At 44.5% G+C, this 135,505-nt stretch overlaps 5 protein-coding genes across 14 annotated transcripts; 4 read left to right on the plus strand and 1 right to left on the minus strand.

Annotated features, from left to right (window-relative positions):
• Positions 1 to 8,089: 8,089 nt before the first annotated feature.
• LOC117350285 (phospholipid scramblase 2-like) lies at positions 8,090 to 30,098 on the plus strand. 2 transcript variants are annotated; one of them, XM_033924508.1, is made up of 7 exons: positions 8,090 to 8,225; positions 12,838 to 13,015; positions 16,421 to 16,463; positions 17,418 to 17,638; positions 19,885 to 20,046; positions 23,782 to 23,943; positions 29,743 to 30,098. In XM_033924508.1, the coding sequence occupies exons 2-7, from the start codon at positions 12,866 to 12,868 to the stop codon at positions 29,767 to 29,769; spliced, it is 765 nt and encodes a 254-aa protein (XP_033780399.1). In that variant the 5' UTR covers positions 8,090 to 8,225; positions 12,838 to 12,865; the 3' UTR covers positions 29,770 to 30,098. The 2 variants fall into 2 exon arrangements, with proteins under 2 accessions (XP_033780399.1, XP_033780401.1); XM_033924510.1 differs by lacking the exon at positions 8,090 to 8,225 and adding an exon at positions 11,006 to 11,334.
• Positions 30,099 to 37,302: 7,204 nt separating this feature from the next.
• Positions 37,303 to 57,902, plus strand: LOC117350776 (phospholipid scramblase 3-like). 2 transcript variants are annotated; one of them, XM_033925369.1, is made up of 7 exons: positions 37,303 to 37,986; positions 39,615 to 39,805; positions 42,798 to 42,825; positions 43,778 to 43,959; positions 48,647 to 48,808; positions 53,573 to 53,701; positions 56,462 to 57,902. In XM_033925369.1, the coding sequence occupies exons 2-7, from the start codon at positions 39,653 to 39,655 to the stop codon at positions 56,513 to 56,515; spliced, it is 708 nt and encodes a 235-aa protein (XP_033781260.1). In that variant the 5' UTR covers positions 37,303 to 37,986; positions 39,615 to 39,652; the 3' UTR covers positions 56,516 to 57,902. The 2 variants fall into 2 exon arrangements, with proteins under 2 accessions (XP_033781260.1, XP_033781261.1); XM_033925370.1 differs by lacking the exon at positions 37,303 to 37,986 and having other exon boundaries at positions 39,318 to 39,805.
• Positions 57,903 to 62,268: 4,366 nt separating this feature from the next.
• LOC117350784 (phospholipid scramblase 2-like) lies at positions 62,269 to 81,926 on the plus strand. Of its 4 annotated transcripts, none has more exons than XM_033925384.1 (8): positions 62,269 to 62,292; positions 68,991 to 69,063; positions 70,350 to 70,540; positions 73,096 to 73,123; positions 75,875 to 76,053; positions 76,931 to 77,092; positions 77,864 to 77,992; positions 78,769 to 81,926. In XM_033925384.1, exons 2-8 carry the CDS (start codon positions 69,051 to 69,053, stop codon positions 78,820 to 78,822), a joined length of 756 nt encoding a protein of 251 aa, XP_033781275.1. In that variant the 5' UTR covers positions 62,269 to 62,292; positions 68,991 to 69,050; the 3' UTR covers positions 78,823 to 81,926. The 4 variants fall into 4 exon arrangements, with proteins under 4 accessions (XP_033781275.1, XP_033781274.1, XP_033781276.1 ...); XM_033925383.1 differs by lacking the exon at positions 62,269 to 62,292 and adding an exon at positions 62,514 to 62,570; XM_033925385.1 differs by lacking the exon at positions 62,269 to 62,292 and adding an exon at positions 65,820 to 65,843.
• A 3,061-nt stretch (positions 81,927 to 84,987) lies between these two features.
• Positions 84,988 to 93,358, minus strand: LOC117350864 (methylcrotonoyl-CoA carboxylase beta chain, mitochondrial-like). 4 transcript variants are annotated; one of them, XM_033925543.1, is made up of 2 exons: positions 93,246 to 93,358; positions 84,988 to 87,682 (listed from the first exon to the last, which is right to left on the minus strand). In XM_033925543.1, the coding sequence occupies exon 2, from the start codon at positions 87,638 to 87,640 to the stop codon at positions 85,823 to 85,825; it is 1,818 nt and encodes a 605-aa protein (XP_033781434.1). In that variant the 5' UTR covers positions 87,641 to 87,682; positions 93,246 to 93,358; the 3' UTR covers positions 84,988 to 85,822. The 4 variants fall into 4 exon arrangements, with proteins under 4 accessions (XP_033781434.1, XP_033781431.1, XP_033781432.1 ...); XM_033925540.1 differs by having other exon boundaries at positions 93,124 to 93,256; XM_033925541.1 differs by lacking the exon at positions 93,246 to 93,358 and adding an exon at positions 91,266 to 91,385.
• A 5,991-nt stretch (positions 93,359 to 99,349) lies between these two features.
• Positions 99,350 to 116,794, plus strand: LOC117350780 (phospholipid scramblase 2-like). 2 transcript variants are annotated; one of them, XM_033925376.1, is made up of 7 exons: positions 99,354 to 99,624; positions 100,957 to 101,181; positions 104,859 to 104,886; positions 107,163 to 107,347; positions 108,479 to 108,643; positions 112,372 to 112,533; positions 116,318 to 116,794. In XM_033925376.1, the coding sequence occupies exons 2-7, from the start codon at positions 101,041 to 101,043 to the stop codon at positions 116,357 to 116,359; spliced, it is 723 nt and encodes a 240-aa protein (XP_033781267.1). In that variant the 5' UTR covers positions 99,354 to 99,624; positions 100,957 to 101,040; the 3' UTR covers positions 116,360 to 116,794. The 2 variants fall into 2 exon arrangements, with proteins under 2 accessions (XP_033781268.1, XP_033781267.1); XM_033925377.1 differs by lacking the exon at positions 112,372 to 112,533 and having other exon boundaries at positions 99,350 to 99,624.
• The last annotated feature ends 18,711 nt before the right edge of the window (positions 116,795 to 135,505 follow it).

The following is a 135,505-nucleotide window of genomic DNA, read 5'->3' on the forward strand; positions in this document are numbered from 1 at the left end:
GGTTGAGCGGTAACCTCGCAGGCAAAACCTTCGTTTAAAAATGAGCACTAAAACACTTGGGCAAAAACTGTGCTTCCCAATCAAAAGATTTTTTGACAGAGGAACAAATCCCACTTCTCTTAATGCTGATCGGCACACCAACGGAGGCCAGCGTTTCACCGACAGGCTACATCAGGGTGTGACCCGACCGATCAGTCTGCAAAACAAAAAAAGAAGAAAAACAGGAGAACTTATAGTTCCTCATTTAGTTTAAACTTCCTTCCATAACAATTGAAAACATACCTTTGTAAGAGCATGAAACCACGCTTCAAAAAGTCCAGAAAAAAGGAAGTTTAAACTAAGCGAGGAACTATAAGTTCTCCTGTTTTTCTTCTTTTTTTGTTTTGCAGACTGATCGGTCGGGTCACACCCTGATGTAGCCTGTCGGTGAAACGCTGGCCTCCGTTGGTGTGCCGATCAGCATTAAGAGAAGTGGGATTTGCTCCTCTGTCAAAAAATCTTTTGATTGTGAAGCACAGTTTTTGCCCAAGTGTTTTAGTGCTCATTTTTAAACGAAGGTTTTGCCTGTGAGGTTACCGCTCAACCACCTTTGTGGTGGTGGGAGGGCCCGTTCTGAGGCTTTTTCCTTCCTTTTGAGCAAACATTGAGCTCTACTGGCTTCACATTATTCCTGCATAATTGTACAACTGTAACATCTTTCTACTATAACAGTCTCCAATTGAAAGAGTTTTATTCTCATATCTATGAACATCGACACTAAGTACCCCCTGTACCTTTTAAAATCATCCCCCCCTCACCGTACCTTTTTAAAATCCTGGCTCGCTCTTGTCTCTCCCTCGCTATATGGCTGCCTCCTCAAATCTCGCGGCCAGCGGCGCAGGACAGGCGCGAGCTTTTCACACTCCAGCAGAGCACACTCCACCTGGCCCCGTGCCGCTTCTTGAATGGCTGCCGTCAGTTCTTGCGAGTCCCGCAAGAATTGATGGCAATACTGTACTCCAAATGAACACACTAATATTTCACTGCAGTTAAGAACATGAGAATCGCTTTAACAAGATCATAAATCAAAGTATCAATTAACTGTGAAGAACATAAAACAACAGGGAATTATAAACCAATACCTCTCTCCCTTGTGCCCTGTGTCAAATCTCTTTATTCCCCTCCATGCACCATCTCTCCCTCCCCTCCATTATGTGCAATTTCATCCTTTTCCCTCACCATGCATGTCTCCCTCTACTCCCCCTGTCACCAACTTTCCTTCCTCCCTCCCTTCCCCTCCCCATGCCAACTTTTCATCCTCATCCCTCCCCCTGTGTCACCAACTTTCCTTCCTCTCACCCTCCCTCCCTTCCCCATGCCAACTTTTCTTCCTCAAGTTCCTTTCACCCATCCCTCCCCCTGTGTCACCAACTTTCCTTCCTCTCACCCTCCCTTCCCCTCCCCCATGCCAACTTTTCTTCCTCAAGTTCCTTTCACCCATCCCTCCCCCTGTGTCACCAACTTTCCTTCCTCTCACCCTCCCTTCCCCTCCCCCATGCCAACTTTTCTTCCTCAAGTTCCTTTCACCCATCCCTCCCCCTGTGTCACCAACTTTCCTTCCTCTCACCCTCCCCCATGCCAACTTTTCTTCCTCAAGTTCCTTTCACCCATCCCTCCCCCTGTGTCACCAACTTTCCTTCCCCTCCCCCTCCCTTCCCCTCCCCATGCCAACTTTTCATCCTCATCCCTCCCCCTGTGTCACCAACTTTTCTTCCTCTCACCCTCCCTTCCCCTCCCCCATGCCAACTTTTCTTCCTCAAGTTCCTTTCACCCATCCCTCCCCCTGTGACACCAACTTTCCTTCCTCTCCTCCCCTGTGCTCCAAGGCTTGCTTCTTCGGGTCATGGTATTGGCAGTGCCTCTCGCATGCAGGTCTGCCGCCAACCCAGCAATCTCCCCTCTGCTGCGAAGAGACTTCCGGCTCAGTGGCAGGCAGTGTGAGGGAATTGCTGCCTATACCGCGACCTGAAGATAATGACACGGTGAGATTCGATGTTGACCTGGCTCGGCGCAGTGAGATTCTGCGTAGGAAAAGTTAATTCTTCGACACTATGCATTTCTATGGAAATTCTGCATTGCGCAGGCATGCAGAATTCCGCCAGGAATAGTTTCTGTAGTGTTATCAAATAAAGTTAAATCATCTTAAATTTCTTGTGTGATGGACTAGCTTCCTTCTCATCTTTGTAGAACAATTCTTTTGGAAACAGGAACATAGCTCACGCAAAAACGCATACGAGGGTGTGCTGGAAACTTCTCAGCCCGACCAAGAAGAGAATGACATGGATATGTTCCACTGAATGATCTAAATAAAACATAGAATTTTGTTTCTGCCAATTGGTACTTAACGAAGTAAGGCAACACTTTTTTCAACTACAGTGGCAAAATAACGCTCAGAATTTAGGTTAGGTGGAGAGCTTTTCAGCACCCCCTTGTATGTGATCAAAGTAAGTCAAGTATAGGACAATCAAGCCATTGTATCATCACTGATAAGGTTGGCTCTTATTGGTGGAATGAGGCATTATGACATCATAATCTCAGCTCTGGTTACTCTTCACACTTCAAGGGGCTGTGGAAAAGTTCTCAGCCCAACCAAGAAGAGAATGACGCAGATATGGTTCAATCATTCATCGGAAACAATGTCAAAACATAGAATTTTGCTTCTGCAAATTGGCACTTAATGAAATAAGATAACACTTTTTTCGGCTACAGTGGCAATATAAGGCTCAGAATTTTTGGTTGGTTGGGCTGAGAACTTTTCAGCACCCCCTTGTATTGACGTGCTTGCAGAAAAGAATTTCCTTATCTCCCTTCCCATGGTTTATCAACTTAGTCAGGGTCGATGTTCAAAACACTTTAACTCAGGGGTCTCAAAGTCCCTCCTTGGGGGCCGCAATCCAGTCGGGTTTTCAGGATTTCCCCAATGAATATGCATGAGATCTATGTGCATGCACTGCTTTCAATGCAGATTCATTGGGGAAATCCTGAAAACCCAACTGGATTGCCGCCCTCAAAGAGGGACTTTGAGATCCCTGCTTTAACTGGACAGGAGAAGCTCCAGCCTGGTTAAACGTAGTACATGACAGCAGATAAAGGCCAGAACGGTCCATCCAGTCTGCCCATTAGTTACATCAGGGGTCTCAAAGTCCCTCCTTGAGGGCCGCAATCCAGTCAGGTTTTCAGGATTTCCTCAGTGAATATGCATGAGATCTGTGTGCATGCACTGCTTTCAATGCATATTCATTGGGGAAATCCTGAAAACCCGACTGGATTACGGCCTTCGAGGACCAGAGTTGCCCACCCTTGGATTAGCCATAGCACAGGGATCTCAAAGTCCCTCCTCGAGGGCCGCAGTCCAGTCGGGTTTTCAGGATGTCCCCAATGAATATGCATGAGATCTATTTGCATGCACTGCTTTCTATGCTTATTCATTGGGGAAATCCTGAGAACCCGACTGGATTGCAGCCCTCAAGGAGGGACTTTGAGATCTCTGAGTTACATGCATTATAAATTCGTCATTAAATTGTCCCTTTTTTTTCTTTGATAGTTAAACCTCCATGGCCCAGAACTATCTCGTAACTTTGGATGAAACATGGAGGTTTAACCTCCAAGTTTCATCCACAGTTATGGGATAGTTCAAAAATCCCACAGGATCCCACCAACAAAGGGAAGCCCTGGTGGGGACGGGCTGCATGTAGCCTGTTCAGAAGTGATGCCACTGCTGAACATCCACCACCGCCACCACTGCTGCTTTAGTCAGCCTCGGAGGTATGTCGGATCTCATGGTGGGAGAGTTGGCGGGGCGCTGCTAGATGGGAGGGAGGGATGGAAAACTACTGTACAGGGGGGTGGGAGGGATGGATAGCTGCTGCTCAGGGGAGGAAAGATGCTGCACATAAGGGGGAGAGGAGAGAGGAAGAATTGTTGGGGTGGAGGAGAAGGGAGAGGGGAAAATCCTGCATATGGTAGAGGAGAGTGAGACGTATAGAAAAGAGAGAGGGAAAAATGTTGGAAATAGGGTGGAGGGCAGGGAGAGATGGTGCATGAGGAGAGAGAAAGAAATGTTGCACATCATAAAGGAGGGGAGGAAGAGAAAGATGCTGCATGGGGGGGGGAATAGAGAGATTTGACCCAGGGCACAAGGCAGGGAGAGAGACAGATGGAAGACAGTGAGAAAGAAACAAATGTTGGATATGACAATTTTATTTTCTATTTTGTGATTGCAGTATGTCAGATTTTGAAATGATTATCCTGCCAGAGCTGGTGTTAGACAGCGAGTGTGAAGCTAGGACCTAACAGAGAGGAAAAGTCGTTTTTTTCTTTATTTTGTTTACATCACAGCACAGGGGTGGGGTTGGAGAGGGAAAAGGGGGATGGGGTAGGTGAAAAGGGTACAAAATAAACTCGCCAGGATTTTTGGGGAAACCCCCCCCCCAAAAAAAAAATCCCCCGCCAAAGCTAATCGAATTGAAAAATCGATTCAATAGGCCAAATCGAATCAAATTGAGATTTTTTTTTCCCCCCCTTGAATTGAGCAACACTACCTCACGTCTCAGTTAAGCAGGAAGATGGCATTGTGCCAAGACTTCTACTGTCCATAAGCATTCATGAAGGCGTGGCCTAGTGGTTAGAGCTGCTGCCTCCACGCCCTGAGGTTGCGAGTTCAATTCCCCCTGCAGCTCCTTGTGACTCCGAGCGAGTCACTTAACCCTTCATTGCCCCCAGGTACAAAATAAATACCTGTCTAAAATGTGTAAAACCACTTTGATTGCAACCGCACAGATAAAGCAGTATATCAAGGCTTGTCCCTTTTACCCTTTAATTCTGGAAAAGAATCCAAAAGTCTGTAGCTTTCGGTTATTGTAACTGTGTGACTCTGAGACCATCCCGCCCTATAATTAGGCACGGAGGGATGGATATAATGGCATATTGTTTTGCATAGCGACTTCACATAACATTGCTCTGCTTAGCTGTGCTATGATCAAATTGCTGGGCAGACTGGGTGGATCATACAGGTCTTAATCTGCCATCATTTACTATATACTGGATACTCTCAGTGGCGCACCAAGGGGGGGGGGGGGCGGTCCGCCCCGGATGCACGCCCCAAGGGGGTGCACAGCTGGCCACCCACCGGGGAAAGGCTGCCACTGCCGCCATTGGGAACAGGCCGGCATCGAGATCGCCCTGCTTCTCTTCCCCGTGGAGCCGACCAACTCTCGCTGCCCGACGTCAATTCTGACGTCGGAGAGGACATTCTGGGCCAGCCAATCGCTGCCTGGCTGGCCCAGAACGTCCTCTCCGACGTTAGAATTGACATTGGGCGGCGAGAGTTGGTCGGCCCCGCGGGGAAGAGAAGCAGGGCAAACTCGGCCCCGGCCTATTCCCAATGGCCAGTGGCAGCCTTTCCCCGGCGGCGGCAGCAGCATGTTTCCCAATGGTGGTGGCATGGGGGAGGGCAGGGAGAAATAAAGAAAGAAAGGGGGGACAGGGAGCCAGAAAGAAAGGGGGCAGGGTGAAACAAAGAAAGAAAGAAAAAATGGGGCATGGGGGAGAGAGAGAGAAAGACAGACATAGAGAAAGGAAGGGAGCATGGAGAGAGAAAGAAAGAAGGGGACAGGGTAAAAGAAAGAAAGAAATGGGGCATGGAGAGAGAGAGAAAGAAAGACAAACAGAGAAAGAAAGGGGGCATAGGGAGAGAGAAAGAAGGGGGCAGGGTGAAAGAAAGAAATGGGACACGGAGAGAGAGAGAAAGACAGAAAGAAAGGGGGCATAGGGAGAGAGAAAGAAGGGGGCAGGGTGAAAGAAAGAAAGAAATGGAATACGGAGAGAGAGAAAGACAAACATAGAGAAAGAAAGGGGGCATTGAGAGAGAAATAAAGAAGGGGTAGGGTGAAAGAAAGAAAGAAATGGGGCACGGAGAGAGAGAGAGAAAGACAGACATACAGAAAGAAAGGGGGCGTGGAGAGAGAAAGAAAGAAGGGGGCAGGATGAAACAAAGAAAAAGTTGGGGGAGGGAATGAGGTCTGGAGGAGAGGAAGCATACAGGAGGCTGAAAGAAGGGAAGAAATATTGGATGCACAGTCAGAAGAATAAAGTGCAACCAGAGACTGATGAAATTACCAAAGGTAGGAAAAATGATTTTATTTTCAATTTAGTGATCAAAATGTGTCCATTTTGAGAATTTATATATGCTGTCTATATTTTGCATTATGGCCCCCTTATACTAAACCGCAATAGCGGTTTTTAGTGCAGGGAGCCTATGAGCAGTGTGGGGCATTCAGTGCAGCTCCCTGCGCTACAAAATGCTATTGCGGTTTAGTAAAAAGGGAGGGGGTATATTTGTCTATTTTTGTATAGTTGTTACTGAGGTGACATTGCATAAAGTCATCTGCCTTGACCTCTTTGAAAACTCACGGAATATAAATGATAATTAACATTTTCTCTGCGTACAGTGTGCTTTGTGTTTTTAAAATTTTATTGTTGGTAGATCATTTTGACTTGGCCACGAAGGTAAGGGGGAGGGAGGGAGAGGAGCTGCTGAAAGACATCTAGTAATCCTTGCAGGCTTGACTGTGCAGGGAATTATTTTTGTAAAATCATGTTTTGTTATGTGACTGGCATTATTTAGACTTTAATTTCTATGAATGAATAGAATGAAAATGATATAAAATTACTTGCTTGTTTTTATGTGCATGCGCTGAACGAAAGTGGAGAGAGAGTGGGCTGAGGACGCTGAAGGGAAATGGGGAAGAGAGAGTGGGGAGAAGACGCTGATTTATAAATTGACAATTATACAGAATATTGTTTCTTTTTATACTTTAATATAATAATAAGTTCAATATAAAACAATTCAAAGCTTGTGTGGATGGAATCAGGTGGTTTGCGGGGATGGGGACCGAGCTTACGGGGATTAGTCCAATAAAATGGTATTTTCTTATTTCTCATGATTTGTTTTATTTTTATTTGTTAATTTGTAAAGTGGTGATTGTTATGTATCAGTTTTTTCAAATTTACATCTACTGTCTTTATATTTTGCACAGTATTAGAAGACATGTATTATTGTTTTTGTGGTGTTGTAGTGTTGCATTGTATGCAGAGTCTGGTTTCTTGGCGGTTCAGTTTAACTTTTGTCTACATATTTCTATTTTTAGTTTGTGATTATTCCATATTGAGCGAGAGTGTATCTCTGTTCTGTGTGTATGAAAGGGACATGGCTTTCTGATAGCATCGACTGTACAGGATCAATTGACTGGGCGGGATCTGGCTTGTTTAGTTTTACAATGTATGTGTTGGTGTTCTAGTGCTCACTGCAGTGTTTAAGATGCTGCCTTTTCCTAGGTACACTCTTGTTGTGCGATATGTGGATTGTTACTAAAAAATCATATTTTTCATATAGATGGGGGGGGGGGGGTCAAAAAATGATAGGCCCTGGGTGTCACATATGCTAGGTACGCCATTCAAATTGAGTGTCACCTTGTGGGAGCCATCTGAAGAGCAAGAGGCGGTTTGGCGTCCTGTTCTGAAAGGTATGTCCTCTGTATGCTATGCTACGCGGATTTTAATTTGTCTGGAACACATCAGAAAGAGACTTTTAATTATTCACATTATTTTCTTTTGTGCTCCTAGAAATCTGATCGATCGCGATACACCCTGAGGCAGCATGAATTTGTGAAACGCTGGCCACCGTTGGTGTACCGATCAGTGAAGATAAGTGGACTATTTCCTCTATTATTTAATTTTCGTTGGCACATTACAGCACAGCATAAGACTTTTATCACACAACGAAGGTTTTTTTTGCCAGTGAGGTGAACGCTCGACCACCTCTTTGAGCCGTTTTGGTGAGGTGGGAGGGCCCTTTCCGAGGCTTTTTCCTTCATTTCTTGGATTGAGTTAGGTCGATGCTGTTCCTGTCTTACGTTTTTGGACATCTTCACATTCAGTGTTGAAAGTGTTTACTCTATCTAACATATGCTAGGTACGCCACTGGGTCCTCTAGGTTACTATGTAAACTCTGGAGCTGTGAGGTTAGGGTTAAGGTGAGCAATTTGATTCCCTTACACCAGGAAATGAGCTGCTATATTGTTTCCTTACAGTATTTGCCACTCGAGTTTCACTTTGACTCTCAGTCAACTGAAAGGAAGAGGTGAAGGAAGCATCTGAAGAACACCACTTAAGGATCTCGGCTTCAGGTAAAAGAAAACAGCTTTTTTTTTGCTCTCTTCTGCCTCTCTCCAAAGTCAGGAGCTCCCCATGGTTCTTAGGGGCTTCCAGCTCCGTGTTTCTCTGCAGGCTTCCAAAAATTTGTGGCTCCTTACCAAAGCAGGGGTTAGGGGTAAAGTAACCGGGCGGCCTGCGATGCTTATATGTTTTAGAGCGCCGACTCTGGTCTTTGGGGTGCGGCGGAAGTGTGGAATAATCCTTATTTCTGCCCCCGTCCAGTCCTCTGAATTTGGTAAGGGTCTGGGATTCAGTGCGTGCGACGGAAAGTTATTCTGCTGGGGATCTATTCTAGAGCAAGCTTTGTTTAGCTTTTTCCCATATTGATATATTTTATTTATTGGGTTTGATTTATATCCTGGCCTTCCCGAGGAGCCCAGAATGGATTACATGGGAACATACATAACAGTTAACGACAAGGAACCGAAGACTGAGGCGAGATGAATCTAGTTCGGTTGTTCTGGATTAATGGACACTAGGAGCCTGAAGCGTGCACAGGAAGAGAGTCAGTTGAATATCCATTAAGAATACTGTGGTTTGGGAGTAACCGTCTGAATGCTACCTTGTCCTGAGGAGTTGGATGAAGAGCTAGGTTTTTATTGCTCTCCTAAAGCTCAAAAGTCCATCAAGGGATTTGACGTTAGGAGGCAGCTGATTCCAGCGCTTCGGTAAGAAGTGAGAGTACGGCCTTCGTCTGGCACTTTCTAGTTGGAGGCGCCCACCAGGGGGGGTATTTGAAGACCCGTTTCCTCCGGAGGGATCCGTTTGGGACCTAAGGCGTGAGTTTGGCTGATATGTAGCCAGGCGCCACGTCGTGTAAGGACTTGAACGCAAGCGCTAAGCCCTTGAAGGCGCAACGTTTGGCTACAGGGTAGCCAGTGGGCCGACGCTAGCGCTCGGGATACCGAATTGTGGGCGCGAAGGTGCTTCAGCGGTCTGATGGCTGCGTTTTGTGCACGTCGGAGGCGCGTAGCATTTTTTTTTTTTTTGCAGTCAGTCCGTTGAGTAATGCGTTGCCGTAGTCCATGCGGGAGAGGGCGAAGGCCTAGAGAAGTTGTGAAAAGTCCATTTCAGAGAAGTATGTTTCTTATTTTCTGTAGTTGGGTTACAGGTTAACATACATAATATGCAGTTAGGTTAGAATTTCCCATAATTACAGTACAAGTTTGTTTGGGGTTTTATCCTAACGCGATGCATACCAAGGATCTTGTATCAATATACATTTCTTTATAATCTATTGGTTGTGGGAGTTAGGTCATAGAAACATAGAAGATGACGGCAGAAAAGGGCTACAGTCCATCAAGTCTGCCCACTCTGCTTACCCACCCCCTGTCTATACCCTAATGACCCAATTTCCTTATCTTGACCCTCGTAGGGATCCCACATGGGTATCCCATTTATTCTTAAAGTCTGGCACGCTGTCTGCCTCGATCACCTGCACTGGAAGCTTGTTCCAATGATCAACCACTCTCTCTGTGAAGAAATACTTTCTGGTGTCTGCAACAGCCACTCTCTCCTCCTCTCCCTATTGGCTAAGGCTCTTAACATTTGCATCTCCTCTTCCTATAGGCTAAGGCTCTTTACACCTGCATTGTGATGTCATAGAACTTTCTGATTATAGAAACATGATGGCAAATAAAGGCCAAATGACCCATCATAGAAACATAGAAGATGACGGCAGAAAAGGGCTACAGCACATCAAGTCTGCCCACTCTGCTTACCCACCCCCGGTCTATGCCCTAATGACCCAATTTCCTTATCTTGACCCTCGTAGGGATCCCACATGGGTATCCCATTTATTCTTAAAGTCTGGCACGCTGTCTGCCTCGATCACCTGCACTGGAAGCTTGTTCCAATGATCAACCACTCTCTCTGTGAAGAAATACTTTCTGGTGTCTGCAGCAGCCACTCCCTCCTCCTCTCCCTATTGGCTAAGGCTCTTAACATTTGCATCTCCTCTTCCTATAGGCTAAGGCTCTTTACACCTGCATTGTGATGTCATAGAACTTTCTGATAGAAACATGATGGCAGATAAAGGCCAAATGACCCATCATAGAAACATAGAAGATGGCGGCAGAAAAGGGCTACAGCCCATCAAGTCTGCCCACTCTGCTTACCCACCCCCTGTCTATGCCCTAATGACCCTCGTAGGGATCCCACATGGGTATCCCATTTATTCTTAAAGTCTGGCACGCTGTCTGCCTCGATCACCTGCACTGGAAGCTTGTTCCAATGATCAACCACTCTCTCTGTGAAGAAATACTTTCTGGTGTCGCCATGAAATTTTCCGCCCCTGAGTTTGAGCGGGCGCCCTCTTGTGGCCGGGGGTCCCTTGAGAAAGAAAATATCATCTTCCACTTCGACACGTCCCGTGAGGTACTTAAATGTTTCGATCATGTCTCCCCTCTCCCTACGTTCCTCGAGAGTGTAGAGCTGCAGTTTGTTCAGTCTCTCTTCGTAGTGAGGCCGTAGGAACCAGTGAAATATATAGTCCACTGCCTCTCAAAAGTATTCTGGTATCCCAACGCTGCTCCTTGTGACCCTGGGCAAGTCACTTAATCCTCCATTGTCCCAGGTACAAAATAATTACATGTTCAAAATATTTTACATATATACAGGTAACCACAAAAAGGCAGTATACAAGTCCCATCCCCCTAGAGAAGACCTGTAGGTCCTCTATGTGCAGGGAATCTGTTTGGCTGTTACTAAGGTGACGGCTGGATTTAAAAGAGAAGCTTTCTAGTTCTCTGCCGCAGGCGCTGGACGCTGATATTTGCAGAACTGAACAGTGCAGGGGTCACTTTTGGCGGTCTGTCCTCTTTTTTTGTACCGTTTGGGATAAACCATAGACTCCAGATTCCACTCTCGCACAGGGGAACCGGTTGCCCGATGCTGTGAAACGATTTCAATTGTGATTTTACTGGGGTCTCTAGAGTGATTTTCTCACAGCCTCTCTCTCTCTCTCTCTCTCCTTTCTCTGTTTTCTGACCGTCTCTACATCTCATGCGAAGTTCTGACCTGCCTCCGAAAGGGGAAGAAGAGACTTGCCTTGAACTATGGGATTAAAAGCCACAGACCAGGGTACTCTACCCTTTCTTGTTAAACCATTCTGTTAACGACGTTGGTTGTTATCCCGCATATGTACCTCACTCCTGTCATTCTCCAAAGGTTGAGCCTAGCTTGTATTTCCACTAGAAGGATGGGATTACTTCCAGAGACTAGAAAAGTTTCCTATTAAAATGGCCTTGCTCTTTTGATTGATACATTACCCTATCGGTATTGGACATCACCAAATAATTTTAATCTATTAAAGAGAGTGAAGTTTTTCACTTTACTTGACTGGGGTCGCAGGTCTCAGTGTAGAAGTATTTAAGTGGAGTATTACTTTTTAAATGAATGTAGCGGACCTTTCAGATCAATAATAGCCCAAGCTGTAGGTTCTGTCGCAAAAAAAAAAAAAAAAAAAGAATATCGTAAGTGTTCCCCAACCGCAGATAGACGTTTAATGGGTCCCTAGTGACAGGCTGGGTCCAAGAATAAGATGTTTATTCCCAAACTAGTCTTTAAGCCCGTTACATTAACGGGTGCTAGAATATATGTCTGTCTGTCTTTCTTTCAGTCTCTCTCCCTGCCCCTGTCTCTCTCTTCCTTTCTTTCTGTCTCTCTCTCCCGCTCTCTGTCTGTCTTTCTTTCTGTCTGTCTCTCTCCCTGTCCCTCTTTGTCTGTCTGTCTCTCTTCATGCCCCTGTGTCTTTCTTCCTTTCTTTCTGTCTGTCTCTCTCCCTGTCCCTCTTTGTCTGTCTGTCTCTCTTCATGCCCCTGTGTCTTTCTTCCTTTCTTTCTTTCTGTCTGTCTCCCTCCCGCTGTCTATCTTTGTTTGTCTCTCCCTCCCGCTGTCTGTCTTTCTGTCTCTCTCCCAGTGCTGCATCCCAAATCATGCCACGATGAAAAGGGTGAAGAAGGAGATATGCTTGATACGTGTGTGTGTGTGGGGGGGGGGGGGGAAGGGGTTAAGGTAGTGGTTGATGGTTGAGCTTGAAGGAGAGAATAAGGAAAGGAAGAGGCTGGCGCTATCCCCGGGTGTGGGATCAGATACCTTTAGGCTGGTCCTAGAAGGGTGGCTGCAAACGGGGTGAAAGTTGGGAATACTCCACAGCCGCTGACAGCCGCCGCGGCCTACATCACCTGGGGGGGGGATTCTCACGCATGCGCACTCCTATCTGCGGTGCCCTACAGCGCACAGAAAACGGCCGCACGCAGGTGGGAGTGCGCATGCGCGCTTAGGGCTTTATTATATTAGATGCTGTTTTGGGTTTCTTTATGTGTTCCATACTTTTTTTAAATTTATTTATTTAGTTTTCTATCTAACGTACCCGGGGCAATGGGGGGATTAAGTGACTTGCCCAGGGTCACAAGGAGCAGCGGGGGTTTGAACCCACAACCTCAGGGTGCTGAGGCTGTAGCTTTAACCACTGTGCCACACTCTCCCACCCCTAAATTTTATTGTGCATGCTTTATAAATGCCGCGCTTTCCTCCAAAAGAAGTCAGGTTTTGAGGTTTTTCTGTCTTTGTTTTGATTTTCAGGTACTGGCGTTCCTTTCAGCAGCGCGTGATGAAGACGTCGGGCCATTCCCATCCCTCGGACTCGACAGGTGCCCGAGTGCAGCAGCCCCGGCCCCCTGCGATGATGGATCCGCACGCTGTCATGCCATACGTGGCTCCCGTCATGGGTGTCCCTCCGGGGCTGGAATATCTAACGCAGGTGCGCCATTCTTCCGGGCACCACTTTAAGGGGGGGGGCTACCGTTAAGATGGGTTGTTTTGCCACAGGGTCTCACTGGGGTTAACAGTGAAATAATCCCTCTTAACACAAGCTCACGATAACGTGATATTCTGATGTCATAATGCTTAAGAACCAATCTCTTCAGTGATGTCATAGTGGCTTCGTTGCATCATACTTGGCTCACTTTTATTACATATACAGTAGAAGTGATTTCCATTTCTAGAGACATTCTTTTTTTTCTTTACTTACATGGTTACAAAGTGAATTAGACTGTCCAGGCACTTCCCGGGTTAAGAACGAGTTATGTTTTTAAAGCTGTTCTTAAGTCGGATTTGTACGTAACTCAGAACTTGTAGATTTTAAGACCCTCGCTGCTTACCTCTGCTCCCAGCTGACAAAAAGGTCAACTGTTTCTACCAGGGTTCCCTCTAAGGTACAACCACACACTCTTCTTAATGGGACCGCGAATCATTCCTGAATCTGTTGCACAAGAAATGTAGGCGTTTGTCACTTGAAATACTGCTCAGGGAACTCAAATGAAGCTGCAACCGCGTTCTTAAGTAGCAACATTCCAGAGCTGATATTGTGATGTCATGATGCCTCATTCCACCAATGCCTAAGAGCCAACCTCAGCAGTGATGTCACAGTGGCTTGATTATTCCTACGCAGACTGTCCCTAGGCTAAGAACGAGTTATGTGTTGTTGTTGTTTTTTTTTTAGAAATATATTTTATTAAATTTTCAAAAGGAAAAGCAAACACTCAAATAGACATGGTGTACAACTGAAGAACATGGATACCAAAGCACTGCCCAAATGCACCAGATATCCGAGTCCCCCCCCCATCCCACCACCCATCTCCATCCCACAACCTAAGCAAAAAACTAAAAACAACAATAAATCCACTCCAGTGCAGTCCCAACAGGAAAATCAGACATTCATCAAATGGCTACGAGCTCTTGGTGTTAAAGTGTCCCAAAATGGTGTCCAACAGAGACAAAATAACCGGCCCAAGGCAGAGTCCAGGGAAGTAAAGCACAAGCGCTCCATGGATGCTTGATGTATCATCAGAGTCCGCCAACGGGAAAGTGTCGGAGAGTCTGAGGTAATCCAGTATAGCAGAATCGCCTTCTTCCCCAATAGCACGGAGCGAGAACGAGTTACGTTTTTAAAGCTGTTCCTAAGTCGGATTTGTACGTAACTCAGAACTTGTAGATTTTAAGACCCTCGCTGCTTACCTCTGCTCCCAGCTGACAAAAGGGCCAACTGTCACTTCATCTCCTCATTACCCCAGGTGCACTAGGTAGAGTTTGAGCCCACCGGGACAGATAGAGAAATATGATTAAGGACCTGAATGTAAAACCACTTAGAGAGAGTGTAGAGAAAATCTGGTGAACGCGAGGACTAGGAATCTTATTGCATTAAGCTGATGGAGTATAAATCTTTGTGTGAGATCACACGGAGCAGCTTTTTTCAGAATCATGTAAAGACTGCAGTAAATAAGGCGAGAGAGTTATTTCAAACAGTACGCTATTTGATTGAGGGTGGCATTAGTACAGGTAATGGTGCTGAGAATAAATGTCCAAATAAGTGTTCTCGATGTTTTTTTATTTATTCTCCGTGTCACATTTTTTATAAAGGTTAGTACCAATAACAACATGTTTCATTTAACATATTGATATATATCACAGTAATGATGTATTTTATTATCTCTCATGTCATTTACAAACTTAAAAATGGGAGGTGAAAGGGCCTCTTTTCATCTAAATCCGGCCCTGGGTGTGCCACTATATACTGTGGAGGAGGCTGACGCTCTCGTGGCGAGAGGCACGTCCTGTAGGAAATCAGTGGGCACCAGCACCTACCCTTCTCTCTGGCCCTCTTCCCTTCTGGCACCCCCCCCCCCCCCCACTGGCATCTCAGGATCCGCCTGGAAGGCCTTCACACACACGTGGACATTGGCATGATGATGCCAGGCGCCTCAAGCCACGACCACTGCCTTTAGCGTGCTGCGGCTCGAGAAAGTTTGCTGGACACTGCCTTAGACCAACAGAAGAAAGCAGGAAGCGCCGGTAATATTTTTAAAAGAGGAAGCAGTAGAACAGTATAATAAACCTTCCAGTTTATCTAGCCCTTCCCAAAAACCACAATATGTAGAGAAACAGAAAGATGACAAACAATCGGACAAAAGCCCATAAAAACAAAATATAATCAAAGAGGCTCACAGTACTAGAAAATCTGGCTTACTGGTAATGATGAAGCCAGGCTGCCTCTGCCAAAGCTACTTCCTGCAATCAATCTGCCTAGGGTTGAAATCTCTTCTTATCTGATCTCTTTATTTACCGTATTCAATTTTAATGATTAGAGATTTATTAACTTCCTTGTTGAAGAACTTCAATCAAGGCATTGAACGGCAAGAATAAGTCAAACGTAGGACAATAGACCGTTAACAGCAGTGCGTGATTGAAGGGACCAGGCGAAGAGGGCGACCGGCAATCGGATGGCCTTGACACTTTGGAAAACAACCTTGGGGATGACGCTGGAGGATCTTTCCGGACCAGCGCAAAACCGATTTCTTTTTAGATCCGCCATTCATCAAGTCGCTAGGACTCGAGCACGAGTCGACACCTAACAAGAAGATGTATGCAAATATCTCTGACTCCCGCCCTCCTTGTAACTCTACTTTTAACTATGCCTTGTACCTCCCACCTTCCTGCACCTCCCACCTACCTGCCTTCTCCCTACCTGCACCTCCCACCTACCTGCACCTGACTTCCTAAGCCACACCGATTGACTTGTTTATAACCTCTCTATCTCCTTCTTGCCTGCTCCCAACTCGCTAAGTTATATTGATTGATTGACTTATTTGTAAATTTCGCTGTAGATGTACAGTCTCTTGTCATGTAAACCGCTTTGAACTATTCTGGTACTGTGGTATACAAAAATAAAGTTATTATTATTATTATAGTATTGTAGGGTACGCTATCTACAATGTCAATGCAATACACATTGATACATATTTATAGACAGCTTAGGGCAGAGGTGTCAAAGTCCCTCCTCGAGGGCCGCAATCCAGTCGGGTTTACAGGATTTCTATTTGCGTGCACTGCTTTCATTGTATGCTAATAGATCTCATACATATTCATTGGGGAAATCCTGAAAACCCGACTGGATTGCGGCCCTCGAGGAGGGACTTTGACACCTCTGGCTTAGGGTGTAAGCAGAGGTGAAACATGTAGACAGATAAGATAGAAAATAAGAGTGATCGCCTTTCGGAAAAAAATTGACAGTTGCAAGAAAATGATTTCAGCTGTAAGTCTGTCCTGTCATATCAAATATTTTCTGCTCTTATACGCTTCAATCGGTCTTATTCTTTTCATGTTTCAGATTGACCAAATTTTGATCCATCAGATTGTCGAGATGGTAGAAGGTAGGAAATCCAAGCCTTCTCTATTGGGATGAGTGGGAAATTGCAGCTCAAAGAGGACGACTGGTGGTGAAGATGGTCCACCATCAGCTGGGGAAACGTTCCTCGTGACTGACTTGTACAGGGCACAATACCGGCAGAGTAGATTATGGTTTGGTTGGTTATAACGTCTACTATGATCTCAAGAATAACAGGGTGAAGATGGAGGGACAGATGCTCAAGGAAAGCTTTTCCTGTTAGGTGGACAAGTCAGTAGATGCCTTATTACTCAAAGATGACAACTCTTGAGGGCGATGATCATGGTTTATAACGATCATCACGATTATGGAAATAGTTATAATGATAGTAATGGATGATGTTAATGATGGGCGTTAAGGATCAATGTGATGAGGAAGATTTTTATTTATTTATTCAATTTTCTATACTGTTTTCCCAGCAAAGGTACTCAAGCATTATTCCCTGTCTGTCCGGGCGGGCTCACAATCTCTCTAATGTACCTGGGGCAATGGGGGGATTAAGTGACTTGCCCAGGGTCACAAGGAGCAGCGTGGGTTTGAACCCACAACCCCAGGGTGCTGAGGCTGTCGCTTTAACCACTGCGCCACACTTGAATTTCTAAAGGTGCCGTGAGGATAACGGCAAAGAGAGTGGCCAGCGCGATGAATGTCATGATACCCTAAGCACAGCCCACCACAGCCCCTCAGCCCTTCCATCGCTTAACTGACACGAAATTAAGACTTAATAAGTGTTGAGAAATATCATTTTTGTAGGAAACCAAACATCGCATTTATTTATAACGCTTATAAAAACCGACGCTGAGATTCACGTTGGATAATGGGTGTGGCAGGCGGCAGGGAAAGAGTTAAGGGGACAAGATGGTGGTGGCCCCTTCCCTTGTTTTGATCGATGGTTTAACCATGTAAACGATGCTGTCGTTGTCGTGCTTTTGTTTCCCAGTGCTCACTGGCTTTGAAACCAACAACAAATACGAGATCCGAAACAGCATGGGCCAGCAAATCTTCTTTGCCCAGGAAGACACGGACTGCTGCACCAGGAACTGCTGGGGCTCCCTGCGGCCCTTTAACATGCAAATCACGGACAACGCCGGGCGGGAGATCATCCACGTCTACCGGCCCTTGAAGTGCGGCAGCTGTTGCTTCCCCTGCTGCCTGCAGAAGGTGAGTTTGCGGGGAAATCCCCGATGAAAGGCCACTGCGTAGCGAGGGTGAGCGGCAGCTGGGCGGGGTGGCGACCCTCCCCCACCACGGCGCGCGCACCCTTTCCCCTGTACCTTTTTAACTCCGGCACGAGCAGCCGCCAACTGGGCGCGGGTCCCGGGGGCGACATCGGAGGAAGCGCCGACACCGACGCGGGCGGCATGTTGATGGCTGCTCGCGCTCAAGTTACAGAGGTAGAGGGGGGGGGAAGGGAAGAAACGCGCGTGCAGCAGGGGGAGGAGGAGAAGGGGGTGCCGGCACCCAGGGCGGACTGCCCCCCTCGCCACTGATTAAAGGTTGGGTATTTATTTATTTATTTTAAAAATGTATAAACCATACTATCTTACCATTCTAGGCAATATATAATTTTAAACACATATAAATGAAACATCAAATGTCGCCAACTTTCAGAGCAGCATCCTCGCGTCTTCGTGGAAAAGGCCTGAGTGAAAGATGTGCTTTTAACAGCTTTCTAAACTGCAATACGGATCTCAGGCCATAAGAACATAAGAATTGACGTTGCTGGGTCAGACCAGTGGTCCATCGTGCCCGCTCCCGCGGCAGCCCTTAGGTCAAAGACCATTGCCCTAAATGAGACTAGCCAAACCTGCGTACGTAGGTCACATGACAGGGCGTTCCAAAGTCGGGCTCCTTCAGCCCACTGCAGACCGGTACGGGGGCACACAGGCTGCCACTCACGTACTTCAAACTTTGCCCGTATGGGTGTGTACATATAGATCATTAATCCCCAGGCATGGCAAAGTGTGGTGCAGTGGCTAAAGCTAGGGCCTCGGCACCCTGAGGTTGTGGGTTCAAATCCACAATGCTCCTTGTGACCCTGGGCAAGTCACTTAACCCCCCCATTGCCCCAGGTACATTAGACAGAGTATGAGCCCACCGGGACAGACAGGGGAAAATGCTTGGGTACCTGAATAAATTCATGTAAACCGTTCTAAGCTCCCCTGGGAGAATGGTATAGAGAATTGAATAAATAAATTAGATATTACAAAGCAGCACAGAGAAATGTAAGTGTGTAATGCTTGCTTTTATTTAAAACAATTGGTATCCTAAAATAACATAACGTGGAATTACTTTCATTAAAGCAATTGCTTAGTGGGAGTTTCAGATGTGGGCTTTGAATTCATAATGAAAACTTGGTTGATTGATAAAAATAGTCCTCTTGGGGTCAAACATAGGTGTAAAAATTTAAAGCGCTTCGCTAGCATTCTATACGGGCACATTTATTAGAGAACGCTAGTATAGGCAGATACCCCAGTTCTAAATGGGGGAATTCTATAAAAGTGTGCACAAGAATAGTGGAAACACCCATGACCTGCCTATGGCTCTCCCAGGTGAGCTTCAGTCGTCTAAGGCAGTGTTCTTCAACCACCAGTCCACGGACCGGTGCCGGTCCACAGAAATTTCCTGCCGGTCCACAGGGCCAGCACGTGCATCAGGCCCAAAACAGTGTTCTTCAGCCGCCGGTCCACGGTGCGATCGATGCGGCATTATCTTCGAGCCAGCTCCCTCTTCCTAACTGATTCAGTGCACAAAGCCACGGGCAGTGGCTCCAACGGGCGTCCTGAGCCTGAACCGGAAGCCTTTTCTCTGACGTTGCAACGTCAGAGGGAAGGCTTCCAGATGAGGCACGGGACGAGCAAGGTGCAATTAGTACTATTATGGGGGCGGGGTCTGGGGTGGAGATGGGCGGGGTCTGGCCCACGATTTAGCCCAGTGTTTTTCAACCGCCGGTCTACAGAATAATTATTTTATTTCTGCCGGTCCATAGGTGTAAAAAGGTTGAAAAACACTGGTCTACAATTTATTATTCTGTGATGATAATACTGTAAACCACTTCCAGTATCACAATATCTGTTTTATTATCCAAAATGGAAATATTATTGAACAACATAACATAAAAATTTACAGTAAAACCTTGGATTGCAAGTAACTTGATGTACAAGTAACATCACACATCAGTTTTAACTTGCAATACAAAGTGCCGGGTTTTGAAAAGCCATCTGGATATCTGGATTTTGTGAAGGGTGGTATATAAGTTCCTTCATAAACATAGCTTACTTGGAATGTATCTCACTCCAAGTTACAACCGAAGATGTGAGCTACGCTCAAGCAAATAAATAATCAATCCTGCTGCGGAGTTCCTTTGTAACAACTTTGACTTCCCTCTTTCGTGTGTTTGTTTTCAGATGGAGGTGCAGTCTCCCCCTGGGGTTCCCATTGGCTACATTGTCCAGAACTGGCACATGTGGAAGGGCAAGTTCTCTGTGCAAAATGCCGCCGGGGAGACGGTCCTAAAGGTGATTGGCCCCTGCTGCACTTGTAGATGCTGCGCTGATGTCAACTTTGAGGTACGCATGGCCGCTGTGAGGAGAACAGCAATGGGGGGTCTGACCATGTTGGGCCTGATTCTCTAAAGGACATCAATCTTGGCAGCCACCTATGAAGTGGCTGCTGATCGCATGTCAATCACACATCAACATCCTTTAGTAAATCGCGTGCTTTTTTTTCTAGCAGACGTCTACATTTAAGGCGTCCGTCTCGTGCCTAGGGATGTTTATGGGCACGCAAAGCCACTTCCAGTGGAAACCAGGCCCAAGTTGGCCTTGGTCATTAGTAGACGTCTCCGTAGGCACGAATCAGACACCTATATTGTAGGTGTCCTTCGCGGTATGGATTTAAAAAAAAAAAAAAGTATGGCCTGATTGGCTGGCGTCTACCGCCACCTACGATCAGGATGCCATTTGGAGAATCAACTCCAAAGAGCCAAACATTGTCATCTTTTCATTATTCATGGTCAGAATCTGACTGCCAGGTCAATGCTGTAGAATGTGGGGCCTCTGCAAGTCCTTTGATATCTTTGACTAGCCTACTGGGAATAGACTTAGTAGATAAGGACAGGTTGTTCACCCCTCTCCAAGGTAGGGAGAACGAGAGGGCACTCTCTAAAGTTGAAAGGGGATCAATTTCATACGAACATAAGGAAGTTTTTCTTCACCCAGAGAGTGATAGAAAACTGGAACGCTCTTCCGGAGGCTGTTATAGGGGAAAACACCCTCCAGGGACTCAAGACGAAGTTAGACAAGTTCCTGCTGAACCAGAACGTATGCAGGTAGGGTTGCCGCGTGAGCGGACTGCCGGGCACGATGGACCACTGGTCTGACCCAGCAGCAGCAATTCTTATGTTCTTATATGTTCTTATAATTGTATAACAGGTTGCTTAGGTTGAAGTCCAACTAGATGTCGGTTTAGAGAGTATTTTACAAAACACGCACAATCATAATTTAGATCGAGATAAAAGCAATCGGAGAGCAGTATTTTCCACAAGCTGAAGTCAACTCCGTCAATTTCAGCTCGTCCAAAATACTGCTCTCCAATTGTTTTACTGTCGATTCAAATATGATCTTATTACCCGTTTGCTCAAATTGGAACATATGCTTCCAATTGCTTCTAGAATTCCTTTCAAGTTTAACGTACACAGTTTCCCGATTCAGTCTTCAGGTTTTCCCTTATTCCTGGCTAGCCATCCGATCCCCTTTCAGATGTTCTTGGATATTTACAGGGATTCCAACTGTTCAGTAATGGCCCCTGTTCTATGGAATTCCCTTTTACTATAATCTTAGGACTGAAAAATCTTTGAAAAATTTTTAAGTCTCAATTAAAGGCTCATTACTTTAAAAAGGCATTTGACACGGCTCTTTTATCATTTTCTTTTCTTTTCTTTTTTTTTAATCTTTCTTGCTAATATGGTTTTTCTATTCCCCTTTACCTTTTCTTGTCTTCCTTTTTGTTCTTCCTCATAATATATTGTAAGAACATAAGAATAGCCCAGTAGCCCGTTCTCAAGGTGGCCAATCCAGGTCACTAGTACCTGGCCTAAACCCAAGGAATAGCAATATTCCATGCTACCAATCCAGGGGCTTCTCCCATGTCTTTCTCGATCATAACAGACTATGGCCTTTTCCTCCAGGAACTTGTCCAAACTATTCTTAAAACCAGCTACACTATCCGCTCTTACCACAACCTCTGGCAATACGTTCCGGAGCTTAATAAAAAGATAAGAATAGCCTTATTGGGTCAGACCAATGGTCCATCAAGCCCAGTAGCCTGTGATTCTGCCCACATCATGCCCAAACTACACCTCTGAGCACAGGTTGCTTACAACTACACATCTTTTCACGTGTGTACCAAAGGATAATTTTAAGAGGCCTTTTATTTATGTACAGTTGGGTTTAGAGCTGAAGTGGTAGCATGCCCTTTGAAGCCTTGTAGACCCAATCTAAACTCATGGCTTTTAAAAGCATCTTTCACCTACCACAAGTCCCTTCTAACACCACCACAAACCCTGGAGTTTAAACATTATATTATATATATGCGAGCATTCAGAGACTGAATGGGAAACGGGCAGCTAGGATGTTTATTCACTTTAAAAGTATGTATTTCATAGTTTTAGGCTTTTGTTCATTCAGTTGTACATTGCAAAGCCTCATCGGAACGATGGAGCATTGTTTTGAGAGGATGAGATCATCCCTACCGCATTCAGAAAATAGTTCCTTGTTTGTTGCTCATTATGGCAGTCTGAGTTCGGGGAGCCTTTATTATAGGATGCTTCTTGATTTTCCTATGCAAGAGGCACCCAAGAATTCAAACTAGCTGGTTCTTTCGTTTAATAATTCTATGCTTCCGCCATGCAATGTATCTTCTTTTAAATTGTATTTTTCTTTTAAATCATATTTTCTACTGTAGGACCAGTTCTAATTTATTGTATTTTGTTTTGAATTGGTTTTTCCTTTTAAAATTGCTCTCTACTGTATGATTTGTTGTAAACCGCCTAGAACCATTTTTTTGGATAGGCGGAACATAAAAATAAAATAATAATTATTATTAAATTATTATTATTAGTCCTTCAGTGAAAGGAATCAAAGGAGTCAAGAATTTCAGTCAATCCTTGGTTTTCAAATTTTCTCAACCATTGAAGCGAACTTCGTCTTATTTTAAGGGGTCCTGGTCCTTTTCAACTTTTTCGTAAATCTTTAAAAAAAAACTATTTTATTAGCCAAATACTTTGGAAACTAGTCATTTTTTTTTTTTTTAATAAATTTTTCAAAATTTAACAAGCATACAATCTTGTACAGAAAGTGCAATCAAGAAAACATATCATTGATTATTCTCAAACTTGAAAATAAACCAAAATTACATAGAAGGTAATAAAATTCCAACTTAATTGCACACTAGTCCTCAACATTGGATCCAAGATTGAGGAATTAGGAGTAAATATAATACAATAACAATTTAAACCAAATCACGTCATCCGTGCTGAAAGAGAGCTTAAATATTAATACTAGATTTATAATATGAAATATGGATAAAATAACATTTAAAAATTTTATTCATGTATTACTGAATAGAAGGGAGGGGGGAGGGGATGGGATATTATTATATTAACTAAGAATTATATAAATTTAGTTTTCTGAAATATTAGTATGAATTTATATTGTTGATGTAACATATGAAAATGAATAAAGATTTCTCATTCAATATTGATAGGGAGGGAGAGAGGGAGGGGAGATTATTATATTCAATAATAATTATATTAATTTAGATTTCTTACATAATATTATAACTTTATAAAATATTGATTTTCTAAAGAAATTTTAAATTTGATATTAATCTGTAAGTTAATCAAGTGTGATTATTCAAGTTTATAATGAATTTATTTGAAACACTTGTTGTAACATAAGAAAATGAATAAAGATTTATAAAACAGAAAGAGAGCTTAAATTAATTATTAAGACATGGAAACTAGTCATATTAATATTTTCGGATTGTTCCTTTTTTTCAGTATTTTTTTCAGTTACTGTTAACCGGGTCGAGCTCCTTTTTGGCTGAAGACCCGGCATACAAAGTTGTTTTAGTTTAATCTAGTCTAAAGTCACATATAAAATATTACCAAAAAACCCCACAAAAACCTGAGAGACGATTGAAATATGGTGTCTGCCAGATTATGCATAAGACTAGACCAATATTCTGCCGTCTAACTACTAGGCTGCTCCATCTTCTGACGTGTTCTGTTTCTCTATTACCAGGTGACAACTGCTGATGAGTCGCAAATGGTAGGCCGGATCTGCAAGCAGTGGAGCGGCATGGGCAAGGAGCTCTTTACAAAGGCCAACAACTTTGGGATCCAGTTCCCGCTCGACTTGGACGTGAAGACAAAGGCCGTGCTGCTGGGAGCCTGCTTCCTCATAGTGAGTATATATATTCCTGCCTCTCCACTTAGAGCACAACAAAAAGTCAAAAGGAAGATCTTAAATATAGAACAAAATGCATTTTAGGTAAAATTTCATGAGCAATTTAGTTCATACAGGGTGTCCCAAAAGTCACGACACACTTTTAATAAATTCTTAAAAATGACACAAGAAACAAAAGTCGTTGCAATTTTACTTGCTAGGCTTGCCATCACAGTCCAACGGTTCATAGACAACGGCGCGAAAGACAAAAGCGCCTGCCGGCAATTGAGCGCAGCGCACACCGCTGCGCCGCTCTAAATTACAGTTTTTAGGGGCTCCGACGGGAGTTTTTGTTGGGGAACCCCCCCAGTTTACTTAATAGACATCGCGCCGGCGTTATGGGGGGTTTGGGGGGATGTAACCCTCCACATTTTACTGTAAACTGAACTTTTTCCCTAAAAACAGAGAAAAAGTGAAGTTTTCAGTAAAATGTGGGGGGTTACAACCCCCCACGCCCCCCACAACGCAGCGCGATGTCTATTAAGTAAAGTGGGGGGGGGAACCCACGCCCCCCCACACCCCCCCATCGGAGCACTAAAAACAGTAATTTAGCGCGCTGCGCACAATTGTCTGGGCGCGCCTTTGTCCCGGCGCGCTTTTGACCTGACACCCAGTCCAACGCCTCGAAGACTAGTCGAATCCCTCCACATGAGCGCTTCCGTTTTCGATAACTTTCAGCCACCTTCGGACGCAGGCCTCTCTGACGTTTTGCGGCATCTCTTCCCCGGCCTCGCTGCAGGCCGTGCGTATTCTTTCCTCAAGCTGTAACAGGTTACGGGCATAGTGGCTTACACTTTGCTTTTGATATAGCCCCATAAAACAAAGTCACAAGGTGTAAGGTCAGGGGAGCGCGGAGCCCACTCGAGGGGACCCCTTCGACCGATCCGGTCAGGAAACTTGATATTCAGGGAAATCTCTAACCTTGCAAAGTGGGGAGGGGCTCCGTCATGTTGAAAAAAAGATATTAGCAAGGTCATTCCTCGCTTCAAGTCGTGGCACGGCAAATTTTTGAAGCATCTCCAGGTAATTTTCCCCTGTAACGGCGGTCGTGTTACCGGATGCATCGCAGAAGAAAAAGTGTTTTCATCGGCGGTGGTAGTAGCAGGCCTTCCGCTGCATAGATCCTGTTTCGAGAAACTTGCCATGGATAGCGTACATTGTTACGTGTTGGAGCAGTGTGACGGCCATAAAGCTTTCTCAAACTCTCGTTGAACTGCGGTCGGAGATTGAAAAACTTCTTTGCCAAGCGGCAATCTTGCAACGCTGCTCTAATGTCAATTGGCGAGCCATGGTTAAGGGATGACACGCTTCCAAAAACTGCAAAGCCTAACTACACTTCCCCCCTCCGTAATGCTCTCTTCCCCCCCTATGCTCAACCTCCAACCCCATTATGCTGTTCCTTCCTTACATTAAGCTCTTGTAAACCGCGCCGAGCTCCATAATTATGGAGAGGATGCGGTATATAAACTTAACGGTTTAGTTTAGTTTAGAGATATTTGTATGTCTATTGTAGGCAAATCTATATCTAATCTAATCTAATCTAATCTAATTCTTAGGTTTGTATACCGCATCATCTCCACGTTCGTAGAGCTCGACGCGGTTTACTGTAGGAGAAATAGGAAGGAACTACAACAGAGGGTTAGAGGTAGAAGTGTGAAGAAAATTTAGAGGACTTGGGAGGCCAAGATATAAGAGTTTCCTTGATTCCTAAGTTGGAGGGAGACTTACATTTTTTGAGAAAAGCCAGGTTTTCAGATGTTTGCGGAAAACTTGGAGAGAGCTCAAGTTCCGAAGAGGGGAGGTAAGGTTGTTCCAGAGCTCAGTGATTTTGAAGTGGAGGGAGGTCCCTAATCTAATCTAATCCTTAGGTTTGTATACCGCATCATCTCCACGTTCGTAGACCTCGACGCGGTTTACAGAAGGAGAAATAGGAAGGAACTACAACAGAGGGTTAGAGGTAGAAGTGTGAGGAATATTTAGAGGACTTGGGATGCCAAGATATAAGAGTTTCCTTGATTCCTAAGTTGGAGGGAGACTTACATTTTTTGAGAAAAGCCAGGTTTTCAGATGTTTGCGGAAAACTTGGAGAGAGCTCAAGTTCCGAAGACGGGAGGTAAGGTTGTTCCAGAGCTCAGTGATTTTGAAGTGGAGGGAGGTCCCTAATCTAATCTAATCTAATCCTTAGGTTTGTATACCGCATCATCTCCACGTTCGTAGACCTCGACGCGGTTTACAGAAGGAGAAATAGGAAGGAACTACAACAGAGGGTTAGAGGTAGAAGTGTGAAGAAAATTTAGAGGACTTGGGATGCCAAGATAGAAGAGTTTCCTTGATTCCTAAATTGGAGGGAGACTTACATTTTTTGAGAAAAGCCAGGTTTTCAGATGTTTGCGGAAAACTTGGAGAGAGCTCAAGTTCCGAAGACGGGAGGTAAGGTTGTTCCAGAGCTCAGTGATTTTGAAGTGGAGGGAGGTCCCTAATCTAATCTAATCTAATCCTTAGGTTTGTATACCGCATCATCTCCACGTTCGTAGACCTCGACGCGGTTTACAGAAGGAGAAATAGGAAGGAACTACAACAGAGGGTTAGAGGTAGAAGTGTGAAGAAAATTTAGAGGACTTGGGATGCCAAGTTAGAAGAGTTTCCTTGATTCCTAAGTTGGAGGGAGACTATATCAGACATATTCATCAGACATATCCTGAAAATCTGACTGTTTGGTGGCTGTTGAAACCTGAGAGTAAAGAGCACTACTTTATAAGGAGAAGGGAAGAGATTTTGTATTTAGCTCCTATCTTTCCAATAGTAGCTCAAAGATAGGGTTGACACATTTTTTTAAGTTAAAAAAAGAGGACATATGGCCCCCGCCCCATTCCGGCCCCCCAGTCACACCCCAACACAAACCTTCGTCAGCTTCCCTGAGCTCGGGGGCCGCGACTTGAGGACCTCGAACATACGCAGATATGACGTGATAATTTCATGCATATGCATGCAGAGAGGCACCCCAGACGTGGCCCCGAACTCAGGCTTTCCAAAACCCGGATAAATTGCCAGGTTTTAGGAATCCATCTGGGCCCTGGACAGTCCTATATAAAGAGGACAATGTTTGGGTTTTCCTGGACATCTGGTAACCCTAGAGAGTTACATTCAGGTTCTTAAGTATTTTGTTGTCGCTAGAGATAGAGCTGGCCCAAGCACTAGGCAAGACTAGGCATTTGCCTAGGGCAGCAGCTTCTTGGGTCAGCAAAGAGCAACTGCAATCAAAGACAGCCCACAGAAACTCGAAGAACCATCAACGCATACTGTTACCTAGAGGAAGGATGGATAATTTTTCAATAACCTGTTTCGAAATTGCTCTCATTATTTGTGTGTGATAGGCGCAAAAAGCAAAGCTAACTATTTAAATTTATGATGTTGGGGGGCATAGAATAGGAACTTGAAAATTAATTGAGCAGGGGGGAACAATAAGACTGGAGCCCAGTACTCTCATAAGAACATAAGAATAGCCTTACTGGGTCAGACCAATGGTCCATCAAGCCCGTTCTTATGGTGGCCAATCCAGGTCCCTAGTACCTGGCCAAAACCCAAGGAGTAGCAACATTCCATACAGAATCTCAATGAATAACAAGATTCCGGAACCCCAATGAGAGCAACATTCCAGAGCTGAGATTGTGATGTCATAATGCCTCATTGCCAACCTCATCAGTGATGTCACAATGGCTTGATTGTTCTATACTTGTCTCACGTAAGAACAGCCTTACTGGGTCAGACCAATGGTCCATCACGCCCAGTAGCCCGTTCTCACGGTGGCCAATCCAGGTCACTAGTACCTGGCCAAAACCCAAGGAGTAGCAATATTCCATGCTACCGATACAGGGCGAGCAGTGGCTTCGCCCATGTCTTTCTCAATAACAGACTATGGACTTTTCCTCCAGGAACTTGTCCAAACCTTTCTTAAAACCAGCTACGCTATCCACTCTTACCACAACCTCTGGCAATGCTTTCCAAAGCTTAATTATTTTTTGAGTAAAAAAAATTTCCTCCTATTGGTTTTAAAAGTATTTCCCTGTAACTTCGAGTGTCCCCTAGTCTTTGTCATTTTTGACGGAGCAAAAAAATCGATCCACTTGTACCCATTCAGGATTTTGTAGACTTCGATCATATCTCCCCTCAGCTGTCTCTTTTTCAAGCTGAAGAGCTCCAACCTTTTTAGTCTTTCCTCATACGAGAGGAGTTTCATCCCCTTTACCATCTTGGTCGCTCTTCTTTGAACCTTTGCTTGCGCCACTATATCTTTCTTGAGATAAGGAGACCAGAATTGAACGCAATACTCCAGATGAGGTCGCACCATGGAACGATGCAGGGGCATTATAATATTCTTAGTCTTCTTAACCATCCACTTTTTTGGCCGCCGCTGCACATTAGGTGGAAGGTTTCATCGTATTGTCTACGATGACACCACGATCCTTTTCTTGGGCGCTAATCCCCAAGGTGGACCCTAGCATCCAGTAACTGTGATTCAGGTTATTCTTCCCAATGTGCATCACTTTGCGTTTGTCCACATTAAATTTCATCCGTCACTTGGACGCCCAGTCTTCCAATATCCTAAGGTCCGCCTGCAATTTTTCACAATCCGCAAGCATTTTAACGACTTTGAACAGTTTAGTGTCGTCTGCAAATTTAATCATCTCACTCGTCGTTCCAATTTCTAGATTATTTATAAATAAGTTAAATAGCACCGGTCCCAGTACAGACCCCTGCGGCACTCCACTGTTTACTCTCCTCCATAGAGAAAATGACCATTTAACCCTACCCTCCGTTTTCTATCCAGTAACCAATTCCTAATCCACAACTGAACTTTGCCACCCGGAGGGCATTTCCAGAGACTGCAAATATCCAGTAGCCTCGTGCTAATCTCCTGCTGCCCCTGAGTTTCGCCATCTGCAGTTTGTAAATAAAACAACAGTCCGGTTCATCAGACAATTTTCACCCAGTCCTGGACTCAAATCAGTCTGTTTCAGAGGGCCTAGAGACATACGGTCACCTGTAGTGAGAGGCCAGCTGAAGGAGGAGATAATGAACAGTAAGTTGTGGTGGAGGAGAGGAAAACGGGGACGGAATTCAAAGAAGCGTGGGATGAACCACATCTAGAACAGGGGGATCTAGAACGTGGGATCTAGAACAGTGGTGTCAAAATCCCTGCTCGAGGGCCGCAATCCAGTCGGGTTTTCAGGATTTCCCCAATGAATATGCATGAGATCTATTAGCATACAATGAAAGCAGTGCATGCAAATAGACCTCATGCATATTCATTGGGAAAATCCTGAAAACCCGACTGGATTGCAGCCCTCGGGGAGGAATTTTGACCTGATCTAGAATCTGAAAATAAGATTAAATATTGAACTAAGGCCAGTACTGGGCAGACTTGCACGGTCTGTGTCTGTATATGGCCGTTTGGGGGAGGATGGGCTGGGGAGGGCTTCGATGGCTGGGAGGGTTTAGATGGGCTGGAGTAGGTTTTAACGGAGATTTCGGCAGTTGGAACCCAAGCACAGTAACGGGTAGAGCTTTGGGTTCTTGCCCAGAAATAGCTAAGCAGAAAAAAATGTAAATTGAATCAGGTTGGGCAGACTGGATGGACCATTCGGGTCTTTACCTGCCGTCATCTACTATGTTACTATGTTAAGTTTCTGAAATGTAAGAAAACGCTTTGAACTGTTGTGACTGAATATTATGAGCGCTGTCCTTCTCTTTTTTTAGGATTTTATGTTCTTCGAAATAAACTGAGTCATCAGACACATCATGGACTCGGCCTTACAGAGTGGAAAAGCCATACCATTGTTAATATAACACTTGTCTAATGTGATGCATTTCAGAAAAAAAGTGTAAAAACGATGTGGTTTGAGAGACAATGTTTATAAGTAAACTTTTTAATCAATAGCTTGCAGGTTTATTGTATTTTTGCTAAAAATGGTAGAGATCTTAGTAGCTGTGTGAGAATTTTATAAGAGTTTTTATCCTATTATTTATAAATGTTTGGTTCTAAATTTACTCATTGAATCAAAACATTTCATTAAATTAATTGAAATTCTACGGGAACAAGCCTCAGACTTAGGAGTACATCTTTCCCATAATGGGACTTCTTCAAGAGAAAAGTGAATTGTTCTCTTGCCTCCTTATAACATCACCGGCTTATTCCCCACCTCCCTACCAGCTTATTTAATTAATTAATTAATTCACATTATTTAAATAACTTATTTAACCTACCTTAATCTTCTCATATAAATACTTACAGATTTTATTTCCACTAACTGAATAATATACCGTATTTTCACGCATATAACGCGCGCGTTATACACGATTTTACAAACTGTGTATAACCATGCGCGTTATATTCGTGAGCGCGTTATCCCCTTTTTTTTTTTTACATAGTTCTCCCCCTATGTCTGATTCACCCCCCCCCCCCCCCCGCAGGACCGCTCGCACCCGCACCCCGAAGGACCGCTTGCGATCGAACATGCACCCGCACCCCCACCCCCATCATGTAGAAGTTTCCTACCGTCGTCCTGCTGCTTCCTCTGCCGGCGGTCCTGCCCCTTCTCTTAGCCCTGCGGTCTACGCTGCTTCCTCTTCCGGCAGTCCTGCCCTTTCTCTGACGTCAGAGAAAGGGCGGGACCGCCGGAAGAAGAAGCAGCGTAGACGCAGGGCTAAGAGAAGGGGCAGGACCGCCGGCAGAGAAAGCAGCAGGACGACGGTAGGAAACTTCTACATAATGGGGGGGTGGGGAGGCTGTGGGGGTGCGAGCGGTCCTTCGGGGTGTGGGTGCGAGCGGTCCTGCGGGGGGGGGGGGGGTGAATCGGACGTCGGGAGGGGGCATCAGGCTTTCAGGGTGGGGACAGGACTTCAAGGGGGAGAGGAGAGTCGGGGGGGGGCGCTAAAGGAGAGTGGGCTGTCCAGAGGAAAGTCGGGGCGGGCTAAAGGAGAGTCGGGCTGGCCATAGGAGAGTCGGGGCGGGCGAAAGGAGAGTCGGGCAGCGACGGGAGAGTCGGGGCAGCATTTGCGGTATACAGGTGTGCGCGGTATATAAAAATTTATTTACATAAATTACAGTTCCCCACGCGCTATACCCGTGTGCGCGTTTTACACGGGTGCTTGGTATATGAGTGAAAATATGGTAATCCTTAAAAACTTATTTAATTTTTAAAAAACTACATTCATTATTTTGGTATAGGGTATACATTTATTTTAAAAGAATCAGCACGCCATCTTTGAAACTTGAAACCAACCCGTATTTCATATTCTCATATTCAGGGAAATCATTAGATGAATTGAGAATATGAAATACGGGTTGGTTTCGAGTTTCAAAGATGGCGTGCTGATTCTTTAAAGTAAATGTATACCCTATATCAAAATAATGAGTGTAGTTTTTTTTTTTAAATTAAAAAAGTTTTTAAGGATTAAATTATTCAGTTAGTGGAAATAAAATCTGTAAATATTTATATGAGAAGATTAAGGTAGGTTAAATAAGTTATTTAAATAATGTGAATTAATTAATTAAATAAGCTGGTAGGGAGGTGGGGAATAAGCCGGTGATGTTATAAGGAAGCAAGAGAACAATTCACTTTTCTCTTGAAGAAGTCCCATTATGGGAAAGGTGTACTCCTAAGTCTGAGGCTTGTCCCCGTACAATTTCAATTAATTTAATGAAATGTTTTGATTTAATGAGTAAACTTAGAATCAGTGTCCGTTTTTTTTTATTTTTGTAAATGGTCTCTTACATTTGTTTATTTTGCTAATAGATTACCATTTGATTTTTATGCTGTTTTGTTAAATTGTTTGCTCGTCATAAGCTTATTATGTGTCTGTTTTTATGTAACCCGCGCAGAACTGATGGACGCAGCGGGATATAAACGTTTAAATAAATAAATTATGCACGTACGAGTACTGCTGTTGTTCTCTTGAAAGTGTATAGTTCTGAACACCTTCAATGACCCCTCACTTGCAAAAGTATGTACGTGTAAACCCTCAGAAGGGTTCATAGACAACGGCGCGAAAGACAAAGGCACGCCCAGACAATTGAGCGCAGGGAAAAAGTGAAGTTTTCAGTAAAATGTGGGGGGTTACAACCCCCCACACCCCTCCCAACGCCCCCACTACGCGGCGCGATGTCTATTAAGTAAAGTGGGGGGGTTCCCCCCACGCCCCCCCCCGTCAGAGCCCTAAAAACAGTAATTTTGAGCGGCGTGCACCTCCGCGCTGCGCTCAATTGTCTGGGCGCGCCTTTGTCCCGGCGCGCTTTTGACCTGATACCCTCAGAAGTACCACCTAAATTCTCAAAAGTTTCATTGTATTAGGCTTTATGTACTACTTCCTCACTGGATCTTGCAATTCATATCAAACTTTTATTTTATTATATTAACTGTCTTGAATAAATATAGACGTTTGGATACTTAGTACTTGTGGTCTTATTTTCAGGGACTATATTGCCAACATGTTTTGCCCGAAGGGTTTTCTCAAGGCTCATATCCCTGGTGATATAAATAACACCACAGTTGCTATCACTAAAATGGAGTTCAAACTATAAAAACACATCTAATTAATAAGTGACTACATTATAAATAAAGTTGTCTCAACCTTATCTACATACCTTTATTCACCGCCGTTGTCACTGACCACTGAATGTTATTTCATAATGGCCGCGGAGTCCTTCTAATTGCCTAAAATAGCCTTCCCAGAACAAATGGTAGTGGCAACAAGACGATGACACCAACACTGCACAAAAGGGGGAGAGGGGTTGTTTTTATTTTATTTTCAACCGTTATAATCTACAATTAATCATACTCCTTATAGTATTTACCCCGATTTAAGACCCCCCGAAAAAGAAGGAGTTGCTGTACAGCGAGAGATTAGAGAAACTGGACCTCTTCTCCCTTGAAAATAGGAGATTGAGAGGGGACATGATCGAAACATTCAAGATACTGAAGGGAATAGACTTAGTAGATAAAGATAGGTTGTTCACCCTCTCCAAGGTAGAGAGAACGAGAGGGCACTCTCTAAAGTTGAAAGGGGATAGATTCCGTACAAACGCAAGGAAGTTCTTCTTCACCCAGAGTGGTGGAAAACTGGAACGCTCTTCTGGAGGCTGTTATAGGGGAAAACACCCTCCAGGGATTGATGACAAAGTAGATGAAGACAGGTTGTTTACCCTCTCCAAGGTAGGGAGAACGAGAGGGCACTCTCTAAAATTGAAAGGGGATAGATTCCGTGCAAACGTAAGGAAGTTCTTTTTCATCCAGAGAGTGGTGGAAAACTGGAACGCTCTTTCGGAGGCTGTTATAGGGGAAAACACCCTCCAGGGACTCAAGACAAAGTTAGACAAGTTCCTGCTGAACCAGAACATACGTAGGTAAGGCTAGACTCAGTTCGGGCACTGGTCTTTGACCTAATTTGTCCCTGTCCCCACAGGATCTTAATAATCCCCATCCCATCCCCGTGCCATTCCTGCAAGCTCTGCCTTAACCACACAAGCCTCGAACGCTTACAGGGATGTTCTGCCGATGTGCTTAAAAGCACCTTTCCCTATTCTGGAGGTGAGTTTCCATGTGTTTTGATGCTGTTGTCTGGATTCCCAGGGGAGGCACTTGATTCTCATCTCCAGGGTGTGAATTGTGTTACTCATAGAGTTTTTCTGTTTGTGTAATCCTCCTGGGGGAGGAGGGGGGGGGACATTCACTCGATTTCATCCTCTACCTTCCCTCCTGGATTTCATTGCACTTTTAACAGCATGCATATGTGGAATAAAGAGGATCTTTGATTTTTTTTTTTTTTTATCAGACAGAGAGACATCAAGAGAGAGACTGAACATGTCCATGTCAGGTAAGCAAGTGGGGCGCAGCTCGTGTCATTCTTTCCAACCCGTGTGTGTGTGTGTCTGTCTGTTTATGCATTTCCGACCTGGAGCGGACTGGGTGTGCCTGGAGCAGTATTCATAAAAACAAAGAGGTTAATATTCAACCGGCAACAGTCAGTATTTTAAAGGCGGACTACTGCCTACTAAATTGTGCTGCAGTCCCCCGCCAGCATTTATCCAGGTACCAGCATTAAATACCCGGGCAGTCAGTGGCCTACAGCAATTTACCTGGGTACCGTAGGTATTAGGCCTCTTGCTTTCCTAAGTTAATCAGCTAATTATGAGGCAGAGTGTGGCGCAGTGGTTAAAGCTACGGCCTCAGCACCCTGAGGTTGTGGGTTCAAACCCACGCTGCTCCTTGTGACCCTGGGCAAGTCACTTAATCTCCCCCATTGCCCCAGCTACATTAGATAGATTGTGAGCCCACCGGGACAGACAGGGGGAAAATGCTTGAGTACCTGAATAAATTCATGTAAACCATTCTGAGCTCCTCTGGGAGAACAGTATAGGAAATTGAATAAATAAATAGTGTGACAAGTTTCAGCCTCTGATAACCAGAGCTGGTATTGTGACGTCATCATGCCTCATTCCACCAATGCCTACGAGCCAACCTCATCAGTGATGTCACAGTGGCTTCATTGTCCTATACATAGTTCACTTCTACTACATTTTGATTTCTAGAGTGGTGCAGTGGTTAAAGCTACAGCCTCAGCACCCTGAGGTTGTGGGTTCAAACCCCCGCTGCTCCTTGTGACCCTGGGCAAGTCACTTAATCCCCCCATTGCCCCAGGTACATTAGATAGAGTGTGAGCCCACCGGGACAGACAGGGAAAAACGCTTGAGTACCTGAATAAATTCATGTAAACCGTTCTGAGCTCCCTTGGGAGAACAATGTAGAAAAATGCAGAATATTCACAGCGTATGGGTCCCTCCCAGCTCTACCCTGAGTTTGCCCCTAGACTGCCCTGGTCTAACTGTATAGTGCTACGGCCATCTCTCCAAATTTTCAGCAGCACTATCCATTTCTGTTTGTGGGTTTGTGTAGGTATGTTTATATTATGTATGTATCAATATTGCATTACATTTATTGACCGATTCTGCCTTAACCTTTCAGTTCTAGGTGGATTTTACAATAACAGGTATCTGGATATTTTCAGGGAATAACTTTTCATAGCTTATTATTAGACAGACACTGGATTACCATTGCAAGACATGTTTCTTAAATAACATTGTTTTGATTTCTTTCCAGAATGTTCTATAATCCAATATGGCACCTGAGAGTCTTACATCTTTCTCTAGTTTTGCTGCTTGGAATGACAGTAGGCCTAACTTTTTTTAGCCTTTTTGTTTTTTGGGTTGAGGGGGTAAGAAAAGGGATTTGTGTTTCTCTGAGGCCTTTTCGCTTCTTTCCATGCAAGTCTATTAGCCCTGTAGCGCTTTAAACAACAGGCAATAGAATTTGAATACGATTCGGCCTTTCACTGGTAGCCAGTGTGTTTTTAGGTAGGCTGGTGTTATGTGGTCATATTTGTTCATGGAAAAGATTAATCTTAGTGCTGTATTTTGTATAGTTTGCAACTGTTTTATCATTGATGCCGGACATGGTATCCAAAAGGTGTATTTTTTTGTCACCAAAAAATTACTATATCGTATTAACACGCCTATGACAAAATTTGAAAACACCGTATTGTCATGTGCTACTGGCTTTTCCAAATCTTTATCAAAACGAGCCTCAGAACAACAGGCAGGATCTTAATCCAAGCCAGACAATCAAGGCGGCCGGCTAGAGTCCAATAATCATAGGCTCCTCTTGTGTCCGGGTGCAATGGCAGCAAAAAAAAACAACCTGTCATTCACCTGGGCACAAAGATATACTCTCTATAGCACAGTGTTACAGAACAAAAAACAGTGTTTAATAATTTTTGTGGTGAAAAACAAAAGCAACCCCCCCCCACACACACAAAATTACCAAAAACACGCAAAAATGCAAAACAAGCCAAGTACTTAGCTGGTTGTATACAAAAAAGTCACTGCATGAAAAATGTTCATAAATAATATTTTTCAAAGATGTTTCCACAAATATCAATTCTTAACTAATAGAACTCTGCTCAGAGACATGAAGGCAATATGTTCCGCCTCACCAACCAATCATTGCAGTGTTCATTGCTCGCACTGCAGGGAAGGGCAACAGAGAGCAGGAGAGTCGGGGCCAGTTAAAAAAACAAACCATCCAGACGACAAACACATGCGCAGACCATCGACAGGAAAAGCAGATGGTCTGTGCGTGCGTCAGGATCGCTCACTAGCAATCCGTGTGGTCGGTGGGGGGGCGTTCCTCCGATCGCCTCCATTTGCATGCTGAGCCTTGGTGAATTGGTCAGCCTGCCACGGATCGGGCACGGAGAGGCAGGTTAGTGAATCTAGCCCTAAGTTGGGCACATAACCGACCCTATTCTATAAAGTGCATGCACCACTTTGCATCCTAAGGGCTGGATTTTAGAAAACGGTGCTCAAAATTTGACACCGAAATTTTTTTTTAGCGTCGAACAGTATTCTATAACAGACGTTCTAGGATTGGCGCCGTCGGGATCCAGGCTCAACTTTGGGTGCAACAAGTTACCCCAACTGAAACCAGGTGGAAATCCTGGTGCACAAGTTGGACACTGATCCACACTATTCGATAACACTGTCCGCATTGTAAACAAACACCCCTGATCCGCCCATGCCCCTAACATGGCCACACCCTCTATGCAGATCCACAAGCAATATTCTACAAATGGGCACTAAAGTAAACTAAACCTTAGGTTTGTATATCGCATCTTCTCCGCAATCATAGAGCTTGGCACGGTTTACAGGACTAAGATAGAAAGGAACTCCAAAGGAGGGTTATAGGATTAGGTGTAAAGAAGATGTAGAGGATTTAGGGTACCAGAGAGGGGGGAGGTGCTACATTTTTGAGAAAAGCCAAGTTTTCAGATGTTTTCGGAAGAGTTGGAGGGAGCTCGAGTTTCGGAGAGGGGATGTAAGGTTGTTCCAGAGCTTGGTGATTATAAAGGGGAGGGATGACCCTAGTTTTCCAGCATGGGATATACCTTTTATAGAAGGGAAGGATAGTTTTAATTTTTGGGAGGATCTGGTAGAATTAGGATTAGAGGAATTCCAAGATAGTGGAATAACGGGAGGAAGAATGCTGTGAAGGATCTTGAAAGTTAGGCAGGCACATTTTGAAGTGGACCCTGGAGATTACTGGAAGCCAGTGAAGCTTGGACAGAAGTGGTGAGACGTGATCAAATTTACTTTTTTGCGAAAATAAGCTTAGCCGCGGCATTCTGAATCTGCTGGAGTCTGTGGAGGCTTTTCTTAGTTAGGCTTAAGTACATAGAGTTGCAATAGTCTAGTCTGGAGAGGATGATGGATTGTATAAGGACGTATGTTTTCGTGTGGATCTGCCACTTCCGCCCCGTTTTTGTGCCTTGCGTCTGATAAGAACGCTTTTCCACACCCCAAAATTTGACGTGCAAGTAGTGGCTAACCTTTGGTACCATATAGAGAATCCCCCTGTAAGCGTAAAGTTGGATGCACAACTTTAAAAATTTAGAGGGAGTGCGCCTACTTAAGCATTCTGGTAGCATTTCACTGCCCCAAAGGTGTCTTTCAGCCAAAACTAAACAAAGAGCAAGGAAATTCAGAAAGGGAGGGGGAGAAAGGCAGGACAAGGACTGAACAAACAGCTCTTAGAAATCCTCTGACATTAGTTGATTGTTTGTGCCAAGAGGCAGAACGTCCCTCGGCCTTCCCCAGGGAGGTTCCCTCTGTCAATAACAGCGACATGTAGGAAACTGCAATTCTGATCGTTTCAGGGCAGGACTGGAGTTCTGTAGAGGAAGCCCAGGGTATAAGACAGTACAGTTGAGGCTTAATTCTGTCTAGTTACGTCTGGTGAACATTTCAGCCTCTGGTGCTGCCGTCTGGTGGAAGAAAGAAAAAGCCAAGCTGGCCAGTGGCTTGGTGGCTGTCCTGTGTCTTGCAGAGTGCAGAAAGGTCTGGCTCAGCCTGTCCCCAGTGACCTGAAGCTTGTTGGCAACCCTGGTTATGTGAGACTTCCTGATTAAATAGTATAGCTGCCGTGTTAGCCCATAGTAACAGATGGCAGATTAAGAGCATTATGGTCCATCTAGTCTGCCCAGAATACCCCTCTATGTCTCTGTTTGGAAGTGTGAAAGCCATTCGTATATCCCATGCCTTGCTGAATTCTGCTACTGTTTTTATTCTTCCACCGGGAAGATGTTCTAGGTATTCACCAGCCTTTCTGTGAAAAGGCATCTTCTGATGTCATTGTTGCTTTTAAGACCTCCTTGCAGCTTCATTTCATGTTCTCTAGCTCTATCACTTCCCTATCTCTGGAAAAGATATATTAATATCTTTCAAGTACTGTATTTAAAAATTTGTATATCTCCTCTGTCCCTCTTGTCCTCTAGGATATACGTATTCAGATCTTCAAGTTTCTTCTCATTCATCATCTGGTGTAGACCTCATACATACTGTTTTGGTCACCCATCTCTGAACAGCTTCAGACTCTATAAATGAATGAAATACTCCAAGTGGGGCATCATTAAGACATCAGGGGCATCAACACCTCCTCCCTTCTGATGATTATGCCTTTATCTCAGTGACGTAGCGATTAATGGGCCCAGGGGGCAAGGGGCCGACCTATTTTAGACTGAGGCCCAACCAAAATTGGTACAGAGACCCCTAAGCCTCGCCAGTTGAAGACCTCCTCCCAGCCAGAACCAAACTTGACAGCCAGAGGCAGTATCCCCAAGGGGTTTCCGCCGCCACTGTTGGTTCCCCCATATGCTCAATTTTAACGCATTTATGAAAAATGAGAATGCATGGGAGACTGGCAGGAGGTGGTGACAGACACTCAAGAGACAGCTTGGAAGAATTCTGGCCAGGAGGTGGTCTTCGGCTGGCATGGCTTGGGGATCCTTTGAGGAGGCAGATGATGGGTGGAGAGCGGGGGAGGGCAGGGCCAGAGGGAAACTATTGTGTCACGCACTTTGGCCTCAAGACCACCCAAAATTAGCTCTATGCGGTCTGGAATCCTTCTGGCTTTTGGCCACCACCCAGTGGCATAGGGAGGGTGTGAGAAGCCTAGGGTGGTGGCGTTCTCCGACGCCTTCCTCTTCACACACCCCCTCACCCCCCACACCTCTTTTAAATCTTTGCCAGTGGGAGCAGCTTCTCCAGCCTGCTGCTTGCGTCGGCTTTCCTTCTGATGTCACTTCCTGGCACCCGCGACTCAGAAGTGATTTCAGAGAGGAGGCAGGCCGGCGAAGTTACTCGTACTGGCAAAGATTTAAAGAGGGAGGGTGTGAGTGTGGTATGGGGGACAGATAGGTGCCAGGGCCCCCACAAAGAGGGTGCCAGGGCCAGTCCACTCCCCCCCCTCACTTATTACACCAGTGCCACATTGTTTTTCCATCTTGAGATCCTCAGCAGTCAGACTTTTGTGCATCGGAGCCTCGGTTAGCTCTCTTTTGTAATGTGCCTCCTGGCTAACCTTTCTGGTATTTTGAAAGATCTATGGGCAAAGGCTGAGAGGATCCCGCAACGGCTGCTGCTGCTGTTGTCACCACAAGACTCGTCTCAACTGCTACTTACCTGCAAGCATATCCAGAGAAGTCTCTAATCTGTTTGTTTTCTTTCTTTGTGACGACAGGTTTCCTCATTCCCCAAACGGACGAGCATCGGACTCATATGCCAGGGTATCAGCCTCTGGAGACCAGCCTGCCTCTGGATCTGCCCTTCCAGCACCAGCCTCAGGAATGTCCTGGCCCTGATCCTCAGAACCTGGTGCCCTACATGCCGGAAATCCCCGGCGTACCGCCGGGGCTGGAGTACCTGGCCCAGGTGCGGTTAGCCGCAACGAATGTAGCTATGAAGATTCTTCCACGCATCTCAGTTTCATGATCAACATTAGCGGTGTCGTTAAAATCCATCTCACTGAGTCTGTCCCCTTCGTCGTTTTGCTGTCTAGCTTCCTGTCTTTTTCTGTTTCGTAAGCTTCGTCATCAGCATCATTTATTTATCTCACACTTTTCCATCAAATGAGATCAACATGTTTCAGGAAAACACTTGGGGGATCCTTTTACTTAGATATGTTAGGTGCCAATGTGTGTCTAACAGAATGCAGTTCTGTGGAAAACACTTAGGCATCCTCCAGTAAGTTTGCAATCTTCACATGTTAACCACAAATTTTTATTTTTCAGGGGGGGCATGTCAGGGACAGAGAGTGGGCATCCCTGTCAGTGGCATTCCCCCCACCCCCTGTTATTAAAAAAAAGAAAACAGACATATTGACACCTGTGTAAGGGGTGTGTGTGGGAGTAGACCGCCCCGGATGCCATCTTGGTGGGGGCACCAACAACTCTCTGCCCCCTCACCATGTTCGTAACCTCCCTTTCCCCTACCTCCATACTTCCGTATCAGAGGGAAGGCTTCTGGGTCAGCCACCAGCAGCATGTAGGAACCGCTGCCAGCCTGTGGCTGCTGGGTAGGCTGACCTAAGCCCAAACTGGGAGGCCAGGCCTGACCCGTGGCTAGGCCCTGGCAAACCACAATAAAAGGCATATTTTTAGGATAGGAGCCCTTTCGGGGTGGGAAATCGATTCCCCCCATCCCCCTCAGTTATAAATAAAATACAACATACATATTGACACCTATCCCTGCTCCATTTCTGCAAACTCCATCCTCACCTGCACAAGCCTCAAACCCTTTAAAATCATAAGGGTTGTGCGGTTAAAGCAGAGCTTGAGGGAATGAGGCAAGGACAGGGACAGCGATCTGTGATTTGGAATACAGACACATCTGGTCACATCTGGTCCCATCTTCTGTTACACTGGCAAACAGTCATTTTAAATACAGTATAATCTCGTTATAACGGACTTCAAGGGACCTGGAAAAACGGTCCGTTAGATCCAGAGTTGCATTTTTTTCAAAAACTTTATTTAGGTCAGCTGGAAACAACGTACAATCAATGAACAACAGTCACTGCACAAGAACATCAAGAACAAAACTCAGCCAAACCTTGGTATGGCACGAAATAATTTGCAAACCCAGAACACTAAAAGATGTTCTGAAGCATTATGTCGTACTGGAAAGAAAAATACTCTTGTCATTTTCTTCTGGGCTGCATTTTGGTACTATATCGCCGGCACGCCACTCGCCTTGTAGGCGGAGACTGCATGTCCGTTGTAGCCGAAGAAAACTACAGCTAAAAGCGGCTCTGGGAACCAAATTGGTTGTCCGTTATATCCGAAAGTCCGTTATACGCGAGTCCGCTATATGCGATGATTTTCTGTATGTTTATAAAGGCGCACGGCCGGGACCGGCGGACCTTGTCCGCTATAGGTGAGGTTCCTTTATAAGCAAGTCCATTATAACGACATTATACTGTACTGAAAAATCCTCTAGGAATTGCCTTAGACAGCTCACTGGAATTTGAAAAACACGTCAACAACCTAATCCAAAAATCATTTTTCACACAACAGCTAAGAAGGGCTAGACCAGTGGTTCCCAACCCTGTCGGAGGACCATCAGGCCTATCGGGTTTTCAGGCTAGCCATAATGAATATGCACGGAGCAGATTTGCATGCCTATCACTTCCATTATATGCAAATCTCTCTCATGCATATTTATTAGGGCTAGCCTGAAAACCCGACTGGCCTGGTGGTCTTCCAGGACAGGGTTGGGAACCACTGGGCTAGACCATATTTTTTCCACACAACACTATTTCCAACCACTCTATCACTATTAGACTACTGTAATGCACTACTATCTGGAATCTCAAAGAAATTTATGAAGAAACTTCAACTGATACAGAACACCGCAGCGAGACTCATATTCTACCAATACACATCTGGTCACATTATTCCGTTGCTAATGGAGCTGCACTGGCTTCCGGTAGAAAAGCACATTGAATTTAAGCTGTGCTGTCTAACAGTCAAGATCTTGTACGGAGAGGCTCCCGATACTTTCCCCAGATTCACTCAATTACACTAGGCAGATCTGTTGAACATCGGAACTCTGATCGTTTGATATTGTCATTCCCATCTTTGAAAAGGGATAAAACACAAGACGATTCACTGTAATTAATTTATTACAAAACTCTGGAACTTTCTACCCAGAGAGATTTATACAAGGCATCGATGGCGCCTCCGGAGGTGTAATTCACATCAAAGACAGGTGCCAGAAATGTAAGCCTGGGAAAACCCTACTTTTCCGGTGCCTATCTTTGCCGGAGACGAGGTTCTGTACCTGGTGCGGTTGCGTGATTGACACATGACCTGCAGCCGCTTTTAAGGCGGCCACTGACAACAGCGCTGGTTACAGAATCCGGGCCTATATCTCTGTTCTTTGAATGTTGTAATGTGTGCTTTTTAGGTGTTTCATAGGTATTGTGCCGATATCAAATTATATCTCTGTTTTTGAATATGAGTGCTGTTAAATGTGTATATTTTTTAATAGTTTCATGGTAATCCTATTATTAGGTTTCAAATTGCTGATTGCGAGTTTATCTCAAATGTAAATATTGCTGGTAAAAACCAGATTGGATGATGGTCTTGTTATACGAAAGGAAAGCCTTCAAAAATGGAAAAAAAAAAAATTCCCCGACAGTTCTACCATCAATAAATCACTATAGCCTCCAGCCTTGGTTGGAATTCTTTAGAGAACATTTCTCTCTCTTTTCTTAGACATCTATTCCCTACAGCTCACACTGAATGGTCTCTTCCAAATGTTATCTTTACAATTTTCAAATGAATGTCATAAAGATAAAAATAGGTGTTAAAAAAACTCTCCAAAGTGAAGTTCTAGTTGACTCTCTTTGTGTTTCTCTTTTCAGATTAACCAGATTCAACTTCAGCAGAAATGTAAGATATTTTTGTTGTTTTCTTGACTGTAATGAATTGTCCTCCATACCAGCTATGGCTGGTGGGACTTTTCCTCTTTCATATCCCACTCATAGGAAGTAGAATCAGCATAGTGGGATGCAGCAAAAGAAAAGTCTGGCCAGACAGAGCGGTAGCTTTTCGCACTGTTTCTGTAGCGGTGGAACACCCGGTGGGTGGGCCATTCCTAAATGCCAAGAGTTGGGCCAAGAGTATTTATACCAGGTTTCGTGTAGCATAAATACCGGCACCCAAATTTGTATGCAGTGGCATAGCAAGGGTAGGAAGCGCCTGGGGCGCCTTGCGTCCTCCCTTCCCACCCCGTACCTCTTTAAATCTTCGCCAGTGCAAGTAGCTTACCCGGCCTGCTGCTCGCTCTGGCATTGGCTTTCCCTCTAATGTCGCTTCCTGGTCCCGCGACCCGGAAATGATTTCAGAGGGAGCCAGGCAGGCAAGGGCAGCAAGCTACAGTGCTCGGCTGGGACCAGCAGACCTCGTCCACTATAGATGAGGTTCCGTTATAAGCGAGTCCGTTATAAGTGTATTTAAATCATGTTGGTTTTCCCCCCTTTTTTTAACTGTACGTCGCCTTGAATTATGATATGGCAATTGAATCAAAATTTTAATCAAACTCGAAACTTGATTCTATACATTTCTGCGTGCAAGGGGCACATAAATATAGGCACCCGGTTACAGAGCTGCCTTTAAGATGCTTAGAAATATATTTGTGTTAATGGGGGCTGTGTTGATAAGGTTGGTGTCGAAGGAGCCGGCAATGACGGCTGCACTGAGCACGGTGGTGTGCTAATTGAGGCGGATGGCAAAGTTGATGATGGTGTTAAGGTGGACGATGATAATTACGGTACCACTGAAGATAACGATGACACCGGCAACGGTGCTCAAGATGAGCTTCCTCCCCCCTCTTCTCTGGCAGGTTACAGCCCTCAAAATATCAATCAGTACGAGATTCAGAATAACATGGGACAGCGGATATACTCTGCCAAAGAGCACAAAGAATTCTGTGGAGATCTCTACTGCGTCAAGATCACGGACAACTTTGAGAGAGAGGCCATCCAGCTATTAGAAACTTATAAGTGCTTCAGCAGTCAGCGTGAGGTGAGTCTGGGTGGTTCTCTGCCTCACCAAAGCATTCAAGCCATTGTGTTGTGCTAAGTGCCTGGACCACTGTCTCTAAATATTTTTCTGGAATGCTAATCTCTCTTTGGCAGGAATTTGAGGGTCCTCAATCCAACCCAATTTTGGATGAAGCATCTAGAACGGAGAAAGGATGTTTCGGTCTGTGTGTGTAAAACTGTGATAGTAGTTTATAAAAGACTCACAGAGCATGAAGCCTTTTATAAAATATAGATAGCACTGTGAAACAAAAGCATGTACTGTATTAGGCAGCTCAAAGAAGCCATTTTGCAAAAGAATATGCAGAAAATTAGAACAGCGATTTTGCTTCTTGCACATATACAATGGCGTAGTAAGGAGGGGGGTGAACTGCCCCAGGTACCATCTTGGTTGGGGCATGGGCACCTCTCCACCCATCCACCCCCTGTTCCTCTTTAAAATCTTTGCCAACGCGACCAACTGCTCTAGCCTACAGCTCACGCCGGTGTGACTCACTCTGAAATCACTTCCGGGTCGCAGGTCCAGGAAGCGACGTCGGAGGGAAAGCCAACGCGAGCATAGGGCCGGAGAAGCTTCTCACGCTGGCAAAGATTTACAGAGGTATGGGAGTGGCATGGGAGAGCGTGAGGGTGGTATGGGGTCATGGTAGGAGCAGGGGGCAGAGAGGAGGGTTCAGGGAAGGGGGCCCACCATCTCGAGCGCCTCCTACATTCGCTACGCCACTGAACATACGTCCAAAAACTCTGAGAACTCAAACTTCTGCAATTTTGAGGTGGCTGTTAACCCTAGAAAGGTAAGTATGATTCTCTTCCTCCCTCCCTGCCTCCCCCCCCCCCAGACCACTGGCGATCCACTCCACGCTGAACCAGTGTAGGCCCCCGAGCTTCTGCCCAAGGTCCGGCGTCTCCCGCCCTCTCCGAGAATCTAAGAGGGGGGCAGGAGCCGTCAGACCCTGAACATGCAGAGACGCTCAAGGCTCCCACTAGCCCAGCACAGAGCGGATCGCCAACGGTCTGGTGCATGGATGCCAACAGCTCCGGGGGGCGAGCATGGCGGTCAGTGGCTCTGCGCATGGTCCTTATTCAATGCACATATGTTTTTTAAGTCCAGTTTATCCGATCTGGTGATTATTTACTTTCTATAAATAATGAGTGTTGCTTTTTTTAATATTATGATTATGATTGCTTTAATATATAATGGTTGTTAGTCTAGTTTATTATGCATAGCTTTTTATATTTGCTTTCAAGCGCTCCTCCAAGGGCAAGCCCAAACAACAAAGGCGTTAACTCACAGTTGTGTGAACCGGAGCAGCTGCAAATGCTGCTGGGGAAATGTTCCCAGGCGGACGTGTCCTGCTGTTCTAAAATTTAGATTTCATAAATGCTTTTGAGGTCTGCCCAAACCATACCTGAAAAAAAAAACCAAAAGGAATTGACCCCAAAATATCAACAAAGAAGAAAATCCAGAGAAAACAAAAAACCTCTGTGGAGTGACGATGTTCCTAAATGGACTTTATTTCAAAGTTCCAAAGGTCCACTGAAATCATCCACATAAAATAATTTCATCCACATAAGAGCCTTAAAGGACCTAGTCCGCTAGGGATACAGGACCCAACACGGTCCATGTTTCGACAAAAAGTCTTCCTATAAAGGTGAGTACGTGGGGAACAATTGTGTGGTGAGCCGGAAGTGAGACACTGCTTGTGTTTCACCTATATAGGATCCCCAGGGACCCCTGAAGAAGACTTTTTGTTGAAACGCAGACCGTGTTGGGTCCTGTATCCCTAGCGGACTAGGTCCTTTAAGGCTCTTATGTGGATGATTTACTTTTATGTGGATGGAATTATTTTATGTGGATGATTTCAGTGGACCTTTGGAACTTTGACACTTTCAAATAAAGTCCATTTAGGAACATCGTCACTCCACAGAGTTTTTTTGGTTTTCTCTGGATTTTCTTCTTTGTGGGTATTTTGGGGTCAATTCCTTTTGTTTTTGCTACTTATGATTTTAAAGTGTTTGAGGCTTGCACAGATGAGGATGGAGCTTAGGCATTGGTGGAATCAGGCATTATGACATCACAATCTGAGCTCTAGAATGTTGCAAATACAAGCCGTGTCTCACTTCCGGCTCACCACACAATTGTTCCCCACGTACTCACCTTTATAGGACCCCTGAAGAAGACTTTTAGTCGAAACGCGGACCGTGTTGGGTCCTGTATCCCTAGCGGATTAGGTTCTTTAAGGCTCTTATTTGGATGATTTATTTTTATGTGGATGGAATTATTTTATGTGGATGATTTCAGTGGACCTTTGGAACTTTGACACTTTCAAATAAAGTCCATTTAGGAACATCGTCACTCCACAAACCATACCTGAAACATATATTTATTTACTTACAGGAACTTTCAACCTGCTTTCGCCAGTCTTCACAATAAACAGACATACAACAAAAAACAATCAACCCTCTATCACACAAAAATGCCTCTTTGTATGTGATACTTGAATCCCCTATTTATTGAGAACTGGAGCATTGTATTTTTGTTTTCTTGAATTAGACATAACGGGGCTCCTTTCACAAAGGTGCGTTAGGGCCTTAATGCAAGCTAGTCGCTACCACCTCCTTTTAAGCAGGCAGTCATTTTTCAGCTAGCGCGCACTATAGCACGGGCTCCTTTTATCGAGCTGTGCTAGCGGTTTAATGCACGTAATAAGCGTGCATTAAACCGCTGGCCGCTTCCGCCTCCTCTTGAGCAGGTGGTAGGTAGATTTTGGCCAGCGCATGATGAAAAGTCGTGCGCGTTAACCCCGCTAGCGTGGCTTGATAAAAGAAGCCCATAGTCCCCCCCCCCCCCATTTCACTATAAAACTTTGTGTACAAGTGGATACTTACTTGGATTATTAATCTCAAAAATTTCCAGAAAAATAAAGTTTAGAAATAAAAAATACCTCTCTTACATCTGTGCATGCTATCAGGAACATTATTTCTAAAATAATAATAATCACAACAGATTATATACCGCAGTACCGTGAAGTTCTATGCGGTTTACAATGATTAAAAGGTATTAAAGATCAAGTGGAATAAACAAAGTTCTGAGTTGGTGAATAACAGTTCTAAAGATCATTTGTTGAGGACTAAGATTGTATAGGTCAGTTGCCTAAGTATTTCAGGAACAGATGTGTTTTTAGGCGTTTCCTGAATTCCCTCTAAGTAGTAGCCACGAGCAGTTGTTCCAGGTCTTTACCCCATAATGCTGCTTGATGTGAGAAAAGATGTTGGCGATGACTTAAATTTACAACCTCTAACCGGTGGAGAAACAAAGTTTGGATGTGAGGTTCTCCTGAATCTGTTGGTTGTGAAGGAGAAAAGGTCTATTATATATTTAGGGGCTAAGCCATAAAGTACCTTGAAGCAAAAACAGCCAAACTTGAATTTCAAATGACCACTTGTTCGAATATACCAGTTCACATGTGTACGAGATCAGCTTTTGACCCATGCAAATGGAGCCGAACTCTTCTTTAAAATCCTCTCCATTCAATACCCCAACTCATCCACATCCAATACTCCCTCCCCTCCAAGTCTCCAATATCTGCAAATAACTCGACATTCATTTTGTGTATTAACAGGCTTAATTCCAGAGTGTCTTATAGAATACCTAATACCACCAGATCCTCCCACCAATTAAAACTATCCTTCCCCTCGCTAAAAGGCATTTCCCACACAGGAAAGCTAGGGACCTCCCTCCACTTCAAAATCACTGAGCTCTGGAACTACCTTACCTCCCCTCTTCGGAACTTGAGCTCTCTCCAAGTTTTCCGCAAACATCTGAAAACCTGGCTTTTCTCAAAAAATGTAAGTCTCCCTCCAACTTAGGAATCAAGGAAACTCTTATATCTTGGCATCCCAAGTCCTCTAAATTTTCTTCACACTTCTACCTCTAACCCTCTGTTGTAGTTCCTTCCTATTTCTCCTTCTGTAAACCGCGTCGAGGTCTACGAACGTGGAGATGATGCGGTATACAAACCTAAGGATTAGATTAGATTAGATTAGGGACCTCCCTCCACTTCAAAATCACTGAGCTCTGGAACAACCTTACCTCCTCTCTTCGGAACTTGAGCTCTCTCCAAGTTTTCCGCAAACATCTGAAAACCTGGCTTTTCTCAAAAAATGTAAGTCTCCCTCCAACTTAGGAATCAAGGAAACTCTTATATCTTGGCATCCCAAGTCCTCTAAATTTTCTTCACACTTCTACCTCTAACCCTCTGTTGTAGTTCCTTCCTATTTCTCCTACTGTAAACTGCGTCGAGCTCTACGAACGTGGAGATGATGCGGTATATTAGATTAGATTAGATTATTACAAATTCTAAACATGCTAGAAAATCTCATTCATTATTTTTGTTTCCTTCTGTAAAGGGATGTAAATATAAGAAATTCCAGGAACGATTGCTGTCTTTTCAGGCAGCCTCATGGATTAGGGATCTGACTCACATATTCACACTTTCATATCAACAATTTCGACGTGCCTTAAAGACGCATCTTTTTACAGAATCTTTCAGAAGTTAGATATTGGATGTTTATTCATTTGTAGTACAAAGTCTCTGTGAACCGCATAAAACTTAATTGTAATTGCGGTATACCAGTGAGTTTTTATGCTATGCTATGTTACTTTATAGGTGGAGGTCCAGGCTCCCCCGGGTAGAATCATAGGTTACATCACCTACGCTTGGCAAGCTTTTATGACTAACCTCTCCATTCTGGATGCCTTCAAAGAGCCTGTCCTAACGGTCGTCGGTCCAGGATTTCAAACCAACCTCTTTGGAGATGTGAATTTTGAGGTAAAGCGCTCTTTTCTGGAATAGGATTCTTCCTGCACATTATTTTGAGAAGTTACTATTTATCGTGGCTCAAGAGCCAGGTGCAGTAGCGGTGAACATGTTTTTAAAACACCGGCTGTGGCTTTCTTTAAAAAATCCCCCCCCCCCCTCTTATAAAATCCTAGCCCTTTTTTTAACACCAGCTGCGGCGGTAACAGCGCCGATGTTCATAGAATCCTTATGAGGGTCGGCGCTGTTACCACCGTGACTGGTGCTAGAAACCTTGGGGGGGGGGTCATGTTTATTACTACTACCTGCCACCTGCTGGCAAAACTTATTCAGCCCTTTGGGGGTCCATTGACATCTTTTGTGGATTAGTTATAATTGTCCTTTATCTTTATTTTCTGTTGTTTTAACCCCAATCTTCCAGGGAGGGGGGTATATCTTTTGTTTGGTATTATTCCCTGATGGAAAATGTTGGATGGGAGAGGGAGTTTTATTTTTGTATTGATACTGATTGATTATAAGTGCTTATTTCAAGTTTCAAGTTCAAGTTTCAAGTTTATTGGGATTTGTTATCTACGCAATATCATATATTTCAATGCGTATTTGATTATTATTAATTGTATGTATATTGTATTGTACTTTTTGTTGGCTTTGAAAACTAAATAAAGAATTTAAAAAAAACAAACCAAAAAACCCCCACTTATTCAGCCCAGCTTATTTACAAAATATTCTCTTCAATCACAGCTGGGAAATTTAATTTATAACATTTAATTGAAGAAATCCAGTAAATATACAATAATATAATACAATAAAATAGTCATTACATTAAAATTCATCATATTAATTTCCATCAAATGTCTTTCATTTCTTCAAAATATATTTCCAAATTACCCATTACCATTTCTCAATACCCTCCCCCTATTTCCTTCCCCCTTCCCCCCCCCTAATTTTTAATTATAACATTGTAATAAATGAATTAAACAAAATATAATTCCACATATATTACTGTCATCCTCCTATTCCCACTCCGACCCTAGAATGAAAGGTGACATCAATTACCAAATACTAAAAAATGCAAAGAACGAAACTGGTAAGAGGGCTGGAACACTGCCCATAAGCCGAGAGGTTGGACAGGCTGGGGCTCTTCTCTCTGGAAAAAAGGAGGCTCAGGGGTGATATGATAGAGACCTTCAAGATCATGAGGGGCATGGAGAGGGTGGATAGGGACAAATTCTTCAGGCTAAAGGGGTCAACAGGTACGAGGGGACATTCGGAGAAACTGAAGGGAGATAGGTTCAAAACAAATGCAAGGAAGTTTTTCTTCACCCAAAGGGTCGTGGACACTTGGAATGCGCTACCGGAGGAGGTGATCGGGCAGAGTACGGTACAGGGATTCAAACAGAGACTGGACAGATTCCTGGGGGATAAAGGGATCGTGGGATACTGAAAAAGTATAGTGGGATACTGGGATACTGAGAAAGTATAAACCCAACCAGGTCGAGCATGTGCAAGACCGGAGGGCTAGGACTTTGATGGGAAGATAGGACTCATCAGGAAGCCAAGATGGCATGGGGGCCCCTTCTGGTGATTTAGACAGGTCATGACCTGTATGGGCCGCCGCGGGAGCGGACTGCTGGGCTTGATGGACCTATGGTCTGACCCGGCGGAGGCACTGCTTATGTTCTTATGTTCTTAATGTAAAGTATTAAGAATCATACTTCTTGCTCTAGAGGATAATTTTTGAAATTTAAATACACTTCTTTCATTTACCTCACTTATTTTCACAGACCTCAGCGACACCAGTTAGGACTCAAAAACTCTCATCGTCTCAAAGCTTTACGTGTCAAATTGTCATCGGTTATAACTTCACGTCACTGTTTTCAGTTTAAATACTCTTTTTCTCAGTTTACTACTACTTATATAGAAACTTATTTGAATATTTATAAATAACTTAGCTTAAAAAGCTCCCCCTATAAAAACAGATCATAGATTACTTTCAACCTGTCTTTATTATGCAACCTTCCTTAACCCTTTCAGGACCATAAGGATCGTAGGCCAATTTTTGTGGTTTTGATGACATTTTTATGGTAAAAAGGGCTTGCAGATGCCAAAAAATTGATTTTTTTTTGTGAAATATCATTATTTTTATTTAAAAAATCACACTTCTGGCTTATGGACAGTGTGGCAAGTGAATCTTCTCGTCAATCTGGCAACGACGCTAATGAATGAATGTCGGAACCAGTTTGTTTACATAAAGGCAGTATCATATGGAATCCGTACATATCAAATTTAGAACTGTAGACTATCCCAATCAAAATTTATAGGATTTTAAAGTTATGGGACAAATATGTCCCTTGGTCCTGAAAGGGCTACCAATATTTAGTAATAGAAACATAGAAACATAGAAAGATGACGGCAGAAAAGGGCCAAGGCCCATCAAGTCTGCCCACTCTATAGACCCTCCCCCTAAGATAAGCCAATGTTTTGCCCTGACCCACGTAGGGATCCCACATGGGCGTCCCATTTATTCTTAAAATCTGGCACGCTGCTAGCCTCGATTACCTGTACTGGAAGCTTGTTCCATTGATCGATCACTCGCTCCGTGAATACCTCACTAACATTTAGACACAAGATGGCGACTGAGCATTCTTCCATGTAAACCAAAGTATCAGCTGATCACTCCTCCCCCATTACAAAAACACATAACATTACGTTAGAGACGGCCATTCCAGTTCAGCATTTAGTCCACTAGGTGTCGCTGTCTGCAATCTATAGATCCAACGCGGTTCTTTCAAATGTACACTTCTCCCTCCGTATTCGCGGTTTCAATTATTCACGGTTTTTAGCTTGCTGGCTCCTCCACCCAATTTACCTCAGCTTGCATAGAGAAATCGCTGATTCCAAGCGTTTACAGAGAAAATCACTGATTCCCAGCACTTTCTTCACTGTGTTTTGCCTCTCCTTCAGGCATAGGCCAGGCCTCCCACCATGTTATTCACGGTTTCACCATATTCATGATGGTTTTTAATAGAAAACAGCGAATAACATATAAAAAAGTTATTCACGGTTTTTCTGTTTTTGCGGTTCTGTTAATCCCCTATCACAGCAAATACGGAGGGAGAAGTGTAATAATTTTTTAAAATTTCCACCCACCCTCCCTACTTGCATCTCATCTACAATTCTCCGCTGAATATCTTTCACTCTGTGTCCTTCTCCAGCCAGTGCTCAACTAGGGAGTGCCTGCAAATTCTTTGTATTAATTTTAGATTCATGTCCATTCGGTTCATAGACAAAACCGCGGAAGACAAAGGCGCGCGCCGACAACTGAGCGCAAGACGGAGGCGCGCGCTGAAGAAAATGACAGTTTTTAGGGGCTCCGACAGGGGGTTTTGTTGGGGAGCCCCCCACTTTACTTAATACAGATCGCGGCGGCATTGTGGGTGGTTTGGGGGGGTTGTAACCCCCCTCATTATACTGTAAACTTAACTTTTTCCCTGTTTTTAGGGAAAAAGTGAAGTTTTCAGGAAAATGTGGGGGGTTACAACCCCACAACGCCCCCACCAACGCGGCGCGATCTGTATAAAGTAAACTGGGGGGTTCTCCACCCCCACCCCCGTCGGAGCCCCTAAAAACAGTTATTTTCTTTGGCGCGCGCCTTTGTCTTCCGCGGTTTTGACCTGACACCGTTCATTCAATCGAACCTTTTATTGGGCGCTTGGTTCTTCCCACATACCTCAGTCAGCATGGACACTCAATTAAATTAAGAACAAAGAAAAGAGTACAGAAATCCCACGTAGAGTCCAACAGAAAGAGCCCAAGTAGGGAGTGGGATAGAAGACGTCAACCTTGAGATAAACAATCCTTTATTTCTATAAACTCAAAATCAAATACATGTAGAAACACATGAATAAAAAGTCCTATAGGTAAACTAAACTATACCTTAGGCTTATATATCGCATCTTCTCTATAACAGTAGAGCTCAGCACGGTTTACAAGAAATTAGAAAGGAGAACAGATACAATATGGATTTCGAATAGTATGGAGAGGGGCGGAGTTTATAACTTTGAAAATAGTCAAGTTTTCAGATGTTTTCGAAATAGTTGGAAATGTGTAATGTCCTTCTTGTAAAAGGATCCAGTTGATGACCCAGCACGGTCCGTGTTTTGGCCTCCAGCTGGAGGCCTGCCTCAGGGGGGGGTGTCAACTGGTCCACTAGGCATCACTCCAGTGCTGAAAATAGGAACTTAAAAAAGCTTGTCTCAAGGTTGACGTGTTCTATCCCACTCCCCACTTGCACTCAATTAAATAAACTACATTCACACTACCACAAGTTGTGATTGGGACAATCCGAAAACAGGACATTCATCTCCTTCCACTGTTAGATTATACCCCATTGACATTTCCCACATTTCCTGTGGAACCCCTTTTGATATGTTATTTTTTTTAAACTAGCCGTCTCTGAGCTTGTGACAGTGCCGATTTTTTAGGTGCCCCGGGGGTGGGGGGGGGAGGCAGAGATGAGTGCGGGGGAGGGGTGCCACCACCCAGGGTGCCTCATCCTCGTTATGCCACTGGCTGTGTGAGGTAATAACTGATGACCCAGTGAATTTGATCAGGTAAAGAAGAGCGAATAGGCCTTTGAAATAGAAAAAAGCTTGACTGTAATTTGAAAGGGAAATGATGGAGGTGTACAATTCAGTTACTTTTCTAGGGTCTCTTTGGACTCACAGCAGTCCAGATAAGGATGTGATGTCTTGCCTTTCTCCCATCTGTTCACAGATAAAGACCCAGGACAAGTCGCAGACGGTGGGCAAGATAACCAAAGACAATGAAGTGTTCCTAGTGCAGATCCCCTGGGACCTGGATGTCCAGGTGAAGGTGGTAGTGATGGGAGCCTCTCTTTTCCTGGTGAGTGCATCGCTACACTCTTTCTGGCTCATATCTCTCCTTGCTAGGGTTGCCTTATGGCTCCAGAAAAAGGAGGACGGATTGAGACATCCGGGTTTTACTTCCATTGCTGGAAGTAAAAAAAAAAAAACGGATGTCTCAGTCTTTCTGGAGCCATATAGAAACCCTACTCCTCTTTGGCTTAATGATGATGGCTGCATTTCTAACTGTGGTCATCAACTAGATTCTCAACTATTTTTCACCAGCGCACATCATATATGGTCTCTCGTACAGCCCAAGGGCATGGCCACTTCTAAACCACTGGTTAAAGTGACAGCTTGAGTCACTTCTGTGAAACGGCACAGTGACCTTAGTCCAGTTCCTTAGGTGGCTACAATGGAAGCATTATTATTGCCGCTCCTGTTGGATTCCTATGAAGCTCTGAATCGTGCACCACACCCGTCACTGACGTGACAAGCAAACAAGAAGCTAAGCCAATCAAGTGGAGAAGGCTTCATCAAAGGCAAGACAAATGATGGGATGCATCCGAAGAAGTTTTATCAGCCGGAAGCCCGAAGTTATAATGCCATTGTACAGATCCATGGTGAGGCCTCATCTGGAGTATTGTGTACAATTCTGGAGGCCACATTACCAAAAGGATGTGCTGAGAGTTGAGTCGGTTCAAAGAATGGCCACCAAAATGGTCTCGGGACTCAAAGACCTCCCGTATGAAGAAAGGCTGAATAAATTGCAGCTATATTCACTTGAAGAACGTAGAGAGAGAGGAGACATGATAGAGACGTTTAAATATATCACCGGCCGTATTGAGGTGGAGGATGATATCTTCTTTTTTAAAGGCCCCTCTGCCACAAGAGGCCATTCGCTGAAAATCAGGGGTGGGAAATTTCATGGCGACACCAGGAAGTTCTTCTTCACCGAAAGGGTGGTCGATCGTTGGAATGAACTTCCACCTCAGGTGATTCAGGCCAGCAGCGTGAAAGATTTTAAAAGGAAATGGGATACACATGTGGGATCTCTAGGGGGGTAAATTCAAGGGGGTAGGGTTGTTGGAGTGGGCAGACTTGATGGGCTGTGGCCCTTTTCTGCCGTCATCTTCTATGTTTCTATGTTTCTAGATAAGGATACAGAATTTAATTGCTTATAGTTAGAAAAAAAAATAATAGTGATAGAGTCCACTGTATCCCATCCTCCCAGGAGAGCTCAAAATGGGTTACAAGTTTACATACATAGCAAAGCACGGTAAAACATAACATGACAAACATGTGACATAGCATGACGAGCATTGTATGACAAAGGATAGGATGGCAGCTTAGCATGGCAACATAGTGTTATATATACAAGCTTAGCATAGCATGATAAACATAGAATTACAAGTGTGCTAGCATAGGATGGCAGACATTGTATTATATATACAAGCATAGCATGGCAAACATGGGATGGCAGACATAGTATGCAAGCGTGGCTAACCTAGTACGACACAACATCCACCATCCACTGTCCTGCCCTGTAAGCTGTACAGGAGTCCTCCAAAGTGGGGTGCTGTTTCAATATCACATTTTCAATAGCAAGGAACAGGCAAGTTCTGCAAGACTTCAGAGCAGGGTTACCATATTTAACAACGGACAAACCCATATGCATGGCTCCGCCCCATTCTAAGGCCCCGCCTTGTTCTGCCTACAACCTGCCCTGTTCTGTTGCCAGCCCCGCCCTGTTCCATCTCCAGCTCCACCCCGAAAAAAGCTTCATCTCTTTTATTCCAACCTCCAGGCCTCGTCTGGAGGGCCCTCCAGCAAGTGCCGATGTGTGTGCCGGGTTTTGGAAAGTCCTTCCAGGAACCCGGACTATCCTCTAAAAAATAGGACATGTTCGGGTTTTCCTGGACCTCTGGTAACCCCTACTTCAGAGGACCTGCCTGTCTCTAGCAATTGAAAGCGCAATATTGAAGCACCACCTCCCGCTGGCAACAGTGTGGTTAGAGGACTCCCACACATCTTAGAAGAAACATTGCACCTCCCCACCCCACATCCAGCTCCATATCACAGAATGCATGCCATTTGCTGTCCTCCACGTCCTGTTCCAGTTCCAAACTGACATCACCCCATGCTGACATCATTGCGTGTTAATGTTAGACATGAACTTTTGCAGCATCATGGAGAAACTTGATGATTTTTACACAGAGCAGATAGATACTCAACTTGGCCAGGGGCATAGTTAGCAGTCCATTGGAGGGGAGCTCAAACGTAGACTATGGGGGGACATACATTTTCTCTCTTCTGTGATGTAATTTCCTGTGGACAGATGTGACAGAGGAAAGGCCCCAGCAAGACTGACCACAGGCAGTGTTTCACTGCCTTTGCCAAACACACACCATGACTGGAGGAATGACCACTGGGGGGTGGAGCACAGAGAAATGTCAGTTCCACATGGGGGGGAGAGGCAGCTATAGAGGTCAATGCTGGACCCACATGATGGAGTAAGTGAATGAGCTTCAATTTTGGAGAGGACTTGAGGCCAAATGGGGGTCCAGATTCTCACTTCTTCCCTCCCCTCTGGCTTTGCCACAGGTCCAGTTTAATTGATCAGATTCTTCATCCCTTCAGCTCTCATCCCAGCACCCTCTGGTGGTATTTGGAAAACTGAGAATCCCATTGTGTTAAAACAAAGCATACCATAATACAGAACTTTTGGGCAGACAAGGATCTTTAGGCCTTTTAGTATGTCTTATTAAGATCTCAATGATTGTCCTCATTGTTCTTCTAGGATCACTTGGTTGACATGAGGAGAAGACAAGTTCTGGTGGAAATTAATCCTTAGACCCAAGATTTATCAGATCATTCTACTAGCATACAGGCAACAGAGAGAGAGGATTATCCTGAGAAGAAAGAGGGAGAACATTTTGTGAAGGAAAGATGGAGGCAAGATGCCATCTTGTGAAGAGAAATGATCACACCCTGACAGCATCTTCAGACAAGGGGAGGGAGTGAGGACCAATAAGATCCTTAGAGGGGAGAACGACAATGTTTTTGAGATGGGACAGGTCCAATGTCTTCAAGCACAATTTATCTTTATTAAAAGTGAACTAAAACCTTTGGGCACTCTCCCAAACTGCCTTATTGTATCACGCCTTCTGGTGTATATCACTTTTCATATTCTGCAAGTTTCAGTATAGATTCAATGTGGATCACAAAGCAATTAATCCCCATTCACAGAAATTACAACTAAAAATACAGATTAACAACTCAAAAAAGCATTGTCAAAAAGATACATTTTCAATGCTTTGTAAAAAAAGACATTATGAATTCTGTCATCTTACTTTGAAGTAGCAGACTATTCCAAACTTTAACCCCTTTAAAGGCAAAGGAAGATTTGAATACGATGTTTATACGTATTCAAATCTTCCTTTGCATTTCATATCATGACATACTGATCTTATGATTTAAAAAAATGCTTTATGACCCTCTGGAAACTTCGAACTATTAAAAATATTTTGATTTTGTTTCTTGCCTTGCCCTTGACTACTGTAACATCATCTACATGGCATCTTATAAGAAAATCTTAAATCATATTCGAGTAATACAAAACACTGCAGTGCGCTTGATCTTTGGGTTAAAAAAATACGACCATGTCAGTCCCTTTTATCGGCAACTACATTGGTTGCCTTTCGAAGCGCGAATTCTCTCTAAACTTGGCTGCATTTGCTTTAAATCTCTTTTTGGCCTGGCTGCAAGATCCCAATTTAAACTGTACAAGGCGAATAAAAATACTCACAATGTTTGTTTGTTTATGTATCCATTTGTAAAAGCTTGTCGTTATAAAAGATTTCTAGATAAGACTTTTGATTACCAGTTAGGGAAAATGAATTCCTGGTTAAGTTCTCTGATTCCACAAACTCCATCATATCATGCCTTTAGAAGGCTATTCAAAACCTATTTGTTTGATAAGTTTGTATCATGATTATTGTCTTAACCTGTTTACATGTATGTTTCACTGAATGTACAGTCCATCGTGACTGTTAGCCGCCCGGAACTCATGTTTGGGCGATATACAAGAATAAAGTTATTATTATTATCAACATTCTATGCTACCAACACAGTTATTTCCTTTCTCCCAGCCTCCCTGAGTGTTTTTTTTTCATGTAAAATGCCAGATTGTATGTTATGGAAGCTTGACAGGTCTGCTGGCCTATTTTCTTTCCTTTGTCATCGCCTATATGTCACCAAGAGTTCTTCTTTCTCTCAATGACCATTGCTTTCAGTTACCTTCCATAAAGTCAGCCCCTTTCTCGTCGCACGGCTGTTTTCTGGATCATGGCCAATGAGGGGTGGATTGGAGGTGGGATAGGGTGGCGTGTGGTGGGGGGGGACGTGGTCTAGCGGTAGAGTAGCTGCTCTTGGTTGTGAGATCGAATCCCAAGGCTGCTCAATCCTCTTGATACAAGTCCCATTCCCTATTTTCCCAATTTATATTATACAAGTCGGATAAAAATACTCGCAATGTCTGCATGTTTAGGTAATGAACAAAAAAAGAGGGGAAAACAACACCACAAAACTAAATATGTAAAGACCAGAGTGGAATTGTCCAAATCAGAGAGATGTGCACTTGGAAAAAAGTGTCCTCCAATCCGTCTAATGATATGAAGATCTTTATACAATCCCTCGTATTAAGTCTACTTGACTACTGTAACATCGCATATTTAGCAATTTCCCAAAAGAATATGCAACGCCTACGACTGATGCAAAATGCGGCAGTTAGACTAATCTTTGGACTAAAGAAATTTGACCACGTGACACCCTACTACCGGCATTACACGGACTTGCCCCTAAATACATTACTGACCTTTTCTCCTTCTCAGCCAACAGACACAAGAGAAGTTCACAATCCAACTTCGTTTCCCCCCCAGTGAGAGGTTGCAAACTGAAAAAACACCATGAATACCTTCTCTCACACCAAGCAGCATCATGGGGTAAAGACCTAGAACAATTGCTTTCGCCCACTACTTATGAGGAATTTAGGAAACGTCTAAAAAGACACCTTTTCCTAAAGCATCTAGACAGCTGATCCACTCTTTCTCTCCCCTCAATAGCGATTAACTTGTCCTATTGATCACTTTCTCTTAACAATGAATTTCGTGTCCTATTACTCTCTTTCTTTTACCCTCATAAAAAGTCAGTCAATTTGTACCTTTACTTAATCTTTTGTAAACCGCATAGAACTTCACGGTACTGCGGTATATAAGCTGTTATTATTATTTATTGTTCAAAGCATCTAAATGACACATTCACCACTCAATGACTCCACATATACATGTTTCGGCCCTCAGGCCTGCCTCAGGAGTCTTAAAGAACGTGATGGATGAAATACACAATAGACTGGCACTCAATTGGATCTGACTAAAAGGTCAATCATGGAAGAATACCATCTAGACAGCAAATGGTTTTTGTTACAAATAAATGAAAGCATCTCCATGTCTATTGTGTATTTCATCCATCATGTTCTTTAAGTCTCCTGAGGCAGACCTGAGGGCCGAAACATGTACATGTGGAGTCATTGAGTGGTGAATGTGTCATTTAGATGCTTTGAACAATAAAGATCTTCATATCATCAGACGGATTGGAGGACACTTTTTTCCAAGTGCACATCTCTCTGATTTGGACAATTCCACTCTGGTCTTTACATGCATGTTTAGGTATCCATTTGTAAAAGCTTGTCGTTATAAAAGATTTCTAGATAAGACTTTTGATTACCAGTTCGGGAAAATGAATTCCTGGTTAAGTTCTCTGATTCCGAAAACTCCATCATGTCATGCCTTTAGAAAGTTATTCAAAACCTATTTGTTTGATAAGTTTGTATCATGATGTTTCATGTATGTTTTACTGATTGTACAGTCCTTCTTGATTGTTATCCGCCCGGAACTCACGGTTGGGCAATATACAAGAATAAAGTTATTATTATTATCATATATGTATGTTATTTGAATGTTCTGATTTGTGCTTATTACATGCTCCAAAAGTATGATGTCTCCCTTTTAATATGCATTATATCTCTTTGATTTGAATTTCAGTGCTGCTCACAAGTATATTTTTTAACTGTTTCATGATAGGGCCTATCAAAAAGCTTCAAACTGCTGCTTTTGACTTCGCCTCATTCATTGTACTTATGTTGAAGTTCAAACAATCTTTATTGATGATAAATGCCACAAGCAAAAATGCGCATCAACAACACACAAGCAGCTTCCAACAAAAAAAGCCAGAACAAAGAAACTGAAATACATCATCAAGTTTTACAATAGCAAAGTACACTCGCACGCCCCCAACCCCCATCCCTTTCCCCTATGAAACCTGTTCCCCCCCTCCTGTTACCCTCCACAAGAAACATGGACTAGAATTCAGGAACAGCCAACTCCCCCCTTCCCCCTCCCTAGATCCTCCCCCCCATCCCTTTCCCCTATGAAACCTGTTCCCCCCCCTCCTGTTACCCCCCCCACAAGAAACATGGACTAGAACTCAGGAACAGCCAACTCCCCCCCTTCCCGGATCCTCCCCCACCCCTATCCCTTTCCCCTATGAAATCTGTTCCCCCCTCCTGTTACCCCCCACAAGAAACATGGACTAGAACTCAGGAACAGCCAACTCCCCCCCTTCCCGGATCCTCCCCCCACCCCTATCCCTTTCCCCTATGAAATCTGTTCCCCCCTCCTGTTACCTCCCCACAAGAAACATGGACTAGAACTCAGGAACAGCCAACTCCCCCCCTTCCCGGATCCTCCCCCCACCCCTATCCCTTTCCCCTATGAAATCTGTTCCCCCCTCCTGTTACCTCCCCACAAGAAACATGGACTAGAACTCAGGAACAGCCAACTCCCCCCTTCCCGGATCCTCCCCCCACCCCTATCCCTTTCCCCTATGAAATCTGTTCCCCCCTCCTGTTACCTCTCCCCCCACAAGAAACATGGACTAGAACTCAGGATCAGGCTTCATCCTGTTATGAGTGTACTATATCAAAAAGGGATAAAAGGATAAATTAATAAGTTAGATTATTTCCATGCCCTTCCAAAATAGCTGGGATCAGTGCAGACTCGGTTGGGTCCAAACGTTATCAGGTTATGCTCATAGGCCAAGGTGGAAGCACAGGTAACCACATCAGATCTCGCTATCATGGTCCGTAGTGCACTTCTTAGGATCAGAAGAGGTGAATGGGTTCAAGTCATCCTTGCTTCTTCACTGCACTTCACCTCAGCTCTAGCAGCAAGAAAGGAGATGAAGAGAATCCAATTGAAATGGAAAATAATTAAGGCGCAATTCCGGGAGTCAAAACAGGATGAACATGCATAAAAGTCACAATCGAACAGAGCACGTGAATCTAGTAATAAGCCTGTTGTTAAAAATATATATACTAATACTGCATAAGTCCATAAAAAAGGTTAAAGTGCAGTGATTGTGGGGAGGCAAAGAGGAAGCTGTAGAAATTCAAGGCCATAAAGATCGTCCGGTCATTAGTAGCAACAGTCAATAAGTCTTTAGGGTTTCTAGGCACTCATCATATTCCTTCTCTGGTAACAAGGTCCTTCCAATGGGGCTCATCCATCATCTGGATCTCATACGGGTGGAAAATTCCCAGTGATGATATCTCAAATATCTTTAGTAACTAGCATTAATCCATAGATGGTTCACTCAGATGTCTGAATTGGCACGGTTTGAGCGCTGCTATAATTCCCGTTCCACCAATCCAGAGGTTCGGGCGTACTTGGCTTTATGGCAGGCATTCTTGCAGTTACCTCTAGTCTCTCAGTTTGGGAAGGGAGTTAGGGTAGGAGTTTGTATGGGGAGTATGTGTGGTGTATGGCTGCCTGTATGTATGCTAACCCGCCAAAATGGTGACCAAAAAAAAAAAAGGTCACTGCGAGATCAGGGACAAGGCCATTCACCGCCCCGTGGAGCGGTGAATGGTTAGCATGCGCGGTGAACGAGCGTTCGATCTGGCAGCTCCCTCTCTCCCACCGGCCTCGCATCTCCCTCCCTCCCTCCTTTTCCCTTACCTTTTCTTGTTGAAACTGGCAATTTCTATAAGGCTATGAGCTGTATTACAGCCGGAGCCTTAAAGTTGCGTCACGTTGCCTGCTGGTAAAAGTCTCCTCTGACGCAACTTCCTGCTTCCGGTTGCATCGGAGGAGACTTTTCTAGCAGGCAACCCGACGCGACTTCAAGGCTTGGGCTGTAATACAGCGCATAGCCTTATACAAATTGCCAGTTTCGCCACAAGAGAAGGTAAGAGGGAGAGAAATGCACGGCTGGCCGGTGGGAGGGAGCTGCTGGACCGCGTGAAGGGTGCTGGGGGTGGGGGGATGGAGAGGAGAAGACACTGAAGACGGGGACGGGGCGGTGAAAGGGAGAGCGGGGACGGTGGCGGGGCAGTGAAGGGGACAGCAGAGACGGGGACGGAACAGTGAAGGGGATGGTGGTCTGGGGACAGAATTTTTCCCCGTGTCATTCTCTACTACGTAGCACAAGGCACAAAGCAGAGAAGTGTATACTTTCTGTTCAACAATGGCAGGAAATAAGGGGGCAGAATGAGGAACAGTAAAACAGGATTGTGTAAGTAACGGCTTAATAGAAGACCGGAGACAAACCTACCGAACGTGAGGGAAGGTAGGAGGAAAAATAGCAGGAAGGGAAAACCGAGAATAGCAATGCTGGCTTGGAGGCAAAGTGATAGATGCTGGAAAGGCAGGGGAAGGCACAGGATCAACAGAGCATGGCAAGCAACCGGGGAGGGACAAAACTGCTGGACTAAACTGATAAGTTAACGTTCTCTTAACCTTTTTCACAGCCTCTGACTCACCATATGAGTGCAGGGCACGAGCCAATTTGGGGTAAGTCATCAATTTACTATTGCCCTTCAGAATGCCACAAAGGGCTGCTAGACGATCCTTATTGAAGGAGGAAAATTGAAAAGTTCCCTCGGCTTTATTAACCCACCAAAATGCAGTCATTTAGGGCTCCACTGAGCCAAAAGGAACTGGTATAGCCGGAGAAGTGGTTTCTTGTGAGCAAGAGCAAAATATCCATGTGCAAGATCTTGGGTGGGCCTGGGGTGGGCCTTGGGCAGGCAAAATCGAAGGTTGAAATGCAAGAGTAGAAGTAGTAGGAAAAAGGGATGGGAGGCAGATGGAATCAGGAGGGAACAGGAAAGACAAAGAAAGGCTAGGGCTAGGGGCACAGGACAAATAATCAGGGCTAGCACTGGCAGCCAGAGAAGTAAAAGACAGGGGATTCCTAATGTCAGCAAGAGTAGCGAGAGAAATCGGACATAGCGGGCATTCCTGTTCAAGATGTGTGTTCCCGAGACAGGAACACTGCCTAACAACAGTTTCCTGTAAAGTGGGGGAAGGTGGTGCATTGCTGTTGAATGGTTTCACAGATATCATCTAATGCCTGAGAGATAGTGGCCCAAGTAATGACCAGTATGCGTTGTAAGATTGCGATCTGCCTGCCATCGCACTTGGCTTGCAACGGGAGGCAGAGAGACAGGAGGTGCAGGAGTATGCGCTGGGGAGGGCAAAGGGGCAGTTGACAGTGGTAGAGAGGGGTACAAATGGGAGGACTGAGATGCTAGCAGTAAAAGTGGAGAAGCATGAGAGTAAGGGGGTGGGTGCAATCATGTAGCATAGGAACTGAGGCAGGGCGGGAGACTACGGGATAGAGGTCTGCACGGGAACGGGGATCGCGGGAATCTCGTGAGTCCTGCGGGACTCCCGCGGGAATCCCCCCCTTACCCACGGGACTCCCATGGGGACCCCCCTCTGGCCCACGGGACTCCCATGGGGATGGAAGGCTTTGGAAGCAGGGTTCGTCCATATAATATAATGGACACGTCAGCCTTAGTAAAAGAGGGGGTTTATAAGTTAATTACCTGAACAGAAAACAAAAAAAGGGTTCCACCAAAGAGATTCCACAAGGAAAATAGCAGCGCAAACACAAAAGAAACTGTGGAATTGATGATCCTGTCAGAAGTAATTGCTGCTTTTTATGGGGACGGATGGGGATGGAGATAATTCCTTGCGGGGATGGGTGGGGACGGAGAGGATCCTGACGGAGACGGGTGGGGACGGAGAAGATCCTGACGGGAACGGGTGGGGACGGAGAGGATCCTGGCGGGGACGGGTGGGGACGGAGAGGATCCTGACGGGGACGGGTGGGGGACGGAGAGGATCCTGGCGGGGACGGGCGGGGATGGGTGAAATTTCTGTCCCCGCGCAACTCTCTACTGCGGGAGCAGGCAACATGGGAGAAATAAGCAATATATCCAACTACAAACTGTCCGATGAACAAAATAATGAGTCTAAAAAATAAAAATAATAAGGCCTTTACTAACTAATGTAAGAAAAGAAAGAATACTTACAAAATGAAGCAATGCGATCACAGAAGAACAGGTCCCACGGCAACAAGAGGACATCCGTGGAAAATCAGGGGCGGGAAACTGCGAGGTTCTTTTTCACTGAAAGGGTGGTCGATCGCTGGAATAGTCTTCCACTTCAGGTGATTGAGGCCAGCAGCGTGCCTGATTTTAAGGCCAAATGGGATCGACACGTGGGATCTATTCACAGAGAAAGGTAGGGGAGGGACATTAGGGTGGGCAGACTGGATGGGCCGTGGCCCTTATCTGCCGTCTATTTCTATGTTTCTATGTACCTGTGTAGTGAGTTGTTAGATGCTGATGCTAAGTTAAAAGGAAAAGGGAAGGTTAAATATCATGAAAGTCAAAACCCTATCATTTGTATGGCCCTTTCGTTGGTCTGAGCTAACAACTGACTGTCAATCCTAATCCTTTAGACCCCATAACTTCTGTTAGTGCCAGCTAACACCGTACTGCCGAAAGAAGCCAATAACACTTGTTAGCACCAGCTAATAATGTGCTATCAGACTAAACCTATAACCCATGTAGTTAGAACCAAATTGTTAAACTAAACTGATAACTAAACTGTGAACCGTCTAGAAGTTGCAAGATTATGGCGGTATAGAAAAATAAAGTTATTATTATTATTATAACTCTTATTGTTAGCACCAGCTAACAGATGGCTGTCAAATCTATAGGGCTTTTATTAGACACCACTGTCAAATACCAAACGGCAGATCTTCTTGCCGATCTGTAGTAAAGGAAGTAATGTTAAGGGGGGTGAAACAAGATAGATCTGTAAAAAAGCAGAATAAAAACGGCTAACGAACGCAGGCGCAAGCGGGGAGGCTATCCGAAAAGCAGACATAGGCCTTCAACCCTAAGGCTAGCGGAATTCCCCATTTCACAGTCGGGAATGTCACCACTGAAAAGCCGCCTGTTTACGGCCTTTCAATACCACTGGCTTCACGGAAACTCAATATGCTGTTATAATTAATATATATTTATTTTTATTAACAATCAATAACAGGTTACAAGAACAAATCTTCACAGCACATGGAGCTGAAAGATAGTATGCCTCGAGCGCTTGAGGATGTCTGTCCTCCTTTCACAATCACCAAGGCTGTCTCTTATACAATTCTTGACAGCTTGAGGCCACGTTGGCACCTATCATTTTGTCGCTTACAAACGTCATTACATTTATCAGTTTATAATATCTGTGTCATACCATACGCATGTCCTGCTTACCAGAAAAATCTATCTTTTCCCGCCTATGCCGTTTTAATTTATCATGTCAGCAATTTCAAGCCATCGGCCAGTAAAAGCCTGCCATCACAGGATATTCTTGCAAAATAATGTACTGTATTTTTATATTCTTGGCTAAGACATGTTCTCATCCTTCTTAGATCCACTTCCCTGGCATTACCGCAGATGGGACACCAGTTGCCGTGTAAAAGAATAAGTTTCGTTTCGCTCGCTCATTTTTCGCTTGGCTTGCTGATTTCAGCAAGCATAGATTGTGCAAAGGCTTGACAGTTTTAGTCAGAGCATTCTCAGCCATCTTAGGCCTTTATTTGTGTTTATTGGCCTAATATGTTAGGGGATTTCAGGAGAGGCTCTTCACCTGTCACCTGTATAGGACTCTCTCTCTCTCTCTCTCCTTCCCTTCTCATCTTCCAGAGGCTGTTATAGGGGGAAAACACCCTCCAGGGTTTCAAGACAAGTTCCTGCTAAACTGGAATGTACGCAGGTGAGGCTGGACTCATTTAGAGCACTGGTCTTTGACCTGAGGGCCGCCGTATGAGCGGTCTGACCCAGCAACGGCAATTCTTATGCTCTTATGAAACAGAAGGCAGGAGTCTGTGTTTGCAAGGCACGTAATCTTTCTCATGCAAATAAAGCTGGGAAGTCCAAAGAAAGGCGTCTCCTTTTTCCCCCCTCCCTTGCACAAGTGAGAAGGAAAGAAAAAGCCCTGGAACAAGACAGCGTCATTTCTAAGCCCATCTCACTTGACTGAGACAGACAGAAAGGGGCATGTTTCCCCGCTCTCTCTCTTGTGCCCTCCGATCACAGCAACATCTCACTGCCAGGTAGGCCAGCATCTGCTTACTGAAACTATTTTTGGCCTTGCACTCGCCACTCCCCTTGCCAGAGATCATCCCAGTGGTTGCTTATATGTGGAGGGGAAAAAGTTTGACCAAAGTTCATCTCTGAACAGAAGCTCTTGGTTCAAAGTGGAATCTAAGGAGAGACCAAATGGAAATCTTCAGGGCAGGAAACATGGTTTCTAGTGGCAAGGAGATAATCCTTCTTTTCCAATAATGGGTCACTCACTCTCTCTTCCTCTCCCTGGTCTCTATTTCCTTGTCTTTCTCTCTGGCATTTTGGCTGGAGGTGGGATTACAGCAGCAGCCCTCAGCCAGGATCTCACAGCTGTTGCTCAAGATTTGCCTACGGGGCACAGTGCCACTTTCTCCTTTGACCTTTCAGGTACTGGAACTAACTCGCTTCCTTTCATCTGATACAGTTGTGGCTCTCGTCAGATACCAACCAGTACCTGTGTCTTTAAGCCTGGTGATGTCAGAGGGTAAAACATGTAATTTTTACATCCTACAAAATTTAAGTCCATTCTAAGAATATTCTGGAAAGAAGGGGAAGGATTTTGCTCACAGTTTTTCAATAATAGTTTAAGATACGTTACACTCAGGGTTGTTTTTTTTCCCTGCAGGCGTGTCCTGAGTTGGAACCATGCCCTGTGAAACATATCCGCTAGAGAAAACTGTGTGGCACACTGAGATTTCAGGTGTGCCATGACACACTGGGGGAGGAGGAGAGGCACTGGCTGATTGCCTACAGGACGTGCCTCTCATCGAGGGGGTAGATTCTCTGCATAAAACCGACGCACGATTCTGTCGGTTTGAGTGCGTCGGTTTTATGTCGCTTTAATCCACTAGGTTACTTTTAGGACCAGCAGGGACCCCTGAAGAAGATAACTGTGTCGAAACACGGACCGTGTAGAGTCCATATGTTTCTAGAGCTTCCGTCCCTAGATGTATTCATGTGGATTACGTGTTTGTTTTAATAAAGCCATCATCGTGGACGTTGATTCTCCACAATTTTTTTTGTTTTCTTGTGTGTACTTTTTGTGCAGTGAACAGGGTCGATTTCTTTTGTTGTTTTCAAGAGACTCCTTTGTTAAAAACACCATACTGGCTTCCAGTTGAATCTAGGGTGAAGTTTACGTGTGTTTGAATAGTTTATAGCTAATATATGGTCAAGTAGATAATGAAACTGCACCTCTGACATTCTACGCGTCAGGACAAAGATGTTATTTTTACATTAGTATTCCATCACTCAAGGGTATTCAATCTAATCTGCTTACTCGTTCCATTTCTGCCCTCTACAAAAAAGGTTGCCAGATTTTACTATAGTATAGAATTCTAGCGTATTGTTGAGGGGAGAGGTTTAGAACAAACGCCAGGAAGTTATTTTTCACACAGAGGGTGGTGGATACATGGAACGCGCTATCAGAGGATGTGATAAACAGGAGCACGCTACAGGGGTTCAAAGAAGCTTTGGATAGGTACTTGGAAGACAAAGGGATTGAGGGGTACAGATAAGAGTAGAGGTAGATTATAGGGATGGGATTAGAGGTAAGTTGCAAAATTAATCAGGGACCACTGTTCAGGCACTAGGCCTGATGGGCCGCCGCGGGAGCGGACCACTGAGCAAGATGGACCTCTGGTCTGACTCAGCGGGGGCAACTTCTTATGTTCTTATGTTCTTATGTTGATTATCCCAGTGCCTAATTTTGGGGTACTATTTACAGAATCCCCCCCCCCAAAGCGCGTACCTCTAGGTACCCAATTAAAGAACTGCCCTGTAAGCCCCTTAATGAATACACCTGTGATAGATTTGCATGCACCCTGTTTCAACAGTATGCAAATCCAGCTCATGCATATTCATCAGGAATATCCCGAAGACCTGAGAGGCCTGGAATCCATGGAGAGGGAAGGCTGCCTATCCCCGAGTTTGGGCTAGATTCACAAAGCAAATCGATCGTGTACCGATTGGTTTGCGACCTCTTTACTATCAAATTTCCATCCAGCTTGATTCACTTACCTCTTCTGCAATCCGCTTCAAATCCGTGCATGCAAATGAGGTGAAATGCATGCAAATTGGACAGTGACCCGATTCACTACACCAAATTTCTGATCTGACTGGGCTGGCCTGATTACCTGAAGAAGCGACTGCAATCTCTCCTGCCTGCTCGCCCCGAATGCTGCCCTGCTTCTTATCTCCTGCTGCTTGTCTTTCCGATGCTCTTCTCCTGCCTGCCCAAACTGCTGCCTGCCCCAAACTGCCATGATTTCCTGCCTGGATTCTCCCCACCCTTCCCCGCAGTGCAAGCCCGTGGCTTTAACCCGCGGGCTCTAAGCAGTTTAAAATCACGGGCTCCATTTATCTTTTTATTATTAGTGAGGGCGGCAGCTGGCAAGAGCGGGTCCAGATTTCTGGGAGCCACGCGGGTTGGGGGTCAGTGGAGGTGGCAGCTTTTGGTTCAGGCTCCCCGAAGTCCTGCCGCCCAAAGTACAAAAAAGTTACCAAAAAAAAAAAAAAAATTTCACTGCTCCTATGGTCTGCGCATGTGCGCAGAACACACATGCATGATCCATGCAGGCAGATGGGGGCTTTCCTCCGATCGCCCCATCTGCATATTTTTGTTTTCTGAATTGGTCGGGCCTGCCAGGATCGGGCCCGATCTGGCAGGTTAGTGAATCCTTTGTACGGGGCTGAGCACAGGGTTTACTCTTGTTTACACTGTGTCTTTCTGGTTCGTCTGGAATGGCGAGAGGGATTACAGGTAACTGGAGGCTTGTTTTCTTTATATTTACAGAGCTGGGCTTGTTGTGACTAAGACTCAGAGGGAGACAGAGACGGCGCGATAACAGCAGAAATGTCTTCACCAGGTAAAGCGGAATCAGAAAGCGCTGAACTCCTTTGGTGTATTGTAGGACTTTGTGATAATGTTTGACAAGCATCGGAGCTCTCCTGCTTAAATAGCGAGACGCTCGCGCTAGAGGCAATTAGCGCCGGACTAGCACCAGTGTTAGCACATAATGCTCAGATGGCTGTAGTGGGGGGGGGGGGGGGGGGAGACAGTGTGCGTGCTAAAGATTAGTGCAAACAGCATGCAAATGTAGTCAAATGGATATTTATTTATTTATTAAAAAACTCAATATACTGCCTGGAGTCACAGCGATTTCCAAATAAACATACATAGATCAAAACAATACAAATCATTCTTCAAAAATAATATCAACACATATGAAAAAAAAAAACCTTACAAATTCTTCAATAAGATTCCGTTTGGCCCTTGTGCCTAAGGCCCCTCCTATGGGCGGGGCTTTAGGTGCCTGGGCCAATGAGGCCCTAGGCTCCTCCCTGGTGCATCCCACAATGCACCAAAAAGTGGCAGGCCTGCCATTCAGAGGAAGGCGGAGCTGCTGGATGGAAGGAGGACCCATATCACAAGATTAGAGGGGAGGGGAGGGGGGGAGGTTGGTGCACAGTCTGGCAGGGGTTCGGGGGGGAAGGGGGTTTGGGGAGTGTTGTGTCTGGCAGGAGGTATTGTGCACCCTCCTGCTGATGATCACACAGCTGTTCCGGGATGGGGGTAAGGTTGTATCTGGCAGGAAAAATTTGGCACCCTCCTGCCAGGGAAGATTTGGGGGGGGGATCATGGTAGGAGACAAAAAGAAAAGGGGCAGGGAGAGAGAAAGACAGAAACAAAGAAAGGGGGGCAGGGAGAGAGAAAGAAAGAAAAACAGACAGAAAGAAAGAAAGGCCTCAGTGCCTCATTGTGCTAAAAGTCTACACATCTATTCTAGCACCCGTTAATGTAATGGGCTAAAAAACTAGTATATATATAATCAATTTTATTGTAAACCATTTAGACCTTTTCGGTAGACGGTATATCAAAAATTACATAAACTTGAAACTTGATGGAGTTAGGTTGGTGGTAGCACTTGTGCTCCTTCTGCTGGCTCTCAGAAACCAATCCAAACGCCAATCTACACGGGAAACTTAGGTGTGCCCCTTCCTACACCCGTTGCTGTGTTCAGGAAATGTGTATCTGAAAGCCTGCTTCACAAGTGTGCATCTCTACCTTATTACAAGAGGCTTCATGGCCAACTCTGTCGTTGAGAATCACCTCTGACCAGGGCTATTGGGTTTTCTTCTTTTTAAATTTCAGGTGAGCCATTTGCATATCCCAAAGCAATTGAAGAGCAACCACCTAATTATGAAGCTTTGGGACCCCATCGAACTACAGACCCACCTCAACAGGAGCAGCCCCAGGCTTACCCTGGTTCTAATTCCAAAGGCGTGCTACCGTATGTGGCCCAAATCCCAAGGGTACCTCATGGACTGGAATACCTCATACAGGTTTGGCACAAGTCAATGCATTCGATTGGTGCAAAATGCTGCAGTTTGCCTGATTTTTAATCTTAAAAAGTATGATCACATTAGTCCTTTTTATACCAAGTTGCATTGGTTGCCTTTTGGGGCCAGAGTGCTTTTTAAGTTCCAATGCATTTGTTATAAGGTGCTTTTTGGATTATCTCCCTCATATTTGTCCCCCTATCTGAAACTTTCTTACTCAACAAAAGGAACTAGAAATTCTGGAAAGTTCATCTTACGTTCTCCAAAGGCCTGTCGTTTTAAGACCTTTTTAGACAGGACATTGGAGTATCAAGCTGAGTAGATGAGCTCCTGGCTAAGTGCGATGATTATTCAATTCTTACTTCACATTTAGGAAATCATTAAAGACCTATTTATTTAACAAAGAAGAATATTAATTTTGATATATTTAAATGAGTTCTTATGTTTCTATTCTTATTATCACAGTATGTTTAAATTTTTTTTATAATTTTTAAATTGTACTTGAATGTTTTAAACAATTGTATTACTTTTATTATATAATTTTAGATTGTACGTAGAAAGTGTGTTCTATGAAACTGTATCATGTGCTGATTTGTCTCAGTATTTTCCTATTGTGAACCGCCCAGAACTACTGGTTGGGCGGTATACAAGAAAATAAATCATTATTATTATTATTTTCTTTATATCAATTTGAACTGGATAGCTCAGGGGAATGGTCAAAGCATTACACCTTTGGCCCAGCAGTTGAATTCCCAGTTAAAGTGACCCATGTGGAAGGTGAGGGTGGTCTCACTTTGGATCCAGGGGTCCCAGCAGTAGTGTTTGTATCAAAGCTCCAATCAGAAACATATGAATTCTTCTGTACATCTTATGTGTGCTCTGAATACCTGCTTGGACAGATTACCCGCTTGGCCCTGTTATTCCAACTCTGAGTGGAGCCACGGAATAAAAGTCAGACACAAATTAAAGTTTTAAAACATAAAGTCCTCTATGGGAGAGTAATTTGGAGCCTGATCAATTAGGCAGTATCCACCCAAGTGTCTCTCTCTGAGCCATGGGCTGCATGCCATTTTATTAACTATTATGACATCATTTCATATTATTAATACATAAGAGAGTACATTTCCAATCACAATACAATTACTTCATTAACAGCTGATTGTATTTTGATTCATTGGTCACATGATTTCTTGTCAATCTTACTTCATTAGTAATTTTCCCTAACATTAGCAAATCTATAATGGTTTAATCCCGCACGATTACTGTAGTCTCCTGTCAGCAATTTATGGGGTTACATCTAATCTACGATTTGTGAGCCGCTCTATACCTAAAAAAGGTTCAAGGCAATGTACAATTTGGAAGAGGGTAGAGAGAAATAGAGACAGGAGGAGGAAGGGAAGAGGGGTGTACAGGGGAGGTAGAAGGGGGACTGGTGGTATAATTTGCATTGAAAAAGTGGAGACTCAGTCCGTGTTCGCCGCTAATTGTCGATGGAGTGTGTTGCCCCGAAGAGAAGAGTCTTCAATTTTTTTTCAAAATTTGTGATAATTGGGTTCGGTTTTGATATCTGTTGGGAGGTTGTTCCAGGTTTTTGCCCTGAGGAAGGTAAGAAGTGTGCTAAATATGCATTTGTACTTTATTTCTTTAGGGCAGTGGTCTCAAACTTGCGGCCTACCAGGTACCATTTTGAGGCCCTCAGTATGTTTATCAGAATCACAAAAGTAAAATAAAATAGTTTCTTGATCCTACGTCTCTTTAGCTATAAATGACAATATTATTATTAAGACTGAGCCAAAAGGAAAGATTTATAAACTATAAAGAGTTTTACCTCATGCAAAAATGTTATTTCTATAATAAGACATTAATTATTTTTTTTCTACGGCCCTCCAAGTACCTATAAATCCAAAATGTGGCCCTGCAAAGGGTTTGAGTTGGAGACCACTGCTTTAGGGGATGGAAGGATAGTTTCTTGATGTTTCTGGTTGAGTTGGACAGAGAATTGATGAAGTTGATGAGAGGTGTTGCTGAGCTCGCATTTAAGCTGTGGTACATTACGCATGATATTTTTTAAACCAATGTGAGCATCGATTGGTAACCAGTGGAGTTGGTTGAAGTATGTTGAGATGGAGTCGTATTTTTTCATCTCGAAGATTAGCCATATTGCCGTGTTTTGAATCAGTTGAAGTTTCCGGGTGAGGTGGGTGTTTATGCCTGCGCAAAGTGAGTTACAATAGTCCAATTGGTGATAGTACCAGCGTCTGCGTCAGTAGCGCAGCAAAGTGGTGACTGTGGAAGTAGGGTCTGACCAGTCCGAGTTATCTCATGCTGTAGAAGGTCTTTCTTCTTATGTTAGAGATTTGGGGATCGTAGGAGAGGGGGGTAAGGCACACTAAGTGATTTAGTACGCGCTAAATGCTAAGGTGCCCACATGCGCTAATCCTTTACGCGCCTTGGTAAAAGGACCTCTATAGTTCTCACAAAGTAAAATAAAATGGGAAAAAAAGAGATTGAGAAATGCAATGTGTAATAACATTTGGTTTCTTTTCATTATATTTCAGGTTAACCAAATAATAATTCAGCAAAAATGTAAGCATATTGCATTCCTATCCCTCTCTTTCTTCCTCCTCCACTACACACATGGCGCAGGTCACATATGTACAAATATGCTTCCTGAAAGACGAGCTGAAACCCCTGGCATAAATCTCAGGTAGAAAAATATGCAGAGGCAGTGATAGGGAACCAGAGGCGTAGCTAGACCTCCAATTTTGGGTGGGCCACTGGACAAACTGGGTGGGCAACTGTGGTCTCCACATCCCCTCCTCACAAGCCAACTCAAAGCATTCAAAATACATGAACTGATGGCGATCCCCAAGCCCCACCAGCCGTAAGGGTACTTTAGTGGCAAATAACTCCTCCCTCTCCCACTTGCTTCATCCTGTAACTTGGTCCATGCACCACTGCGGTCCCGCCCTCCCCACATGTGCTTGGTTTTGGTGCATGTGCAAAACTGAGCGTGTGCAGCAGGGTGGGGAGGCCAGTGCAAGGCCAGCACTTGGACAATGCTGCAGGCTGGAGCAAGGAAGGCTGGGATACCGGGAGGAAGGCTGGAGAAAGGTGGAAACTATGGTAAACTATGAGGTAAAATGGTAAAATCACAAATATATGAAACCGCGAGTGTAGAAACCGCGAATGGGGAGGGGGAAGTGTACACTAACCAAATCAATAAGAGAAGCCTTTCAATTTAAGGAACATTTTAGGTGTTCTGCAGGTTAAGGGGGGCAGAGCCTATACCTCAGGATGGGCAAAGGAATGCTACTTTTATTTCCAATTCTAATATATTTTTACAACATCTCAGGTAATGTTTATATTTGACATCTCTTTTTAAATACTGTATTGGCGAACAAGCAGCTACGGAATGAACAAATGCTGATTGGCAGCAGCAGTGACAAAACAACAAAACAAGATCTGGCCATGCCAATTAAGATGTTTATTTAAGATTTGATATACCGTTCCTGCATTTTACTGACCTAAGCGGTTTACAATGTATCAAACTAAAATGAAATTAGGTACTTGAGAAAAACGACCCTATCTGTCCCGAGGGGTCACAATCAAGCCCCTAGTAGAGGCCAAGCTCACATCGATTAAATCTTTAATACATAACAGCGCTCAGAACATCTCGGCCGCTACAGTTGGAAAAGGCAAACTTAACTTTACAGATGCATGAGTGCAACGGGCGTGCATCTCAGACTGAGACCTGCATTTCCAAGCTTGAAGATGACATGGTCAAATGACACCATGATCTTGAACAACTGTGGAATCTGAAGAGAGAGCTCGTGGAAGCCAACAATAGAAGTTGCAGAAGTAACCTAAGAATCCTTGGCCTCCCTGATGAGATTGAAGGTCAGAACCCTGTTAAATTCATTGAAAACTGCTTTCCATTGCTTTCTCTAAACTTTTTGAGGTTGAAATGGCACATTGCGTACCATCGCATTGGCCTAATATTAGAGGTCCTAGACCATTTATTTTTTTAAATTCTATGATTTACACAAGCAAGGGAGATTCTTGCCAAGAGCAGAAAATAATAACGGATCTAAACAGGAATGGTGGTAGACTTACCTTTGTACAAGATTTTGCTCGCCATACTGCCCAGCTTCGTAACCAATTCTTGGCCATGAGACCTCAGCTGAAACAAACTGGTGCACAAGATGGCCTCTTTTATCCCACCATATTCAGCGTGACACACTTGTATAAAACTTTAAATTACAATGATCCCGAAGCATCGAAAGATTACCTTGAAGCATATCTTAAAAGGCTAATATGATTACTTGATTGGATTAGAATGGGCAAACTTTCACGGCCTAAATCCCACTAAGGAGATAGTTTGGATAGGCTTGAGTGAGCTTTAACAGCAACTCCTTAGGTTCTAACCTAAGGACAGTACTGGATGGACTTCTAAAGTCTGTGGCCCAGAAGAAACAAAGAAAAAAAAAGACAATTTAATCACGAAACTGTAATGCATGCAATTATAGGGTAGACTGGATGAACTATTCAGGTCTTTATTGGTTTTTGCTTTATCTGCTGGTCTCCTTATCTTAAGAAAGATATAGCGGAATTAGAAAAGGTTCAAAGAAGAGCAACCAAAATGAGAAAGGGGACAGAACTCCTCTCGTATGAGGAAAGATTAAAAAAGGTTAGGGCTCTTCAGCTTGGAAGAGAAGGCTGAGGGGAAATCTGATTGAAGTCTACAAAATCCTGAGTAGAGTAGATCGATCAAAAAATACAAAGACTAGGGGACACTCGATGAAACTGCAGAGAAATACTTTTAAAACCAATAGGAGAAAATATTTTTTTCACTCAGAGAATAATTAAGCTCTGGAATATGTTGCCAGAGGATGTGGTAAGAGCGGTTAATGTAGCTAGTTTAAAAAAAGATTTGGGCAGGTTCTTAGAGGAAAAGTCCATAGTCTGCTATTGATACAGACATGGGGGAAGCCACTGCTTGCCCTGGATCATTGGAATGGAATGCTGCTACTATTTGGGTTTTTGCCAGGACTTGTGATTTGGATTGGCCTCTGTGAAGATGGGATACCAAGCTAGATGGACCATTGGTCTGACCCAGTAAGGCTATGGTAAATACTGTAATATTTGAAAGCACAGGAAGGAGAGGAAGAGAGAGGTACCATGCTGGTAAACTGGGTACACTACCAACGACTGTAGATGCTCTTTCAATGATGGAAATAATGAAGATATTGATGATGGCAAATTTACGGTTGGCTATGATGGGAGTTAGAGAAGCAAGGACACTACTCATAGTACATTGGGTGTCTTTTCTTTCAGATTTTACCACTCAGACTGGCAAAACCTATGAAATTTTGAATACCATGGGTCAACGGATATTTCTTGGCACGCAAGAGATAAAATGCTGTGTATCGCAGTTTGATGTGAAAATAATGGACAACTCTAACATGGAGGTTATTCAGCTGCTGGAACCATGCAAGTGTACCTGTACACATGAGGTGGGTTATTATAGCACGACAGCTTCCTTTATTTGATAACCTAATACTGGACTCTCCCTCTATTTCTATTGTGCAGTCACTCCAGAATAAGGAGAACAATAATACACGAGTAAGTTCAATTACTTGTATCTCTATTCCATAAAAACATAAGAATTGCCACAGCTGCGTCAGACCAATGGTCCATCCTGCCCAGCAGTCTGCTCACGCGGCGGCCCCCAGGTCAAAGACCAATGCTCTAAATGAGTCCAGCCAGTTTAGCAGGAACTTGTCTAGCTTGGTCTTGAAACCCTGGAAGGTGTTTCCCCTGCAACAGACTCCGGAAGAGTGTTCCAGCTCTCCACCACTCTCTGTGCGAAGAAGAACTACCTTACGTTTGTACGGAATCTATCCCCTTTCAACTTTAGAGAGTGCCCTCTCATTCTCCCTACCTTGGAGAGGGTGAACAGTCTGTCTTTACCTGCTAAGTCTATTCCCTTCAGTATTTTGAATGTTTCGATCACGTCTCCTCTCAGTCTCCTCTTTTCAAGGGAGAAGAGGCCCAGTTTCTCCAATCTCTCACTGTACAGCAACAATCTTTCCCTTTTCTAGTTCCGCCATACCTACATATTTTGAGATATGATAACCAGAACTGAATGCAATGCTCAAGGCGCGATATAGAGGCATTGAGCGATATAGAGGCATTATAACATTCTTAGTCTTGATAGCCATCCCTTTTTTAATAATTCCTAGTATCTTGTTTGCTTTTGTGGCCACCGCTGCATATTGGTCTTCTTGCATACAGGCTTTCTTCAAAATACACCAATTCCAGCTGCCCTTCTATGTCTCTAAAAATCTATAAATACCTACAAAAAGTTATCTTCCCTTATATTTTTCACAGGCTGAAATCCATTCACCTCCAGGCACCATCATTGGCTATATTACCCTAAACTGGAATACTAATGTGACCAGCCTCTCCATTTCAAATGCTTCAAAAGATATCGTCCTGCTGATCGTCGGCCCTAGCTTCCGAACCAACATCTTTGGTGATGTGAACTTTGAGGTATGTTAGATTTTTTTGTAGGCTTCTATTTGGATTATTAATTGACTGGTAGAAAAGTTGATCTCAAAATGGTGGGTAATGCTGATGTCACTCTTAATCCTGCCTCCCCCATCCACTTCACAACACTATTCCATCCTGACCCCCAGCTAGTAAGGGGGGGGAGGGGACGCGGTGAACCTCCCCGGGCGCCGGCACCTCTCCTTCTCTCCAACCCCCTGCTCCTTCCCCACCACGCGTGCGCATTCAATTCCCCACCATCGTACCTCTAGCTCTTCAGCGGCAAGCAGCAGCTCCAACTTAATGCTCGCGCCGGCCTTGGCGCCCCCTCTGTTACTTCCGGGTCTCGTGACTAGGAAGTGGCGTCGGAGAGAGAGCAGACGCAGGCAGCAAGTTATAGATGCTGCTCGCTCTGGGGAGCTAAACAGATATGGGGGAAGGGAAGGGGAACATACATGGAAAGGGAGGATGGAGAAGAGGGTGGGGGATGCCACCCACCCTCACTATTCCACTGCCCCTAGTTGCCTTTGAATATACCCTGGATAGCCTGTGCCTCTCAGCCCCTCCCCCTTGACCTCGGGGGAGAAGGATCTCTTCTGAAGCAGGAGCAATTAGCCAAGCTCTTCCTGGTGCTTGCTTTTCACAAACACTTGAGGCAGCTGGTGAGCACACACTCATTTGCAGTTAATGCATACAATTTTTAATCTGCTTATCCCACAAATCACAAAGTAACTATCAAGAAAGCAATAAAATTGAATTACCATCTATTCACAGGTGAAGAGCCTAGATGAGACCCAGACCATAGGGCAGATCTCCAGGGACAACGAGCAATATGTGGTCCAGTTCCCTTTAGATCTGGATGCTAAAATCAAAGTGGTACTGCTGGGAAGTGCTATCTTCTTGGTGAGCAAACCATCTTGTTTATCTGTAAAACCTTTCTCTGTAGTCCAGGGGGTGCAGGCCAGATCGCGGTAAGAGAAGGGAAGGGGGGTGGGGGAAAATGCTGCTACTGCTACACAGGGACTTGGAGGGGAAGGGAAATACCGCTGCTGCTTCTGCACAGGAAAGGGGGGGGATAGGAGGGAAATGCTGTTGCTGCTGCATAGGGAAGTGGGATGGAAATGCTGCTGCACAGGGAAATGGGGAAAAATGACAGACAGACAGCGGGAGGGAGGGAGACAGAAAGAAAGAAAGACACAGGGGCAGGGAGAGGGACAGAAAGACAGACAGAGAAAGGGGGCCAGGGAGAGAGAGTCAGTAGGAGGGAGACAGACAGACATATATTCTAGCACCCGTTAATGTAACGGGCTTAATGACTAGATAATAAAACCCTAAGCGGCGCATGCGCACTCCTACCTGCGTGTTCCGCATGCCCGTGGCCGGAAGGAGTGCGCTTGCGCACCTACAACTGCCCCACACTCGCGAAGGGAGAAGATACAGAAACAAAGAAAGACTGACAGACAGCCAGGGAGAGAGACAGTAAGACAGGGGGCCAGGGAAGAGACAGAGACACACGGGGGACAGAGACAGAAAGAAAGGGGGGCAGGGAGAGAGACAGAAAGAACTCGTATCCGTGCCTGTGTTTATTCAGTAGACCTTCCTTTTATTGTAAAGGAAAGACTGCAAATGTTGAAGTAGGATACTGACAGAACGACTTTGGCTCTTTGCTTTTTTACCAGGATTATATGATATCGGCGAGCAGGGAACAGCTGTTGCGCAGAAGCAATGACTAGACAGACCTCTGTCTTTCAGCCAAAGACCAGCAAAATTGTCATCATGTTCTGAACTGGAGAGCTTCATGCTGACGTGTAAATACGCAATGTAAATACGCAATGTGTCCATTCCTTGTAACCTGATTGACCTTCTGCTGTCATATCATTTTCCTTTCTGACCTGTCCGAGTAGACCTCCACGATGGATTTAGCAGAGACTAAGAAAAGGGAAGCGCTTCTAAGGAATGTAGTAGATGCTAGCTTATAGAATAACACATAATGGTCTAGAATTTGAATGGATTTACAAAGTGGTATCAATTGAAGATGGTTATTATAGTAAGATGTTAATACAGTTGGTTTTTAGAAATGCAAAACTTAGGGTCTGATATTCAGCCGGAAGCAGTAGTCAGAAACTGCTTCCATAAACTGCGAATGATAAGATCCTAAACACACCGATACATTCGCTTGTAATCTCCAAAATAGACTACTGCAACTCCCTTTATAAGGGCATACTATAAAAAGAGATTAGGAGACTTCAGCTAATACAAACCACCTCTATTAAACTTATCACCAACTCCAAGAAATATGACCATGTTACCCCTTTACTTAAAAATGCTCATTGGCTTCCCATCCCCCATAGAATCACCTTTAAAACGGCTCTCCTCACGTTCAAAACAAGTCAATCAAGAAAACCTGCCTTTATTGACAAATTACTCATTAGAGAATGACACAGTGGATGTTATCTGCAGCTAGCCACGAGTAGCCATGGGTAACCCACCAAAACAGTGGAGGGGGTAAAGGTGGCACAGTGCTGTAGTGGTTTTCCCAGATTTTTAGTGATACTGTCCGGTAATGTGCTCCTGAAAATCCAGAGAGAACCTGTTCAGTGGGAGTATCTCCTAATCAGATATCTCCCGTTGAATACTGGCTCCTTATTTTCTTGAAAAAAACCTCAGCAGAGGAGCGATATGGTGATGTTACTTCTCACGGAAATAATGAACTAACATGTCATGCACATGGTCACGAATGGAGAAATAACTCCATCACCATTACAAGGGGGTGCTGAAAAGCTCTCGGCCCAACCAACATCCTAAATTCTGGGCATTATTTTACCACTGTAGCTGAAAACAGCGTTACTTTATTTTGCAAAGTGCCAATTTGCTGAACCATAATGCTATGTTTTGACACTGTTTCAGATCATTGATTGAGCCACGTCAAAGAAAAGTGTGGAATTTTCAAGTGTGGAACTCCAAGCTATCATGAAATTCCTGTTCCTGCAAAAGAAAACTCCAAAGGAAATCCATGAATGTATGATGCAAACATTAAGTGACAAATGCCTATCATACTCCACAGTGAAGTAGTGGTGTGACTGAAGATGCAGCAAGGTCTGGGAGGCCTCAAACGGTGTCAACTGAAATTGTTGCCCACGTCCATGACCTCATTTTGGCAGACTGGCGAATATTGGCTAAGACAATTGCTGAAACCACTACAGGTATCCAGGGAATGTGGTGGGCGTATAATCCACGAGCAGTTGGGTATGCAGAAACTGTCAGCCACGTGGGTGCCCAAATATTTGAATGCTGACAAGTAATGCCATCTAGTGGACACCAGCAAGTTGATTTTGCAAGCATTTTCAATGCGCTAGTGCCAACTTTTTGGAACGACTAGCAACTGTTGATGAAACATGGTTATACTACTATGATCCTGAGACAAAGCAACAGACCATGCAATGGTGGCATTCAGGTTTTCCAAGTCCAAGGAAATTCAAGACCCAAAATTCAGCAGGAAAGGTCATGGCCACAGTGTTTTGGGATCAGGAAGGTGTTGTCAAGACTATCTTCCAAGGGGCCAAACAGTTAATACAGAATACGGCTGTAACTTGCTGTGCCGATTAAAGGCGGCATTGAAAGAAATAAAAGGAAAGGGACGCTGTGTAAAGGAGTTTTCTCATTTTGCAGAACAATGCACCTGCTCACAAGGTTGACAAAATGATGGCTGTTTTGATACAGTTGGGGGGTTTCAGTGCATAGACCATCTACCCTACGCACCAGATCTTGCTCCTTCTGACTATGTTCTGTTTCTAAACCTTAAAAAAAGAGTTTTAAATGTTTGTCAACAAGAAGTTTTTTTTTTTCCTTTTTGACTATTAAGATTGCCAAAATTGTTAAAATTTATAAAGAATTAAAAAAAAAAAAGTTTGAAAGGGCGACAATTTTCGAGTGCTTCAGAGGTGATTGCAGTAGCAGAGTAGTATTTCAATGACCTTTTTTGGAAGGGTTACAGAAACTTCAGATGCGATGGGCCAAGTGTGTTGAACTTAGGGGTGACTATGTGGAATAACTTGTAAGTTTCATGGTTCCACGTCATTCCTGTCTTGGTTGGGCCGAGAACGTTTCAGCAACCCCTTGTATAAGCTTAATTTCACTACTTATTAAACTTGGCTTACTGAAGCAAAACCACAAAGATGCACAATTTAAAACATTCCTGGTGGTAACGTACTGTCTAACCACAAACTCAGTGACCCAACAGAAAACCGAGCAGAGCAATTACACTGCTCAGGTAGGCGTCATTTCAATAATATTTACAAAATAACGGAAAGAAATCCTTATAACTTTACATAAGACCCCCCTCAGATAACAAAGCTTTTCTCAGAATAAGAGGCTTAAGATTTGACGTTGTATCACTCTTAGATCAGTATGCAAAGGGATCCTCCAGTGTTTCAAAGTTTGTCTACTTATCGATTATAATAGCTGAAAATGGTGCCTTGCAAAGACCTCCCGGGTTGTATAAAGCAACCGCTCTCAGGTAAGGCTGGGTTGTCTTTCACTTACATAACCCTTAGCGGAAGTTGAGAAAGTGTGCAAGGGGATGGATACCACTCAAAAGACACAAAATCCCCATGGGGTCTCTTGCAATGAACTATATGTTTTCAAATAATTGTAGCAAATCCAAAGGGATTAGCAAGATTTTACATTATTCAGTGACCCTCGGCGATTCATACATTCTGTTTTTTTCCTCTATTGTTATTTTTTCTTTCATTGGAATTTTTTTTGTGACATATTTTTCTTCCCTTTTCTACCATGGATCCCTGATGAAGGTTGTCCGAAACACGGACCGTGTTGGGTCCCCCTGTTTGGTAAAAAGGTTTTTAGATATACTTTGGTTGTCACAATAAATTTTGCCTACATCGTTGTACATATCTGCAGTTTTGGTTTGTTTGTTCCTTATCAAATAATTGTAGCCCCACAAAGCAAAAAAAAATAACCCTGGATAGCTATAACCACTCCAACAAATGTTTAATCCTATTCAGGGCTAGATACCATCTACACATGATTTTGTATTCATTTACTTTTTTCTATTACGAGTGAGGAAAAAATTTCTATAATATGTGTGTACTTTTCAACCCATGAAAAAAATAATCCAGTTTTTAAAACAAAATACCTGCTTAAGTTATGTTGAACATTAGAAGCGTAGCCAACCCAGGATTTTGGATGGGCACTCCCTCCACCCCCAAGAGATATGAAAACAAAAATACAGTCAAACCTTGGTTTGCGAGCATAATTCATTCCAGGAGCATGCTTGTAATCCAAAGCACTCGTATATCAAAGCGAATTTCCCCATAGGAAATAATGGAAACACAGATGATTCGTTCCACAGCCAAAAAACTTGAAACACTAGACGTATTTGTATTGCAAGACCTCGCTCGTTTAGAACATTCACTACACTCCCGCAGCGTCAGTTGTGATGATGTGATGCGTGTATACTGGATGTACTCGTATTTGCTTATTTAGAAGTCGCTACACTCGTGCAGTATGAGAGAGAAAAGAACCATCGGCTCAGTTGCGATGTGTGTATACCGTATGTACTTGTATTGCGAGACATTGCTTGTATATCAAGTAAAAATCTAAGAAAATGCTTTGCTTGTCTTGCAAAACACTTGCAAACCAAGTTACTTGCAATTCAAGGTTCTACTGTACAAGGTTTTAACATCTACCCTGCATCTAGCATCTCTCCTCCTGGGAGTAATCTTTATCCATAGACTCTGAATCAGTTTTCAAGTGAGAATACACAGAGCAGTATCAGGCATTTGCAAATTCTTTGTCTGCAGTATGGATTCAGCAGGATATAAGACTGAACAGTATGACGCAGGACCTACTACTACTGGAACAGTGGTCATCGACTTGGCAGCTAAGCTTCATTGCTAAAAAGTGTAAGGTAATGCACCTGGGTAAGAGAAATCCGTGCAGAACTTACCCATCCGTGCAGAACCCATCATTTGCCTTGCCTTGGAGGAAGCCTTCTCTACTTGATTGGCAGCCTTCATGTCAACACTAATGATCACCCCTAAATCACGTTCTGCCGTGGTCCTAGTCAAGATCTCACCATCTTGACTAGGACCACGGCAGAACGTGATTTAGGGGTGATCATTAGTGATGACATGAAGGCTGCCAATCAAGTAGAGAAGGCTTCCTCCAAGGCAAGGCAAATGATGGGTTGTATCCGTAGAGGTTTTGTTAGCAGGAGACCTGAAATCATAATGCCGTTGTACAGATCCATGGTGAGACCTCATTTGGAGTATTGTGTTCAATTCTGGAGACCACACTACCGGAAAGATGTGCTGAGAGTTGAGTCGGTCCAGCGAATGGCCACCAGAATGGTCTTGGGGCTCAAGGATCTCACGTATGAAGAACGGCTAAATAAATTGCAGCTGTACTCACTTGAGGAACCAAGAGAGAGGGGAGACATGATTGAGACGTTTAAGTATAATACGGGCCGTATCGAGGTAGAAGATGATGTCTTCTGTCTTATAGGACCCTCGACCACCAGAGGGCATCTGCTGAAAATCAGGGGAGGGAAGTTTCATGGTGATTCCAGAAAGTACTTCTTCACCGAAAGAGTGGTCGATCATTGGAACGAACTCCCACTGCAGGTGACTGAGGCCAACAGCGTGTCAGACTTTAAAAGAAAATGGGATATTCACGTGGGATCTCTAGGGGGGTAAAGTCAGGGGGGTGGGTCATTAGAGTGGGCAGACTTGATGGGCTATGGCCCTTTTCTGCCGTCATTTTCTATGTTAACATAACTTTTTTCAATTAAAAGAATGCACAAGGATATCTGATGCTTGCCTAGTCAACTCTTCAGGGATAGAGGTAGTAGAGAATGACACGGGACAAATTTGTCCCTGTCCCCGCAGGAAGTCAATTTCTCTGTCCTGTTCTGCGCGTTTTGTCACTGTCCCTGTCCCCTGTAAGCTCTGCCTTAACTGAACAAGCCTCGAACACCTATGATTTTAAAGTGGTTGAGGTTTGTGCAGATGAGGACGGAGCTTGCAGGAATGGGGCATGGACAGGAAAAGAACTCACTGGGATGGGAAAATGAGTTGCCACAGGGACGTGGCAAAATTTGTCTCCGTGTCATTCTCTAATTGAATTGTTGAATGGACTCAAACAGTTAATTTAATAGAAGATTTAAACTGAAAACTCGAGTGAAGGGATGGTGTCATCAACCACCCCTAAATAGCTTCTATTCTTATAACTCTTCAGGCCCTCAGAGATGCCACCAAGTGTTCAATAACCTTTCATAACACCTGGCTTTATGCATCCAATCGTCATCGGGTCACTTATTTAGTTTTGCTTTAAATTTGTAAATTTCAATGAGTTAAGTAAAACCATCAACTTTACTAAGTGAAATAAGTATATAATACTTAGCTTAGGTGGTGGACAGCAAGGGATAAGTTCGCCAACATGTTTCACCCTTGAGGGGGTTTCTTCAGGGCTACAATCCCTCGATTAAACTAATTTATCACGACGGGACCACCCGATGCTTGAACAAGCTTAGAGGGAACTGTGGTTTGCATGGACCTTGCAAAAATGCATGCAACATAACTCCCTCCCCCCAAACACACCCAGCATGATCGCACATGCTCACTTTGTGAAAACTGCACCTCCATTTTCTGCGGGTACATTTCCCCTAGAAAACATGTGTAAGTTTGAAAATGCAGTTTAAATCCCCTCCTAATACAGCTAAAAATACATGCCCTGCAGAACTCCTCATGATTTTTAGATGGGTTAACTGTTTTCACACAGTCCTTTACACCGTGAATGGCTTTTCAAAATTTCCTTCTAAATAGCTATGACTTGGTAATTGAAAAAAAGTTTCAACATAAAACAGTGGACTATGTCTTTCCTTCTATCAGGAAGAAAAAGACCCAAGTTTAATGCTTTATTTGGTTATGTAGGCCTCAACATTTCAATTACTGCACACGAAACCATCCTCAGAAAGTTCATTGCATGACAGTGAAAATTATACTATGTTTTCACACTCGGGCTACATTCTCCATCAAATGTCTTCACCAACACTTATCTTGGCTTGAAAATCCTTTTGTATTAGCTGATCATCTAAAAAGCCCATGTTTCACCAATATGGCTTCTTCAAGGGTAATTGCTCAGGCAGATAAAGACCAAAATGATCTATTCGGCCTGTTCGGGAAGGCAATTAGTGTTGAGCAAAAAATACATGGAGCGTTAATATTTACTTTCTATTTATTTATTTTATATATGATTTTCTAAACCAGTGTCTTGCAAACTTTGCGAGGGCCGCGGCTCGAGGGCATCCGGAAGTTCGTGGACGTTTATGCGACAACGTCACACACTTGCGTTACGTCAACATCTGCGCTTGTGCGGAGGCCCTCCAGACGGGGCCCTGAGACGCCAGGGTGGAGAGGGGGAGACTGATAAAGAAAAAGGTATAGAGAGGAGGAGAGATGCCAGAGAGGAGAGGCACCGGTGCCAGCTGACTGCCTATAGGATGTGCCTCTCGCCGTGAGAAGCATGTCTTGTAGGCAGTCGGCCGGCTTTGGCGCCACTCCTCCTCCCCGGCGTCTGGCAATACACTTGGAAACTTGTTCTAAACAAACCCTTATGGTCTTCGTAGCCAAGGAGCTAAATTTATTTTGAATAAATGTTTCAGAAATTAAACACCGGTATATCCTGCAGATCACCTGCTATCGAGAAACTCCATGATCATAATCGAAGAACAGGAGAGTTGTGTGGAGCTGGGTTTTGATACAATTGCTGCCTGATAATCCTTAAACACTGAGCGATCACCTTCCTAGTGTCCTGTGGCAGAATGATCCCATCGTCCCAGAGTCTAGAAGATGAGTAAAAGGCTGTGCTTTCTTCTTCCAGTTGTTTCCTTAGAGACTGTAATTCTGCTGCATCCCCATTGCCTACCATTTGCAGGTAAACTGAGGAACTTCTTGGATTCACAATGGCGACTCTTGCATTAGGCCACAGGAACAAAAAGTTGGGACTAAATGATCTCCCACACAAGGCATAACTCTCTGCCCCACAGCACCCCCCAATCACAAGTGTTATCTTAGGCACAGTAGCACAAGCAACAGAGCTCATCATGGTGGCCTGAGCTTTTAGCCGGAGGGCGTAGCTTTCAACCTGTGTAGGATTTGCCACTGGGGCTGTCTCAATAGCAGTATTCTGAAGAAAGAGGATAGGGATGTTTCGCTGGTCACACAGCTGTACAAAATGGCTGCCTTTGAGCGATGCATTGTGGGTCAGTTCTCCATCGTTAGCCACTATCCCAACCAAATAGCCTTCAATACGCGCAAATCCTGTCACCAAGGTTGTTCCAAATTCGGCCTTAAATTCCTGGAACCTGCTGCCATCTGTCAGGCGACTTAAGATTAGTTTAACATCCAAAGTGCAATTATAGCCACATGGTGCAAGACCCACGAGATCGTCAGCACTGAAGAGTGGATCCTCATACTCCACTTCGCTGCCAGGTGGAAGAAGCAAATTCATAGTGGAAACAATATGCCTGACGCACTCGTAAGAATCCTTTTCAGAAGGAGCAAAATGATCGACACAGCCACTGATTCTAGAATGGAGTTTGGCCCCTCCCAGTTCCTCAGGGGACACAATCTCTCCTGTGGCGGCTTTTACCAAAGGGGGTCCAGCTAGGAAAATGGTCCCAATTTTATCCACAATCACAGTCTCTTCTGCCATGGTGGGGACATAGGCACCCCCTGCTGTACACGAGCCACACACCACAGCCACCTGAGGTATTTTCATGGCTGACATGGTAGCTTCGTTATAGAACATTCTGCCTCCGTGGTACTTATCTGGGAAAAGCTCTGACTGTAGAGGCAGAAATGCTCCTCCACTGTCCACTAAATAGATGGTGGGAAGCCGGTTCTGGATAGCTATCTCCTGTGCTCTAAGCTGTTTCTTCACTGAAATTGGGTAAACTGTTCCCCCTTTCACGGTGGCGTCGTTCGCAATGAGCACGCACCAGATGCCGCAGACGCTTCCAACTCCAGTCAGGCATCCTGCTGAAGGGACATCACCGTGCGATAACCCCAGACCAGCAAAAGGGGACAGCTCCAGAAAATCCTCATCGTCCAGGAGCATGCGCAGTCGATCTCGGACCAGCACCTTTTTATTCCGCTCCGTGTGGCGGAGGACTGCCTTTTCTCCTCCTCCCCGACTAACCTGTTCAATGAGCTCTCGATATCTTTGACCACAAGCCCGGCTGTTCCTTGCATTTGCCTCGTACTGGTGTCTAACGCGAAGTGAGATGTTTCCATTCAGAACAGGATAGGCTGCGTACAACGGCTTTCCTTTTAAGTTGTCATTCCCAAGGCTATGGGAAGGCTTGCTGCTGGCCACCTCCCCTGCAGCGTGCTTACTGCTCTGCTGCCTCCGTAGCCTCATGTAATCCTTGTACAAGTGAGCATATTTAGTTCTAGGAGGCAGCTCTGAAATCAGTGATCTTGAGAGAAGGGGGCAAAGGGAAGATTGTGATCCTGGCACCAGGAGTGGCATGGAGGAAACTTGAAACGCTTTTCCGTTCAGCAACCTGGAGGACTGTGGAACAGAAAGATTCCCAGTGAGAAAAATACCAACAAACCACAACAAGACCAATCACTGGTTCCTCTAACAACCTTTAAACCTTGCAGTGCCTATCAATATGTGCTCTCTCCCCCATCCCCACCCATGCAAAATCTAGAAACCTGTTTTCTTCACTCTCACCTCTCACTGCTCTCTGTTTCCTGTAATAAATAGAAAGCGTCACTGAAGCCCCACCCCAGGGCTTTAACTTTTTAACTGGCACAATTCCAGTTTTTTATTTTTATTATTCTTTATTTTTGTCAACTTTCATTGGGTTTGGGGGTTTAGTAGGATTCCTTCAATAAAATGTTTTAAACTAAATTTTGGGGGAGGATAGGGGGGAGAGGTCAAAAGGGAAGGGGGTAGGAATTAGGGGGAGGGTATTGAGAGATGTAATGGGTATTTTGGAAATATAGTTTGAAGAAATGAAAGATATTTGATGGAAATTAATATGATGAATTTTAGTTTAATGATTATTGTATTATATTATTGTATATTTACTGATTTCTTCAATAAAAACCTCTTTTGTTTAGTGTATCTTGATACATGTCCTCTGTTTTCTTTGTAATTACACTGCCTTTGTACTACAAAAACTTCAATAAAGAAATTGAACTTAAAAAAAAATAAATAAATAAATAAATTAACTTGCACAAGACTTTTTTCTCTCTACTGCTTTTGGCTTGTTTTCTAAACTCTTCCACTCCTTCTCTCAGCTTTATTCAATAGTATTAAGGGAGCTGGAAGCAAATGGGGTGGTCAGGGTGAGGTGCAGAAAGGAGACAAATAAAATCCAAAGCAAAGAGAGTGCAGGTGGAGTGGAGACAGACAAAACACAAATCACTTCCTAATGAGAAAAAGACAAACTAAAGTGCTGTTGATCCCTGCATAATAACCTGCTAGCACAGTGCATCATAAACTGTGTGCCTCCCGAGATGTCAGGTGTGCCGCGACACACAGGGGGCGGAGGAAAGGCGCTGGTGCCGGCTGACTGTCTACAGGACGTAGGCAATCAGTGGGCGCCAGCACCTCTCCTTCTCTCCGTGCCTCTTCCCTGCTGGCACACCCCCCCCCCCACTGGCGGCTCAGGGCCTGTCTGGAGAGCTTTCACGCGTGCGCATCACGGTGACGTCTGCGCACTTCAGGATGCTTCGAGCCGTGGCCGCTGTGTTGAGCGTGCTGCAGCTCATCAAAGTTTTCAGGACACTGTGCTAGCGGAATAACCTCCTTTCAACACACATGAGAAACGCAGCAGGCCCTCACCAAATACAGAAGAGACTGTTAGTATTAAGCAAGGATGTCTAGAGCAGGGGCTAAGACCCAGAGTTCAAATTTCACTACTGTACCACGGGATCTTGGCGGCTTAGGTCTTGCTTCAAGTACAAGCTTAGACTGTAAACACTCTACACAGGGCCAGATCAAGTCCAACTGATTCCCTAAGCACAGCCCCGACAGTGGTGTCCCTCAGCCCTTCCACTGCTTAACTGACAAGACATTAAGACTCAATAAATTACATTACATTACATTAGTGATTTCTATTCCGCCATTACCTTGCGGTTCAAGGCGGATTACATCCAAACTAAAACAAAATTACATTCAAAATTTGAAGGAATAGAATAAGCGATGACATAGAATTTTTAAGGTAATAAACGTTGGGTAAAGAGTTACCAAAGGGAAGTGGAGGTCTTTAGGAGATAAGAATAGGGTGAAATTATGGGTTTTAGATAACGTTTGATAGATAAAAGAGTATTAGAGAGATCTAAGGGTAAATAGAGTGTTGGATATTGGGTTGGGATTGGTGGTGCTGGATAGGTTTTATGTGTTTTTTGAAGAGTATGTTTTTAATGTCTCTCCTGAAGGCTTTGTAGTCGAAGATAACAGAGTGGTGATTTGTCTGTCTAGTTTAGCTGCTTTGGAGGCTATTAGGTTATCATAAAGTTTTTTTCGTTTGACATCTTTGGATGATGGGTGAGTGAATAGTGAGTGGGATCTTCTGTGTCTGGTTGAGGAGGATTGATTTAATACATGCTGAGAAATACCGTTTTCGGATGAAACAAAGCATCATATCCTATATATTAAAACGCTAGTCGCGCATGCGCACCCAGACCTGCGTGATCTGTAATCCCTGATCCGTAGGTCCGTGGCCACAGTGCGTATGCGGCGGCTACACAAAGCGGGAGAAACAGACTCAGGATGGGAGGATGTGCCGCCGCAAAGTGCTGCAAAGGTACTGCAGGGGAAGAGACACATAGAAGACACATAGACACATATCGCTTCTACACAAACCTCCCTCCAGCGTTGGCAGTCGCAGCACGTTAAACAGGCTGCTTCGTGACTTTCTCCTGCCGTTGAGTCCCTCTGCCGCGTCACTAATGATGTCATCAATGAAGCGACAGATAGACTCAACGGCAGAAGAAAGCCGCAAACCAGCCTGTTTAGCGTGCTGCGGCTGCCAACGCTGGAGGGAGGTTTGTTATTAAAATCATCTCGCTGGGAGGGTCGCAAAGTCAGCGGGGGTTGGGATCGGAGGGGAGAGAACCGTCTGCCTCGGGTGCTTCAGGCAGCAGCAGTGTTTACAATTCGCTGCTGTTGCGGCTTCAGGCCTTCCTCTCTGGCGGGTCCTGCCTACTTCATGAACACAGGACCCGCCAGAGAGGAATACCTGAAGCCAGCAACAGCAATGAATTGTGAATGCTGCTGTTGCCCGATGAAGTAGTTGAAGGAGGAAAGTGAGCATAGGGGAGAGTGGCTTGAGGGAAGAACAGATGGCAGGGCATGGAGGGAAGGGAGAGAGGCCATATGGGACAGAGAGAGAGGGGGAGGACACTGGATGGAAAGAGAAGAGAGGGCAGTGAATGGAAGGGGCAACATAGAGGGTGAACAGTATTCTAGCACCCGTTAATGTAACGGGCTTAATGACTAGTCTATTTATAATAATTTAGAGAAAACTTGAAACTCATGTTGGATAATGGGTGTGGCAGGTGGCAGATGGCAGTGAGAGAATTAAGGGCATGATCAGGGGAAAAACTGCGGTGCCCCAAGAGAAGTGTCTCTCAAACTGTTTTTTTCAGCTCCAGTGCACTAAATGGAGCAAATGTTTTTTGCAGCACATTATAATTGAAATGATAAAATTGCAAAACCGATAAAAAATATAATTTGAGAGTTATTTATTTAAAGTTCTTTAAGCTATATATGGGTAATTCTAACAACGATGAAACTAACTCCCCTGTTTTACTAAGGCGTGCGAGCCGATTTAGCACGCCTTAGTAAAAGGACCCCTAAAGTAGACAGAATAGAACTGCACATCAATGCGATGGATGAGCTTGTTTTTGAGAGCAAATTAACTCAAAATGCGGCTCGATAGTTGATAAGCAAACACGCATTTCATCATTTACCATCTGCAGTCGTTCTCTTTTTTTTCGATTTAATCTCTGTCACGATTGAAAACCCAAGTTCGCAAAGATAAGAAGATCCAAACGGTAACAAAGTCTCAATTGCTTTATTGCTCAAGTTAAAATAACTCCTGTGCCTGCGTAAAAAATATAAATAAGACTAAAATTACTTGCTGTTAGCTTTCAAGGACCAATCACATCAAAGGATGATGCTTGCCACCAGCTTGTCACGCACACAGATGCTTATAACATTAACAGACTCTTGCATACGTGACGTGCGTGCATGTCATCTGAAGGGAATTAAAAAAAATTAAGCAAAATTCTGGAATTTCTCTTGGCACACCACTGTGCCATGGCACACAGTTTGAGAGACATTTGTCTAGAGCAGGGATCTCAAAGTCCCTCCTTGAGGGCCGCAATCCAGTCGGGTTTTCAGGATTTCCCCAATGAATATGCATTGAAAGCAGTGCATGCACATAGATCTCATGCATATTCATTGGGGAAATCCTGAAAACCCGACTGGATTGCGGCCCTCAAGGAGGGACTTTGAGACCCACTGGTCTAGAGGGTAGCACAGGGACAGAAATTTTGCCCATCCCCAATGGAATCTAAGCCATCCCTACCCATACCCTCTAAGATCCATTTCGTTCACGCCCATCCTTCATTGAAATTGGATAAACTGTTCCCCTTTCACAGAAGCATCATTTGCAATGAACACGCACCAAATACCCCTCTCTCCCAGCAAACCAACAGTATCTAGCAACTGGTTTCTTTGACCTTAAGGCCATAACTGATCAAGTCATTTAAAAGCAATTAAAGTTTGGAATGACCTTCCTTTGATTATTAGAGTTCTTTCTCATCTACCCACCATAAAAGTACTGAAAACATTTATTTCAGAAATGTACTAATGATCCTTCTTTTTCTAATAATCATAAAAGATAAAATTCTGGCCTAAAAGATATAGGGCTCCTTTTACTAAGGTGCACTAACATTTTTAGCGTGTGCGCTAACCCTGTGCTACGCGCCAAGAACTAACACCAGCTCAATGGTGGCGTTAGCGTCTAGTGGGCGGGGCAATGCATCGCTAAAACCACTAGCGCAACTTAGTAAAAGGAGCCCATAGGCTCTGCTCTAATCTTCTATATAATTTAATTAATATTTTGTAAACTGAGTCGGGGTAGAAAGGAAAGAGGAAGAATCGGGGTGGAGGAGAGGAAGAGAGAGATGATTGTTGTACATGGAAAAAAAAAAAAAAAGACATCCCCTGAAAATAAGCCCTAATGCATTTGTTGGACCCCAAATTAATATAAGAGTCTTATTTTTGGGGAAACACGGTAGGTGCCTGAAATGTAGGCCTTGAAAATCCTGGCCTCGTAATTAATTTCCTCCATCTCCACTAATACCCGCAGAACCGATGCTATTAGTTTCCTGTCATAGCCTTCTGTTTCTTCCCAACCTTAACAGCCTCCCTAGGCCAGGGGTAGGCAATTCCAGTCCTTGAGAGCCAGAGCCAGGTCAGGTTTTCAGGATATCCACAATGCATGAGATAGATTTGCATCTCAAGGAGGCAGTGCATGCAAATCCATCTCGTACATATTCATGGTGGAGATCCTGAAAACCTGACCTGGCTCCGGCTCTCGAGGACCAGAATTGCCTACCCCTGCCCTAGGCTATCGGGCAGGGGTGGGCAACTCCAGTCCACGAGGGCCGGAATCCACTCGGGTTTTCAGGATTTCCCCAAGGAATATGCATGCGATCTATTTGCATGCCTTTGCTTTCAAAACATATTCCTTGGGGGAAATCCTGAAACCAGTCTGGATTCCGGCCCACCCTTGCTATAGGGTTTACCATATGGCTCCAGAAAAAGGAGGCCGGATTGCGACATCCGGGTCTTACTTCCATTACTTTCAATGGAAGTAAAGCCCCTGGATTACCAAACGTCCGGACATGTCCTCTTTTTTGAGGAGTGTCCAGCTGAGAATGTGCGCAGTTTGTTTGGGATTTTCTCTCCCCTGTTCCCCCACCTACCTCGGGTTTGGTTTTTTTTTGGGGGGGGCTACTTCCTGCGGTTGTACTTTTTGAGAAACATTCACTATTAAAGCAGCGCTGCTCTGTGGAAAATCAAGCCTCGTTCCGGAGCTGCAACGAACCTTTAGCAATCCAAGCCTCGTTTCGGGGCTCCAATAGTGTCTCTCATTGCAATCCGAGCCTCATTTTGGCGCTCCAATAGCTCCTCTCAGGGGGGTTTTCCAAGGCTCATTCTGGCCCTCACGTCTTAGGTCCAAGGCAGCGTGCTTGACGTCAGTTGTTAGCACGTTTTGGAAGCAAGAGCGTAAGGGTTTATTGGCATTTGTAGACCACAGTTTACATAGTACTAAACAAAAAAAAAACCAACAAAAGAACTCCATAATCAATAGGAAAGTAAAAGACAATAATAAATTACAAAGTAAAATTCTAATTAAAATATAGAAAAAATATTATAAAACTTAAAATACTACTACTAGCTGCTCTGATCTGGCCTATACATCCCCAGTATCTATTTTCACATCCTCTTCCCCACTTTCTCCTTTTCCCCGCATCCATTTTATTTATTTATGCTTAAATCTCTTTATTAAAGGTTCATAAGACAACAGCAAACAAATACAGTAATGTATTTTCAAAGACAATCCACAGTTACAGTGTAACAGCAACCAACCCCACCCCGGGACATTTTCAGAATGGGTTACAAGTTTATATACCTATTAAAGTGTTTTGATAGGAGGTGATGGCAGGACATTGGCAAAACATAGGGCTCCTTTTACTAAGGCGGGCTAGCGTTTTTAGTGCACGCAGGGAATTACCGCGCGCTACGCTTCTAGAACTAACGCCAGCTCAATGCTGGCGTTAAGGTCTAGGGCGGCCGGCAAAGCCCTAGCGCACCGTAGTTAAAGGAGCCCATAGTTAAAGTATGGTAAAATATAACATGACAAACCTACTACTATTTTAACATACAATAGACGGTCCCTGCTCAGATGAGCATGTGGGATCTCTTAGAGAGAGGAAGAGATAATGGTGACTGCAGATGGGCAGACTAGATGGGACATTTGGCCTTTATCTGCCATCATGTTTCTACATTTCTATGTAATGTTACGCTATGTGGTGTTCCCCAGGGATCACCCCTGTCCCCTATTCTTTTCAACATTTATATGTCTTCTTTGAAATTCTTCCATCTATCTCCCTTTGAAACTCTATTTACATATGCAGATGACATCCTAGTCCTTCTTGAGGTAGATTCAAACCTCACTGAAAATATAACAGCTTGCATAACGAAACTCCAATCCTGGGCCTTCACTGTACAAATGAAGCTGAATAAGTCCAAAACAAAACTACTCTGGCTTGGCCCAAAATTAGATCAGTTACCCACACTCATTCCATTACCTTCTGGTCCCACACTACAGATCGAATTCTCAAGCAAAGTTTTGGGCATCATTATTGACTCTACACTTTCCTTTAATGATCATCTCAACTCTCTGGTAAAAAAAAAATGTTGTTTTTTTTTAGTCTTCACATGTTGAGGAAAGTGAGATCCTGCTTCCGCCAACAACATTTTGCTATCCTTGTACAATCAATCATTCTTTCCAGACTGGACTATTGTAATTCCATCTATCTAAGTCTAACCAATAAAAATCTTCAAAGACTTCAGCGGATCCAGAACACTGCGGCTTCGCAAAAAGCAAATTCGACCATGTTTCCCCGCTTCTGTCAAAACTTCACTGGCTTCCGGTGATTTCTAGGATTCACTTTAAATGTGCCTGCCTAATATTCAAGATCCTACATGGCATTCTTCCTCTCCTAATTCCACTATCCTGGAATTCTTCGAGATCTGACACTACCAGATCCGCCCACAAACTCAAACTATCTTTCCCCTCGTTAAAAGGCGTCATGTATGCAGGTAAAATAGGGAAATCCCTTTTCTTCAAATTCACTGAGCTTTGGCATAATCTCCCTGCCCCACTGCGGAACCTAGGCTCATTCCAATTATTCCGAAAGCATCTGAAAACCTGGCTTTTCTCCAAAACATAAATCTATCTATTTAAAATGTAAAGCTATCTATCTTCTTCATAACCTCTAATTTCTTATTGTGTCATTCCCTCATTTATTGAATTACCTGTAAACCGTGCCGAGCTCTATCTTTATGGAGATGATGCGGTATGCAAACTTAAGGTTTAGTTTAGTTTAATGTTAGGACTTAATCGCAGTTTCAAAAAAGTGAGCTTCCAGCCTGGATTTGAATACCGCCAGAGACGTACCGAGTCAGGCAGGTTGATCCAGGCATACGGCCCATCAAGGTAGAAGGGACGGAGGCAGGAGTTGCCATAAGAGGAGAAATGCCTCTTTGTAAGCCTCTGGTGAGACCCCAGTTAGAGTATTGTGTACAGTTTTGGAGACTACATCTTCAAGAAGACAAACGATAAGTCCCCTGCACTACAGCAAATAAGATGTTTATTTCCCAAAAGGGACCCAGTCTTGGCTTGTGAGCACACATGTAAAGGACAGCGATGGTAGATGCACCATGACCCTGAGTGTTCCTGTGACTCCAGCTGCTCTGCACTAAGAGACAGTGACAACGGATGAAAAGTCTCTGTCAGGATATGCTAGTAGCATGTCCCATGCTTTAGTGAAGCTCCATGCTGTGTAGCAACTTCCTACACATATTGGCTGTGTAGGCAAAATCTCTAGTGCAGTGGTTCTTAACCTGGGTTCGACCAAACCCCAGGGGTTCGGTGAGTCAGTCTCGCGGGTTCGGCGGAGGTCAAAACACACCTCCGACTCATATAGCGCGCAATCCTTTTCGAGGATGCTGGACATAAATGAAGAAAAGGAACAGACTTTGTTGCGAAAATGACATGAGAGTGGCACTTGCCAAGGTAAAGCCGCGCATTTCTGAACTGGTCTCTGAGAGGCAACAGCAGAAGTCACACTGTTTTGCAGTAAATTTCATTATTATGTTATTATTATTCGAAATATAGGAGAACTTTTTTGTTTTCAAAATTGATATTATTTTTTCCCTCACTGTATACCTATGTTTTGAATTTGTAAAAATCATATTTTATTTTTCCAATAAAGAAGGGTTCGGTGAACACGCATTGAAACTGGTGGGATTCAGTGCCTCCAACAAGGTTAAGAACCACTGCTCTAGTGACTCCGGAATGAGGCCTGGAATGCTGGAGTAGGAAGGAATCAAACGTCCAGAGTTGGTCGCTGTTCTTCAAAGTAAACATTCCAGAGAGTGGAAAGAATGAGCAAGAGTCTGCCAGTACATGATGTGAAAGAGGCAAAAGAATTTGCAAAACAAGAGAGAGAGAGAGAAAAAAAAAGATCTATTTAAAGAGCTAAACCACAAAGCGATGAAAAGCAATGGGCTAACGTACAAATATTGCAGGAAATAGAGAGAGTTTCCTCAGCAACCACAAGTAGGTCGAATTCTGACACAAGAAAGGTTAAGGAGGGAGAAATTTATACCTAAAAATGAGAGGGTGGTAATTGTGAGACCAGACCATAGACTATGGATGAGGTGACTCGTAACATAATAATAAACTGGGAACATGTAAACTAGGAATAAATCACGCAGCTCGTTGCTAATAATAATAATAACTTTATTCTTTTATACCGCCATAACCAAAAGTTCTAGGCGGTTTACACTAAAAAGAGCTGGACAATCAGTGAAATACGATAATACAGTAAAAAATACATATATCTGTAAAATAGAATTTCAATAATAAAACTCACTAAGTATTAAGACAAAGGCGCGCCCAGACAATTGAGCGCAGCGCGGAGGTGCATGCCGCTCAAAATTACTGTTTTTAGGGGCTCCGATGGGGGTATTTGTTGGGGAACCCCCCCACTTTACTTAATAGACATCGCGCTGGGAAAAAGTGAAGTTTTCAGTAAAATATGGGGGGTTACAACCCCCCACACCACGGTGCGATGTCTATTAAGTAAAGTGGGGGGGGTTTCCCCCCACACCCCCCCGTCGGAGCCCTAAAAACAGTAATTTTGAGCAGCACGCGCCTCTGCGCTGCGTTCAATTGTCTGGGCGCGCCTTTGTCCCGGCGCGCTTTTGACCTGACACCGTTTAGACCAGGGGTGTCCAATGTCGGTCCTCGAGGGCCGCAGTCCAGTCGGGTTTTCAGGATTTCCCCAATGAATATGCATGAGATCTATGTGCATGCACTGCTTTCAATGCATATTCATTAGGGAAATCCTGAAAACCCGACTGGAATACAGCTCTCGAGGACCAGAGTTCCCTACCCCTGCCTTAGGAGAATGGAGAAGATGTGATTTGTTCTCTTAGGCTTCCGCAGCTGGCGTCATGATTGTTGCAGTTGTCCGGGTCTCGCCGCGTCTGGGTAGGTAGAACTGACGTTTCAGCCATCATGCTGTAGCTTTCTTCAGGTGGTGGAATGGCCTCATTTATACGACTCTTTATTATGGTTTGGATATGGGAATGGTTTTGCACAATGGGTTAAGGCACCACCGGTCCATGGACCAGTGCCGGTCCACAGAAATTTCCTGCCGGTCCACAGGGCCAGCACGTGCATCAGACCCAAAACAGTGTTCTTCAACTGCTGGTCCACGGCGCGATCGATGCGGCGTTATCTTCGAGCCAGCTCCCTCTTCCTAACTGATTCAGTGCACAAAGTCACGGGCAGTGGCTCCTACGGGCGTCCTGCGCCTGCACCGGAAGCCTTCTCTCTGACGTTGCAACGTCAGAGAGAAGGCTTCCACATGAGGCACTGGACGTGCAAGGTGCAATTAGTACTATTATGGGGGCGGGGTCTGGGGTGGAGATTGGGTAGAGATGGGCGGGGTCTGGCCCACGATTTAGCCCCGTGTTCTTCAACCGCCGGTCCACGGACCGATGCCGGTCCACAGAATAATTCTTTTATTTCTGCCGGTCCATGGGTGTAAAAAGGTTGAAAAACACTGGGTTAAGGTCTTCTATACGTCCCCTATTTCCAGGTTTAAAATCAATGACATCCTCTCCGAGAAAGTGAGATTGTCAAGAGATGCTTAGCAAAGGTTGTCCCTTGTCTCTGCTTCTTTTTAACATTGCACTTGAACCGTTATTGATCGCCATTAGAAATTCATCCTCCATCAAGGGAGGGGCGCCTCCCACCCTACCTACGCGATTCATGTTTGTCGCACTCATTGAAATTAGAGCTGCAGGTCCCATAATCTATGAGGATGAGGGTGGCAAAAATCCAAGACTGGCCTCAAATCTCCCTCCTGCAACTGGGTAGCTTGGAAGCTCTGGGTCAAAAGTAGGAACAGGATCCGGGCAGATCCGTCTTTTACCTTGTCTACTGATGGCCCTGTTGCACCCCACTTAGAGAATGACACGGTAACAAAATTCATCACCGTCCCCGTCCCCGCGGATAACCGCGGGAAATAATCCCATGTCATTTTCTAGTGTCTGTTTCAACCTCGGTCCTTCTACACCAGCATTCTTCAAAGCAAAGCTTGCGGGTCAGTGGTTGTGGCCATTCATACTCTGATTCTTATGGGAGCCAAGGATAATGAAGCCATTGTGACATCACTGATGTGATTGGCTCTTAGGCACTGGTGGAATGAGGCATTATGACATCACAATATCTGCTCTGGATACCAGAGACTGTCATTCTGTAGTGTCTGTTTCAACCTCAGTCCTTCTACACCAGCATTCTTCAAAGCAAAGCTTGCGGGTCAGTGGTTGTGGCCATTCATACTCTGATTCTTATGTGAGCCAAGGATAATGAAGCCATTGTGACATCACTGATGTGATTGGCTCTTAGGCACTGGTGGAATGAGGCATTATGACATCACAATATCTGCTCTGGATACCAGAGACTGTCATTCTGTAGTGTCTGTTTCAACCTCGGTCCTTCTACACCAGCATTCTTCAAAGCAAAGCTTGCGGGTCAGTGGTTGTGGCCATTCATACTCTGATTCTTCCCTCTCTCCTTAAAGAATGACATGAATATGGTTTCCCGCGGTTATCCGCGGGGACGGGGACGGTGATGAATTTTGTCACCGTGTCATTCTCTAACCCCACTTTATTGCAAAAAGGGATCGCATCCGCTCTCTCCCAATCCCAAGGCACTTCTCCCCTCCCCAAGCAGAAGCTGAACAGGGAAGGGGGGGAGGGGCTAAAGTCAGCCCATGCAGGCACCAGCTTTTGCACGGTTTGTGCATGCAATTTCCTAATCCGGGCTGTCCGTAAGGAGCTTCCGGGCAACGTCAGCCCCAGCTCCGCAGACTGGTGGCACAGGCATCTTCCATAAAGAGCTGTCCTAGGGTTCAACCCATTTCCTGCCCAACCTCTGTCACTTGCAACAGACGCAAGAGGAAGTGCAGGACTGCCAGAAACACCAGTTTACACACTAAGAGGGAGGGTGAGAACTTAAAACCCTCCCTTGCAAGCCAGGGATTCATCAGCTTTCAGATCCCAGAGGTAGCCAGGGAGAAGGGACTTGCAGTACACACTGGTATTCCAGCAGGACTCTTAAGGTAAGTCTTTGGAGGTGTCTGGCCTAGTGGACTGCACCCCCTTTGCTTGCAGCAAGAGTCTGATCTCTAGGCTGGGCCCTCAGCTCTTATCTGACCCTTCCAGAAGTCATATTTGTTTTGGAATATGGCAACTGTTGACGCCCAGAAAGCACCAAACAATTGAAATGTTTTGTCTTCTGGGCATCCGCAGGCTGTGTTTTTTTTGGTGCGAGAATTTGTACAAGGGGAGAGAGATGCCCAGAATATCTGGCTCAGATAAAAATTGTCACCTCTAGGGATACAGAAGAAATTTCTTACTTAACTGCAAAAACTGACTGCGCCCATATGGAGAGATTTTAAATGCTGCTGGCGAGAAATCTATTAGGCAGTGGGGAAAAGTTGGTACTAGAGAATGACACGGGGACAAATGTTTCCCTGTCCCCCTGGGAATTCATTTCCCCGTCCCCACGAGTTCTTTTCCTGTCCCTGCAAGCTCCGTCCTCATCGGCACAAGCCTCAAACCCTTTAAAATCATTAAGTAGCAACATTCTAGAGTTCAGATTGTGATGTCATAATGCCTCAGTCCACCAATGCCTAAGCTCTGTCCTCATCTGTACAAGCCTCAAACTCTTTCGAATCCTAAGTAGCAACATTCTAGAGCTCAGATTGTGATGTCATAATGCCTCATTCCACCAATGCCTAAGCTCCGTCCTCATCTGTACAAGCCTCAAACTCTTTCGAATCCTAAGTAGCAACATTCTAGAGCTCAGATTGTGATGTCATAATGCCTCATTCCACCAATGCCTAAGCTCCGTCCTCATCTGCACAAGCCTCAAACACTTTCAAATCATAAGTAGCAACATTCTAGAGCTAAGATTGTGATGTCATAATACCTCATTCCACCAATGCCTAAGCTCTGTCCTCATCTGCACAAGCCTCAAACACTTTAAAATCCTAAGTAGCAACATTCTAGAGCTCCGCTTGTGATGTCATAATGCCTCATTCCACCAATGCCTAAGCTCCATCCTCATCTGCCTCAAACCCTTTAAAATCATAAGTGTTTGAGGCTTGTACAGTTAAAGCAGAGCTTACAAGAATGGGGCATGGGCAGCGAGAAAACTTACAGGGATGGGAACGGGGAAATTGATTTCTGTGGGGACGGGGACAAAATTGCCCCCGTGTCATTCTCTAAGTTGGTATTGGTGGGTGTTTGGCCTTTTTCAGCCTGTACATTTTGCGAGTGAATCAGATCTCGTGAATATCTCTCCTGTAGAAATAAAATGGTTGACTGGGTACTGAGCACATCTGGGAAATCCCCTGACTGATCATCGTTTCCTGTTGCTTTAATTCCAGTTTGTGAGACTCCACCCCCCCTCCTTCTTCCTTTCCCTGCCTGAGCCTTTTGGAGCCTTTCCTTCCGAGGTCCTAGACACTGGTATGTCTGCCTTTGAGTACTCCTCCAATCTTGGAGCCACAAACCAGGAGCCTCAGCAGGACCCTGCCTCGGCTGCATACGGCACTGTGCCAGCTGCCCCTTCGCTCCATGGTATACCTCCAGGCCTGGAGTACCTGGCACAGGTAATGAACCGCTATGGCTCGCTATTCATAGGATGCGTGTTAGCTTCTCCTATTGGCTGCAAGTTAGACAATCTGAGGGTAATTTTTGTCGTTAAATCGGTGTGTTTCAAATCTTTTTTTAGCTCTGGCACACCAAACAGAGCAAATGTTTTTCATGGCACACTAAAAGGAGCAAATGGTTTTAGAAACATAGAAACATAGAAAGATGACGGCAGAAAAGGGCCACAGCCCATCAAGTCTGCCCACTCTATTGACCCACCCCTTTGAGTCTGAGTGCTAGTGACCTAGTTCCTTAACTTGACCCTCGTAGGGATCCCACGTGGATGTCCCATTTATTCTTAAAGTCGAGCACGCTGGTGGCCTTGATCACCTGCACCGGAAGTTTGTTCCAGTGATCTACCACCCTTTCCGTGAAGAAATACTTCCTGGTGTCACCACTAAATTTCCCCCCTCTGAGTTTCAGCGGGTGCCCCCTTGTGACCGAGGGTCCCTTGGGAAAGAATATATCGTTTTCCACCTCGACACGACCAGGTTCCCCCGGGAGAGTGTTCAAACCCGAGAAAATGCAACAACAACACAATCCACAAAGATTTCGCGGCACATTATAATTTAAAATTTTAAAATTGCAAAACTAACAAAAAATTTTTTAAATTTGAGCATTATTTATTTCAAGTTCTTTAAGCTATGTATGGGTAATTGTAACAGTGGTGAAACTAAAGTAGATTTGATAATCAAGTTCGAAAGTCGACAGGCAAAACGCGTATTTCATCATCCGCCATCTGCAGTCGTTCTCTTTTTCGATTTCATTTCTGAAAATCCTAGTTCGCAAAGGTAAGACGATCCAAACGATAACAAAGCCTCGATTGCTTTGTTGCTGAAGTTAGGATAATTAATGCACAAAAAAAAAAAAAAAAAAAATTACTCGCCATCGGTTTTCAAGGACCAATCGCGTCAAAGAGTGATGCTTGCCTGGATGGATTTATCCTTACACACGCAGGCGCTCGTAACATTGACAGACTCTTGTGTACACGACGTGCATGTCGTCTATTCTAGTGTATATTTATGAAGGGAATTTTTAAAAATACAGTAAAATTCTGGAATCTCGCGTGGTATACCTGGAATCTCTTCGGGGCACACAGAGAGAGAGAATGAGCGAAATGAATATGAAAATACTTATTCTCGTGCCAGTGGCGGTAACAGCAATTTTTTTTAAAGCAAAACTAATGGCCTCTTCTTTTAGACTGCGCTAGCAGTTTCTAGCATGGGGAACCGCGCTGAATGGCCTGCGCTGCTCCCGACGCTCATAGGAACTCTTATGAGCGCCGGGAGCAGCGCGAATCATTCAGCACGGCTCACTGCGCTAGAAAATGACCCCAGGATTAAATACACATGTATGTCTACCTGCTGTTTACCGTGTGCCAGTTTTCTGGATTATTTCACGCAAGTCTGCACCTGTTTTCCAAACTAGGTACCTAAATACAAACCCCTTTTCAGCCTGCCTCATGAACAGGTCTCTGCTCTGCTCAAGTCCCATAAACTTGACCCAAATTCTGTATATACGGTGACCCCGACTATGACCCAGATTCTGTATATACGGGTAGGCGCCTATGGGTAGGTGCGTAACTCGAGGATGCCTACCGATGTAGGCACCTAAGTAGATTTTTTTAACTAGTTCAGTTGGCGCTGTTAATTCAGTGGCCGCAGCACCCTAAACCAGTGGCCTCGGCTCAAGGGCCCTCGGAAGTGCGTGGACATCGACACATTAGCATTCAGCGCATGCTAAATCTGTTCACGCTCCTTAGTAAAAGGGCCACTTAATTTTTTTGTTGGTTTTGTAATTTTAAAATTTCAATTATAATGTGCCCGAAAAACATTTGCTCTGTTTAGTGCGCCAGAGCTAAAAAAAAAAACCAAAGGTTAAGGGACTGGGGGAGTTGCCGTACAACGAGAGGCTGGAGAAACTGGGCCTCTTCTCCCTTGAAAAGAGAAGACTGAGAGGGGACATGATCGAAACATTCAAGATATTGAAGGGAATTGACTTAGTGGAGAAAGAGAGATTGTTCACCCTCTCTGAGGTGGAAAGAACGAGAGGGCACTCTCTAAAGTTAAAAGGGGGATAGATTCCGTACAAACGTAAGGAAGTTCTTCTTCACTCAAAGAGTGGTTGAAAAATTGGAACGCTCTTCCAGAGGCTCTTATAGGGGGAAACACCCTCCAGGGATTCAAGACAAAGTAGATAAAGACAGGTTGTTCACCCTCTCCAAGGTAGAGAGAACGAGAGGGCACTCTCTAAAGTTAAAAGGGGGATAGATTCCGTACAAACGTAAGGAAGTTCTTCACTCAAAGAGTGGTTGAAAAATTGGAACGCTCTTCCAGAGGCTCTTATAGGGGAAAACACCCTTCAGGGATTCCAGACAAGGTTGGATAAGTTCCTACTGGAACAGAACATTCGCAAGTAAGGCTAGACTCAAATAGGGCACTGGTCTTTGACCTAAGGGCCGCCGCGTGAGCGGACTGCTGGGCACGATGGACCACTGGTCTGACCCAGCAGCGGCAAGTCTTATGTTCTTATGTTTGAGAGACACTGGGTTAGAGTTGGGCCAAAACTGATTCCTGAGGTACCCCATGAACTAGGGCAATGTAATATTGAAGTGTTCTAGTCCAGTGTTTTTCAACCTTTTTACACCTATGGACCGGCAGAAATAAAAGAATTATTCTGTGGACCGGCATCAGTACGTGGACCGGCGGTTGAAGAACACTGAGCTAAGTCGTGGACCAGACCCCGCCCATCTCTACCCAATCTCCAACCCAGACCCCGCCCCCATAATAATACTAATTGCACCTTGCACGTCCCGTGCCTCATCTGGAAGCCTTCCCTCTGACGTTGCAACGTCAGAGAGAAGGCTTCCGGTTCAGGCGCAGGATGCCCGTAGGAGCCGCTGCCCGTGGCTTTGTGCACTGAATCAATTAGGAAGAGGGAGCTGGCTCGAAGATAACGCCCCATCGATCGCACCGTGGACCGGCGGTTGAAGAACACTATTTTGGGCCTGATGCATATGCTGGCCCTGTGGACCGGTAGGAAATTTCTGTGGACCGGCACTGGTCCATGGACCCGGTCGATGAAGAACACTGTTCTAGTCCACCTGGAAATTATGATCCATCTTTAATCCCCAATTTTCCAATGCTGACTAAACAAACTACAGCTCTACACTCTAGAGGAACGTAGGGAGAGGGGAGACATGATTGAGACATTTAAATACATCACAGGACGTATCGAGGTGGAAGATGATATCTTCTTTCTCAGGGGACTCTCTGCCACTAGAGGGCATCCGCTCAAACTCAGAGGCGGGAAATTTCATGGCGACATCAGGAAGTATTTCTTCACAGAAAGAGTGGTTGACCGTTGGAATGAGCTTCCAGCGCAGGTGATCGAGGCCAGCAGCGTGCTGGACTTTAAGAATAAATGGGATACCTATGTGGGATCCCTACGAGGGTCGAACTGGAATATTGGTCGCTAGGTATAGACTTAAGAGGATAGGTCAGTAGGGTGGGCAGACTTGATGGGCTATAGCCCTTTTCTGCCGTCATCTTCTATGTTTCTATTTTAACAGGGTTATAAAAGAAATATTCTAACATTTTAATAGTCTCATGGGTTTTGTTTTGTTTTCTCTCCCCAGGTTGACCAAATTTTAATTCATCAGAAACGTAAGCAAATTTCTCGTTTGTCTCTATGATAAGAAAGAAGCTGGGGGTGAATATAGAAATATCAGCGCTGTATAGAATGTATTTATTTGTGACATTTTTTTCATAACATTGCCCTGTCAAAAAACCCAGTTCATAGCAAGCGTTCACAAAGTCAGATAAATGGACATTTTTATAGACAGGTGGATAATAATTCTAGCTCAGTGCACCTGTTTTTAGCTACCAAAAGCATGCCTGTTTGGAGCCTGTTCTAGAAAGAAAAGAAAACCACTACTGGTGGACAGAATGAGAGTGTTTTGCCCAGCTAGACTGATCATGATAATAGTCAACTTCAAACTACGTGTATATTGCTAAGTGGATCAATTGAGGGAAGAAAACCAACATCTTAAGCAAAACCATGAGATGAAGCTACCAAGCAGTCGATGTAAAACAAACTGGAGAGAATATTTCTTCACACAATGTGTAATTAAACTCTGGAATTCATTGCCGGGGAATGTGCTGAAATTAGTTAGCATAGCAGGTTTAAAAAAAGGTTTGGATAGTTTCCTAATAGAGAAGTCCATAGGCCATTATTGAGATGGCTTGGGGAAATCCATTGCTTATTCCTAGGATAAGCAGCATAAAATCTGTTTTACTACTTGGGATCTGGGTTGTCCACTGTTGAAAACAGGATACTGGGCTTGATGGACCTTTGGTCTGTTCCAGTATGGCATCTCTTATGTGAGCCAAGTCTAGGACAATCAAGCCATTGTGACATCACTGATGAAGTTGGCTCTTAGGCTTTGATGGAATGAGGCATTATGACATCACAGTCTCAGCTCTGGAATGTTGCTACTCTTTGGGTTTCTACCAGGTACCTGTGACCTGGGTTGGCCACTGTTGGAAACCGGATACTGGGCTTGATGGACCTTCCGTCTGTCCCAGTATGGCAATTCTTATTTTCAATGGTGCCCCCCCCCAAAAAAAAAAAAAAGTTAAGCTTTCTCCCCTTCTCTCTTAAGCCCCTAGTCTGGCATTGCTTTCTCTCCTCTCTCTCTCCTTCCTCCCTTCCTCCATGGTCCTCCAAATATTACCTTGGTACGGTATGCACAGCAAGCTCCTTCCATCTGGCCCTGGGTCTTCCCTCTTCCACATCCCACTGACAGGAAATTGTAGGTTTAACACAGCAGAGAAAAGACCCCGGACTGGCCAAAAGCAGCCTTTGCTAATGGCAAGCAAGATAATGTTTAGAGGGCTGCGGGAGGAGGGATCAATGCCGGACTAGGTGCGCAAGAGAATATATGTTGGACCGAGAGAGAAGGGGGGAGAAAGCTGTAGACTGGGCAAAGCTCAACAGCCGGGGATTTTGGTGTCCTGCATCCCCAGCGCAGAGCCTCACCTGATTCAGGGGTTGATCCGGCCCTGCTAATGAAACACCTAATAAGCACCCATTAGAGCATTCAAATACCAGATATGATGCTAATGCTTTTCTAGAATATTCTTATTGTTTTAAACACTGCATTTAAATCGCCGCAGCAGGGCTAGACATTTTTTATGTATTTTGTTTGCAAAATATAGAAACATGATGGCAGACAAAGGCCAAATGACCCGTCCAGTCTGCCCATCCGCTGTAACCATGATCTCTTCCTCTCTCTAAGAGACCCCAGGTGCCTGTCCCATGCTTTCTTGAATTCAGACACAGTCTCTGCCTCCACCACCTCTTCCAGGAGACTCCTGAGCCTATCACCTCTTAACTTCTCATTCTAGAGCTTCCTTTCAAATGTGCTCATGCACATTTACGCCACGTATGTATTTAAACGTCTCCGTCCTATCTCCCCTCTCCCGCCTTTCCTCCAAAGCATACAGATTGAGATCTTTACGTCTGTCCCCCTACGCCTTATGACGAAGACCACGCACCATTTTAGTAGCCTTCCTCTGGACCGACTCCATCCTTTTTATACCTTTTTGAAGGTCTGGTCTCCAGAATTGTACACAATATTCTAAATGAGGTCTTATACAGGGGCATCAAAACCTCCTTTTTCCTACTGGCCATACCCCTCCCAATGCAGCCTAGCATCCTTCTAGCTTTCGCCGTCACCTTTTCAACCTGTTTGGCCACCTCAAGATCATCACACCCAAGTTCCGCTCTTCCGTTGTGTGCATAAGTTCTTCACCCCCCCCCTAAACTGTACCGTTTCCTCAGGTTCTTGCAGCCCAAATGCATGACCTTGCATTTCTTAGCATTAAATTTTAGCTGCCAAGGCTCCAGGGGTTGATAATAATACAAATCTGATTTTCAGGTCACAGTTGGATTCAGTACAACAGTCAATATGAGATTCTCAACACCATGGGCCAGAAGGTGTACTTTGCTGAGGAACAGAGAGAATGGTGCGGGCCGAGGCTGGATGTTGGTATTACCAACAATTCTGGGGTGACTGTGGTCCACCTTCTGCTGCCCACTGACTGCTGTAGCTACGACATGGAGGTACGTTATTCAGTGTGGTAGAAACTCAAAGTAATACATTGCAAACTGTCTCAGTATCTGCTGTTAAGGATTCTACGCTGTTACATTGTAAAATTAAAATGGAGGTACGTTATCAAGAAGGCTCTTTCTGTCTCTTTCTCAATAACAGACCCAATCTGTCCCAGTGGGCTCCCAATCTATCTAATGTATTTGGGGCAGTGGAAGATTACGTGACTTGTCCAGGGTTACGAGGAGCTGCACAGGGCTTGAACCCACAACCTCAGGGTGCTGAGACTAGCTCGAACCACTGGGCCACACTCTCCTCCAATACAATATTAGAAGTGAGCCAAGTATAGAACAATGAAGCCATTGTGACATCACAGATGAGGTTGGCTTTTATTGGTGGAATGAGGCATTATGTCATCAGGGAAAGGGATTGGGACTTGTAGGCCGCCGTTTTGTCGTTTTTCAACCACACTCAAAGCGGTTTGCATATAGGTATTTCAAGCATTTTCCCTATTTGTCCCGGTGGGTTCACAATCTATCTAATGTACCTGGAGCAGTGGAAGATTAAGTGATTTGCCCAGGGTCACGGGGAGCAGCACAGGGTTTGAACCCACAACCTCAGGGTGCCGAGGCTGTAGATCTAACCCCTACACCTCTTTTGTAAGTCAGAGCAAAGAGCCAGAATGAGACAGAAACAAAATGCAAAAGGTGGTAGATAAATAAATTAGGAAATGATCAAACCAAAAAAAAAAAACCACTTGGGCCCATTTTGGCAACTCACCTACATGGGGGGTGTGGGGGGTGTGGGGGGGGAGTGTCTGTGGTAGCATGATTGAGTGTGTGGCTTGGAGCTGTCACAAACAGGGCCAGAGTTAGGAGGGGCAACTGCCCTGAGCTCCACAGCTCCAGGGCCCCCCCCCCCATAGTCTAGGATATCCTTCCCTTTTCCCCCACCCCATTCTGAAAACCCTCCTTGCCTTTTAAAATGCAAAGGGGATCACTGGCGTGGCAGTGATTGGCTAGAGCTTCTTCCAAATTCCTTGCTGCGGTTCCCCCGCCACGGTCCGCCCCCTTTTACGCCTTGCACCGCGGAGTCGTAAAAACATATGCAGTTCCTGGAATGTTAATGCCTTTCTTCTTTTTCAGCTGCAAGTCCACTCTCCTCCACTGGGCACCCTAATCGGTTACGTTTCCAAGAACTGGGAAGCCTTTAAATCGACCTTCTATATAATGAATCCTGCAAAGGAAGTTGTCATGAAGATCGTGGGCCCCGGTTGGAATAGAAAAGCTTTCAGTGATGTGAAGTTCGAGGTACGAGAAATTCTGCGCGCAGCTTAGGGAGCACAGCGTAACCATGGCAAGACTCGAGCCGTCTACCGGTTAGGCTCGCGTATCTCACTTTTATCAAAGACCTTACCGCTACGCTTTAAACCTTTAAGAATATAAACCGGACGGGCGTTACGAAAGATAGAGCGAGGTCAGCAGCGTCACGGCCTTGCATGGGAAGATGACTGGCGGCCCTTCTTCAGCTCGTGTGGGTTCAAGGTGGCTCTGACTTTAAAAAAAATTACCCGTGACCACCGCTATAAAGAGCGCTGCAGGCTGAGTGCCCTTCCTGGAACGGTGCGTAACGCCGATTCTCGCACCCAGATGTGGGCGCCAGGAAACTAGGTATGACAGTTTGGCTGTGCATCCAAGGTATTTTTTTTTTTTACCGTTGCGTGCAGATTTCCAGCACGCCCCTGACCTACCCAGGCTGCTCCTAAGGCCACACCCCCCTTTTGGTTTGCGTGCTGTGAGATTTGGCCACCCAGTGTTATAAAGTAACGCCTAGAAAGATGCGCGCGGTAATGCCCGTTGGCCACAGAAAGGCTTGGTCGAGGGTTCTAAAGGCGCTCTGCATACAACGACAAAAACCTGTTTCAACTTATTAAAGCACGCCTTATAAACACCCCAAGACTGTGTTAAAACGACAAGTGAATATATCATAAGAACATAAGAAGTTGCCTCCACCGGGTCAGACCAGAGGTCCATCGCGCCCAGCGGTCCGCTCCCGCGGCGGCCCATCGGGTCTACGACCTGTGAAGTGGTTCCTGACCATTCCTATAACCTACCTCTGCTTCTATCTGTACCCCTCAATCCCCTTAACCTTTAGGAACCTATCTAAACCTTCCTTGAACCCCCCGTACTGTGCTCTGGCCTATCACAACCTCCGGAAGCGCGTTCCGTGTGTCCACCACCCTCTGGGTAAAAAAGAACTTCCTGGCGTTTGTTCTAAACTTGTCCCCTTTCAGTTTCTCCGAGTGACCCCTAGTACCTGTGGTTCCCCACAGTCTGAAGAATCTGCCCCTGTCCACCTTCTCTATGCCCTTCAGGATTTTGAAGGTTTCTATCATGTCTCCTCTAAGTCTCCGCTTTTCCAGGGAGAACAGCCCCAGCATTTCCAACCTGTCAGCGTATGAAAAGTTTTCCATAGGTTGAAAATGCTGGGGCTGTTCTCCCTGGAAAAGCGGAGACTTATGTAGGGATGGAGATCTGATAAGTTCTGATCCAGGGCATCAGAACACAGGCAGGGTTAACATGCAGGCGGTTCTGAACGCAAGCCGGGTCGGCACACCGACCTAGGCCCTGTGTGCGGATCGAGGCCTGGGTTTGGTTCTGAGGCCCTGTTTCTCATTTCCTCCTGCCAGGTATACTTTCTAAGCAAGGACAAGGGTTGCACCTTGAGCACAAGGCTGAGGCATCCCTGACTCAAGCCACTATTAACCTGACCATACATTTACCCTTTTTCTCTTATCTTGTTTAAGCATCCCTTATATGGGCAACAATCAGACTTTGCCTGAGCAAGGCTAATCAAGAGAGCTTAAGAAGCATGCATTATAACCTTTGGACTGTCACATGCCATAGTAAGATTTGAGACATATCAGAAAGGTACACATTGGGATTCACTTTATTGTAACTGTTATTATGTATTCATATGTCATGTGAGATAGTAGCCTTGAGACACACATGATATAGATAAACAATGGTTTAATCCTCACTGTAAATGCATTATGAAATTATAACCTTGTAGAGCATTAACTAAGTAATTAATGGAGATATGATTCTCAATAAAAAGAGGGAGAGACCATTCATTTGAAGCGTCTCCTCCTGACTCGAAGATTGCGTGTGTGTTTATTGTGGGACATTCCTACAGACTTAAGAGGAGACATGGTAGAAACCTTCAAAATCCTGAAGGGCATAGAGAAGGTAGACAGGGAATTCATTGTATTTATAATTTCCTATTGAATAATTCAATAAATATAATGTTATCAGTTCATTATTATGAACGCTCTTATCATTCGAAATGCCCGACTCCAAGGCCAAACGTAATTAGTGATAAAATTTATCTGTTAAAATTACTAAGGGCTCCTTTTCCGAAGCCGCGTTAGCGGTTTTGGCGCATGCAGCTTTATAGCGCGCTACGCGGCTAGAACGAACGCCAGCTCCATGCTGGCGTTAGCATCTAAACTGCTAACGCGGCTTCGGAAAAGGAGCCCTAAACATAAGAACATAAGAAATGCCTGCACCGGATCAGACCTGGGGGGGTCCATCCAGTTCGGTGATCCGCACACGCGGAGGCTCAGCCAGGTGTACCCCGGCGCACACCTTAGTCACTCGTATCCCTCAATGTGTCCTGCAACGGGATGTGCGTCCAATTTTCCCTTAAATCCTAGAATGGTAGTTTCTTCCACCATCTCTTTCGGGAGAGAGTTCCAGGCGTTCACCCCTCGCTGTGCAAAGCAGAACTTTCTGACGTTTGTCCTGGCCGTGTCCCCTCTCAGCTTCAGGCCACGACCTCTGGTCCGAGTCTGGGTCACATTCGCCAATGTGAATAACGCTGTTTCTTGCTCTCCATCCTTTCATGAAACTCGCCACTCTTAATAATTAATTCCATAAGCACTTTTTTTCAGTTATAGATCAAATAAAAATACAATTCTCATTTTGAAAACCATTAGATCATATACGGGGGGGGGGGGGGGGAGAGGCAAAGAAGAAAAGTGATTGACATGTATGTGTAATAAATTATGATTCAGACACAGTAAACATGAGACCTGGGAGTGATGGTAGACACAACCTTGAAGGTGTCGGCACAGTGTGCGGCAGCCACAAAGAAAGCAAACAAAATGTTGGGTATCATTAAGAAAGGTATCACGACCAGGACGAAGGAAGTCATCCTGCCTCTGTATCGTGCAATGGTGCGCCCGCACCTGGAGTACTGTGTCCAGTACTGGTCGCCGTATCTCAAGAAGGACATGGCGGTACTTGAGAGAGTCCAGAGAAGAGCAACTAAGCTAATAAAGGTCATGGAGGACCTCTCATATACTGACAGACTGAAAAGGCTGGGGCTTTTCTCCCTGGAGAAACGGAGACTTAGAGGGGACATGATAGAAACCTTCTAAATCATGAAGGGTGTAGAAAAAGTAGATAGGGACAGATTTTTCAAATTATGGGGAACTACAAGTACAAGGGGGCACTTGGAGAAATTGAAAGGGGATAGGTTTAGAACAAATGCCAGGAAGTTCTTTTTCACACAGAGGGTGATGGATACATGGAACGCGCTACCAGAAGAAGTGATAAGCAGGAGCACGCTACAGGGCTTCAAAGAAGGTTTGGATAGGTACCTAGAGGACAAAGGGATTGAGGGGTACAGATAGGAGTAGAGGTAGGTTATAAGGATAGGATTAGAGGATTAGAGGTAAGTTACAAAATTAGTCTGGGACCACTGTTCAGGCGATAGGCCTGATGGGCCGCCGCGTGGGCGGACCGCTGGGCAGGATGGACCTCTGGTCTGTCCCAGTGGAGGCACCTTCTTATGTTCTTATTACAACGTATTTGCTGGTTTTCTTGCATATAGACAGCGGTGTTATAATTGGAGCAAGGGGGAAACTGAATAATGGTACAGAGGCGGCGGACAAAAGCAGAGAGAAGACGGAGCTGAGGAGGACGGAAGGGAAAAGAATCCTTTGTGATTTAACCCCCGGTTCATCTGTTTGTAGGTGACGACGCCGGATGAGTCCTTTCTGGTGGGTCAGATCATAAGGACCTGGAGAGGGATGAGTAAGGAGATGTTCAGCAGCAACGACCATTTCTCGGTCCAGTTCCCCCTAGACCTGGATGTGAAAGTCAAAGCAGTGCTGATGGCGGCCTGCCTCTTCATAGTGAGTATATCACCTTCGCCGTGATACAGTGCAATTAGGTTATGTGTATCTGGGGGTTTAAGTGAGACAGACAGAGCGATCAAAGTAGAGCAGGAAGTGTAGCGAAAACCAGCTAGAGAATGACACGGGGAGAAATTTTTCCCCCGTCCCCGCGGGAATTTATTTTCCCATCCCGTCCCCGCTAGTTCTTTTCCTGTCCCTGCCCCATTCCTGCAAACTCCGTCCTCATCTGCACAAGCCTCAAACCCTTTAAAATCCTAAGTCGCAACATTCTAGAGCTCAGATTGTGATGTCATAATGCCTCATTCCACCAATGCCTAAGCTCCGTCCTCATCTGCACAAGCCTCAAACCCTTTAAAATCCTAAGTAGCAACATTCTAGAGCTCAGATTGTGATGTCATAATGCCTCATTCCACCAATGCCTAAGCTCCGTCTTCATCTGCACAAGCCTCAAACCCTTTAAAATCCTAAGTAGCAACATTCTAGAGCTCAGATTGTGATGTCATAATGCTTCATTCCACCAATGCCTAAGCTCCGTCCTCATCTGCACAAGCCTCAAACCCCTTTGAATCCTAAGTAGCAACATTCTAGAGCTCAGATTGTGATGTCATAATGCCTCATTCCACCAATGCCTAAGCTCCATCCTCATCTGCCCAAGCCTCAAACACTTAAAATCATAAGTAGCAACATTCTAGAGCTCAGATTGTGATGTCATAATGCCTCATTCCACCAATGCCTAAGCTCCATCCTCATCTGCGCAAGCCTCAAACCCTTTAAAATCCTAAGTAGCAACATTCTAGAGCTCAGATTGTGATGTCATTATGCCTCATTCCACCAATGCCTAAGCTCCGTCCTCATCTGCCCAAGCCTCAAACTCTTTAAAATCATAAGTGTTCGAGGCTTGTACGGTTAAGACAGAGCTTACAGGAATGGGACAGGGACAAAACCTGCAGGGACAGGGAAATTGAGTTCCAGCGGGGACAGGGAAAAAATTGTCCTCGTGTTATTCTCTAAAACCAGCGAAATTATTTGCAGTTCCTCCCTTTATCTCACCTTCCTCCTCTACCCACCCAACTTACTGGGTCAGACCAAAGGTCTGTTTATTCCCACATCCTGTTTCTAAACCTGGCCAATCCCGGTTACAAGTACTTATCAAGCTACCAAACAGGAACCGGCTTCCATGCTACTTACCTTCAAGGTCAAAAAGTGTCTTTCCCTGGGTCATCTCATTAACAGCTTATGGAGTTTCCATCCAGGAATTTGCCCAAACCTTTTTAAAAACCATCTATACTAGCTAACTAACTGGAGGGGAGTGTGGTTTGAGCTATAGCCCCCGCACCCTGAGGTTGTGGGTTCAAATCCCGTGCTGCTCCTTGTGACCCTGGGCAAGTCACTTAATCCTCCACTGCCCCAGGTATTTTAGATAGATTGAGAGGCCACTGGGACAGATAGGGAAAAATACAGTTCATAGTCAGTGGCGCCGACAATCGAGCGCTGACAGTTCGGCGCAAGAGAGAAGCGCGCCGCGGGAAAACTTGGTTTTAAAGAGCACCGAAGCGGGGTGTGAGTGGGGAACCCCCCCCCCCACTTTACCGCATAGTGTTCACGCTGCTGTTGGGGGGGGGGTTGGGGGGTTGGAACCCTCCGTTATAGAGAAAACGGTACTTTTTCCGATTTTTTTTTGGGAAAAGTTCCGTTTTCTTTATAATGTGGGGGGGTTGCACCCCCACCCCCCCAAAGGCAGCGCTAACACTATGCAGTAAAGTTGTTTCCCCCCCCCCACGCCCCCGTCAGAGCTCTTTAAAAAATAAGTTTTACCGCGGCGCGCTTCTTTCTTGCGCCACATTGTCAGCGCTCGATGGTCGGTGCGCTGGTGTCTGGCGCACGATTATCCCGTCACCAAAAATACTTAGCACCTAGTATACTATACCTTGTCAAAGCAGCATATATTTAAAAAAAAAAATATTTCCCATTTGTTTTTTCCACCTCCTCTGGGAGAAAGCTTCAGAGTTTAGCTAAATGTTAAGTTACTTTATTTATTTTATGATTCATTCGTTCACTTTTCTCCCAAGTACTCAAGCATTTTTCCCTGTCTGCCCTGGTGGGCTCACAATCTGTCTAATATTTTCTCTGAGTTGTTTTACGAAGGTCCGCTAGCCGTTTTTTTTTGCGCTAAACGCCATTATATAATCCATTATATAATCGGCTAGCGTGCCTTAATAAAACATAGAAACATAGAAATAGACGGCAGATAAGGGCCCACGGCCCATCTAGTCTGCCCACCTTAATGTCCCTCCCCTACCTTTGCCCTGTGAAGAGATCCCATGTGCTGATCCCATTTGGCCTTAAAATCAGGCACGCTGCTGGCCTCAATCACCTTTAGTGGAAGACTATTCCAGCGATCAACCACTCTTTCAGTGAAAAAGAATTTCCTGGTGTCACCTCGTAGTTTCCCGCCCCTGATTTTCAACGGATGCCCTCTTGTTGTCGTGGGACCCTTGAAAAAGAAGATATCTTCCTCCGCCTCGATGCGGCCCATAAGATACTTGAACGTCTCGATTGTCAACACAGACAGACAAACAGAAAATTAAGAGAGTCAACATGATAAGCTAATGTTCTCTTTTCAGGAGGCGAATTAGGTGTTAATTGGATGTATAGGCCGCGGCTTATACATGGGTTTTACAAACCTGTGTATTGGGGACGGCTTGCTTAAATGGGGCGGCTTATCTAAAGACATGAGAACTCACTTCTCCTCCTCTGTGGGCTTGCCTTGAAGTTACTGGCCACTTGGAGAATGCCCGTTGGCTTATCACTGTTTAAATAAATCGTAATCTCATGCTGCTTTTTGGTGAATAATTCACCTCCTTTCGCTAAAAGTATAATTCAGTATCTTTGTAAATCATGTCTCCCACCTTTGTAAATCATCCCCCCTGTACCTTTGTAAATCCCCCTTAAATACCTCCCTTACTGGACGGCTGCCGGCTGCCTCCTCCAGTCTCGCTGTGTAGGGCAAGAGCGATTGTTTTCGATCTCAAGCCTGGCCGTGTGCTGCCTCCTGAACGGCTGCCGTCAGTTTTCGTGTGATTGACAGCAGCCGTTCAGGAAGCGGCAAGGGGGCCAGGCTTGAGATCAAAAGCATCGCTCCGGCCCTGCACAGCGAGATTGGAGGAGGCAGCCGGCAGCCGTCCAGCGAGAGAGGTATTTATTTTAAAAATGTATATACCGTTTAAACCTAAACGGTTCACATATCATTACATAATTCAATAAAACAAATAAAATCAAGCAAACATTATTTAAAGGGGGATTTTAAAAAAGTAAGGGGGGATGAGTTCAAAAAAGTTCAGCTACTACCGGTGCAGTAATGCCGCGGCTTATCTAATGGGACGGCCTATCTGACAGGCTTAAAACGTACATCGGCATTTCCTGCGGCCTATACAATGGGGCGGCCTATCATGTGGGGGCGGCCTATACATGGGGGAAATACGGAATGTATGTCTTTTTGTATCGCGTGCCTTGGAATAACACGGTTTGTAAATGTTACCATTCTCAGCTCTTTGGATAATAGCCAGGATTTGCCTATATACCAGTGAGGAGGAGGGAATGGGGGGTCTGTAAACTGTCTCACCGTGAGAGGGTGTGTTTAAAGTCACCATATTGTAAGGCAGCAGCCATGGGTTTGGCACGATGGCCGAAAGAAATCAGGTAGCAGGGAGTAGCCCCAAATAAATAACCGTGGTCCCTTGCACTGGAAATCCAATATATTTGTTTTTGTTGTTTTTTCCAGGATTATCTGTATTATGATCAGAGACGCAACGAGAACAACTAAGTTTCAGATCCCTTTTTGGGCTTCTGCAAGTGCTGACCGGACTGGCATGTTGTGGACTTTAGTGCCTTACCGTTTCAGGAAGTTTCTGCTGTTATCACTGTACACTCAAAACTAAACAGGATCACCAAGGCTGGCCCAGTGGCTCCAGGGCTGGAAATGTGGCAGATGCAAGCATATACTGTATATTGCACAACAGTGACATCTTGTGGCCAGAGTCTGAGTGCAGGCTATATTGCACAACAGTGACATCTTGTGGCCAGATTCTGAGTGCAGGCGTACCATACTCCAGTAAGAGTTTGCTGTCTGGCTTCCCCTTGCCGTAAGCTGTTGCTGAGAAGGCTGGAGTTGATAGGGGGGGTATAGAAAATGGAAAACATCTCTTGGTGGTTATTGGGTAAAGCTTAGCAGGCCAAGGAGAAGGAGGAAAGTGCCAGGCCAAAACCAAGAAAAAATGATGAAGTATCCTGCCGAAAACTGCATTTTCTCAAGTGCCTTTTGATCTTCCCTTCCTTTCCCTTTGTTCAGTTATTCTCTTATTCTGTGGAAAATGCCTCCTTCTGGCATTTCACTGATGCTTGCTCGATACATGGTAATATTTGTGTTATCTCCTCTTTCCAGAGCTGTGAAGGGAGGGGAGTTTTTAAGGGCCAGATTTTGACCACACCTCCTAAACCAGCTCATGACACACTCAGCTTTGTCCCCCTCTCACTCCTCAGCTATTCATTGCAAAGCTGCACCGCTCTTGGGTAACCCATCGCAAAACCACCTTGTGACCGTGACTTTGAGCCCCTTCAGTGTCACGATTTTACACTTCCTGCCTGCTAGTCGTGTGAGGTCACCAGCAGGAAGTGTTGGCTGCAAGATTGAAGTCGATCACGGGCGGGATGCAAGCGGAAAAGATAACCGAGGTGGAGCAGGGGAGGCTGCTGTGTACTAAGCCCCATCCGTCTACCTCCACAGCTGCTATTTTTCTAGCTGCAGGTTCAATATTGCCATCACTGCACCCCCATAGCTGCCGCCGCTACCCATCTCCTGAGTCTCCCACATTGGGTGGGAATTTCTGCTCTTACGTGGGAGCTGGCTTCCCAAGGTGGATGATTTTACCTTTTGTTCTCCCCATGCTGCACACCTTGGCTTGCCCTTCCTTCCATTCCCGAGTCTTCCCCTAAAGGTGCTTAACAATGTTAATTTGCTTTCTTAAAGCCGATTAAAAAGAATATAATAAATGAAATTGAATTTAATTTGCAGACAAGATAGACTGCATACGCTAATCTGTCTAATAATATAACATAACATAAATTATTATTTATATACCGCAAAAGCCTTTTGGTACTATGCGGTTTACAAAATTAATACAGTAGAGAATCTAGACCAGGGGTAGGGAACTCCGGTCCTCGAGAGCCGTATTCCAGTCGGGTTTTCAGGATTTCCCCAATGAATATGCATGAGATCTATTTGCATGCACTGCTTTCAATGCATATTCATTGGGGAAATTCTGAAAACCCAACTGGAATACGGCTCTCGAGGACTGGAGTTCCCAGCCCTGATCTAGACTAAGGGTTCCTTTAACTAAAGTGTGCTAGCGTTTTTAGTGCACGCAGGAAATTACCGCGCGCTTAGTAAAAGGAGCCCTAAAAGTACCCAACAGAAAACATTTGTATAATAAAGATAAAGTAGAAAGGAAAGACCAAAAATTAAGTCAAAAAGAAATAAAATCCTTGCAAAAAAAAATCATGGTATCAGTCCAATCCAGTCTCTGTTTGGTGTTAGGCCGTTGTAACATCGATGTAGGGAGGCAGCCCCAGATCAAGCCGCAAACTCTCTACCAGCCTCCGACATCAGACCGGCGATTCTCATCCTCAGCGCCCAATCCACCCAGAGTTTTGTGAACCCCTCCCGCCTGTCTGCTCATTGGATAGAGCAAGGACAGTTTACAACCTATCAGATTCCTTCACACCTACTTCCTGTCTCTCCAGCCACCTCTAATTCCATCTCCCGTCACCATCATTCCTCAGACCCCTGACTCGGCCCAAGTCTGAGGGGAACCTCATGGGATGGACTGTACTTACTCTTCTTTTTCACAGTTAAAGTTTTGTTCAATTAGACGCACGTTACTGTCTTAACATGCAGTATACATGAAATACTGATGGCATGCACTGAAATCAAATGTTCCTGCAAGTGACGGTGACCTCTCTAGTTTTGCAAATTACTGTATTTATTGTCTGTGTATTTTGCTTATTTTATGCTAAGAGTTATTTCTATGTTTTTATCTTATAAATAATGCCAGTTAACATGACAATAAATGTGAACCGTCATTTAAAAATGTAAAAAGACAAAGGTAATGAAATAAACTGTGTGGACTGCTGTTATAATGCCTTCTCATTCCAATTCAGACTGTATCCAGCCAGCCCGACATAGCTCTTACAGCATCTTCTGGAGGTGAAACGGTGGCCGGTTTTCAACTTCTACAACATAATTTCTTAAATCATTACAGGATCCATTCCCTCTACTAAACATATATTAACAAGGGCGACACAAATGATAAAAAGGGATGGGTCGACTTCCTTATGAGGAGAGGCTAAAGTGGCTAGGGCCCTTCTGCTTGGAGAATGGCTCAGGGGCGATATGACAGAGGTCCATAAAATACTGAGTGGAGTGGAAAGGGTAGATGTGAACCGCTTGTTGACTCTTTCCAAAAATACTAGGACTAGGGGACATGCGAAGAAGCTACTAAGTAGTAGATTTAAAACAAACTGGAGAAAATATTTCTTCACACAACGTGTAATTAGACTCTGGAATTCGTTGCCAGAGAATATGGTGAAATCAGCTTAGCAGGGTTTAAAAAGGTTTGGATAATTTCCTACAAGAGAAGTCCATAGGCCATTATTGAGATGGTTTGGGGAAATCCACTGCTTACTGAAGGTACCTTTTAGGATAAGGCCCTCCTTTAGTAGTGCAGAGACTTGAGCCAGAGACTGAAGAGATTTTAAAAAGGCTTTTATTAAACTAGCATATATGCTGGACTTCTGGGCAGAACTGGCTGCATAAACAGAAGACCCTGAGGATCTCAAACACAAAGATTATATAGTGTCCTAACCAGTCCGAACCAGTTTGACCAGTTCTGACCAAAAGGTAGGAGCAAAGAGAAAAACAAAACCATAAATCCATCCTATAATCTACACATCTTAGGCTAACTAGCATCTACATTCCTCTGCCTCCTGGCTGTACCAGGCACTTAAGACAGATACATAGAACAGGCCTGCATGCATACGTGATTTCTCAGAGCAGTAAAATGGAGTCACAACTTGTTCTTTGTACTGATTATGACCCACTGATCTAAAATAAAGCTTTCTTCATCTACACCGTGACCCAGCCATGTCAGCTAGCTAGGGATCCTTCATTCCCAACTTTTCTTCTGTAGGCTAGCTGACTAACTGGGTTACGGGAGGTCAGGGCCATCTGTATCAGAGGTGGGGACTGGGTGATAGGAGGAAAGGGCCAGGACTAGGGCGGTGGTACTTTAGTCAATCGTAGTCCTAATAGTACGGTTAAGGGTTTTCAATAAACATGGTAACAGGCAAGGAAGAACACAAAATATGACAGAGAATACCAGGAAAATTATGGTGAGGGCTTTAAAGAGTCCCGGTTTGGAGGCCCAATCAGTCAGTGAGTTGAGTCCAAACATATCATCATCAGCCCAAGTAGCAGGACCGTAGACAGCAATGATGCGCTCCGGGGGCCAAGTGTCTCCCCATTTACCAATTTCCAGGCTTCTTTCAGAACGGGCCCGTTGATCGAATACTGGGACAGCCAGATGTTCTCCTTCGGATAACGGGAGGAGGAAGAAGGCTGGTTTGATAGTGCCCAGAACACAAGTGCCAGTCCAATTTGAGGGTAGAGTGGGGTATGCCGTTTTCCCACAGATCCAGTAGTATCCTTCCGGTGCAGCCCAAGGGGCAGAAGCAGGCAGGTGGAGGTAGACATTTAATGTGGTAGCATTGCCAGTAGTATTCCATCGTCTGGGTATTTCTAACTTAGGATCTCCGGTCCAATAAGTCCATCCGGGCTGAGAGGTACTGTTTTTAGTCCATAAGGATTGGCACTGCAGGTGTCCAACACGAGTGGTAAAGGATGGTCCGAGACGCTGTATGCAGTGTTTTGCCAGAATGGAGTTTTTCAGGGGCCAGCTGGGTGCCCCCGCAGACATAACAGTTTGTCAGATTTAAGGTGGCTCCTATGGCTTCAGCGAACTGTATGAAAAGGTTGCGGGTGGTGGCAGAGGGCACAAAGTCTTGTTGGTCAAGTTTCATATGTTCATAAAAGTCTGGAAACACAATGCTGTGTTGTTCAGGAATTCGGTGTCTCTCAACGAGTTTGATGTGCAAGACAGTACCAGGGTCTGTGCCCTTACCATATATCTGTAGGCCCACAAGATAGCGAGCTTTCCGGAGGCTATCATCGAGGTTCCATTTAAACGGCTGTAGGATAGTGAAGTTAAGTGGGTTACAGTTCTGGAGGCCACAGTCAGAGGTAGTCACCCATTTTGGATAATATGGCTCGGGTGGTAGGCAGTCGGGTCATACCCCAAGTAGCCCAGGATACACATCTCCAGTAGTTACAGTAGTAGTGTTCGGAAGAACCTTCACAGTGGGACGGCTTCTGTCCCGCCAGGCACATGTATTTATCGTTGTGCATATATTCCCTCCTCTATGCTAGGGCACCACAACGTCCAAGGAAGGTGGGGTTCTTGTCCATGGCATGGCAAGCATGACTAGAGGACTGAGGCCGGGACATGGGGATTAGTGACCAGGGTTTGTTGAATCAGGGGGCCCTGATCCCAGACTGACCTGACCTCTATCCAAGTATCCCTATTAGTTGCTTTGGGGTCGAAACAGATCTGTGAATCTCCATTATTACATATAGAATATTCAACCTTGTTATATATATATACAGGGGTCACTAGTTGACCCTTACACTCATAATTAGTTTGAAATCTAATAACATTTTCCGTTTTGCCCCCATTGTCCACTAGTGCCACACAAGGGGCACACCCGGGCGTGGGAGGGGTAGGGGACATGGACAATGTTGGCAAGACGTAAATCACAAGCAGTAAATATACAACAGAGTTCATATTAAATATCTTGACAGATCTCTGGATCAGACGTGCGTGATTACTCTTCCAGAGTGTGGGGCAGCCGCGTGATTTTCAGTTGAAGGTCAGTAGGCCCTTTTTCACAAATATACTCAGCAGCGGGCTTCACACGGCTGTAGTGAATCCAAGACTCGTGGCGGGACAATTTGACAGCTGTGGGGGAAGCAAGTAAGACAGTGAAAGGCCCTGTCCAAAGGGGTTTCAGCGGTTCTTTCTTCCATACTTTCAGCCACACTTGATCCCCAGGTTTGTAGAGGTGAACAGGGGTTGTAATTGGCAGCGGGGCTCTAGAAATGACCCAGTTCTGTAATTTCATAATGGTCTTTCCTAGTTGCTTTATCTCTGCGTCTGTGATAGCGTTCCCTATCTGTTCAAGAGACTCGGGGTCTAGACTGACTATCGGCGGGGGTCGGTCATACATGAGCTCAAATGGGGACAACCAATTGCGTTTACCTGGGGTACAGCGGATGCGAAATAGAACAGAAGGGATCAGTTTGGGTCCAGGTGATTTGCAGAGCCCGAGAGACAGCTTGTGTGACTTGTGATATGTAGGCGGGGCCATTATCGCTGCCAATCACTAGGGGCAGGCCATAGCGAGGGATGATGTCATGGAGTAAAGCCTTTACTATTTCCCTACTTTTCTCTGTGCACACTGGGTAGGCCTCTGGCCACCCAGTGTGGGAATCAATGAAAACCAGGAGGTAACGGAACCCATGGGAGGGGGGCAAGTGGGTAAAATCTGTAGAGAGGACTTGCATGGGGTGTGAACCGATAGGCTGGTGACCAGGAACGGGGGACCTGACAGAAGAGGGGTTGTGTCGGAGGCAAATGACACAGCGGAGCAGAACATGGGAGATGAGTTGAGAGAGATTCGGGATATAGAAATTCTGTCGGAGAAGAGTGCGGAGGGCTGGGTTACCGGCATGAGAAAAATCGTGTGCACGTTGGACAACAGTGAGGGCCAGGAGTTGAGGGACGTACAGGAGGGGGGTGGATGTGTGAGAGGAAGGTATAGTAATCCATCCAGATGGGAGGGTACAATGGCCAGATTGCTGCACGGCCCACTTGCGCTTGGGGTCAGTGTACTGGGGGGAAAGGGAATGAAGGAAAGGTTGAGGGGAGGAAAGGGATAACAGAAGAGGGGGTGTGGGCGGACCTTGGAGGGCCGCCTGGCGAGCCGAGCGGTCAGCCAAGGCATTACCGCGGCTGATGAAATCACGGAGGCGACGGTGGGCCCGGCAGTGCATGATAGAAACTTTGGAGGGTAGCAGGATAGCATCCAAAAGGTCCAGGATGAGTTGGTGGTGTTGGATAGGGGATCCAGAGGAGGTGAGGAAGGAACGCTGGCGCCAGAGGGCAGCGTGGGCGTGAACAGCTAGAAAGGCAATTTAGATAGGAAAAAAAACAAAAATGCAAAAAGGGAGAGAAAAATCTCCAAAAATGGCCAATGGTATGGTTGGTTTCCCTGGGGTACCCCACAAACCAAACAGATAGACAACACAAAGATTACAGGGCATAAACAAACATAGAAAACAGAAAAGGCGTGAAACTTTTCTTCCAGCTGGCAAGGATTCAGAGCTGAACTTAGATCTGCAGAGAAATGCACAGTTATACAAAAACAAAACGTCCATCATAGCACGAATCATAATTGTGTGCACACAGTGGCAAAGTAAAGTGCGATATAACACATGGCATAATAATCACATAATCATAAAAGGCATCTATTAATGGTTATTGGAACATCCGAAAGAGAAAACGTAAGAATGTGATCACTCTGGCTTGGTGCCCTGCCAATTACATTCATAAGGCAGACAGGGACGCAACTGCTAGGGTGTGCTTCAATCTTGAAAAATAAGCAAAACTTACTAGGTAAAGTAAGATACAGTGTACAATGTTAAATATAGAGGTATTCTGAAGTATGGCAATGTCAATTCAAAGGGGAAAAAAAGAAACATGTTAAATGTTAAGTGCAAGGTCATTTCAAGGTTACTGAAAGCAGAACATTGTCCTCCTTCTCTGGGTAGAAAAAGGCTCATTGTAACAGGTCCAGAACAGCTCTGTATGTATGACTGCGAAGACAAAGAAGAGACATTTTAACGTGACACCACCCCTGAGGTCACTTAGCCATGTTCCCTGCAGGCAGACCTGGAACCCTTGTCTGCCACCTGGGTCCCGCTACACTCTGAGGAGTGGGCACTGCTGCAGACTAGATGTAGCTACTTTACTCTGCACTGTCCTTACATAATAACTACCCCCTTCCTCTGGAGTTTGAGCTACCAAGTTTATTTTAAAGGTATTTCTGTTTCCAATTGTATTTAGAATCTGATTGATAATAACACTTTATACAAACATGCATGGGAAGAAAGGATTCATAAAGAACACCAGGATAAAGACACAATACGGGAAAGCAAGGGAGACTGTTAGCACAAAAGAAGTAATCTCAATCCATCCGTTATCAATAAAACTCATTCATAAAGGAAAAAAAAAAAAAAAGTTGACCACATTACACCGCTATTGATTAAGTCCCATTGGCTACCTATTAGCCAACGAATTACTTTTAAGATATTATTCTTGGTTTTTAAAGTTCTAGCTTTCAATGAGCCTCAATTGATGTCTAGAATGATCATTCCTTATTATGCCCCTCGTTCTCTACGATCATCATCACAAGACTTATTAATTGTCCCTTCCTTAAAAATTGTGGGTACAAGAAGAAATGACATGTTTTCTGTTACAGCGCCACAAACGTGGAATGCACTGCTACTGTACATCAGAAAAGAAAAAGATCTTATCTCTTTTATAAAAACTTTGTTATTTAACTTTGTACTTGTGTCTTAAAATTGTTTGTCCTCTAAAATGTGTTTTTTTTTTTTTTTTTTTTTTTTATTGTTCAGCGCTTAGAATGTTTGTATAGGCGATTCATCAAATAATAATAAAACTTGAAACTTGAACTTGAATTATCAAGCCCATGTTTAGCAAATATTTCAATTTTCAGAAAAATATGGATACTTAACCTCTATCATTGTTAGTCTTGTACTTTAAATCCCCCAACACTGGAATACAAAGGCAGGGATGTGCCAAACACAAACCCCACATGTCTGACAAACGGTTGCTTTTTTTTTTCTTCTTTTTTTTTTTTTTATTACCAGCAGACACACTTTGACAACTGCGAGAACACGTAAACTATCTGGCTCAACTTTCTTTAAATTACTCACTGTCTGTAACAAATCCACTGCACGCAACATATATCTAAAATCACAGTCCTTATTCTCGTTCATCAGTGCGAACTCACATTCTTAATTCTGTCTTGATCCACATGCATTTTACCCTGTTAAGCAACTTACACTATCCTGTCTGCAACTTTCGGCAAAACAATCATGCTGGCTTGCTTTACCAACTTTTCCCAGGTTTCCAACCTAAATGCTATTTCCATCTACCCGGGTAATTTCTCAACATCACCAATTTCTCGTTCTCTGTGTCTTGTCAGGTGTCCCCAGAGCTTTTGTTTTATTAATTTGACAAGTATGACAAAAAGTTGATTAAATTCCAAATACTAAGCCTCGGACAACAATAAAAATAAGGGTGAAGAAAACAGTAAAGAATTACAAAATTACAAAAAAACCTCTACAAACCCAGAATTAAACGTATAAGAAACAATGAGAGAAAAAAAAAGAACTTCAAGGAGGAAAGGAAAGAGGACATAGATGGAAGAAAAGCAATAGGGCAAAGGGAAAATGTTTGGGTGTTTGTTTTGTTACTTTGAATTGATCTAAATGGTGCTAAACCATACGATTAGGAGAGTTAATCCAGTCCAAGCATGACTGTGTCTAGCTAACTAAGTGTTTTGTTTTATTAGTAATCAAACTCAGTTAACATTGATTCTCCATAATTACCCAATTAAAAATTGCATTGTATTAGCCTGCCATAACTGGCAGGGTTGAGATGTTACATCTCATGATGAAAAGCAGGACTATGTACGCTATGTATTCCCCCCTCTTGTAAGAAGGAAAAGAGGGTCAGTCGTAAAATGTTTAAGCATGATCTGAAGGGGGTCGATGGTGCTCTGACCCATATTATACAATCTATATATGCACCCAACAAAAGTTCCAATTTCCAGAAACCAGAATCCTATATACCTCTCTGTGCTTCACAACGGATTAAGAAGTTACTAGACAGAAGAGGTAGAGACAGGATAGAGAAGGAATCAACTTCTCACTTACCAAGACAGGTCCGGTACCGGCACAACAAAACCAGGAGCCAGAAATCTCCACCGATTCGTTCCTTCTCGAGGTGCAATCCGTTGTCTTCGACGAGAAAACCGTTCCTGGTCAACCACCAGGTTAATGCCGGCTATTACGGGTCTCGTAGGAGGCAAGGTTTGAAATCCTCCGAGGGAGACGATCGTGCCAAACAGGCTCAAGTCTGTAGATCAAGTCCCTGTTCGGCTGCGCCAAATGAAGGTACCTTTTAGGATAAGGCCCTCCTTTAGTAGTGCAGAGACTTGAGCCAGAGACTGAAGAGATTTTAAAAAGGCTTTTATTAAACTAGCATATATGCTGGACTTCTGGGCAGAACTGGCTGCATAAACAGAAGACCCTGAGGATCTCAAACACAAAGATTATATAGTGTCCTAACCAGTCCGAACCAGTTTGACCAGTTCTGACCAAAAGGTAGGAGCAAAGAGAAAAACAAAACCATAAATCCATCCTATAATCTACACATCTTAGGCTAACTAGCATCTACATTCCTCTGCCTCCTGGCTGTACCAGGCACTTAAGACAGATACATAGAACAGGCCTGCATGCATACGTGATTTCTCAGAGCAGTAAAATGGAGTCACAACTTGTTCTTTGTACTGATTATGACCCACTGATCTAAAATAAAGCTTTCTTCATCTACACCGTGACCCAGCCATGTCAGCTAGCTAGGGATCCTTCACTTACTCCTAAGATAAACAGCATAAACTCTGTTTTACTACTGGGGATCTGGGTTGGCCACTGTTGGAAACAATACTGGGCTTTATGGACCTTCAGTTTGTCCTAGTATAGCACTGGTCGCCGTACTTGAAGAAGGACATGGTACTACTCGAAAGGGTCCAGAGAAGAGCGACTAAATGGTTAAGGGGCTGGAGGAGTTGTCGTATAGCGAGAGATTAGAGAAACTGGGCCTCTTCTCCCTTGAAAAGAGGAGACTGAGAGGGGACATGATTGAAACATTACTTACCTTTGTATTTGCTTGTTTCTCTCCCTGCCAGCATCTCTTCTCTGAAGGCAGAGTGGCAGCTCTTCCCAGACCGGAGCCTGCCGCAGCAGATATAAATCTTCAGTCCTAGGCTTGGCCCACAGTTGCCAGGAAATTTTCCACCCCTGCTTTGCACCAGTACAAAGACTTTCTATCTCCTCGGAGTTCAGACAGCTGCTGGTGTGTACTTGATATCGTAATGAACTTTCTGGCTCCTGGCCATGCGATTATCATCAATTAGGACTTTAGCTAAGAAAAGAGATGAAGGAAGGGAGGTAGACCGAGGTCTATAAAATTATGAAAGTAGCAAAGCATTACACAGGGAACTGTTATATACTGTGTCTCTCTTCATAGGGGAAGACAGGTATACAAGGGAAGGTGAGCAGGTCTTCATGTAACTCACCGCCACACAATCCCATGGAGGCAAAAAGAGACTGATAAATATGTGAAAGATAGATTAGCCATCGGTTACTGAATGCTAATTCTAGGGGTCTCAAGCTGGGTTCCATCACCAGGGCTGCTAGAGGCAGGAGAGGTCTGACAATCTAATCTAATCCTTAGGTTTGTATATTGCTTCATCTCGACGTTCATAGAGCTCGGCGCGGTTTACAGTAGAAGAAATAGGAACTACAACAGAGGGTTAGAGATAGAAGTGTGAAGAAAATTTAGAGGACTTGGGATGCCAAGATATGAGTTTCCTTGATTCCTAAGTTGGAGGGAGACTTACATTTTTTGAGAAAAGCCAGGTTTTCAGATGTTTGCGGAAAACTTGGAGAGAGCTCAAGTTCCGAAGAGGGGGAGGTAAGGTTGTTCCAGAGCTCAGTGATTTTGAAGTGGAGGGAGGTCCCTAGCTTTCCTGTGTGGGAAATGCCTTTTAGCGAGGGGAAGGATAGTTTTAATTTGTGGGAGGATCTGGTGGTATTAGGGTTTGAGGAATTCCAAGAAAGAGGGATAAAGGGAGGGAGGATACCATATAGGATTTTGAAAGTTAAACAGGCACATTTATAGTGGACCCTGGCGATTATCGGAAGCCAGTGGAGCTTGGCCAGGAGCGGGGAGACATGGTCAAATTTACTTTTAGCGAAGATGAGCTTGGCCGCGGCAGTCTGTGGAGGTTTTTCTTAGTTAGGCTTAAGTAGATAGAGTTGCAATAGTCTAATCTGGAAAGGATGATGGATTGGACAAGGAGGGTAAAATGTTTTTGATGGAAGCAGGATCTAACTTTCCTCAGCATATGAAGGCTGAAAAAGCATTTTTTTTTACCAAAGATTGGAGGTGGTCATTGAAGGACCATGTGGAATTGATGATGACACCCAAGACCTTGCTCGAGAACTCAAGCTGCAGAGAGGAGCCAGAGGGTAGTGGGATGGAGGTGGGTAGGTGGCCTAGTTTTGGGCCGAGCCAAAGAAGTCTTGTTTTGGACTCATTCAATTTTATTTGCACAGTGTGGGCCAAGGATTGTAGGTTCGTTATACAAGAGGATTGGTGTTCTGTCCCATCCGATTCAGTCTTCTGGTCTCCGTTCCTTTCTCATCCCTGATGCTAGCATTTCTCAACTCGGTCCTGGAGTATCCTCTTACTAAACTAAACTAAACTAAACCTTAAGTTTATATACCGCATCATCTCCACGGATGTGGAGCTCGGCATGGTTTACAAGAACTTAAAATATAGGAAGAGAAGGAAAAAAAAAGGTTTACATGAACTTATATATAGAAGAGAAGAGTAACCTTACTAGACAGGTTTTCAGGATATCCACAGGAACCATGAACTATTCTATGGCTCACTGTTGCGGAAGGCTTTACTGCCAAGGATCAAACTCAGTAAAGTGAGCCAGAGAATTTTTCATTGCACTGTTTTATCGAGAGCCAACGAGGCAACTTTTTTTTTTTTTCAAAAGGAACCTTTCAAACACAACCGTTTGGTTTTTAAACGACACATTTCAAGACTCCCGAGGAAGGTATCCTGAGGACCGAAACGCATGCAGCGTTGAGTCGCTGAATGTTTTGATGTTACTGGCAATAAAGACCCCCTACCGGAACGTCTCGACCTTCACGCTTTGTTCTGCGTATTCGAGTTAGGATAAAAACATATTGGAACATCTTACACTGTAGCAATGTCAAATTGTAACCTATACACTGCGAGCAACGTGGTTTGCGAGTGTTTTAAGCAAGACGAGCGAAACATTCCAGCAAATTTTGACTCGCAAGACGAGCCCCGTCCCGATAAACGAGCAGGTACGCGCGCCTCACGTGTAAGCACGCACATCGATGAGCGCTCTGTGCCGCACTTCGTCGATGTGCGCGCCGACACGTGGCACGCACGTACACGATCGTTTAGCGGGTCGGTGCTCGGCTACGTGGTGTGGAAAGGGAGGCTGGCGGACGACAGAGGCATCGCCCTGAAGTGCGGGAGGGCAGTGACATGCGGCTGTACGGGGACCCCGAGGGTTGCCAGCGCCTACAAACTGCTAAAGCACCCGGGCATCATCCAGGCAGGTCTCCACCCCTGGGCCACCCCTCGCCACTTCCTCATAGCACCCCTTTTGGGTTGTGGAGCAAATCGTCTGAGTTTCTATTATTTTCCTTGGAGGCATTTGCTTTGGTATACGGGCGTTTTGGATTGCGAGCATGCTTCTGGAACGAATTATGCTCGTAAACCAAAGTACCACTGTATTATGTATATGGGTATTAGATCCCTAGTATCTGTCATTAGGATTTTAAAAAATTTGTACTGCATCTATGGCGAATTGTAATAATTTTTACATTTTGTAAATATGTGATTGTCTTGTTTTGATAAATGTCTAATTTTTTACAATATAGAAACATAGAAGATGACGGCAGATAAGGGCTACAGCCCATCAAGTCTGCCCACACCATTGACCCACCCTTTTAAGTCTACTGGCCCCCTTAAGTCAGATCATACAGCTACTCTACTGACCTGCTCTATTAAGTCTATATGTCTATATCCTAGCGACCCTATTCATTGGTATGACCCTCGCAGTGATCCCACATAGGTATCCCATTTATTCTTGAAGTCTGGGATACTGCGGGCCTCAATCACCTGTACTGGAAGCTTGTTCCAATGCTCTATCACTCGTTCCGTGAAGAAGTACTTCCTGACGTCTCCACGAAACTTCCCTCCCCTGAGTTTGAGCGGATGTCCTCTTGTGTTCGAGGGTTTTACTTTTCCACCCTGCTTAGAATGACTGGATAGTGCATGTAAGAAATATTTGAACAAATGTCTGGTTATTGCCTCTGCTTTCCCCCTCTCTCCATCCCTCCCCTCAACAGTTTCTGTATCACCCGTCTCTCCCTCTTCTTAGCAGTTTCTGTATCTTTGGTTATTGCCTCTGCTTTCCCTCGCCTGCCCTTATCCTTATCAACCCTCCTCCCCTCAAGTTCCTGTATTTCTGGTTATTGCCTCTGCCTTTCCCCTGCAATGAATTGGTCTACTATCTCTAGTTATTTAAAAAAAAAATAATAAAAAATATATATATATATACACACACAGATTGCAGCTGTCCTTGAATGCTCTGCTGTTCTTTCATAGACTTGCTTGATTGTCCTCACAGGGAAGGTCACATTTCTTTTTAAGGCACAAGGCTTTTCGGGGCTTGATAAGTAACTTTAACCCTTTCAGTCCCATTGTGTTTTGTGTTACCAGTGGTTGGTTTGGTGTTTTCTGTTCTAACTTTTCATTTTTAACCTGAAGAAACCCTGTCGAGCTGCCAAATGACCCAGTTCCAGGAGGAGGGTTGTTGTTTTTTGGGGGGCCATTTCTGGTGTCTGAAATTGCATCCCAGTGCCTGCTTATGTTTGTGGTTAATGGAGTGTTGTGTGGTGACATTTACAGCAGAGATTCAGTAAATATGCTGAACAACAAGAGAGGCTTGAGAATACCAACATAGCACCTCCCACCTCCACAAAAACAACAAGCATGGCTTGGCAGTCCTTACACAGTACTTCTGGCTAGGCAGCTGCAGAATTCCAGTTGGAGTGTAGGCAAAACCTCTGCTGACTTCAGAACGAGGCTTGGAATGCGCAGCAAGAGACAACTAGAGCACCAGAATGAGGCTTGAAATGGCCAGAGGCCCTGAGGCAGTTGAGACACCAAACTGAGGATTAGAGCACTCATAGGTTGAATAGTGAATACCATCCCCCCCAAAAATCACAGGAGGCAGTTGGGATTGGGAGGAAACAGAGGGCTCCAAGCTAAGGTTACCAGACATCCAGATTTACCCGGACCGGACATGTCTTCTTTTTAATAGACTGTCCGGGTATCTGGACATCATTCTAAATTTGAAGAGTTTGTCCAGGTTTTCCTCTCCCCTGTCCCCACATACCTCGGTCAAATATTTAATCTTTGGACCAGCCGGCGGCAACAGCAGCAGTGAGGTGAGCCTGCTGCTGTCGGCCTGTCCTGGAAGCCTTCATTTTGCAGCTGTCCCACTTACGCGGAAACAGAAAGTCGTTGTAGATTAAGAATTGGTTATTGGATAGAAAACAGAGGGTAGGGTTAAATGATCATTTTTCTCAATGGAGGAGAGTAAACAGTGGAGTGCCACAGAGGTCTGTACTGGGACCAGTGCTATTTAACTTATTTACAAATGATCTGGAAATTGGAACGACAAGTGAGGAGATGAAATTTGTAGATGACACTAAATTGTGATGAAAAGTCGCGCACGCTAACCTCGCTAGCGAGGCTTGATAAAAGGAGCCCTAAGGTGCGCTAGCGGTTTTAGTGCGCGCACAAAATTACCGCAAAATTATTACCGCCTGCTTAAAAGGAGGCGGTAGCGGCTAGCACGCGCGTTAAGGCCTTAGCGCAGCATTTTTGGGTTTTTTATGGGGTAATTTGATAGTGGGTTGTCCCAGGGGAATAATTTTTGGTAAAGCATCAGCTTGTGGGGGTTTTGGCCAACCAAAATGTCTTTTATTTCAGAAAGCCTGTATGATTGGGCATACATGTATTATGCCATTTGGGTTGCAGAAAGAATCTCCAAGTTTTTGGCATTGGAGGAATCAATTACATCGCTTATTTTTATTTGAGAGTTGGGAGGTTCGAGGTTCGCCTAAAAAAACGTCTTTTTATGGACGTTTGGGATCCTTATATTCAGAATCTTTCACCAAAAATACGAAGTTTGGTTATCAATGATTTATTATGAAAATTAGGTTTACTAATTACATTCCCAGTTATTTATTTTAATTCTTTATTTTTGTCAACTTTCATCCAGGGTGAGGGATTTCATTTAGGGCAGGGGTAGGGAACTCCAGTCCTCGAGAGCCGTATTCCAGACGGGTTTTCAGGATTTCCCCAATGAATCTCCATGAGATCTATTTGCATGCACTGCTTTCAATGCATATTCATTGGGGAAATCCTGAAAACCCGACTGGAATACGGCTCTCGAGGACTGAAGTTCCCTACCCCTGATTTAGGGGAAGATAGTGGGTAGGGGATGGAATTAAGGGGGGTGTAGATAAGATTGAATTATGTATAACAATTTTTATTGAAAGAATCAAATAATCATCACAATAGGATAATACAAAAATACATTCAATACAATAAGAATTACAATAATATTTCATACACATTTAAATCATTCTTTCAAATTTAATTTCCATATGAATTAATTCAATCTTATCTACACCCCCCTTAATTCCATCCCCTACCCACTATCTTCCCCTAAATGAAATCCCTCACCCTGGATGAAAGTTGACAACAATAAAGAATTAAAATAAATAACTGGAATGTAATTATTAAACCTAATTTTCATAATAAATCATTGATAACCAAACTTTGTATTTTTGGTGAAAGATTCTGAATATAAGGATCCCAAACGTCCATAAAAAGACGAGTTTTTTTAGGCGAACCTCGAACCTCCCAACTCTCTTCATATGGAAATTAAATTTGAAAGAATGATTTAAATTTGTATGAAATATTATTGTAATTCTTATTGTATTGAATGTATTTTTGTATTATCCTATTGTACTGATTATTTGATTCTTTCAATAAAAATTGTTATACATAAGGAGCCCATAGTGTTAAGATTTGTGTTATGTAATAAAAATGCAATTAGTTAAATGTCTAGTTATATTATATGTTTTAAATACAATAATTGATGCTAAATAGTCAACACTTTATATTGTAGTCTAATAACATCGGCAACCAATGCATCTGTTTTAAATATGGTGTAACATGGACATATTTTCACACCCCTGTAACAAGTCTAGCAACTTCATTTTGTACGATTAGTTTAGCCTAGAACAGGGGTGTCATAAGAACATAAGCAATGCCTCTGCTGGGTCAGACCTGAGGTCCATCATGCCCAGCAGTCCGCTCACGCGGCGGCCCAACAGGTCCAGGACCTGTGCAGTAATCCTCTATTTATACCCCTCTATCCCCTTTTCCAGCAGGAAATTGTCCAATCCTTTCTTAAACCCCTGTACTGTACTCTGCCCTATTACTCCCTCTGGAAGCGCATTCCAGGTGTCCACCACTCGTTGGGTAAAGAAGAACTTCCTAGCATTCGTTTTAAATCTGTCCCCTTTCAACTGTCCCCTGTCAAAGTCCCTCCTTGAGGGCCGCAATCCAGTCGGGTTTTCAGGATTTCCCCAATGAATATTCATGAGATCTATGTGCACGCGCTGCTTTCAATGCACATTCATTGGGGGAAATCCTGAAAACCCGACTGGATTGCGGCCCGCAAGGAGGGACTTTGAGATCCTTGCTATAGATCATGTCTGTCTGTCCAAGTTGGATTGTAAGCTCTTCTGAGCAGAGACCATCTATAAATGTCAGCCCACCTCTTTGAGAGTGCTTTTGACACCTAAGTCTTCTCACCTTGGGTTCTGCATCCTCAACCCTATAGATCAGGGGTCTCAAAGTCCCTCCTTGAGGGCTGCAATCCAGTTGGGTTTTCAGGATTTCCCCAATGAATATGCATGAGATCTATGTGCATGCACTGCTTTCAATGCACATTCATTGGGGAAATCCTGAAAACTTGACTGGATTGCGGCCCGCAAGGAGGGACTTTGAGATCCTTGCTATAGATCATGTCTGTCTGTCCAAGTTGGATTGTAAGCTCTTCAGAGCAGAGACCATCTATAAATGTCAGCCCACCTCTTTGAGAGTGCTTTTGACACCTAAGTCTTCTCACCTTGGGTTCTGCATCCTCAACCCTATAGATCAGGGGTCTCAAAGTCCCTCCTTGAGGGCCGCAATCCAGTCGGGTTTTCAGGATTTCCCCAATGAATATGCATGAGATCTATGTGCTTGCACTGCTTTCAATGCATATTCATTGGGGAAATCTTGAAAACCTGACTGGATTGCGGCCCTCAAGGAGGGGACTTTGAGATCCCTGGCCTAGAAGTTCAAAGACTTTTTATGCCTGCGATATATGTAGGTAGAGCTTTTTCGCTCACCGTGATTCGAAGGCTTTTTCCTTCGTTGTTTCATATGGCGGATATGGGTGATATTCAATTGGTGGAATTGTTTGATGGATTGCGGGGTTTTTTTTTTTTTTTTTTTTGCAAATCTTCCACTCCTGTTTACATTGTATTGTTTTCCTTTAAGAAATCGTACATGTTTTCCATTTGGGGATTTAGTTATAGGAGAACCAGTGTTGAACCGCTTACACTTACAGAGTTTGGCTTTCGTGGGTGGAAGGGGAGGGAGCGACTTCATTTCAGTTTTTTTTTTTGTAGTCTCCTGTCTTGTATCAGGTGAGTGGCTGTATGCTCGTTATGCGTATGCAAATGACGTGGTTGTGGGACCAGGACATGGCATCGAAAGGAAGCCGAGACTGGCGTGAGAAGCCAAGTTTATCCAGGTTTATTTAGTTTGATATAACGACCATCAAACAAATATCTGCACGGTTTACAATTGTTAAAATTTGAGTTAAAAAAAAAAAGTATTAATAAAAAATTAAATAGGATAACCTAAAAACCAGACAAAGATACAGACAAAGTTGATACAATAGGCACTGGGGGAGGGGAAGATTCAAAATTACATCGAAGTCAAAATGAAAATAAAAAGGAGGTTGGAAAGGGGAGGGAAAGAACGAATAGGGGAGGGGAGGGGGGGTCGCTTCTTAAAAGCGGTTCTCTTTAACAGTTAAAGATGGAAGGAAAAGGATCTTATCCAGAATTTTGGCCTGCGTCTTAAAATAAAAAAGTTTCTCGTTTGGTTTTGAACCTGCCGAGTAAGTTTTCCGACCGAAGGTGAGATGGCCTTGCGTTCCAGAGGGAAGGGGCTGCAACGGGGAAGATAGAGGTTCGAGTGTAGAAAAGGTCTTTGAGAGACGGAACGGTCGGTAGATTTTGATTAGCGGTTCTCGGGGCTGGAAGGCAAACGTTTCAAGAGGTACATGGGGACACGGAGTGGGGGGGAGGGGTACTCAAGCAGCGGGAAGGAGTGGGGGTACACGGCTGATGGACCACCGCCCCGGGTGCCCCAACCTCCCTAGCTACACCACTGTCTGGGAGGAAGGGGTGCTCCACCCCAGGTGGCAACCAAGCCAGGTACGCCCCAGTGTTTCAACACGCATATGCTCTCCCCATATGGTATTAAAGCCAAACATTTCTGCATCCAGATTCCCCCCTCCCTCGGTACTTTGTTCCCCTCTTTTTTGGGGGATGAAACAGTGTGATGGCCATGTTAGTCCACTTTCTCTATACTACCTGTTTTTGGGGGGGTGGAAACAGTCATTGATTGTGGCTTTTCTGGCTAGATTGGCCATTCTGGATAAAACCACATTT

This window comes from Geotrypetes seraphini, chromosome 16, assembly GCF_902459505.1.
Source record: "Geotrypetes seraphini chromosome 16, aGeoSer1.1, whole genome shotgun sequence".
Lineage (NCBI taxonomy): Eukaryota > Metazoa > Chordata > Amphibia > Gymnophiona > Dermophiidae > Geotrypetes > Geotrypetes seraphini.

Coding starts and splice junctions, on each gene's coding strand:
- LOC117350285 (XM_033924508.1), top strand. CDS start 12,866: ATGAAGACGTCGGGCCATTCCCATCCCTCGGACTCGACAGGTGCCCGA. Junction 13,016..16,420: donor GGCTGGAATATCTAACGCAG/GTGCGCCATTCT, acceptor TTCATGTTTCAG/ATTGACCAAATTTTGATCCA. Junction 16,464..17,417: donor GATTGTCGAGATGGTAGAAG/GTAGGAAATCCA, acceptor TTTGTTTCCCAG/TGCTCACTGGCTTTGAAACC.
- LOC117350776 (XM_033925369.1), top strand. CDS start 39,653: ATGCCAGGGTATCAGCCTCTGGAGACCAGCCTGCCTCTGGATCTGCCC. Junction 39,806..42,797: donor GGCTGGAGTACCTGGCCCAG/GTGCGGTTAGCC, acceptor TTCTCTTTTCAG/ATTAACCAGATTCAACTTCA. Junction 53,702..56,461: donor TGGGAGCCTCTCTTTTCCTG/GTGAGTGCATCG, acceptor TTGTTCTTCTAG/GATCACTTGGTTGACATGAG.
- LOC117350784 (XM_033925384.1), top strand. Junction 77,093..77,863: donor TTGGTGATGTGAACTTTGAG/GTATGTTAGATT, acceptor ATCTATTCACAG/GTGAAGAGCCTAGATGAGAC. Junction 77,993..78,768: donor TGGGAAGTGCTATCTTCTTG/GTGAGCAAACCA, acceptor CTTTTTTACCAG/GATTATATGATATCGGCGAG.
- LOC117350780 (XM_033925376.1), top strand. CDS start 101,041: ATGTCTGCCTTTGAGTACTCCTCCAATCTTGGAGCCACAAACCAGGAG. Junction 107,348..108,478: donor GCTGTAGCTACGACATGGAG/GTACGTTATTCA, acceptor CTTCTTTTTCAG/CTGCAAGTCCACTCTCCTCC. Junction 108,644..112,371: donor TCAGTGATGTGAAGTTCGAG/GTACGAGAAATT, acceptor ATCTGTTTGTAG/GTGACGACGCCGGATGAGTC.